The sequence below is a fragment of the Macaca fascicularis genome, chromosome 2, assembly GCF_037993035.2.
Source record: "Macaca fascicularis isolate 582-1 chromosome 2, T2T-MFA8v1.1".
NCBI classification, from domain to species: Eukaryota; Metazoa; Chordata; class Mammalia; order Primates; family Cercopithecidae; genus Macaca; species Macaca fascicularis.
In genome coordinates, this window is record NC_088376.1 from 42,128,342 (window position 1) to 42,269,292 (window position 140,951).

The following is a 140,951-nucleotide window of genomic DNA, read 5'->3' on the forward strand; positions in this document are numbered from 1 at the left end:
CATTCACTCACCTTATGGGGGAAGGAATAGCCCCCGGAGGGAGAGGGGGAGGAAGAGAGGGGTGGGAGGGCCTCTGCGTCCCTAGGCAGGTGTGGGCTGGAGTAGGAGGGAGGGAGGCAAGGACGGTCTGTCAAGGTCCTGGCTTTGCTCCACTCTGTGGTGACAGGGCAGCCCTGGTCTCCCTCCTAGCCCAAGAAAGATCCCCAGGGGAAGACAGAAATGACAGAAAGCAAGAGGACATGGTTAGTACATCCCCTATGTTGGCCTATCCATTTATGCCCAGGGCCTAGCACTGCCTTTGGCATATGGCAGGCACTAAAAACTATTTGATAAATATTGTTGAATGAAGAAGGAAAGAGCTAGACGCTTAGGGGTAGAGGTTGTTGGAGAATAAGGAGATGAAGAAGATGAAGGCAGAGAAATGGCCAGAGGGGAAACTGGGAGCCCAGCATTTGCAGGCCCTGAGATGCTACCCAGGGAAGCTAGTGACGGGGAGGCGGAGAGGGAGAGAAGGGAGAAAAGAGAAAGCAACAGTGGGCAGTGAGCAAGAAAATGGAAGAGGGAGATTTGCCCTCAGGTCTGGAGGCCTGGATTCTTTGGTGGGGGTGAGCTGTGTGCTCAAAGGAGAAAACCAGGTTCCTCCTATGTAGCTTTAGAGAAGTGTATCAAGTCCAGTGGGGTTAGGGTGTGAGATTGGGACAGTGGCAGGCATCTGGACATGAAGGCCAGGCCTGCTCTGAGAAGAGAAGGGCTGTGCAGAGCAGGGTGCCTCATCATTACGTCACCTCATCATGTCACCACGTGTCTGCCATGGGGATCCTGCCTGTCCATTCGTACAGTGAGAGAAACAAGTTGAGGCTTTCAAGGAGGTTAGGGGAATAAGGGGAGGACACAGAGATGGTAAGGGGCCCAGATGTGCCTGATGTCAGAGCCCAGGGGTTAGAAAGGGCAGGAAGCCTTCTTGGAAGAGGTGGAATTTGATCAGCTGAGATTTTAGTGACAGTAAATTGCATTACCTGGAAGCACCAGTTGGAGAGAATGAAGCCGCCTGTCTTTTCTTAGTCAAGAGAGACATCCTGTCTTGGGCTGCTACGGCTGCCAGCCTGCATTAAGCTGCCTTTGGGCCCCCTATGTGGAGCAGGAAAAATTAGAGCCAATCAATGCGATTTCAAGGCAGCAGCTCCTTCCCAGCAGCCCGTGGCCATGCCTGTTAACCAGCCCGCAGCCCCAACAGCCTGATACCACAAGCAAATGGCCCCTAATGGGGACCAGACCTCCTTTCGCCCTCCCACCTGCCTGCCTGTGTGTCTTTGTGCCTGCGTGCTGAGCTGGGATCATTGCTCCTGGGGCCCCTGTCCTGTCTAAGGGCCCAGGACCTACTGGGCTAGGCTAGGGGGTGGGGTGGGGGCAAAGTGGGGATAAGAGCCCTGCAAATGGCCCCCCTCCAGCAGGGAGCTGGACAGCTCCAGCCTGTAGGGTGGGCATGGCAGGGCTCAGCTTGGCCCCAGGCAGCTGCAACCAGGTCATCTGACCGCTTTTACCCTATACCGCACTCTGCCCATTGGAAGATCTGGGTATTCTCTACCCACCCTTTGCCGAAGACAGCCTAGGGAGGCTGGATGCTGGGCCTGCTAGAGAGAATGTGCGGTGTGCGTTGCTCCTGACCAGGCCTTCCTCCTAAACTCCATTTTCCTGGCCTTGACTTGGGCCCTCATTGGCTCTCACCTGGGATTCTACTTTTAAGCCCTCTGCCTCCTGCCCCCCTCCACCCTGCTGCTGCCAGGAGGCTTTCTAAAATACATCTGATGGGGTTACTTCCCTGCTTCACCATCCCTGGTGGCTCCCGGCTGCCTTCAGGGTGAAGGGTAAAGTCCTGAGCTGAAAGGGTCACCCCTGGGCCCTGTCCTGCCCACTTCTTAGGCCTCTTCTCTTGAATGAGCCAGGATGAGAGTGAGGTGAATGAGGTGCCCACGCACCTTGGGTGCAGAATTTAAGGGGTCACCAAGAAACTCAGCAATCAAAATAAATAATGTTTTAGTGCAATCTTTTAAAAACCAAAATTAATGAAAAAAATCCATGATGAACAGAATATCAGAGTGCCGACGAAGATGTGGACTGACAAGACAAGATCAGAGAGAGGGAAGTAAGGTGAATCGTGTAAGTGTGGGGCAGATCCTGTCTTTATTTAGCCCTGCCAGCCTCACCCTTGTGCTGGCTCTGAGTCCAGATATGCCCAGTCATTCTCTGTCTTTCAGAGGGGCCCCAGGAGGTGCTTGGAATCCCCCCAGCACCCAGGCCTTTGTATGTGTCATCCCCTCTGCCTGGAATTCTCTCCTGTCTTCCTTCTTCTGTTCTTCGTTCCTCTAAAACTTGGGTCTGGAAGCCCCTCTCTCACTCCCTAAGTCGGGTTAGGAGCCCTTTTCTGTTTCTCCCCTGACTTCCCCCCTCCAACCCTAGCACAGCCCCACGGCACTGAGTTCCAGGGCTGTGAGCACTAGCCTCTGAAGCCATGTGGTAAAATCCTGCAGAGCAGAATGGTGAGGCATTCATTTCTGCTTCCGTAAAGCCCATCATGGAGCCTGACACAGATTGTCTTCAATTACCTTTGATTGACCGAATGAATAAATGAATGGACAAATGAAAGAATAACATGACTGTGAGTCACATGCCATTTCAATGAATACTTCAAGGATCAAAATTAAATAAAACCCTTGAGGTTCCTCAGATCCAGATGGATCCACAGGCTACCAGCGTCATAGAATAAATGCTACAACATTTTGGTCCAACAAAAAAGATTCTAGCAGTCTCTGAAAATCTTGGCCATAGGATTTGATCTATACTTTTTTAAACCACTCTTTTTTCGTGATAAAGCCCTCAACTTGCTCTAAAAGACAACATAGGAAGGGAGAAACGATGCAGGCCAGTCCTCTCCAAATAAGGCAAAACCCAGCTTTATTTTTAGTAATAACTTTCCCAACTGCAAGAGGGCACAAGTCCATGATCCAGCATTACAGAAACCCACCAACTTCCAGAAAAGTTTCAACAACTCATAAAGATTCACATGTGCATGCAGACACAAAGACCCAGTTTAGGGAAGAGGCCCCAAGACATAGTCTAAAGCCCCAGCTGAGGCCCCTTCTCCATGACAACTCTTCAGCCAGCCTGGACAATGCAACCCTTGAGCAACCCCAGCTTTGCTTAACTGGGACAACCCACCTGTCCTCATCCTCCTGGAGAAATTCAGTTTTGCATTTTCCTGATGTTTGATGGGCCCGACATCAGAGGATCCTCCAAAGTCATATTCCCTGGGAAATCTGACCAAACCATAAGAACAAAGAGACAATTGGCTAACTTTATGGAGACCACTGAGAGCTCAGTCCTCAGCAGACAAGCTGGAGGGAAAGAGACATTGGAATACTTCACTGTGATTGTCCATGCCGTCATTATCTTCATCTCTATAAACTGTGGCTGGTTCACTTTAACCCTGAGCAGGAGCTGCCTATGAAAGAGGATGGCTGGAGTCAGATGCCTGCACACTCTTCTGGTCAAGTCGGGAGCTCTCAGTGCCTGCTGACTCATCTGTAAAATGGGGATAATGTCAGGATGAGCTAATAACGCGGAAGCCAGAAAGGCTGATGCCACCTCTGTTTCCAATATGATTTTTATGGCCTCCAAGATGGTGTCCTTGTCATCTTTCTCTGCAACAGGCTCGTTTTTCTCCTCAAATTCCTCTGTGTTTGGCTAAGAACAATCTGTTTTTCCTACATTTGTCAAGTTGCTTGAAATTTCTAATGCCCATTCATGTTCTTTCCAAGGATTAGCAGAGCACCCCTCGCTTGTCTTTCATCACACTCCCTCTGCACATGGGGTAAAAATTACATTTGAGTGGAACCCTGGCTATCGATGCCTGTAAAATGGAGACTTTGGCGAGACTCACTTGCTGGGTCAGAGTGGGAAAGAGGCTGAAAAGCAGGCCTGAGCATCTTTAATGATGTGCAGAAAGAGAGGGGCCTCTGCCCCCACGGGCAGATGTACACAGCTGCTAACAGAGAAGCCCCTCATCCTGGACGACTAGTGCAGAGAAACGATCCCCTCGAATGCTTCCTAGTGGAGTTAAGAAATTTTTTGTTGATCGTGCCTTTGAACTAAGGTCATTTAAGTATACAACAGATGTTCCTCGGAGGGAAACAGACTTATAAAGTCAGGAACACAGAAGGGACCTAATGGTTTACTAGGGGTGGCGCATTAAGTTCATAGCAATTTAACTCCTTTCAATGTTAAACAAAACAATGACGCAATTTTATGCGCAATAAAAACCTGTCAAAACAATCATCCTGGGCAGTGGGGGTCCTTTCAGTCATTTTTCTTCTAAAGATAAACCAAGGGCACAAGTGACAGACGTTTCTGGCTTCTCTGTGTAGTTGGAGCAGTCAGTGTGGCAGCCTCAGCTGCTCCAGGCCGGGTCATCCAGGATGGTTGAAGCCTGAAGCCTGGGGGTAGAGGGAGTGGGCAGCTGTGAAATAAAAGGGCAGAAAATTCATGATCTGAGTGGCTTTCTGGCTGTGCTAGTTTTCCGTCGGTGGGATTAGTGGTCACCTGGGAAGGAGGATTGGGGGCGGCTGGGCAAGTCCACTGCTTAATAAGTCCCTCCACAGCCTGCTTCACATGTCAGACTCCACAACGAGGGCTTTGTGAGTCAAACCACAGGTATGTATTTAGTGTCTCCTATGTGTTGGGCACATCCATGGGGTTCAGCATTGCCTTCTCCAGGGTCCTTTGTGTAACTATGGCTTTCCATGAGAGGACTCCAGCAGCAAGGCAAAAGAAGACTGGATTTGAATTCAGGGGATCAGAGTCTAAATTTCAGCTCAGACATTTATTAGCTGTGTGACCTTGGACAAGTCACTTAACCTCTCTGAGCTTTGATTTTTCTCCACGTATAAAATGGAGGTGGTAGTACTCACAACATGGGGTTGTTACCAGACTTGAGTACAAGAATGGATGAACATCCCTAGCACAGTCCCTGGCACAGAGTAGATGTTTCCCTTCCCTTCCAAGGGAACGAACAAAGCAGCATCCCTGCCTTCAGGGAGCTTATAGTCTAGATGGGCAGACAAGCTCTGTGTGCATAAAAGGCAAGGGATTCTTCCGGGCCATGGAAAAGCACAAACACTTAGGTGCTGTAGAAGCTGAGTGGAAGGTGGCTGCTGGGACTGGGTGACCAGGGATGGATTCCTGGAGAAGAAGGCCTTGAGTTGGGTCTAATAGTCTTTGGGAAGGGAAAAGAGGGCATTCCAGTCAGGTGGAGCCCAGTGAGTAAAGGTACATTGGAATATTGAAGGCATGTTTGAGGCTGGCCGTGAGGCAGCCAGTCTTCTGAAGCACAGCTTTCGGTGGGTAACAGGTGGGAGTTAAGACTGGCTGGGCAAGTGGGATGCAGATTGTGAGGAGCCTCAGGTTCCAAGCTTAGCATTTTCTGGAGGCAGCAGGGGACCACTGCAGCTTTGAACTAAGAAGCACTAATAACATTTGCATTCCAAGAAGATTTGTCCAGTCCGTGAATGGGAAAAACCTGGCACACTCCGTGCTCCTGTGCTCATGGCAGACACGGTTAGTCAATCTCAGCCTGGAGGCCAGGAAACAGTTTGGAAGGTGTTGTAATATTCTGTTTGTAGGGTGAGGAAGGCGTACCCTGGATGAGTTTGTTCACTGTTAGTTGAGAGTATGTATGTCTCCCCTTTTTTGTTTTTGAGATGGAGTCTTGCTCTGTCGCCAGGCTGGAGTGCAGTCGCGTGATCTTGGCTCACTGCAAGCTCCGCCTCCCGGGTTCACGCCATTCTCCTGCCTCAGCCTCCCGAGTAGCTGGGACTACAGGCACCCAACACCATGCCTGGCTAATTTTTTGTATTTTTAGTAGAGACAGGGTTTCACTGTGTTAGCCAGGATGGTCTTGATCTCCTGACCTCGTGATCCGCCCGCCTCAGCCTCCCAAAGTGCTGGGATTACAGGTGTGAGCCACCGCGCCCAGCCCGTATCTCTCCACTTTTGTGTTTAAGACGGATGAGGAGACAGGGCTTGCTGTGAATGTACAATGGTCTTCCATCTTTGGTGCCCCTAGGACCAGTGTTTTTGGGACTTGAGCCTCCTCAGCAGCTCCCCGGCTTCCCTGTGTTTACTGTCCCAAGCAGTCTCTGATGTCCCCTATAGGATCCTGGATCAGAGTCTGACAGCTGCTGCTGTCCCTGGAGTCCAGCGCTGAGACCTGGCCCAGAGGGAGAGGGGCTGGGGCCTGGCAGGCCTGGCCACGTGGCCCCTAGGTCTGAGGTTCAGCAGCAAGCAGTGCATTGTGGCTTACCATCTGTGCCTGCTTTGGCAGTGATGCACATCTGAAATGTCTGACTGTTTGGGCAGGAGCTTGGCAAGCTGGGCCTCACTCTGGCAGAGGAGTGTAATTTTCCTGAAATGATAAACCATTTAAATTGGTCAGAACTTTCTGAAGTTACTGAGGTGCCAGAAATAGAAGGCAAGTATGCTTGCATTGTTGTAATTTCTTTCTTGATTTGCATTTAGAGCCAATTTTAATCCATGGAGATGGAGGCTTGATGTGACTACTAAAATTGGGCCAAGTCCTACCTCTGCAGGACAGGGAGAAGTGGAGACCACTGCAGAGCACAGGCCACCCTTTCCATGACCAGGGCTCCTGGCCTCTGTGAGAGCCTGTCTCCATCCTCATCTGGCCCTGCCAGAAGGGTAGGACAGTTCCATTCCACCTGCTGGAGCAGCCTCTGGAGCAGCCTCTGCAGCAGCCTGGGGAGAAGGAGTGTTACTCTCACTCCTCCCTGCTAGGTGCTTGCACCGTGCTCCAGCAAGACTGACCACCTTATCCCACCTCATCCATGCCCCGAACCTTGCCAAGTCCTGCAGCCTTGTCTCCAAACAAGCCTTGAGTCCAGCCACTCCGTCCACCTCAGTGGTCACCATCATCTCTCATCTGGAGTCTCCTCCCTGGTCTCCCTCTCCTTCCACCTTTCCAGACAGCAGCCAAGGTGATCTGTTTAAAGAACAATCCTGGCTGAGCACGATAGCTCACGCCTGTGATCCCAGCACTTTGGGAGGCCGAGGTGGGTGGATCACTTGAGGTCACGAGTTCGAGACCAGGCAGGTCAACATGGCGAAACCCAGTCTCTACTAAAAATACAAAAGTTAGCCAGGCATGGTGGTGTGCACCTATAACCCCAGCTACTTGGGTGGCTGAGGCAGGAGAATCGCTTAAACCTGGGAGGCGGAGGTTGCAGTGAGCTGAGATCGTACCACTGCAGTCCAGCCTGGGCAACAAGAGTGAGACTCCATCTCAAAAAAACAAAACAAAACCAAACAAACAAAAAACAAAAAAGAGCAATCCTGTTAAAGCAGAAAGCAGAGACTGACTGATTTGGGGGTTGTTCTAGGTGCTTTGTGCACAACAGCCTTGTGAGGAGCATTATCACTTCCATCGTGCCCTTCAGATAGATAAGGAAACTGAGTTACAGAATGCCTCATAGCTCACTTGAGACTACACAGCTGTCAGCAGCAGCGCCTGGACCAGAACCCAGCTTGTCGAGGTCCCGAGTCTATGCAGCTTCAACGTAACCACTGTGTCGTACTGGCTGCATCAAAGTCATGTCCTTGTGTGCCAACTCTGTTCTCACTAATCTGTGGCTTCTCATTGCACTGATAACATCCAGCCCTGGCCAGGCCCTGCAGGATCTGCCCTGGTCCCACCTCTGATCTCTCTCAGGCCATTTCCCTCTACCCACTCTGCTCTGGTCAGAATGGACTGGGGTTGCAGAATGAAACACAGGATGCACAGTTAAATTTGAACATCAGATAAGCAATGGGACTTTTTTGGTATAAATATATCCTGTGCAATATTTGGGACATAGTTATACTAAGGAAATATTCATTGTTTATCTGAAATCCACATTTAACTTTTGTTTGTGTGTATATGTGTGTGTGCATGCATGCATGTGTGCCACTGAATCTGGCAGCTCTGGCCTGGACTCATTCTGTTCCCCCAACTGCTGCATGCATGCCCACCTCACGGCCCTCACTGCACTTTTGCCTCTTCTGCAGTGCTCTTCTCCCACTATGCCTGGCTGGCTCCTTCTCCTTTGTGTTTTAGCTTAGGTGTCACCTCCTCAGGGAGGCCTTCCCTGAGCACTGATCTAAAGTCAGCTCCCTGCTATTCTGCCCCAGAGTATCCTCTTCTTTCCCCATGGTTTGTGCTTACGTGTTTCACCTCCATCAAACTTGCTTCCCCCAGAAGGTTCAATGAGCTGTGCGTTCCCTCAGGGAAGGAGCCACATGTGCTTTGTTCATCACTGATGTGCAGTGCCAGCAAGGCCCTGGCCTATAGTACTTGTTATGTCAATACACATTTCTGCATTCACCTGTGCTGATCCATCTTTCTGGAAGCCCTCCATCTCCCCTCACCTCTTTTTCCACCTACTCTTTTAGTCCTTTCATTTTGTTTGATTCATTGTGGTTGATGAGCCAAGGTATGTCTAGGGTTAGGCTCAGAGAGTTCTCAGGAGCCCTCAAGAAGCTTGTGGTGAGGAAGACATGTTGGAGCAGTGAGCTCTGGTGCAGTGTGCCTAGAAAGTCTAGGAAGATGGCACAAGTGCCATGTCGTGGGGACACTGCCCTCCTAAAAGACTACTGAATGGACTGCCCTCAACTTCACCTCAGGAAAAATCTATTCCCCTGCCCCTGTCCTAGGAGAGCTTTGCACAGACCTTAGCCATAAGGAGTTCCTGTGGCTCCTCTGCCTCGTGACTCCCGAAGACAGAGGCTCTGCTGCTCCTTTGCACATCCCCAGCTCCTCCTCACGCAGCTTCAATCACAGTAGATTTGTTTATCCGTTAGAATGCTGTGGGATGCAAGTAACAGAATCCATAACTCAAACTACCATGTCAATAAGGAAATGTCTTATCTCATACTACAGGAAGCCTAGAGGCAGGGTGGGCAGATCCAGCAGTTCAGCAATGGCGTCAGGGACCCGGGTCTCCTGTGTTGTCTTCAGCATGGATGCCACACTAAGGGCGGCTCCCCTGTGATCACCAGTGATCACACACGGTGATCACACACACTTGGGTCTGTGTTCCTGTCTGTTCTTGCCCAGCATAAATGAGAGAATAAATTTCCCCAATCCTGGCACAGGTATCCTTATCTTCAGTCTGATAGGGACAAGGATCCACTCTGGACCCTGGACATGTGCCAGGGAAACACCATGTTCCAATTAGCTTAGGGCAGAGTTTCTAAACTTTCTTAGTGACGGCACCCTTAGTGCCTTAGTATTTTTTCACAGCATCCTAGGCCAAAAGAAATACCCAATAGTTCCGTTTGTTAAGTCATTAGGTACAAACAATTTAATAAGTATATCTTAACAATTTAGCAGCCATTTGAAAAATTAATGCACATGAAATGGAAAGAAAAGTAATATTTTTATATCACTCTTAATTGCCCACAATTATTTGTTAATGGGATGTGTGTGCCTGTCGGGCCTGCAAAACTTCTCAAACCTGGGAATTAGACTGGCCCCACTATTCCTTTTTCTTATTTACGTAGATATTTGTGCAGTACTTATTTTTTATGACAGCAACCACTGAAAACCTGGTTTCACAAAGCTATGGCATCATGAATGTTAATATTGTGAAGTACCTTGAACTAGTCTCATGATTCCAATGGATGTCACTGTGTTTCTTGAAAATTGAAAATATCACTTGGTGCTACTGTGAGCTCACTGCAGCACCTGGGGCGCCTTGGTGCACCATCTGGGAAGCATGGGTTTAGGATAATGATTGTGCCTCTAAGGAGCTAGGCGTGAGGGAGACCAATAGCTACATGAAATCAGGGTTCTGTTTGGAAAGAGAAAAAAAAGCAGTGGAGGCCAGGTAGGTCACAGGATCCACCAAAGTGGGTAAATGATTATTGACTGGATGCTGAATTTCAAGGTCATCAAGAAAGGAAAAATACCTTTGAGCACTTGCTTTTTCGTGCTTCCCATTAAGAAACAGTGAGAGAGTTCACTGCAGAAATGTAATTCCTATTACATACAATCATTTCACCTCATTTCTACAGGATGGCCTTGTTCAACACATCAATAACTAGTTCAGATGTTCTTAACCTCTTTTGTCCCAGACCTCTGAGCCCCTCAGAGAGATGAGCTGTAGGAGACTTATGTTCACATGCTGACTTGACCCCTAGTTCACTTTATTATTTTAGACACATTTTCTGACTGCTCTCAACCTCAGTTTCTGGTTGAGATCCATAAAATGCCAGTCATCACTCCTACCCAGTCTCCTCCGGTGAGGATATCCTGTCCTGGAATTAGGGGTTTGCTGGTGAGCAAAACTGACTACAGCTCTAGGGGCAGAGCCACCAGCAGGCCTTGATGACCAGAGCCATGACCCTTTCCTCCTGAGGGCCTGTGCAGCCCCTGACTAACCCTGTACTAATCCTGGGAGATCCTGGCTTGGCTCAGTCACTGGCTGCCAGGCACGGAGCTGGCTCCTGACACGGAGGCACGTTTGTGATCATGGCTCTTTCTTTCCATCCTCATCCCAGAGAGAGGGTTCGGTCCTGATCTTCTCCAAACCCTCTACCACCTAGAGTATGCGTCTGGCTTCTGGCTCACCATCGCCCCCAGGAAATGTCTACAGGATGAGTCATCAAGGGCCTCCCGAGCCCCCAGGTCCAATTCCTCCTTGGCTACTGCTCGGGCTTATCAGAGTCAGTGTCCTTGTTCCCCAGCAAGCTGAGTTCAGACAATCTCTTTCCGGAGATTATGTTCCCAAGCCTCTGTGGCCGCCAGGCCTTTGATAACCACCTGGTGAAGCGGCCTTCAACTCTCCTCCCACGGAAGCATTGAGTTTCAGAGCCGCCCTGCCTGAGGGGTGCTGCACAGCCAGACCTCAGGTTAAATGAAAAGCAAGTGCCAGGAACTGCCTGGGTCACACAGAGATGGGGCAAGGCCACTGCCAGATAGCTTGGGCCACTGTGGGCTGCAAGCATTTTCTCTCTTCCCTGAGTCTGTTTACACCAACCTTAGAGACCCCCTTCAGCTGGGTTGGTGTTTATAATCGAAAGCAAGCACATGCTTTGGCATCAAGCCCTTTATGGAGTATTTACTCTGTGCCAGGCATTGTTTTTAAAAAATTTTAAATTTTTAATTACATTCAGTCCTCACCATCACTTGATAAATAATTTAATTTCCTTCATTCCCATTTTACATATTATAAGATTGAGGCTTAGGCCAGGTGAGTAACATGTTCATGATCATGCTGCTGGCAAGTGGCAAAGCTGGGGCTTGAACCAATGCGGCTTGACACCACAGCCTGGACCCTAACTCCTATACTACCAGACTGGGTCACAAGCTGGGGGGCATTAGTGGCACTCCAGTTCAAGCCTCCTGCTTGACCAATGAAGACTGTCATCAGCTCACTGGTGACGAATGTTCTGAAACCTGGTCTGCCTAGCTCCTGAGCCCAGAAATCTTTCCAAGGATGTTCAAAGTCTTTTATTATGTGGGGAAGGTGGCCTTTGGGGGTAGGCAGAAAGGAGACTGTTTGGTACTTGCAGATCCCTGAATTGATAGCAGTAGCAAGATAATTGGATTCAGAGCAACGAGGTTTGTGGTTGAGAGATCCTCTATCACAGGCACTAAGCACCATGTATTGAAATCTCTGTTTATCAAGTGTAAAATGGTCAGTCCTCCCAAAGGCGATTGGGCAACAGAGACCAAGAGCCCTAAAAAATGTTCCTATACTTTACTCAATAATGCCACTTCTAGGACTGTATCCCAAAGAAATATTTTGAAATGCAAGCAAAGTTTTTCATGTCATTACTTTTGCAATGCCACAAAACAAACAAACAAACAAAGCCTACACTAGAGGAATGCTTAGATTAACCCTGGCTCAGCCCAGTGAAGGAAGACTATGCAGCCTTTAAAAATGGGGTTTACAAACAGAGTTTAATGAAATGAGAAAAAGCTTACTGAAAATGTCAAGCCATAGGTGGGATGGGAGGAGCTGAACATAGAACCACAGAACGATAAATACTTGAGGACCTCAGTTATGTAAAGAAAGTGAACCAGGTTGGGGAGGGGCGGGGGGAGACTGAAAGAAAAAATATCATCATTTTAATTGTCTCTCTCTGCAATTTTTGATGTTCGTAAAATTGTCTACAGATTTAGCTCTACTCGTGTAGTTGGAGAAGACAACCAACCAACCAGCCATAACAATACATAGAAGGGGAATGTTCCTGGTTGGTGTCTCTCCAGCCTGTGAGGGCAGGGGCAGCTCTCACAGGGCACCAGGGCGGGGAGGGCTCGGGGAATGTCAGGGGCACCCATGCACTGAACTGACCTAGAAAACTCCCTGCCTCAGAGTCATGGCATGGGGGCAGCTTTCCAGCTTGCCCTTACACCGGGGAGCTGTTTGCACGTGGAGTTGCTGTGGGCAACTTTTCTGGCTGGGGTGCTTCTCCACACAGCCAGCTGAGCTACTTTGCCTGTTGGTCTGGGAGAGCCTAGCCTCTCAAAGCCTCATTGTTGACCCTTGGAGGAAGAAGCAACTTCGCCGATAGAGGGACCCAGCTGGCCAAAACTTGATCCTTACCCCAGCTTCCCCTCATTCCCTGTGTAAAGCAGAGCAAAGACTTGTTGCCTGGGGAAGGTACTCACGTTTTGAGTACATAGGAAAAAACAGAGCCTCCAGACCAGAAGAGATCTGAGTTCAGGTCCAGGTTTGAGGTCCAGAGGGGTGACTGGAGGGTCAGGAGAAACCTTGACATCCAGGATGCTCTGCAGTGTCCAGACTGCTGGGCTTTAGTGGGCCCACCAAGTCCAGGCCACACCTCTCTTGGACACCCACCCATGTGGAGCTGAGCATCCAAATGGCTTGCATTCCAGGCAGGCCTCGCCTGGCTTCTGGCATGCCTGGGATGCAAGTGGACGGAGCCTGCACTCAGGATGTTGTGGCCCCAGCTGCATCAGCACTAACAGTACCTCCTACTTATTAGTGCTTGTCCTGCGTGGTGGGCCCTGCCACGGAGCTACTCAGATCCACACAGAAGTCAGTAGCATGAACAGTTAGAACAGCTTGGGACCTGCCCCAGCCCTAGGCCTGCTGCCTTGGGGAATCGACAGTGAATGCACTGCGGGTCAGTGTCAGGGAAAGAGAAGTTGGCCTCCATGAATAGCCATAGAATGTTGAGGAAGATTCCTGCTTAAGCAAGCAAAGCAACTACTTCCACATGGCGTGGCTGACAATGAGGCTTCACCATGTGGAAGCCTGAGCTCACCATAGCCTCCCTCTGTTCCTTTGATTGCCTGTGCTCTGGTTCACTCCTGAAGCCCCTCAGACTCAGGGGCCGAGTTGTGTCTCCAGCCCCGGAGCTGTGCACATTGCATGCATACGGCCACCACCCCGGATGCCAATTCTTGACCGTAGTTGGTGACACACAGCACTTCCGCTCATTCTGGCAGTCCTTGTCTCTACTCTGGAGTCTGACTCACCCCACAGGAGCATTCTCGGGCTCACTTTGCTGGATATCATCAGGGCATCACACCCTCTCTCTCTGGTGGCTGGACTGGCTCAGCTAAACTATGCTTGGCATCTGTGTGTGGTCACGGGGAACAGTTATGAGGTTACTGTTGCTGGTTGTTTTGGTTTTGTGTTTTGTTTGTTACTGTTTCTTAATAATGCTTAGATCAGATAGAGATGTGGTTGTGTAAAAGAAGAAGAAGAAGAGGAAGAGGAGAAGAAGAAGGAGGAGGAGGAGGAGAAGGAGGAAGAGGAGGAGGAGGAGGAGAAGAAATAATAATAATAATTTTGGCTGTGAACGGCAAGAAATGTCACAGTGGTCTTTCAGTCTTTCCACTATTTTGAGCTACTGTTTGCTGAGTGCTTGCTGTGTATTCTGCTCCTTTCTCATTACATTTCCATGAATCCTCAAAATAACCCTATGAATTAGGTACCGTTTGATCATTCATGCATTTCAAAGCTCTTTACTGAGTTGTTCCTAAATGCCAGGCATTAGCATCACCCCCGTTCTAAGTTGCAGTGACTGAGGCTCAGGGAGTTAGGTAACTTGCCAGGGATTCAAGGCAAGAGGTGGTGGGAGGTGAGGTTGGCCTGGTGGAGGTAGGTCCAGATCTGGGGAGGGGATCAGTGTATCAGGCCAAGGAGTTTGGGGATTTCGGCTGAGAATGAGACCCTCCAGAACATGACCTAGAACAAGTGGGGTGTGTGCATGTGTGTGTTGCGACTTGTTGGGAAAGGACCTGAGGCAGACAGAGGGCTCAGGTCTTCTGGAGATGAGCCTGGTTCTTTTTAAGGCTCCCCATACTTTCACTCAACAGAACAAACACAAAAGGAAGAGCTGAGAGCACTGGAGCCATTGAGGCTCTGAATTTGGAATCATCAGATTTGTTTTATTGGATTTGACTTTCTGAAGAAAACTACCTACAAAACTCAGGTCTTAGTCATTTGGGCTGCTATAGCACAGTTCCAAGGACTGGGTGGCTTACAAAAAATAGGAGTTTATTTCTCACAGCTCTGGAGGCTGAAAGCCCAAGATCAGGGTGCGAGCATGGTCAGTTTCTGGCGAGGGCCCTCTTCCAGGTTGCAGAATGCTGCGCTCTCATTGTGTCCACACATGGGGGAAAGAGAGTGAGCCAGCTCTCTGGCCTCTTATTATAAAGGCACTAATCCCATTCATGAGGGCTCTACCCTCATGGCTTAATTATCTCCCAAGGCCCTACCTCCAAATACTATCACAGTGGGATTAGACTTCAGTATCGGAATTTGGGGGAGACAAACATTCAGTCTATAATACTCAGATTACTTTTTCTTCCCCCCAGAGCAGTCCAAAATGTCCTAAGTGGACACTTACTGTGTACTTGGGCCTCAGCTAGCTGCTCCAGGGAGGAGAGAAGGGGGCACAGGGGAGAGCAAGAGAAGAGAGAGAGAGAGAGAAAGTGAGTTAGAGAAGGAACAGGAACAGTTGTCTTCTCTGCATACAGGTAGTTGTAGTTCACGTGAGGTGATGAGAGCCACACCCATTTCCATGCTCTGTGGCTGGGGTGCTCACAGGTAACTCCATGGAGGAGGTGGCATCTTAAAAGAAGGGTAAGAACTGGACTGGTGGTGAGACGGAGGAAAGGACGTCACAGATAGAAGGCCCAACATGGCTAATGGAGGGGATAGCAGTAAGTATGATTGTCAGGGGCAAGGCCTAGCTCCAGTGAAGCAGAGGAGGGAATGTGTCCTTGAAAGCTTTAACAAATCTGAGATGTTCCTGCTCAGGGGGAGAAGCAGAGCACCAGGCCTCATCTGGAGAGTGAAAACCACCTGTCTTGGATTTCTTTCCCTCCCCACTCCCACCTGGGGAATAATTCCTGAAATCCTTTTCTAGTAAAATGCCCATGCTCCTCTCTCCCAGTTATCTACGGAGTTTAAGACAAGAGGTGACATAGCGGGTAGGAGATTCGTCTCCAGATCAGAGACATCTGGGCTTTAGTCCTGGACTAGCCACTTGTCAGCACTGTGGTCTTGTGCATATTTTTAGACTCTCTAAATCTTATTTTTCTCAGCTGTTTAAAGGAAATAATGGTAGTTTCTCTTTCATCGCACTGTTGTAAGAATCAGGTGAGATGTAACCCTTATAGCTTCCAGTGTCTCAGTGGCTCAGACTTTGTATAAAGTCTCATTCAAAGAAGCTCAGTCCAAGCACCAAAAATAACTTAAAAAGTACTTCTTCAATCTTTGTTACTTCTCTTGCATAACCACCACAATGATTCTGAAAGATGCCTTCCTCCTCACCTCAGTTCTCCCATACCCTGTACCCACTCCAAAAAACCCTCACTCACTGAAGGGTTTTTCTGTTCTCTCCCCACTGATGAGCTGATTTGCATTTGAATATGGCAAGTGGAGGAAGCCTCTGAATGCTCATACATTAGTAGTTTTTGACCTGTTACAGAAATAGTGTCTCTAAAGCACTTAGCACAGAGTCTGGCTCTTTGTAAAGTCTCAATTCTGTTATTAATTAAAAAAACTGTGAAAGCAAATAATGGTTACTCAAAAACTAGAGCTCGGGGCCGGGCGCGGTGGCTCACGCCTGTGATCCTAGCACTTTGGGACGCCGAGGTGGGCGGATCACGAGGTCAGGAGATCGAGACCATCCTGGCTAACACGGTGAAACCCCGTCTCTACTAAAAATACGCAAAATTAGCCGGGCATGGTGGTGGGCGCCTGTGGTCCCAGCTACTCGGGAGGCTGAGGCAGGAGAATGGCGTGAACCTGGGAGGCAGAGCTTGAAGTGAACCGAGATGGCGCCACTGCACTCCAGCCTGGGCGACAGAGTGAGACTCTGTGTAAAAAAAAAAAAAAAAAAAATATATATATATATATATATATATACACATACACATATGTATATATGATTAGAGCTTGAAAAATATTATCAGATAGTACAAGTAGTTCTTTTTCTCCTAAAAATATTAAATAGCTGAAGACAGTTATTTAAATCTTGAAAACCTTTAAAAGAAGCTTTCCCCTAATGTTTAATTTCTTAGATCTTCCTAGAACTGTGTCTGTGGATCAGCAAGGAAACTGCCTCTGGTTCTGCTCTGGTGGCCTCTCTAATTCTCGACATTATTGCCCTGTTTCTGAAAACCACAGTGAACACCCCGAAACTCTGGGGACAGTTCTGACAACTCTGGAACTAGGAGGGAGTTCATGGCCTCTTGGCTTCCAAAACAGAAAGAGGGGCTGTGACCTGGCGCTTGGGGTTATCAGAGTTAGTTGGATTCTGAACTGAGAAGAACTGGCTGAGGACAGAGGGGAGATGGATAGTGCAGAAAAAGGATCATTCATTCATTCATTCATTCACTCAACAGCCTTTGTTGAGCATCTATTGGTAACGGATTGTGACAGATTATGTTTTCCAAAGATAGCCATGCCCTATATTTATCTCACCCCGTCTGCCTTTCTTGCAGTGTGACAGACACTCCTTCCACCAAGGGAGACCTGCGTTTACTCCCCTTGAATCTGAATGGGTGTGTATGACTGCTTTGGTCAATAGAATATGGTAGAAGTGCTGTTATGTGACTTCTGAGTTTAGGTCATAAAAAGGATACAGATTCCAGTTGTTTCCCTCTCTCTCCCTTTCTCCCCACAACCCCACACTCTCTTTTGGGATGCTTGCTCTTGGAACCCAGATGCCATGTTGGGAGGAAGCTCAGGCCACATGGAGAGGCCCAGGCAGTCTTGCAGTCAATAGGCAGGATCAGCCACCACACACTGTGAATGATCCTTCAGATGGTTCCAGACCCTAGCTCAGGCCCAGACGCTGTGGACAAAGTGTCCCAGCTGTGCTAAATTCCTGAGCTCTGGAAACCTTGGAGGTAAAATATAACTATTGTTGATTTGAGTCACTAGGTTCTGGGATAATTTGCCAGGCAGCAATAAATAGCTGGCGCATAGGCTGTGTTGGGAGGCTGGGCCACAGGAAGAGCTGTCAGGATCTCTGGGGAGATCACTAAGTAAACAGACAGTGACTGTGTTGCTTGATAAGGGCCATAGAGGGGAGCACAGAGAAAGTGTGTCTGATTCTCCTGGGGTAGTGGGGATGGGGGCTTAGAAGGTCTTCTTGGGAGAGGTGACATGACATCTTGGTCTGGAAGGGCCAGAGTTAGCCAGCTGAAAGGAAGGATGAAAAATGGGGAAGAGTGAAGGGAGGGGGCACTCCAGGGTGAAAACCTGGGCCAGGGGCCATGCTCCCGGGAAATGGCTGCTCAGAGAGTTACCTGGCTTCTCTAGGCGAGAAATCTAAGAACTGACCATTGTATAGGGTCTCACAACTGGCCAAGCCCCTGCATCTACCCAGGACAAATGAAATCAAGATTGTGGCCTCAGAAATCCTGTTCCGGGCCAGGGCCTGGGTACTGGCAGGCTGTGAGGCGGTGGCCCACAGACAGCAGTGAGGAGTTAGCCCAGAGCACATCTGTCTCTCGGGCGGTAGCAGCCTCTGAAAGAAATGGAAACCAGCAGGGGAGGGGGCCAGGGGTGAGATGGGGGTCAGTAGCATGGCCAGTGCATTTGGCCAGCATGGGAAAATCCTGAAACAGCTTCCTACTCCAGGGGAAAGGTGTTTTTAATACAAATTATAGGAGTGTTGTTACCTGTAAGTTGGTGCTGACTTGCTAGGGCAGCAAGGCTGGCATTTGACTCCTTTAGATGTTCCCTGTGGCTGAGTCCCACTCTATGAACTGCCCTTCTCTGAACATAGCTTCTCCCTGGTGGCCTTGGGTTTTTGCCTGAGCCCCTTCTCACACCCGGAGTGCCCATCCTGCTATTTTTATCTAGTCCCTCACCTCCTCCAGGAAGCCCTCCAAGAACCCTCAGGCTCCTCAGGACTCCACAGCCTCCTCTGTAACAGCCCTGGCATAGGGTGGTCACATGACCTGTTTACCTGTGTGCCTCCCCAGCTGAATGGGGCCTTCCAGAAGGTGCAGGCAGTATCTTCCAGGGCCCAGCCCAAAGGAGGCCTTCTTTAAAACCTTGCTTTTGGGTGATGACCAGGATGGATGTTCCTTTGTCTCTGTCATGAGATCTGTGAGCACAGGAGGGACTCGTGTGCCCTCCACTCCCTCTTCAGGGCCTTCCGCACTGGAGCATTTGCTAAGCACTGGCTGAATGAATTAATGTGTCTCTGTGATCTTCAGTCCTGGGCCATGAAAATTTCTGGGTCTGCTCACTGAGTACTTGCATGCAGATAGCACTCCAAAAGTGGTTGCTGGATTGAGTTGAATCAGATTCCAGGCTAAGGACAGTGGGATATTGGGGTGGGTGAGCTTGGTGTATCTGGGGGTATGTGTGTGTCTTTCAGTACTTCTGTGTGTGGGTTGTATCTAGATGTGTGTGTTTGTGTGCATCTGTGACTGAGTGTCCATGTGCATCTCATCTTGGATGAGTCCATATGTGTCTTTTGTGATTGTGCATGACTGTGTGTGTTGCGTGTCTGTGTGGGGATGCTCCCTCTGAGCTAAGAGCAGGGGATGGAGACAGCCACCGCCCAGTCAGGAGCCAGCCAGCTGTGTCTCCAGGGAGTCTCTTGCCTGCCAGGTCCCAGGACAGCCAGCCTAGCCCAGCAAGACCCTGAGGCCTTTTTTGCAAGTTCCAAGCAGTGGCACAAACACAGCCCACAGTGCTGCCTGCCCACCAGCCCCCCTGCCTGGGTGGTGTGCATGTAGATGGGGCCAGCATCTCCCTGGCCTCCTTGCTGCTCAGTAAGGAATGGATTATAATTCCCAGGCAAGCTGCATCTGCAACCAACTTGAGGGAAATAATTGTTGAGTGAGTTGAAAGAAAAAAATTGTAGCAAGGAACTTCAATCCCGCCAGTCAACCGTGTCATTAAATTAGGTTAATCTAAATCCTCAGAGTCTAATTTAGCAGCCTCTAAAGCAAACCCTACATGGCTCTTTGGAGTTCCCATTGCAAAGTTCCCAATAGGGGTGCTATTCAAGGGACACAGTAGGCAGTAGCCTTGCCACCTGAGGACACACAGAGCTTGTGACAGATACCAGCTGCTCCTCAGGGACCTGGCTCTGCAGGAAAAGGCATGAGCTGAGAGGCAGGCCCCATCCTTGTGCTGCCCCTTCCTCTGTGTAAGTCCCCCAACCACTCCAGGCCTCATCTGCTCTTGTCCAGCTCACAGGGCCTATTACAAATGCCAGGTGGGCCAAAAGGAAAGGAAGAAAATTCCCTTGGATGGGAGAAGCTGGAATGGAGGTGAAGCCTGAATTCCTTCAAAGTTGCCTTAGTGTTGCTCCTCCAAGCTGGATCTTTTTAACGCCAACCAGTGGCTGAATTGAAGAAAGAATGAGAGATGAGTCTGTGCAAAAAGTCCCACTTTTGTAAGGACTGCTGTAAATCATGAATTTATGATTGTATTCCGACATTTACTGACTCATTAATTCAATCATTTCCCGCCTCCTTTATTCATTCTTTTATAGATCCCTCGGTCCCTCATTCTCTCTTTGGTTTAGTCATCCAATGGCCTCCCTCCCTCCTTCCCTCCTTCCCTCCCTCCCTCCCTCCCTCCCTCCCTCCCTCCTTCCTTCCTTCCTTCCTTCCTTCCTTCCTTCCTTCCTTCCTTCCTTCCTTCCTTCCTTCCTTCCTTCCTTCCTTCCTTCCTTCCTTCCTTCCTTCCCATGCTTCAGGGGAATTGCCTGGTACGTGTTCATCCCAGTGGCTGTGCAGAATGAAAAGCACTTCAAGTACCCTGCCCCTAGGACCAGTGCCCATGCTGTGGTCCCCCAGCTTGCTCCTCTCCGTCTCTCCTTGTGTCTTGCTCCCCACTGTCCCCTTACTGGAACACCATTTCCTCTCTGCTCCTCTCCCATAGGAGCACATGAGCTGATGGTCGGCTGGTGAGGAGGCCTTTGTCAGGGCACTTGGGAGGAAAGGTGCTGAACCGACCTGATAAATGAACCAGCAGAGATGTGTGGCCCGGCTCTCCCTCCCCCTTTGATCAAAAGCCTCTGAACCCCTGATGACATCCCATGGCATATTCCTCTATTAATCAGAAAAGCCTTGACAGATGTAAGCAATTTGTCTTCGGAGAGGACTGGAGCAGGGCTGCGGGGGGCGGAGAGGGGGTGAAGCGAGGAAGCCCAGCTCAGCCCATCAGGGTGGGGAAGATACTGAGGGTAAGTCTTGAAATGGGGCTGAATACATGCATACTAAGAAGGCAGGGAGCACGGTGGAGCCAGTCAGATCAGAAAGGGAAGTGCTTTCATTTCAAAGCATATTTCCTCCTTGATTGAGTAGCCCCTCCCAATACCACCACCAAACCACGATGCAGGAATGAGGCTGGGATCCAGGGGTTAATCCCACTCAGACTCCTTCAGGGCTCAGATGCTTAAAGCAACAGGGGCCTGGTGGATATGGTTCAGGTGTGGCTCTCATAACGCCACATGGCTGCTTCAGCTCTTGCCTGCCGATGACAGGGATGCTCAGCTTAAAAACACCACCAAACACCTAATGAACCTGCCATACAGCAGATCGGGAGCTGGGCATGGAAGATGCAGGAGAGAAGAAACGTCAGTTCTCCAAAACCCCTAGTCTAGACTATCTGGCAGATAAATTAACCAGGAAATGGGTTTTGATGTGAGGATAGTCATGGGAGGGAGCATACAATATACAGTGTGGAGTGGCCAGCCCAACAAGAGGGGTCCTTTCCCAGAGGAGGAGACACAAGCTGCATCTTGAAGAATGAGTAGATGTGCTCACATGAGAAAGGCCCCTCTTTACTTGTCCATTTGGAGAACTGCTACTCATCTGTCAAGATTCAGCTTGGGTCTCCTCCTGTTAGCCTGTCTTCCTCACTAATTCTGGAGGTCTGGGACTGTGACTCATCTCTCTGTCTCAGCCCAGGGCCCAACACAGAGTAGCCACGAATGTTTCCTAAAGCGAGTGAAATGGACTTGCAGGCAGTGGGAGTAGCATGGGCAAAGGCATGGAGGCATAATCGGCATGGGGCTTCGCAGAGAACTGCAGTCTGTGTGTGTCTGTGGGGCTGTGTCTAAATGATGTTTTGTATCAACAGGAAAACTGAAAACTGAATTAAATTTCTTCATTGTCATGGAAATATCTGGCCCCATACGAAGGCAGCCCACAGATCTGACTGCCACTGATTGCCCAGCTCCATGTGCATCTCATGGAGACTCAGGGAGGAGTATTATACAATCTTATTCTCATTATGCTTTTTTTTTTTTTTTTTTTTAAAAAGAGTGCTCCATGAATCTGATTAGATGCTCCAAACATAAATTTTAAAACTTGCTCTTGCAAGTTTCAGAGACTAAAGCCACGGCCAATGTTTTGATCGTATGCCTCCTTCCCTTTCCAATAAACACCTAACACACTTTGCCAAGCTTTCTGTGGTCAGGATTTACAGATCTGTGACTCACCCAAGTGAGCCAGGGAACATGAAAAGATGTCACTGGGGAGAAATATGCAAGGAAGGATGGGAGAGGTCAGCGCCTCCACCACGCAGGACAGACTCCCACAGCTTTTCCTAATAAACAAGTTTCCAGGGCCCTTTGAATTCTTCTGGAGAGAAGAGGAACGTTAGCATTCACATTGAGGGGAGGAACATCACGGACAGTGACCACGTGGGCCCAGATCCTCAGAAAGGGGAGTTAAAAGCTCAGGCAGGAAACAGAACTGGGAGGCGGGCTGGCACTGGTGTTAGGGTTGCTGACAACTATCATCATTGAGTACCTGCTGTTTGCCAGACACTGTGCTAGGCCCATCCCATAAGGCAGGCTCAGAGAGGTGAATTGCTTTGTCTGAGGTCACATGGCCAGTATTGGGAAGCAGGGTTCAAAGCTGGGTTTGTTGGTTCCAAGCTCCTGTTCTAGATTCCACTGTGATTTGGGGCCATACTGGGTCCTTCATCAGGGCTCTGACCTGGGGTCTGGGCCTGAGCTTCCTTCTGGATTGATGCTTATTGTAACATACCTAAGATGCTCATAGATGCTGAGGGCCTCCAGCCAGTTCCAAATGAGTTTGGGGTAGGAGGATTTTTAATAGGATTGCTAGACTTAGCATTTTGCTCCAAATACCTTCCTGGCTGCAGGATAAAACCTCATGCAGCCTTGACCTCCCAGGTTCAAGCGATCCTCCCACCTCAGCCTCCCAAGTAGCTGAGACTACAGATGTGTGCCACCATGCCTGGCTAATTTATGTATTTTTTATAGAGACAGGGTTTTGCCACATTGCCCAGGCTGGTCTTGAACTCCTGAGCTCAAGCCATCAACCCACCTCGGCCTCCCAAAATGCTGAGATTACAAGCATGAGCCACTGTGCCTGACCAAACATCACAGTCTTATACATCTGTAGTCAAATCAGGCTCATGTATCTCTTTTTTGGAAGGGAAATTTCTCCCAGAAGCTTAATGATGGCTGGTTCTTGTGCCCACTTTGCAGACTACCCTCTGGGCCCACCTTCTCTGAAATGAAGACATCTGTAATCATATAAGCAGGTTTCTATTAGCAGGGAGAAAGGTTGGGATGACATTGATCTGGAAACCAACAATGCCAATGGTTCAAGTGAGACCAAGCAAGGAAAGGGAGTCAGGGCAGGAAGCTTCACGTGACAAAAGCCGAGGAGACAACAAGGAATGTTCAGAGTGGGTCACTGCTGCGCTGCAGTGTGGAGGGTGGTGGTGGTGGTAGTGGGGGTGATGAGGGTGATGATGCTCGTGTGGTGATGGTAGTGGGGATGAAGCCACACATTCTGAAGCACTTACTGTGTCTCACCCTTTATCGTCACCAGGGATTCCACACTTAATCCTCCCAACAATTCTATTATTTTACTTACAAGGGAACTAAGGCTTGGTTCCCTACTCTGGCAGGTGCTGGGGCTGCAGTCTTTATTGCAACCCTGGCTGTTGGTGTTGGCTGCCAGGAACATTTCAAAGCAGCTGCTGTGCATAGAGTCTTCCTTTTATTTTTTATCACATATTTAACAAATATTTCATGAGACTCCTCTGTGAAGCTATTCTATATCCTAGCATTCTAGGATACTGGGGAGGACAAGATAGACAAGGTCCCTGCTCCCATGGAGCTACACTCTAATGGGAAGCATGAGGGATAATCAAGCAAGCAATTAATCAATGAATCAATACACAGGAAAAATATCAGCTCATGGTAAAGGTGAAGAAGGACACTGTGACAAGTTGGTGCCATCAGGAGTACTTGAGGAAACAGCTTCATTTTTACTGAATGGTCCAGGAAGGGCTCTCTGAAAAGGTGTCATTTGAGCTGCAACTTCTACAGTGAGATGGAGCAGCCATGTGAAGACTTGGGGGAAGGGAACTCCAGGCCCACAAACAGCAAGGAAGCAACCTCTGGGTGGTGGACAGCATTTGAAGAACAACAAAACAAAAAACCCCACCCTGACTGGAGCCCAGGTGGGCAGGGACTGAAGTACACTGGAGAGGAGTCTGGAATTTCTTCTCAAGTGATATAAGACGCAGTGGAGCATCTTCAGCAGGGAATGCATAATCTGAATTGTGCTTTTTAGAAGTGTATCCTGGTGCAGGGAACTGCCCCTTTCCATGGGGCTCACTGGCACACCTTGTTCCATGGGCATCGGTCCTGTCTCCAAGAACACTGCAAGTTCTTGGAGGTGAGAACTGAACTGAGCTTGCCCTCCCCTCGCATGTGAAGGGTGAAGGCCTGAAGCCATTGGCGGTGAGCCTGTAATGGAGATGATGAGTGTCATAAGTAAATATTGAAAGTTCCTGCTTCACTTGAGGGTCTTGAGAACAACCATCCCAGGTAGAAGGTGGAGCATGAAGGCATCTACTTCTTAGAAGTTCCTGGAGTCCACCATTTCACACAGCAAAGCAGACTCAGAAGAAGACATATTTTTTTTCCCTTGGAGATGTTTCTCCAGGTTTGTGGGGGGTTCCTCTCCATCCAGCCTCTCACACAAGCTTGGGAGCAGCCCTGGGTCTCATTAGGAGGAGGCTGTCAGATGAGCTCAGCCTCTGGCGGGTCATTCCTCCAATGAGATCTGATAGGTAGCAGACGTGTGTGCTGGGGGTGACCTGGTGAGCAGTCACCCTTCTGCCCCCGTCTGCCAGCCACGGGGCTTCCCTGCCCTTGCAAGGTGCTCCGCGGAACTTGGCGCTGAATATATGAAACACGAGGCCATTCCCCATAATCAGAGCTGACTTATGGGAAAATTAAACACAGAAGGACTTGCCGGCTTCAGGGAAGCTTCCTTCTCTGACTTCCTGGAGGCGTAGTCTGGCTGTGAGCACCTTCAGGGAGAACGGCTGACCCTGCTGTCAACCAGAGAGCTGTGACCCCAGGGTGGGAGTTGCATCTTGATGATATGTTTGTATCAATCGGAACAGGGGGACTAATAACAAAAGAAGAAAAAAAAAAGGGTGGAATCTTTTTGTTTGGAATGTTCCATCTACTCTGTAAGTCCTTGTGTCTGGATATCATTTATTTTTCAGAAGTACTGAGTTGAAATCTCATTACGTTTTTCCAGGTGAGTCAGTTATAAATTATCTAACTCCTTCTGAAGCCATTAGAAAGAATGCAAGGTCTGCTTAAGGCAGTTTACAATAAAGAGCCAAGGTGGACCAGTTCAGAGGAGATATCAGAGTCAGAGCACAAGGAAACCTGGGAAAAGTTCTCCTTTCAACCAGGAGGTTGAACCTGGTGAAGGTGAGGCTGAGTCAGGCCGTGACTCAACTCCGCTGTCACCCGTTTGGATTGAAGACCAAGCCAGAGGTCCTCTCTTGCACTGCTTTTGCACACTAGGCTGCAGGATGGTACAGAGCCAGAGTTCTTCATACTCCCTAGTTTGTCCAGAGAGCCCTTTGAAGGCTGCTGTGGGCTCCCTTTACTTAAAAAGACCCTTTCTCATTAGGATTTAAAGCATATGCTTGGCCAAGGCTGTCAAAATGCATCACAGAGATGGTCCCAAACTAACGGCTGAGCACCCCCCTGCCCTGATCAAAGTGGAGAAGGCAGGCATCCCGCCACCCACGGATGCTGGAGCACAATGTGAGGAGAGCCAGCTGGGACTACAGGCCAACAGGCCCACAAGCCACAGGCCAGGGGGCCTGTCCACAAGCTGCTGAGCAGTGAGGCCCCTGGATGAACCCAGTGCCCAAAATGTCCATGATAGGATCAATGACTGCTCTTGTCCAAAGCCAGATCATAGCAGCTTGAGCCCTGCCAGGGAATGGGAGGCTGAGGCCGTAGCTGCAGGGCTAGATGGGGAGGGGCCATGGAGGAGGGGATGCAATTCCCTGCAGGGCTAGTGTGGGAAATTAAAAAGCACAGATGATGTTTATGCCCTAGAGGTGAGTGGAGGACCAAAGGAGACCCTGGAAGCCCCAGATCTGAAGCTGACTCTAATTGAAGCAGCTCTGTTGCTTCAGTACCAGCCATACACCTGGCACCATGCCAGGGCTGTCATGCCTGGACTCATCCAAGCCTCCTTACAAATTGCCGGGGGTGGGCATACTAATGTTAGCCTATAGGTTTGACAAATAATAAAACGAAACACAGAAAGAGTGAGTACTTTGCCCAATGTCCCACAGCTAGCTCACAGCAAAGTTAGGGTTTGAACCTACAGCTGTTTGGATACAAAGACAGTGCCCCTAATCCCTGGGTGTACCATTGCTCAGAGATCAGACCAGGTGCAGCCCCATCATAGGAGAGATAGTCACTAGGGGACCTGAAAGCTTGGGGTACGGGGCTCCCCAGTGGAAGGCTGGCTCAGAGGAGTTCCACGTGTGGATGTGGACCCGGGAATGCCGTTCAGCAGCTGCATATCCAGAGGAAGACTGAAAGGGGAGGAACGAGGCACACAGGTGGGAGTCTCCTGCTGCTGACCACCCAGGCTGGACCTGCCTGGGGAATGCTGGAGGGTTTGGCAGGGGCCAGGGAAAAGCAACTCACACTTCAATGCAACAGCTCCTCCCAACACCTTTTGAGACTGGGGTGTGGTCTTATTCTCTAGGAATCTGCGACTCAAGGAGGGACTCACTTTCCACTCAGTGGACTCACATTCCATTGAGGTGGAATGGTGGCCGGCTCATGGTCACCACAGTAGAGAAGCTAGTTGCAGAAGAAAACTGCAAATAAATCTTGGAATGTTCCATCTGGGACCTCAATGACTTTGTCCTGGGAAGGCTTTGGCCAAAAAAGAGGGTGCTGTGTCTGAGATGAGGAGAGAAGTGTGAATGTCCAGCTCCTTGGGCTCTGCTCTTCTTGTCCCCTGGCTGGAGCTCCTGACTCAGGCAGGCGGGGACATCACAAGACCCATGGATGCAGAGCCCAGAGCCAGAATCTCAGTTCACTCTGGTTGTCTTCCTGCCTTATCTGGGCTGAGATGGGGACCCAGCTCGGCAGCATGTACAGTGTCCCCCACATACCCCAGTGTCATAACTTCTCCAGCTCGGTTTCCTCAGCAGCCCTGGCTCCGTGCTTAGGATCCGTGGTGGGTCCCTGGTATTCACTGTGATGCTGTGTGCCCAGCCCTCTGCCCCTGCTCCAGTGCCCAACATACCAAACTTGTCAGCCTTCCCTCTGGGACTGGCACCTGCCCAGTGTGTCCTTCTGACCCCCAGCTGGGCACTGGCCTGAGAGCCATATGCTCCTGGGTTAAAAACTCTGCCACTTACTAGCTATACTCCCTGGGCAAATGACTTTATCTGTGGTTATTAAGCCATTGTCTCTCAGCTGACTTTATCTGTGGTTATTAAGCCATTGTCTCTCTGTGATGTTCTGGGATCCCAGGAATCACCAGTATGCCTTGCCAGAACTCCTCGTTAGGCTCTACCAAGAGGGGGCAGCAGAGGGAGCCTGCAACACCGGCTGGTGGAGAAGGGGTCTGCCCCTTCGCGTCTGTTTCCTGTTCTGTTGGCAACACCCCAGCAGTGGCCCTGCACCCCAGCAGCAGCCGCTGGTTCCAGCTGTCAGTTTCCTCCCCATTCCCAGAGCCTGTCCCATGGGGTCCTCTCAGAGACACCTCCTCAGAAATCTGGGCCTCAACCTTGCAGCCCCCTCCCAAGTGTCCACGTCTTTATAAGCCCATACTCTCACTCTTGTTCCCTCAGCCCTAGGGGTAATTACTGACCCTGAGGATCTTTTCGTGTGCTTATTTGCCATCCCTAGATTTTCTTCGAGGTGTCTGCTCGAATCACTTGCCTATTTTAAACAATTAGATTGCTTCCTTATTATCTACTTGTAAGAGGGCTTCATATATTCCTGCTGTTACCACCTCTGCGATGTCAGCATTCCCCTTTGCCTTTCTGCTCTGCAAGCCCTGGTTAACAGTGCCTATGTGAAATTCACTTTGTCGAAAAGACATTTTCTGTCTCCTGACAGACATACTAGTCTGTGCCTCATCCATCAAATGGGAACAGTGACTCCACCTCACAGGTGGCAGTAAGGACTCAGCCAGGAGATGCCTGTGAAGGGCATCATGGCTCAAGGCCTGGCACCGAGGTAGGACCTGGTTTGAGTGGCTGAAGACTCAGCAGCTTACGGGGTCCCTATCGTGAGCCCCCAGAGCTGCACCTTCGTGTTTGCTTTAGGCCGAGGGAAGAAGCAGAGCGCCTCTGTGGGCTCCTCTCAGCTGACACAGAGGCGGTTTTTCCAGCCAGCTTTTCTCCTTTGAGAACTCGTGCAATAAAAGGGAACGTGGGCAACCCTGGAGCGTGGCAGGGTGAGGAGAACTGGCCCTTCTTACATGGCCTAGTAGTCACATTTAAGAAGGGCCCTAATGATAATTTTTTTTTAAAGTCTGGTTTTCAAGTTTCACTGTTAAGAAACAAAAGGGCAGGCCATAAACTGGAAGGAATTAACTCAATATTAAGTATACACACAGCTTAAAAAAGGCAGAAGATTTGAACAAACACTTCACAAAAGAAGATATCTGAATGGGCAGCAGGCATATGAAAAGATGCTGAATGTCATTAGTCACAGAGAAACTCAAAGTAAACTACAATGAGATATCACCACCTCCTCTCCCACTAGAATGGCTAACATTAAAAAGACGGAAGATTCTGTGTTGATGAGGATGTGGAGCAATCAGAACATACTTTGCTGGTGGGTTTCAAAAAATAAGAACATGTTAGAAAACAGATTAGCAGTTTCTTATCTAGTTAAACAGACGCTTATCATATGACCCAGCAATCTCCTTGCTGGATATTTACCTGAGAGAAATGAAAACATTTGTCTATATAAAGTCTCCTTTGCAAATATTCATAGAAGCTTTATTCATAACAGCAAAAACCTAAAAGTAGCCCAAATGTCCATCAGTAGGTGAAGGAATAAATAAATGGTGACATATTGGCACAATGGAATACTAACTCGGTGGTGAAATCAATAAACAACCTGTATACACGATAAATCTCAAAATCATGCAGAGTGAAAGAAATAAGACACAAAAGAGTACATGCTGGTTTATTCCATGTATACGAATCTCCAGAAAAGACAAATCCGATCTGTAATGACAGGAAGTGGCTCTGGCTGCTCAGAGGTAAGGCTGGGGTGGAGCACTGATGGGGAAGGGGATCAGGGTATCCAGAGTGCTGGGAGTGTTCTGTACATTGACTGTAGTGGGGGCTATATGGCTGTATATATTCCCCAAGGCTTATCAAAGGGTACATCTAACATGGATGTGTTTTACTGTGTGTCAGTTACACCTCAATAAAGTTGATTTTTAAAATGTCACTCAGACATGAAACAGTCATGTTCATAAGACTGACATACAAGGAAGGCATCCATCATTACAGAGAGCCTCCAGGTGGAGCCTCCTTTGAAGGAAACCCCCTTCAAACATGCCTGTGCTGAGCATTTTCTGTTTACACCCACTCTCCTGCCATCCTGTTGTATGTCCAAGAGTTTGACCAGAATGGACTGCATAAAGAGCCTCTTGTCCACTGTGTTCCTGTTAGATTAGATCAATGCAAGGTACCAGCAGGAGATCTAAGGGCAGGGGAAAAATGAGTGGGAGTATTTATTCCTCTAGCAGATCTTGCAGGGTTGTGGCAGGATGCTCATGTCCCTGGACTGAAGGTCACAGCTCCCTCCAGGCACCCCTGCCTGGACCACACTCCCGTTCCAGGTTCTGGTAACCCTTTTACCCTCCCACCCTTTCAGAATCTGTACTGTCCCTGAGGTGTCCCTAGATCTCACTCATGAGGTCCAAGGTCATGCTATTTGAATAGTTGATTAAATGCCCTTCAAATGATCCTAAATCAAATGTGCCATCTCTTGCCTGCTCGGCACCTGACTGATATGGGCACATAGTCTTTTTTTTTGGTGAAACAAAACAGAGCTGAGACCCTGGCAAGAGTATCAGGGTGACTGTGGAGGTGGTGGAAGCAGAGCCGAGGGGCCCTGCCTTTCCTGTCGATGTGCAGGCTCTCACGCCAGTGCCTGTGTCCCAGGAAGCACGCTCCTCTTTCAGAGCCTTGGCCCAGGCCTGGACCGAAATTCCTTCCCTCGTTTCCCCAAAGGAGCTAATAATTTTTAAATCAGTTGGTACCAAGGGCTATTAGCAGGGATACGGGTAAAGGACACAAGAGGTCTGAACCATCAAAGTGACACTGAGCGAGGTGGAGAGCCCATGGTGGCGGCTGCCAACCACACTCCTCAGCATCCCACAGCGGCTGTGCTGCCTCTGACGGTGGCCAGTCATGGCTGCCACTTAGTAGCCACTACTATGCCCTGGATGCTCGTCTGGCCATTTTACCAACATCATTTTATCTCTTCCTCATGCCAACGCTATGCCATAGACATCAGTTTTTACACGCGACGAAGCTGAGGTTCAGCAAAATCAAGTAACTTGTCCAAGGTCACGCTGCTTCTAAGTGGCAAGCCAAGATTCAAACACAAGTTTGAGTTTGAATTCTAGTATATGTTGCTGCTGTCTTCCTTATTAATCTTGGAGTGAAAAAGCTCAGAGTTTGTTTGGGTGGTTCCCCCGTAAGTGGATGTGAAAGGGTGTAGTTCTTGGTACCACCAAAAATGCCTCACTGAAGCCCTGGACCCCCAGACCCTCCTGAGAGTGGTGGGGGGAGCGGCCAGCCAGGCCTTCTCTCCACCTGGCCCCCTGTGGCCTCTGCAGCACCCCACAGTAGAGCAGAACCCAGCGGACTCACCTCACTGGGCAGGGCACTCGTCCTTAGCCTTGGGAGCCCCTCTGTATGCCAGTTTCTTGGGTGATTGTTGTGGGCCAGTGTCAGGCTGCTCAGGCATCTGAAGTGCTTTGTGAGGGTGTCCCAGCAACAGCCCTGGTCCTGGGCTCCCCTTGCGGCCAGATGCTAAGACCCAGAAATCCCACTCCTAGGTATGTGTCCTAGGGAAACATCCACATGTGCACTGGGAGATCCGTACTTCATCTCATGGGCCTCCCTGCAGATCTTCCCAAACACCCAACTGCATTCTCTGTAATTATTCTAGGGTGCATGAAATCTTTACGTAGAACTTAAAGGATGCATTTTAAATGACACCACCCCCGCCATGTACATTGCCAGGATCTTAGAAACCCCATGTGAGCATCTTCGTTTTTCTCCTAGACCAGGATGTCTCAAGGTCAGCACTATGGCATGGTGGGAAGAATAATTCCTTAGCGTTGGGGGTGTGGGGTGGGGAGGGATGTCCTGTGCATTGTAGGATATTTAGCAGCATCCCTGGCCAATAGCATCCAGTACATGCCAGTAGCATGTTTACCCTGCTTCCCACCCCTCTTCAGGGTCATCACAATCCAATACACCCCTCCAGACACGGACAGATATCCTACAGACATTGACAAATCATCCCCAGTTGAGAACCTCTGTCCTAGAGAAACCACGAGATGGAAGTAAACCACCTTTCTGACTTGGTGCTAGTCCTAGTTTTCATTTCAAGATTTGTCATCTGTATGTGCACATCCCAAAGCAATATAGTTTTGTATGTTCTAAAACTTCATTAAAATGGAACCATGCAATATGTACCTTTTTGCATCTGGCCTCTTTTGCCAAAATTGTGCATGTGAGATTCATCCTTATTATTGCATGCAGCCACCTTGTGTTCATTTTCATTGCTCTATAGCATTCTATTGTGTGAATGTGCCACGGTTTAATCGTTCACATTCTATCCCTGCTGGCCCTCGGGGAGCTGTTTCCAGTTGGGGTTTCTATGAGCGTTGCTGCTGGGAGTGTTCCAGTACAGATCTCCCGGTGCACATGTGGATGTTTCTTTAGGACACATACCTAGGGGTGGGATTTCTGGGTCTTACAGAATGGATGTCTCCAGTGTTTTTTGGAGAAGTTGAACTAAATGGGCTTCCCACTGGCAGAATGTGATGTTCATACTGTACCACATCTGTACCACATTGTTGCCAACATTTGAGATGACTGACTTTTACATTTTTGTCAATGATGCACGTTGCATCATTGTTTCCTTTTGTCTGCTCATGTTGGGAGCCGGTCACCCATCCCATCCTATGTGTCCCAAGCCTGCCTCTGTCCATTCTCTTTCCACTGCACTGTGGCAGCATCATCTCCATCCCTCCCTCCAGCCGGGAGCCCCCACAATGGCAAGGATGTGTCCTTCCCCTGTGTGTGTCCCCTATGTCCTCCTCCAATCCTGGAAGAAGGCTGTGTGTTGGATGAATGAATGAATTATTTTGAGAGGTGGCCTGTGCATGGGTTGGTCTCTCTTTCTGACAAAAGGAAAATGCAGGCCAGCAGGGCTAAGGGATGGGCCCAGGGCTTTGGGGGAGGCAGGGCAGGGTCTCCTGCTTCTTAACCTCTGTCCTTCTCAGTGGGCCACTCAGCCCTGACTGCTCCTTGGGCTCAGAGAACAAAAGCAAAAGACCCCAGAGTCCTCATCCATCTCATGATTCTCCACCAACCTCCATCCCCAGATATACTTTGTCTTGAAAGCCACTTGGGGCCCCCAAATTGGGGCAGCAGAGAGCCAGCCCCATCTTGGACACTAGCTATGCTTCCATGAGGGGGCTGGATTTCTAGAAGGCCTCAGTTGGGTTGGGGAAGGAATGGGCTAATGGTGTGAGCTTGTCTATTTCTCTGCTACATTTTGGGACCAATTACATTGATAAATTGTGGTCATGAGAGAGCATATCCAGCAAGGTTTGAGGAGAGGAAGGCAGACGGGCACTGTATTACTCCATTTTCACGCTGCTGATAAAGACACACCCAAGACTGGGTAATTTATAAGGAGAAAGAGGTTTGATGGAGACTCACAGTTCCACGTGGTTGGGGAGGCCTCACAATTATGGCAGAAGGCAAAAGGCACATCTTACATGGTGGCAGACAAGACAGAAAATGAGAGCCATGCTAAAGGGGAAGCCCCTTATAAAACCATCAGATTTTGGGAGACTTATTCTCTACCATGAGAACAGTGTGGGAGAAACCGCCCCTATGATTCAATTATCTCCTACAATATGTGGGAATTATGGGAGCTACAATTCAAAATGAGATTTGGGTGGGGACAGAGCCAAACCATGTCAGGCACTGAGGAGGCAGCAGCTGGCCAGACCAGCAGCCTGGAATGGTGAGACCAGTGGAAACAGGTGCAAGGAGGCCACGGTGAGGGAGAGGTTTACCCTCCCAGGGAACATGGGTGCCTGCCAGCAGGCTGCCTGGCATGGTGGGGGCGGGTGAGCAGGTCGCCTGGTAGCTAGCAGGTGCACTCGGGGCCACTGTGTGCATGGCCATATTAGGTGCTTTACCAACATCATTTCATTTCCCTCTCAAGAAACCCTTTTGAGACAGGGCCAACATCATTCCATTGCACACAGGAGGCCTCTGAGCTCAAGGATGAGAAGCAGAGCACCCAGTCTGCCATGGAAGCTGGGGACCTCGGGAAGACTGTTAAATGGGCCCCCGGGCGTCCCACTGCACCACACTGCCCCTTGACAGCCACAGTCACAAGTCTAAGCCACATTGACAACAGTGGAAGTGGGGGTGCTCTGGACTGAATTGTGTCCCCCTGAAACTTGTATGTTGAAGCCCTTACACCCAATGTGGTTGTATCTGGAGATAGAGTCTTTAAGAGGTAATTAAGGTTAAGTGAGGTCATAAGGGATGGCTCTAATCTCATAGGACTGTGGCCTTGTAAGAACAGGAGGAGAGGGAGATCTCTGTTCCCTCCATGGGCACACATGGAGGAAAGGCCATATGAGGACATAGCAAGAAGGCAGCCCCTACAGGGAGGAAGAGGGCCTGCGCCGGAACCCGACCATGCTGGCACCCTGATCTCAGAATTCCAGCCTCTGGAACTAGAAGAAAATGAATTACTTTTTTAAGCCATGCAGTCTATGGTATTTTGTTAGGGCAGCCTAAGCTAAGACCAGAGAGGAGGCAGAGCAGAGAATGACTTCAGCATCCTCCAAGAACCCAAGTGGGTCTGTTGAGGACCCTGGGGATGGACAGTGGGACGGGGGAAATGAGAGCCAGAGAGGATCAGAGGTTGGAAGAGCTGGGGAGGCCTTTAGAAATGAAGAGATTCCACTGAAGTGGAGGAGAGATGGAAGGGCAGCAGGTGTCAGAGGGCTCAAAGTGAAAGGCCATTTTGTTTGCTGTGGTTACTGTTCACAATCTTTACGTAATGCCTCCCAACCTGTACCTTGAAAATGTTTACATTCTTGAAGCCCCTTCACCCAGTGGACTCCTTGTAGAGTCTCATGAAGGAATAGGGTTGTCAGATAAAATACAGGATGCCCAGTTCAATTTGAATTTTAGATAAATATTGAATAATATTTTTAATATAAGTATGTTCCAAATATTGCATGGGATATACTGGTACTAAACGATTATTTGTTGATTATATGAAGTTCAAATATATCTGGGTGTCCTGTATTTTTATTTGGTAAATCTAGCAACCCGAAGGAGTTCCTAGATCTATTTGATAGGGGAAGTTGAGCAGCTCCCCCAAGGGTTCTGAGCTCGTGTAGGGCCTGGCTGGCACTGGGACACAGGCACCCTGGTTGCAAGCCCTGGCCCTTTCCACACAGCTGCCGCCTCTGAGAGCTAATTGCTGAACAGAGTTGCAACCTGACATTGGGGGCATGTGTCAAACCACAACAGAGCCTGTCTTCTCTTTCATCAGGCAGGGCCGGGGGAGCTGCTGGAGCCATCAGAGGGAGGGAAAACCCTCCACTCAATCCTCACTGAGAATTCCACCTCCTGCCCTCTAGGTTTGCTTTTGGCTTTGTTTCTCAGACTCACTTGGCTTTGGGGACTGAGGTTGTGCTTGTATGTAGTAAGAATTATACTGTATTTTTTCCACTGGGGGGAAAATACCACCTCCATTAAACGGTGCATTGCCCTTTTTGAAATCTATCTTTATCTAAATCTATCTTTACATCTATCATTAATCTTCATGGCAACCCTGTGAAATGCCTGTGTGTACTGTTATCCCCATATTGCATATGGAAAAACTGAAGCACAAAGCACTCCTGACACACATGGGAGTTGGCTTCTCAGCCTCTTTTCTGGCTCAAGGGTCTTGCCAGGCTACCACGGGGAGGGGGAAAAATCGCATAACATGAAATTGCTTTCAGATCTCAGAACATACATCTTGCCAAGCCAGAATCCAACAAACCGAGCCTCCCATTGCCCCAGATTCTGCCTTCTTCCTCTGCCTTCTCCCTGTAGGAAGAAGGATCGTAATGCACGGAAATAAACTTTCCTCCACAGAGGTAGTCCCCATGAGTACCTTTAGGCCAACTCAACTTCTCCAATTCTTGCCTTTCTCCTCCTTCTGCAGGCTTTCTGTTGCTGGGGTTCAGAGTTGATGTTCAAGGGATGTTTCAACCAAAGCTATCAAAAATGATGGGCACTGTAAAGGCTGGCATTTAGGAAACATTGTCAGCCACAGGCAGAGAATGGAAAGTGATTTCAGGTGCTTCCTTTACTTGCCAACAGAAGAGCCCACTGGCCAAGACCTCTGACCCACAACTAAAGCCTCCTGGCCAACAGTTCCAAGGACTGGTGATGAGGCTGCCGTGGAGGGGAAGCCAACCCTGCCACTCTGTGCAGGAGGAGCCCAGGCTGGCTGCAGCACATCTTCCTTCTTGTGTGTCTAGCGTGAGCACACCACATGGTCCTGTGGTTTTGCTGTGGCTTTCCCTGGCCACCATGCATTTCATTTCGTGTGTGTGTGTGTGTGTGTGCTGGGGGTGGGGAGCCACTGTGGTTCCATAACCCAGCTTCTTTCTGAGACAGCTCAGACAGGCCTGGGGCTGGGCTTCCTGCCTCGTGGGGAGGTGGGAGGCGAAGCCTGGAGACACCCTTCCTGTGTCAGGGCAGGTAGAGCATATGTGTGAACAGCACTGGATCAGCTGTCAAGGCAGTCTGCTGCGGCCAACTGGGCCTGTCCTCCAGAGACAGAAAGAACAAGTGGACCTCAACCCTCAAGCCCATTTCAACCATCAGGAGAAGTTGGAGGAGGAGCAGTGTTTCGAATCAAGTGTTTCACAATTAAGAGCAGGGTGAAGTGCACAGTGATTACAAGAGCCTCCTGGCTGGCTGCCCCTCTCCCATTCCCACCGCTGCTGGAGGGACCTGTCCAGGGGCTGCCCCTTCTTTGATGGAGATTGAGAATCCATAAATATTCCCTGAAGGCTGCAGAACTGGGTTCAGATTCAGTGTCCAGGCACTGAAGGCCCCCTCGGTCTGGCCCTGTCTTCACCTTCCGGCCACTTGGGCCAGATCCCACTCACTGACACTTTCCAATCACTATGCTTGTGCGAGTCCCACTTGCTCTCACACCCTTAACCCTGACTACCTGGCTCAAGGCCGGTGTCTGCCTCCCACCCTGCCGTCATCTTTCTGGCACTTTCTGCCCACGACAGCCACTTTGTACATGTCCCAAGGCTGTCCAAAGGTGTTCTCTTTTTGTGATAACCGCATCTCACAGGTGCCTAGAGATTTCCAACAGACAAAGCACATCCACAAGACACATCATTTATTTCTCACTGCAACCCTACAAAGTAGGGATTACTGTCCCTACTCTGCAGATGAGCCTCAGAGAAGTTGCCGCAGTGACTCTGATTTTAAATTACTAGTTTGTGGAGGCTGAACTTGCCTTGCAGATTTGATGGGCTCGTGACGCAGGCTGTCTCCTCTACCACACCCTGAAAGATTCATGGCAAAGGCCTGTGGGCACAGGTGGGGCTACCAAGTGCCAGACTAGATGGGAGGGAAATGTGGCTCCCGCCCCGTTAGAAAAGTAAGTCTCCCCAAAGACATGGTTGTGGAGATGTATCACTAAATTTACAGCATTAGAAAGAGGGGTTTGCATGCCCAGATGTAGCCTTTGGCATTTAGGAACTAGACAGGGTCCTTGCAGCAAAGTCACCCTCTCTCCTAGAACAGGTGCTGTCGGCTCCCACATCCTCCTGTCCAGAGAGACCCTATGCCTCTGTGGCAGGAAGGAGAGAGGGTGGAGGGTCTGTCTGCAGCGTCAGCGGAGAAGGTAGCATGAGGCTGCATGAGAAGGAGAATGCATTCTGTCTCTGTGTGAGTCCGAGAGATGCCAAACAGGGAGCGGGGCTGCCCCAGCTCCACTGAGGGCCTGGCCGGGAAAGGCACCCTAAGGTTTAACCGCCTGGGTGGACGCCCTGCTCCAGCGTCTGGCTCCCCACGGCGGTCCCACAGCGCCACCTAGCGCCCACCGCCAGGAGAGCACGCGTCCCTCACTGCGCAGAGGAGGGCGCTGTCCAGGAACCCGCAGCACCTCCGAACTGGCCAGGTGCTCGCATGCCACCTCCAGTGCCTGCCGCTTGGCCCACACATGCCTTGTCCACGCTGTCCCTGCTCCTCACCTGCACCCAGGTGACCATCCCTGCCCTTCCTCTCTCAAGTGATTTTGGGGAACAAATGAAAAGGCCATAATGTAAAATGGTAAAGTGCTCTGCAAAGGCAGGACTGGGTACCACTCACTGAGAACCTTCTCTGCACCCCACGCTGCTAGACATTTCGTGAGGATTATCACTAAACCCCACGGCAACACCGAAAGGTGGGGATTATCAAGCCCATTTTACAGAAGAGAAGTTGAGTTTCAGAGAAGTGGAGTAAAACATACAAATTCACCCCGCTAGTACAAGACAGAGCCGGGATTCACATTAATTCCAAAGCCCGTGGGTTCGTGGCTCCCCTGGGAAGAACCATGGCTATTATCGTCATTGCATTCTTAGAGCTGCTGCTGCTGCTGCTGCAGTGGAAGAACACAGGCCCTTCCAACACACCGATGTGGGTTCAAACCACTTGCCGCTCAGCAGCTGCTTGGGCTTGGACAGGCCACGCACCACCCCACAGCCCCACCTCGCACCTCCTTCCCAGAAGCGTCCTCCCCTCTTGCCACACCTCAATGATCTCTTCCTCTAGGGAGGCCTCCCCCACTGAACACCCAGCTGTCGGGGTGAGGGGGCTCGTTGTCCCCTGGTCTCCTGCCGCCCTGCTAGGAGCTCCAAACTATCTGATGCCAGGCTGTCATGTTGTCCCCATCGTCACCCCCTCCTATGTCAGCATCACCTCCCCTCAGCTGTGCTGGGGCCTCCTCACAGTACACGGGCCCAACATGTGGCAGCACTCCACAGGCATTCTGCAGGGCAGTCTAGAAACATGCCCACACGTTCTTTCACACTTGTCCCTTCAAAAAGTGGAGTCTAATTCATCTCTCCTTGAATACTGGTCAGCCTTAGCAACTTGCTTCTACTGGATAAAGTGAGATGGGAGTGATGGTGTGTGATTTCCAAGACCAGGTGAGAACAGGTGATATGGCTTTGGACTGGCTCTCTATCTCCTAAGATGCTGACTCTTGGAATCCAGCCACCAGGATGTGAAGAAGTGCAGACCACACAGAGAAGCCATGTGTAGGTATTCTGCCTGACAGCCCCCACTCAGCTGATGAGATCTCAGCTGACAGCCAGCATCCACTGGCAAACATATGACAAATGAGCCTTTGGATAATCACAGGCACAGCCTTTGAGCTACTCCAGTTGGTACACGAGAGGGCAGAGATGAGCTGTCCCCACCAAGCCCTACCCAAATTTCAGATTCATGAGCAAAATAAATGCTGCCAAGTTTTGGAGAGTTGGTTACAGTGCAGTGGACAACCAGAACATTCTGCTAACTTGCACAATTGTGAGCAGTCACTAAGTACTGAGCACACACAAGGGTGAACTGTGGGCTCTGTCCGCCCCTCAGGTCCTTATCATTGCTGCTCTCCAATTCTTAGGGCTGGTTCTTCTCATCCTTGCCTGGAGGCCTGGGCCCTGCTCTCCTAATCCTACTCATCATTATTAATTTATTTGTTCATTTATTCGATGGGGTTTTTTTTTTGGTTTTTTTTTTTGTTTTTTTTTGTTTTTTGAGACGGAGTCTTGCTGTGTCACCCAGGCTGGAGTGCAGTGGCATGATCTTGGCTCACTGCAACCTCTGCCTCCCAATTTCAAGCAATCCTCATGCCTCAGCCTCTCGAGTAGCTGGGATGACAGGCGCATGCCACCTTGCCCGGCTAATTTTTGTATTTTTAGTAGAAATGGGGTTTCACCATGTTAGCCAGGCTGGTCTCACACTCTTGACCTCAGGTAATCTGTCTGCCTTGGTCTCCCAAAGTGCTGGGATGACAGGCATGAGCCACTGCACCTGGCCCATTTATTCAATGGCTGTTTATTGAGCTTCTACTATGTGTCAAACACACCGATGTCTGCTGAAGGTATAGTGCTAAAGGCTCTGCCCTCATGGAGCCTTTAGTCAGGAAGGTAAAATAGATAATAACCAAGTAAACTAACAATTATTTAACTAAACTGTTCATAAGCACTCTAAATGCAGGGCTAGGATACTATGACAGCATGTAACAGGGGAACCTGCCTTAGTCTTGCTACTCACCTCTCTGCAGCCCGCCTCATCCTTTAGCTCACCCCAGCCATTCATTAGGAAATTCTCTACCATGGAGACCCTCCATCCTAGATATTCAGTGGCAGTTCCAATTTCTTGGAATTTCATGCTTTTTATAATTGCTTTATGATTTGTATTACTTTGTGAGTCCTCATCAACTATAGTTTTTAAACCAGAAGAAAAATATCCTTTGAAAATTGTAGGTCTAGAAAATGCATGGCCTGCAATCTTAAATTACTCCCTAATGGTATCATTGAGGTGTTTTTGTCCTGCCGACTTCATTCAGGAGGACTTCCACTTCCAAGCAAGATGGAGGAACAGGGACCAGACTTACCTGAAATAAGGAAACAAAATTGGCAAAATATATAAAACTGGTTTTTAAGATACTGGACAGTGGCTTGAAATGAAGGTCAGTGATTCCTGAAAGAGAGGATACAAAGAAGAGGATCCCTACCATTTTCACAACTTACTGCCTTGAGGGACTTTCCAGGCGACGGCACAGAGAGGGGAATCCAGGCAGAGCCTAGAAAACTCCCTGCATTCAGGAGATAACACTGAGTGCTCAGGGAGACCAAGGTGGCTAGGGTTTGCTAATCAGAGTACCAAACAGACAGAGAGCTACACACAGAGAGACCTCAGGATCTGTAAAGGGTCCTCATCAATTACTCAGCAGAGTACTGATCAGAGCATGTGCATAAAGAAACTACCTGAGAGCTGTGGGTCAGGGAAGGCATCCAGGAGCATTAGGAACAGTGGACAGTACACACACACAGAGTGCTGAAAATAGTGCCTGGTTCCACCAACAAGAATGGAACGACTCCTAAACTGTGGGGCATTGGGTAGAATCTTTGTAAAGGTCTTGCCTCAGTAATGGGAAATAAATAGCTCTAAACGGAGCACTGCTCCAGACCCACCCAACAAATTGTAAAGGAATATCCAAAAAAACCCAAATGTTTCCAATTTGCTCAACTACACTCTGGACAAGAATATCTATAAGAATACCAAAAAAAACGTAGCACCCAACAAAGTAAAATTCATAATGTGTGACATCCAAACAAAGATTAACAGGCACATAAAAGCAGAAAAAACATAATGCATCATGAGAATTAGTTAATGTAAACTAACCCAGAACTGACACACACATAGAATTAGCAGGGAAGAACATGAAAAGTGATTATAACTGTATTCCATTTCTTTTAAAAGTTAAGCATAAACCTAGAACTTACAAAAAATGCCTAAATCAAAACTTCTAGAGATGGACACTACAATCTCTGAGATAAAAACACACTGGGTGGGATTAACATCAGATGAGACATAGAAGAAAAGATTAATGAATTTGAAACCACAGCAATAGAAACCATTCAGAATGAAACACGCATAGACACGGAAGAAGAAAAGATTAATGAATTTGAAACCACACAAATAGAAATGGTTCAGAATGAAACATGCATAGAGAAAATAATTTTTTTGACAAAGTGGAAAGAGCATCAGTAAGCTGTGGGACAACTTCAGGTAGCCTAACATATATGTAATTGAGTCCCCAAAGGACATCACGAGATGGGAAAGTGAACCCAAATTTTTTGAAGAAATAGCGGACAAAAATTTTACAAATGTGATGAAAACTATACATCTACTGATTCAAGAAGTTCAATAAATCTCAAGCACAAGAAACATGAAGAAAACTGCAGAAAGGCACATCATAATCAAATTATTCAAAGCCAATTATAATAAGAAAAATCTTAAAATCTGACAGAGGGAAAATAATAGACACATCACATATAGAGAAACAAAAGGATGACAACAGATTTCTCGTCCGAAATCATGCAAGAAAGAAGACATTGGAGCCACATAGTCTTATGATTCAGCAATTGCACTCCTAAGTATTTACCTGAATAAGTTGAAAATGTATGTCTGCACAGAAACCTGCACATGAATGTTTATAGCAGGTTTATTCATAATTGCTAAAAATCAAAAGCAACCAAGATTTTTTTAGTAGGTGAATAAACAAACTGTGATACATCTAGATAATGGAATACGATTCAGCAATTTATAAAATGAGCTATCTAGTCACAAAAAATATGGAGAAACCTTAAATGCATATTTACTAAGTGAAAAAGGGCAGTCTGAAAAGGCTACCTACTATATGATTTCAACCATAGGACATTCTGGAAAAAGCAAAACTTTAGAGACAGTGATAAGATCAGTGGTTGCGAGAGGTTGAAGGGGAGGAAAAACAGGATGAAGAGGTGAAGCACGGGGGATTTTTGGCCAGTAGAACTATTCTGAATGATACTTCACTGGTGGATATTTAACATCATGCATTTATCAAAGCTCTAGAACTGTACAACACAAAGAGTGAACACTAATGCAAACTATGGACATTGACTTAGAATACTGTACTAATATTGGTTTATCAATGCTAACAAATGCACCACACTAATGCAAGATGTTAATAATAGGGGAAACTATGTGTGTCTGTTGGGGGAAGAGGCTGTATATGGGAACTCTCTGTACTTTTTCTCAATTTTTCTGTAAATCTAAGTCTTCTCTAAAAGAATATACTAAAATAAAAATATTGGCTTTTTAAACAAGATATAATAAAAAGATAATTGTTTAAACAAGAATAGTAACTGCATTACAGGCTTTATAATATATGTAAAAGTAAAATATATGATAAATAGAATGAAGGCTAGGAGGGAAAACCAGAAGTATACTGTTGTAAGTTCTTACCTGTGAAGTGTTATACTATCACATGAAAGCAGACTGTGTAAGAAATAGTTACTGTAAATCCTAAAACAACGTCTAGAATGAAAATATGATAACACAATAAAGGATATAAAATGGAATTTTAAAAATTCAACTAATTTGGAAGAAAACAGAAAAAGAGGAAAAATAAAGCAATAAGAGTTTGGGCAAATAAAAACCAAATAATAAGATGATAGTGAAAAGCCTTCGCACAAAGTAAACTTTAGACCTAAATGGCTTCACTGGTGAATTCTACCAAATATTTAAGAAAGAAATAATACTAATTCTACACAACTGTTCCCCCAAATTAAAGAGGATGAAAGACTTTCTGATTTAGCCTGTGGCTAATATTACTCCAATACCAAAGCCAGACAAAAATAGTGAAGAAAAGATAACTGCAGACTAGTATCTTTTATGAATGTAGAGTAAAAATTCTAAAAATATTTCATCAAATTAATCCAATAATATATAAAGAAGTATTATATGTCCTTCTCAAGTGGAGTTCATCCCAGGAATATAGTTGGATTAACCTACAGAAACCCCACGAAGGATAAAAGTAACACCCCATGCTTATCTTAAAAGATGCTGAAAAGGCATTTGATAAAACCCAACATCATTTCTGATTAAAAAAAAAAAACTCTCAACAAACTAGAAGTAAAAGGGAATTTCTGCAACCTGACAAAGGACAAAAACCTACAGCTGAAAAACCCACAGACGACATACTTAACCTAAAAACCAAATGCTCTTATTCTAAGATCAGGAACCAGACAAGGATGTCTGCTCTCATCACTGCTATTTAACATTCTCCCGGAGGTTCTAGTCAGTGTAACCAGGTCCTGCACCAGCCCTCCCAAGAAAAGAAAAAGAGGAAAACCTTTCCAGATTGAAAAGAAGAATAAGTTGTCTTTATTCACAGACAACATGTAAAACATCTGATATAATCTACTCACAATGAACCATGGATTTAAATGTAAAATATGAAACTATGAACTATGAAGGTTCTACAAGCCTCTAGAAAAAAAACATAGGAACCACTTTTTGTGACTTTAGGTTAAGCAAACGATGATCCATAAAAGAGCATGTTGATAAATTGGACTTCATCAAAATAAAAAACTTACCTTTAAAAGATATCGTTAAGAAAATACAAAGGTAAGCCACCAATGGGAGACAAATGTTCAAAAACATATTTTACTATTGGACTTGTATCCAGAATATACATATGTATATTCTGATATTTAAGAATTCATGAAATTAAAAAATAGAAAATCAAACAACTAGATTTCTAAAGTAGGCAAAAGATTTGAATAGATGAATCGATAAATGAATGGAAAATTAGCACATGAAAAGATGCTCCACATCAATAATCATTAGACCAATGAAATTAAAAACCACAGTGAGATACCACAACACATATATTAGAAGGCTAACATTAAGAAGAATGACTATTTTAAGTGTTGATGAAGATGCTGAGGAAACAATACTCTCATATAATATGTTGATGGAGATGTAAAATGGTACAACTACTTTAGAAAAATGTGGGAGTTTCTTAAAAAGTTAAACACAGTCAACTATTTATTCCTAGATATTTACCCAAGAGAAATGAAAACATATGTGCAAAGACGTGTACACAAGTGTTTACAGGAGTTTTATTTGTCATAACCAAAGACTGGGAAAAACCCAAAAGCCCCTCGACAGATGAAAGGATCACACGTTGTGGTCCATAAACCACAATAGATATTACTCAGCAGTAGAAAGGAACAAACTGCTGATACACATGACACCATGAGTGAATCTTAAAATAATTACGTTAGCTGGAAAAAGCCAGACAAAAGAGAATACAAACTTGTGGTGCCTTCATATGAAACTCTAGAAAATGCAAACTATCCATAGTGAAAGAGGGCAGTGGCCTCCAGGGGAGAGAGTTATTTGGGAAGAGCAGGAGGAAGGGATTACCTACCAAGTAGTACGAGGAAACTTTTGGGGTGATGGATATTTTCATTATCTTGACTGTGGTTACGGTTATATGGCAGACACATATGTCAAAACTTATCAAATTATGTGCTTTCAGTGTGTGAAGTTTGTTGTATGCCAATTATACCTGGATAAACCTATTTATTTATGTATTTATTTATATAAAAAAACAAAACTCCACTGGGAAATTGTTGAGGTTAGGGATATGTGTATTCTCTTTCCATATTTTCCACAGGGTGTGTCTCAGGTCTGAGTGTGCGGAAGGTGGCCAACAAATGTTTGATTACTTTCATCCCTACAGAATTACCAGCATAGAAGGAAACTCACTGAGCAAGGATGTTTACTGGTACAATTCAGCTGATGGGGAAATTGTGATTTGCTGAAGTAGCAAAAGTCACAAGGGGTGAGGGGACTTTGTTTGATCGTTCATTTCTCTGCACTGCTAGATCAAGTCAGTTCATTTCAACCTGGAACGTTTGCATCCCTGGACAGTTTCTAAAGGAGAGTGAATGCCACCCAGCATTCCTAAAGAATAAGATGAGATGGAACAAGAATGATCATGAGGAGGATGAGGATGAGAATGATGAAGATGATGATGATAGTAATAGTGATAATACTGTTTACCACTTGATGGCCACTGACTGTGTGCCAGAGCACCATCTGCTTCCTGTCTGTTCACCCTCACCCCAGGCCTATGTGGAAGTTGTTATCATCCCATCTTAAAGAGGAGGAACTAGTAGGTGGTGAGTAAAATGGGCTCATATAGCTAATAAGTTGCAGAGCTAGTATTTGAACCTATATCTGTCTGATTCCAAAGCCTGTGCTCCTACCATTAAGTGTATCCCATTCCCAAGCCATTATACACATGTGAACACATGTATTTCCACCTAAACACCCATGTAAGGCCACACACACACAGACACACACATGCTCAACCACACGTATACAAATGTACCTGCACACACATGGGTACACATACACACATGCACCTATTTGAACACACACATTTGCATGCATACAAAAATGGCCACACACATACACAAATGCATACACATGTGTCCCTTGATCACACACACCTATGCACATACACACTTGCATGACACATACCGCTGAGCACCCACAAATGTGGTTGCCCATATACACAGGCACACACTTAGGGCATCCTAAGAACATACATTTTCCCTTTCTGGCTCTGGCTTTCTGCAAACAGCCATCACTGCATCCCTCTGCCAGCCTCTCCCAGCCCAGGCCCCAGGAATCGTCAAAACACTGAAGTCCTAAGTCTCAAGTGAAATTATGCCCGGGCCCCTGATCTGGGGGCTGCATGCAAGTCAGGGCAATCAGATACATCACATTTTCCCATGAAAGGAATTTCTGATGGGTTTATTAACCTTTGAAAATACCAATTCTTAGTCCGAGGGACTTCCCGAGTCCAGATCAAATTGAAAAATAACCTAGTGACAGACCACCCGGTTCTGAGCTGATGGGAATTACTTTCAACCCAGGCCAGCATGTCCTTTAGATGAAATGTTCCACATACCAAGCCTGACAGCAGCCAGCTCTTGGGAGCAGGGGAGCCAAGTGCCATCTATTACAGAACATATCCACGATCACTGTGTCATGGGGCCATTGCTCTGGGCCCAAGTCCCTGTGGGGGCAGCTGGGGTGGCAGGAAGCAGCCAGCGTCAGTGCCTTTGACATTTAGATCCCTGTGCTATAGGACAGAGGGTCTGCCTGTCATCACAGAGTGATGTAACCTTGGCCCCTGGCAATCATTTCGTTTCAAGTGTTCAGTTTGGTGTAGGATTGTAGCACAATGGATGCTATCAGAAGAAAAAGGACAGAGTGTCACGTGGAAAATTGTTGATAAACTGATAACTCCAGGGTTAGAGGAACTGACTCATCCGCCCCCACTGTCTCGTGGTGGAGGACAGTCTCCCTCCTTCTCTCTTTTGGGCCACATTCTGGCTCAGAAGTCAAACTATGTAATTTCTGGAACTGTCGGTGTTTTTCTTCACCCCATAGAACACATGTGGAACAGAGCTTTTCTATCATAAGAGCTGCCAGGTACCTCAGAGTTCAGCCTTGTCACTGTGTGGAATAAATTGGGTGGTCATGCACAAGACCCTTAACTTCAGAGCCTCAGTTTATGCATATAAAAGATGGGAATATCAGTGCCTACCCTGTCTGTCTCACCCATTTGCCATGAAGACCAACAGGGCTGATGAGAAGACAGTGCACTCTGAGTGAGAGGGAAGGGGCTTGGGCCATCACATCTTCAACCATTCCCACCATCGTTCAAGGAGTTTTTGCTCAGACACACCCTCACACAGGCTTCCAGGAATGTCTTCAAATGTTTCCCCTCTTTCTCTGGAATTATCTCCTCTTCTGCACTGCTACTGACTGTCCCACTGCTCAGTGGGCTGCATCCCAGCCATATGCCCAGCCCCGGCAGATACTTCAAACTGCTCATTCCTGTGGTTCCCAACACAACCGTACCTCTTCTCAACCAATGATTTTGCTTTCCAATGCTCAGAAAAAGAGGGACAGAGAGGCAGGAAGGCTCTCTGATTCTCTCCCCCAAACATATCCACTCTAACCATCCTTAACTCCTGGCCTCCTGGTGCAAAGGCTCCTTGCATCTACTACCAATGCCTCCACTTAGAATCTTCCTCCCCTGAAGCTTCCTCAGGGATCCACAACATCACTTGTCCCTTCTCATTACTGGACCTTTGCTTTTTTCCTTGCTACCAGTCCCTTCTCAGCACACACAAAGGGGAATTTCGGCCATGGAATTTGTGTCTCTGTGGGAACATGTAAGAGGTTTGGACTTTAAATAGGGGGCAGAAGAATAAAAACTCTGGGTGAAGACAAAAGTGGGGTGGATGTGGACCTTTCAGGAGGCCTCAAGGATAGAGAATTGAAGACTATATAGAAGTCACATGAGTGTGGTTGCTGGAGACTGCAGGGGTTCTTGCATTGTCCAGACTGTCACCTTTCTTCCTTGGGCTCTGTTCTTCCTCTCTCCATTCCTCTCCCTGACTTTTATGCCCAAATCCCATCTTGAATTCTAAAAGCTCGGGATAAAATCAATGTCTTTTAAAAAACACAAGTCCAGACCCTGTTAAATCACTGAGAGTGGGATAAGGCACTCCCCACTGAGGCATCACTATGCTTTTGTTTTACAAATAATAGAAAACCATCCTTGCTCCACAGAGCTGTTGAAGATATGACCTAATGAATCCTAACAGTAGCTGCAGCCAGATAGCCTTGGGACTGTCAATCAGACGGTCAACCCTCCCCAACCCCCAGTGGTGAACAGGATCCCACCCAGGCCAATCAGCCTCTCTCACCAGGAACTTAGATTGGATGGAAGGCAGAGAGTTGGAACCAAGCCATTAGGACAGCAACCTCCTGGAGAGATCTCTTGAGTTCCTGCCTCTGGGGTTCTTGGAGCTGCCATCTTTCAAGTCCTTCTTGAGGCTTGGCTGTTGAGCTTTTTCTTAAATTCCGTGAGATATTCAGTATCCTTCCGATTACTTCCATTTCAGTTTTACTCAGGAAAGATTTGTTTCTTGCAACCAAAGTACCTCTGAATACCATCCTCAGAAAGTAACTGACTTGGGCACTGTGGCTCATGCCTGTAATTCCAGCACTTTGGCAGGCTGAGGTGGGCAGATCACTTGAGCCCAGGAGTTCAAGACCAGCCTGGACAACACAAATTAGCTGGGCATGGTGGTGTGCACCTGTAGTCTTAGCTACTTGGGAGGCTAAGGTGGGAGGATTGCTTGAGTCCAGGAGGCAGAGGTTGCAGTTAGCTGAGATCATGCTAATGCACTCCAGCCATGGTGACAAAGTAAGAAAGACTCTGTCTCAGAAGAAAAAAAAAAAAGGAAAAGAAAAAAACAAAGTAACTGACTTGCTACCACACAACCTTCTCACACCATCTTTATGAAACACCGGACATCAGATCCTGAAAGTACTTTATTCTCAAAGTCTACAAAATAAGTATTGTCATTATGCCCGTTTTGCAGGTGAGGTACTGAGGCTCTGAAAAATGTGGCCATCTGTCCAAGGTTATAGCTTAAACCAGGAATCTTGGTTCCTCCATGTCAGTAAAACTCACTGTACCCCAAGTAAAAGACATCATTGAAAGGAAAGTGGGAGGCTCTCTGGCCAACACAGCACCTTTCTCCATCTCTCTCCACACATATTCTCCCATCTCTGCTTCTGAGGATCTGCTCCATTTTCCTGCCTTCCTCTGAAGAGTGGCTTTTCCCTGCTCATTCATCAGTAGGCACATTGCTGAAAAAGGCTGCTTCAGCCCAAATCCTAAATACTTAGTTATTCACTTCAAGCTTCCACCATCAACGAGTCTATGTCTCGTAGCTTGAATTACTAAGAAAAAAACTGCTTGGTGCCTGGTCATCTGGGGTAGGCTGAAGAATGTCCTCCTACTTCCTCCCAAGTATACCTGCACTCTAATCCGTGGAACTTGTGGATGTTACCTTATATGGAAACATGGTCTTTGCAGATGTGATTAAGTTAAAGATTTTAAAATGGAGATTATCTTGGATTATCAGGGTGGGCCTTACATGCAATCACATACAGCCTTATAAGAAGAAAACAAAGGACGATTTGGCACAAATAGAAGAAGAGAAGCTGATGTGAAGATGGAGGCAGAGATTGAAATGATGCAGCCACAGGCAAAGGAATGCTTACAGTCATCAGAAATTGGAAGAGACAAGGGGCAGATTCTTCCCCAGAGATAGACTCTAAAGGGAGCAGAGCTCCCTTAATCTCAGCCCAGTAATACTGATTTCAGATTTCTCATGCAGAATTGTGAGAGAATACATTTCTGTTATTTTAAACCATAATATTTATGGTAGTTTGTTACAGCAGTCACAGGAAACTAATGCTAATACAGCAGCCAATGGATTCATTCATACTGCACTAAGTGTCCAATCAGCTGTGTCCAGGAGGATGTTTACAGGAAAAACATAGCCACTGAGGCCTGCTCTCTCAGCTATGGGAAGAAAGTAGAGGGTTGATTTTCAGAGAAAAGGCATGGGCTGGGAGACACCTGCATTCATCCTACCACTAGTCTCTGACACCTGCTATCATGTGTAAGCATTGGGATGTGCAGGGCAGCAGACTTGCCTAAATAGGCACCAAACCTAGTGCTCTCCCTTCCCCTCCCAAATAGGAAATGAGTTCATAAACAGCATGGTTAATGTTAATGCTGACTTGCGGGAAAATAGGTGAGTCTGGAAGGTGAGTCTATTCATTCAGCTAATTCAAACAAGAGTTTACTAACACCCTGTTTTGCCAGGCCTTGGGATAAGTGCTTAGCACAGGCACCAATCTATAGTCTAGAGAAAGATAAGACCTGCACATCCTGGATAGTTGGAAAAAATATAAAGAATCATTTAATCATTCATTTATTCAACAAAAGTTTACTGTGCACATAGATGTACTAGGCTAGGTGATATTGCAATAAAATATGTAGAGTCACTGTCTTCATGGGGTGAGAAAAAGAAATAAGCAGATAAATAGCAAAATAACAGATTGTAAAACGGGCTATAAAGGAAAGGAGTAAGTAATGAGACAGAGAATCAGGTGTATGAATTGGCAGTGGCAAGTGGTGGTGGTGGTAATCGGGGCTTGGAATCAGAAGTTAGATTTAGGGTGCGTGTGAGCAGTGTGGATGGAGAAATTTAAAAAGTAGTTGGATTTAAACCTGAGGATGGGGGAGAAGTTTTGAGCAGGAAGTGGAATACATAAATTATTTATTTATTTGAGACAGAGCCTCACTCTGTCACCCAGGCTAGAGTGTTTCTTTGTTTGTTTATTTGAGATGGAGTCTTTCTTTGTCACCTGGGCTGGAGTGTAATGGCATGATCTTGGCTCACTGCAACCTTTGTCTCCCGGGTTCAAGCGATTCTCCTGCCTCAGCCTCCCGAGTAGCTGGGATTACAGGCACCCACCAGCATGCCTGGCTAATTTTTGTATTTTTAGTAGAGACGCGGTTTCACCACGTTGGCCAGGCTGATCTCGAACTCCTGACCTCAGGTGATCCTCCCGCCTTGGCCTCCCAAACTGCTGGGATTACAGGCATGAGCCACCGCGCCTGGCCGGAAATTTGTTACTTAGAACGGTGGAAACGGGTAGGAAAAAGAGCATATAGGGAAAAAGGTGTAAGTTTTAACTTTATGCATAGGGAAGGACATAAAACACCATCTGCTTGTGAATAAGTGGTTTAGAAGAAACAATCTACAAGGGCCCGGAAGACTTCCGGCCCTCTCCGCCTTTAACTAGACTACATTTCCCAGAATGCTGCAAGAACCGGGCGTGACTCGGAAATCCCTCCCAGCCACCTCCGGCGCAAGTGGCCGCTGATAATCATGGCGCCCCTCAGAACCACTGTGTCGCTGTGGAACCTCCTGAGGGGTTCTCCAGGCATGAAAAGGGTCTGTTTCCGGGCTCGAATCCAGCCCTGGCACGGTGGCCTGCTCCAACCGCTACCTTGCTCTTTCGAGGTGGGGCTGCCACGCTGCCGGTTCAGCTCCGAGGCCGGTAAGTGACCTTCCGGACTTTCGCTGGGGCGTTCTTCTGGGAGACGTAGATCCTGTTTCTGGCAGGCGAAAACCACGCGGTAGCCTCTGCGACACGTGTCGTAGCGCTTCCTCAGATTCGGCTGTCTTCCTTCTGTACCTGTGGAGTTTGTCCTCACCTGCATACCTGTTCATTCGTTCACTCACTCAGCTACAGTGCCTGAGTTCCGCTCCTTGCAGAGTACTCTGCTAAGCCCCGTGGGATATGGCAAACTAAGACTGACACAGACCTTTCCCTATGGGAACTCATGTCCATGGGGAATTGGCAGTGCAGTGTGACCCAGGCTGTGATAGGGGACGCACACAGGAGAGGCACTCAAACTAGGTTGGAAGGTCAGGGAAGGGTTCCTGGCAAATATGACCAAAGCGAGTGCTGGTTAGCCATGCTAAGGAGAAAGCAAGAAGCTTCTCAAGCATAAGAGACAATAGCAGATGTCCAGAAATGAGACTGAGCACAGATATTTGGGAACCCATTTTGGAGGTAGGATTGATAAGGCTTGATTAAGGCTTTGGATATGAGTTTAAAGGGACAAATTAGGATTGTTTCTTAAGTTTTTGACTGGAATAGAGGTTTGTCCCATTTACACCAAGATGGAGAAGATTAATTGTTGGAACCGTTATTTTGGGGCGGGGGGTACTGCAGGAGTAGATGAGATCAGGAGATGGGAAAGGAGGCAGAATTAAACCTATTTGGGACACATTAAATTTGAGGTGACTTTGAGAGTCATCTGTTCAGTATGGAGTTAGATACAAAGTGAGGAACATCGGAGTAAAAATGGTAACTAAAGCTGAGCGAATGGGTGAGACTGAGGAGAGAGTAGTGTTGAGCACCTGCTGTGTGCTGGATACCCTAAGGAACTCTGGGTGCCAGAGATGAGTATTACACAAGGTTCTGGTCTTCATAGAGCACATCACTTAGTGAGAGACATAGTGTAAGTAAGCAGACCATCTTAACATGTTTTCTAAATGATGTTGGAAGCCATTCGTGAATTTTAAGCTTGGGAGTAATCTTGATTACATTTTAAAGAGATTACTCTGGTTGCTCTGTGGAGAATGATCTGTAGTGGGGCCAGAATGGAGAAAGGGAGGCTGATGCAAGAGATGAGGATGGCCTTGACTAGAGTAGTAGCAGTGGGAAATGGAGGATTAAAATGAGATTTATGAAGGCAAACAATCAGTATATTCTCTGCCAGTGTTTTTTTTTTTTGTTTTGTTTTGTTTTTTTGTAAAATGAGGATAATCGTAGTGTTACCTCGTGGGTTGTTGTGAGTATTAAATGGGCTGAATGTGTAAAGTACTTAGTTCAGTCAGTATTGGCATGTAGTAAATAGCTAATAAATGGTAGCTCTTATAATTACTGTTATTATTACTACAGCTATTTGATTACTATCGTTATTACTATTGCTATTGGCTAGATCTGGAGGATCAGGGAGAATTTAGGAATGACTAAGATTTCTGGCCTGTATGACCTACTGGATGATGCTGAAATAGGGAACAGTAGAAAATGCAGGTTTGAGACAAGGGAAAGTTGATGGGTTCTGACTTGGCAGTATTCAAGTACATGAGAGAGCTTGGGTAATTGGATGGAAGGTGATCTTTGCTGGAGATTCAGATTTTAGAGTTTCTGGCATATAAAGGTAATTGAAGTCATGGGAGGATAGGAGAAATCATCTCGAGTAGGAATCTGAGAAGGGAGAAAAGGACATCGTTCAGAATCTGTAGGGATACCAACATTTGTAGGACTGGGAGAGGAAGAGGTGACTAGGAACAAATGACTTTTTCTTTCTTTTTTGCTAATGGAAATGGAAGTAGAAGTTAGGCAAAGCAGCAGGCAAACTGCATGAGGCAGAGCTAAGATTTGATTCTCTGCTTATGTCAAAGGCTCTTCCATAATACCACACGGCCTCTTCAGTATCATGTCCAGTGAACCAAGTCTCTCTTTCCTAGCTGCAGTCTCTTAGCCTAGACTTTACCTCCCTTTTTTCTCTACCATGATTAGGCTCTTTGGACGCTTTCTTTGACCCTGTCACGCCCATCCCTAGTTCAGGCTATGCTGAGTTTCTTCCTCTGCAATCACCCAAGCCCCATACTTCTCCTGTATACCATACCTCTCACATTATGTCTCCCCACACCTCCCACTTACACCGAGGAGCACTATGATAAATTGGAAACCATCTAGGATCCAGAACCAGACAAACCTTGGTTTAAATTTTGACTCTATCACTTAATAGCTAGTTGTCTTTTGGTAGGCTTCAGCATCCTCATTTATGAAATTGGGTTTATCAGTACGTATTTTGTGAGTGGTTATAAGCATTCCTGAAAATGTATGTTATATCTGCCATATAGGAGACAACTTTGTAAGTGGCAGCAACCATTACAGTTATTACATTAATTACTTTATTCCTGTTACTTCCTCTAATAGCCTATCCTTTTCGCAGAGACTGAGTCTATCTCCTTATCGTAATGAAAGATCAGTAAATCTTAAATGAAGAAATGAATGAATGCATCTCATAGGTATTAGCATTTTGCAGTGCCAAGGTAGACATTGTGCTAATGCTTTTTATTGTTAACTTACTTTTCTATTTAGAAGTCTTGTTAGCTTGTTGTTTTTGTCAGCTTCTTATTTACTAAAGTCCATTTTAGCAGAATCTGGTAGCCCAGAGACCAAGAAACCTACATTTATGGATGAGGAAGTTCAAAGCATACTCACAAAAATGACAGGCTTGAACTTGCAGAAGACTTTTAAACCAGCTGTACAAGAACTGAAGCCACCAACCTATAAGCTAATGACTCAGGCACAGTTGGAAGAGGTACGTGAATGCAGGAATATTGTTAGAATACCTTTCTTTAAGGGGTTAAACAACATTTCTAGAGGCCCCTCCAGATGCTTATAGCTATTCTTCCATAGGCACTAGTGAAAGGTAGTACCAGGCATAGGACTGAGAAAAGAAATGTGAGTAGTCAGCCAGAGAGGGGCAGGGAGCATGGCTGGAATTGAGCAGACTAGGGCGTATGGATCAGGTCTGGGTATTCAGAGAGTATCCTCTGTCCTCTCAAGCCAGCCTGAGCACCCTTCCTTTGTCCTGCTTGCTCCAGCTTCCTTCCTGGAGAAACATCTACTGTGATCTGCCTTGGAGCTGAAGCTTTGGGGATACTGTGAGATCCTGCATGGAAACAGGATGTTTTCCAGGCACCAGTGTCCTCCTCAGTACCATGGGTACTGCTTTGTGGAAAACACTTTGATGTATGAATATGTAAAGCATTAATACTCATCTTTCTGATTCAAAAGTAATTTATAGTCAGCAAAATATATATCTCTCTCTCCAGTAGTAGATTACATGAAGAGTAAAAGTCCCCCTTTTCACCTCCTAGAGGTAACCGCTGTTAACAGTATGGCATGAAGCAGTGTAGTCAGTGGTTAAGAGAATGGGCTTTGAAGTTGGGTTGTCTAGGTTCAAATACCAGTGCTGCAATTTCCTAGCAATTTACTTAACATCTGTGTGCCTCTGGTTTTTCTTATGTAAAATGTAGATGATAACAATTGCACGTAACTCATAAGGTAATTGAGGCCATTAAATGAGCCAAATACATTGAGACTATTTGAACAATATCTGGCCATAGTAAGCACCCAAAAACTGCATTCTTTTATTCTGTTTCGAGCAGCTTTTGTAGCCTGGCTTTGCTCAAAGCATTCCTTTGTGGTTTTGATAATGGTTGAGCCTATAGCTGGTGGTCTCAGCCACATCGCAGAGGCAAAGGCCAGGGCTCACAAGTCCAGGTTTGGTGTTTTACTCACTGATTTGTGGCTACAGCTTCTTTTCTTTGAAGTTTTTTGCATTTTTTATTAGTATCTGCTTTTGTCAGATGATCCTTCTGTTATGTAACCTTGTGGCTTTCCTTAATAAATATTTTCTTTCATTAGGCTACAAGACAGGCAGTTGAGGCAGCTAAAGTACGATTAAAAATGCCACCGGTTCTGGAAGAGCGAGTACCAATAAATGATGTGTTAGCTGAAGATACGATTTTGGAAGGAACAGAAACAACCAAATATGTGTTTACTGATATATCATATAGCATACCACACCGGGTGAGTATATGTCTACTTGCAAAATGATCTGTGTTTGAAATACCATGTGGAGAAGGGCTTGAGAGATGATGTGACCTGGCTGTCTCTGATGCGTCCAAACCAGATTTCCTCTGACTGGGTGAGACCCTTCTGGAAGACACACTATAAGAGGCATGAGAAATGCAGACCAGCCCCATGTTATGATGCTACCATTTCTCAGCAGATAATAGGCACAATATTTTCCAGATTCCAGATGTGCTGAGGCAGAACAAGGGGTACACAGATACAGACAGAAACCCATCCCAAACCACAAATGGATAAAAATCTATAAGGCAGTGGAATCTGGAGACTCTTTTTGCCTAAGTTAGATGGATTTCTTTAGCTGAAGCTTTTTGAGAAGATAGAATGTTTCTGTCCTATAAATTCCTTGATGATGCCAAGAAACTCAATCATCCTAAAGGATTTTCACTTTCCAGAATTTTCAGTAAGAATGACAGATGTTTCTCAGATAATTTTCAGGCATCACCACTTCTTCTGTTGTGATTGTTATTCTCTGGCTCCTCTTTCCTTGATTGCAAATTTAAAAGAACACTCTGGCATTTTAGAAATATATCAGTTTTGTATTTGAGCCTTTGCAAGTAAAGAATAAAAAGAGAGTAGTTTACAGTTCAGCCCACAGAATGCATTAGAACACTATAGAAGGCTGAGTTTGGGAGAAGGTCCACTCCATATTAATCTTTTATTATACATGATTATGGTTAGAAAATGATTTGAGCTGTGTTCAACACCAGCCATCTGTATACTTGACATAATGAACATGAGTCACAGAGTTTCAATTTTAATTACAGTTTTTGCTTTGTGATGCTTTAATATATGTTTGCAGTGCTATGAAGGCTGGTTGGGAAGCATTTTGTAACTTGAAAGGGAGAAAAGGAACTTGAAATTCAGGTTTCTCAAATTACCAAAATCCTTCTGAGGAAAAATTGTATTACGTTGGCATGTGCTTTTTTTTCCTGATTGACTGTTGATGAAAGTTTTAATTATGTTATCTTGAGAACATATTTAGAGACTCCTACATCTCTGAAAAGTTGAGAGTCAGTATGGTTTGGTTAATTTATACATTAATCAGGTGTGTATCAATTAGCAGTGTGCGAAGCTCCATATATGCCACTCTGGGTATTGCAAAAAATTATAATACACATTTCCTGCCCTTTTCCAGTTATATTATAATATCTGAGGGGTGCCAAAAATCTTGCCCAGCATAAATTTCCAGTTGAATGGTATAAAAAGTAGGTAGAATTTAGAGGAGGAAGTGATCCCATGGCCTGGGACTTGGCAGTTGGAAGAGCGAAGTGACCAGACAGGTGGACCAGACAGCCTCTCAGACATGTTTACGTCTCATGCCAATATGAGAAATCATAGAAGTGTAGAAATAAGACTCCCCATTCTTGGGTTTTTTCCTTTTATCCCAAGGACTTTAAACATAGATCATAAAGTAGTAAAATCTGTTTAGTTGAGATTTTGGGATAGAGAAATGAAAGTTTGGAAAGGTCATAGCACTTCTTTCCTCTAAAATGCATATAGATGAATCTCAGCTTAGCTTTTTTTGTATCGAACTCACGTTAGCACTATAGTTGGTACTTACTGAATACTTTCATTTTAGATTTCTGATTGTCAGATGCACAGCAGTGATTAGTGAAGGAAGTATCAAACCTTGCCAAGTCTTTGAGGTTTAAAATTATCATTGAACTCATATGCATGATTGCATTTTATATTGTTGATTGCAAATTATTCTTATAATGGCCTTAGTGGGACACAGGAACTAAAAATAAGTCCTCACAAACGCATCCTTGATTATGTTTTTCTATTTTAGGAGCGTTTTATTGTCGTTAGAGAACCAAGTGGCACACTACGCAAAGCCTCTTGGGAAGAACGGGACCGGATGATACAAATTTATTTCCCAAAAGAAGGTCGTAAAGTTTTGACACCAATAATTTTCAAGGAAGAAAATCTTAGGGTAAGGTGACTTAGGTTTTATATTTTAGAGCCAGTGGCGGCGATTTATTTGTAGAACCAGTTGGCTTTGTGCCTTGATCCAGATAAACATTTCTAATGGTAACTTGACTTCTTTGTTTTTTTTTTTTTGAGACGGAGTTTCGCTCCTTTCGCCCAGGCTGCAGTGCAGTGGCGGGATCTCAGCTCACTGCAACCTCTGCCTTCCAGTCTCAAGCGATTCTCCTGCCTCAGCCTCCCGAGTAGCTGGGATTGCAGGTGCCCGCCACCACATCCGGCTAATTTTTCTATTTTTAGTAGAGACGGGGTTTCACCATGTTGGCCAGGCTGGTCTCGAACTCCTGACCTCATGGTTCGCCCCCCCCCCCCCCCCCCCCCCCCCCCCCGCTCCGCCTCCCAAAGTGCTGGGATTACAGGTGTGGGCCACCACACCCGGCTGACTTCTTTCTTAATAGAATCCTCCTTCCCACCTAAGATGGGTTGTACTAGGGTTCTCTCCTAATTGGCTTAGCTGGAATTTGAATCTAGGTGTGACAATTACAAAGCCTGTGTTATTTCTTTATGCTTCTTCATGAGCACGGAGTGGCCAGTATGTGGGTGGGCAGGCCTGTCATGGCATCAGAACAGGTGCTGAACTTCAGTGTTCTCATGTGATGCTAACTCTGCTGTGTGGTTTTTAGACTATGTATAGTCGGGACAGGCATGTTGATGTCCTCAATCTCTGCTTTGCCCAGTTTGAGCCAGATTCCACTGAGTATATCAAGGTGAGTATATTTTAGTTTCTAAAATGTAGGCTTAAGTATGGTTATGAGTCTGATTTTTAATCTAGCTCAACGAATTTGGTTATAAGTTTTGATACAGGGGAAAGGGAAGAGAAATACCTGAAAATCTGTTGAGTACAGATGTGTGCCAGATATATATTTTATCATCACAACCACCCTTGATTAAAGATGAAGGAATTTAAGCTTGTAGAGTTAAGTAGCTTGCTGAAAGTTGCATAGCTACTAAGTGGTAGGGTAGTTCGATAACCCAAGTTTGATGACAAAGTCTATTCTCTTAAAAAGTTTACCATATAGGAATCAAATTATTTACTAAACTTTTGCCAAAGTACAGTGTGTTTGTCTTACAGCTCAGTAAGTATTCATTAGTACCTTCTATATGTAAGGTATTGTTTTGGGCGTATAGGTGATGCCACGAACTAGGATAGGGTATGCTGTGCCAAAGCCAGCAGTCCAGATATGGCTGCGGGGAAAGGTGCTAGTACGTATACAGATAATTATCTCCTCAGGCCTAAAATGGTAGACATTAAAAGATTACAAATTCTTTGAAGAAAGACTTCATAGGGGTGTTAAGGAGGGTTCTAGAAGTGTAGGAAATGTTGTGGCATGTATATGTAGGGGAGTGATTCAAGATTAAGCTAGGAAGGTGGATGCAGCCACATCATAGGTGACCTCAGATGCTAGGCTGAGGAATCTGGAATTCAGTCAGCAGACCTTTGAAAGCCTTTTGAACAGAGGAATGCCCCCATTAGAACCTTCATTTAAGAAGATCAATCTGGAAGGAGGACTGAAGGACTTTTAGTAAGATGGAATGGGCTAGCTGGTAGAAAAGGGTAGTTGATGGGAGGGATAGGGGAAAGGGAGAGTAGTGAAAAGATATTCTTGATTAATTTTCTCCAATAGTGACCAAGAAGTGGGCGCTACATTATTTCCAGTGGTCTCTATATGCATAATTGGTGCTTAATAAATTACAGTTGGCCTGCCAAAAAGTAATTAATATGGCTATGTTTGGTATCTTGCTCCAGGCTGCCACATACTTCTACAGTAGAGAAGGCACAGACTTGCTGTCATTTAGACAAATTCTTCTCTTTTTTATTTTTTTAAAGACAGGGTCTTATTCCATGGCCTACCATGCCCAACTAATTTTTTAAAACATTTTCCTAGAGATGAGGACTGCTCAAGCAGTCCTCCCACCTCAGCCTCCCAAAGTGTTGGGATTACAGGCATGAGACACCGTGCCTGGCCAAAATTCTTTCTTAGTAGAATCCTCCTTCTCCCCTAAGGTGGGTTGTACTAGGAATGGTTTAAATTATACCTATTGGTTAATGATATGGAGGCAACTGTAAGTAGACGTGGTTTTACTTGCTTGGGCAGCACTCATGCTAATCAGTGTACGTTGAATAATGCTGCATACATCTTTTTATGTTCATGTTTCTGAAAAGTTGCATTTTATGTGGATAGGTTCATCACAAGACCTATGAAGATATAGATAAACACGGAAAATATGACCTTTTACGTTCAACAAGATACTTTGGTGGAATGGTGTGGTATTTTGTAAATAATAAAAAGATTGATGGTTTGCTGATTGACCAGATTCAGAGAGATTTGTAAGTATGATCTTAGTAAGTGAAAGAATCATTCTTATTGCCCTAAGAGTTCATCTGTATTTAAGCTATGGTATTTTCCAATGATAACAGTGTACTGTCTAGTGCTTGCTAACCTCAGCTTATGGAGTTTTTCTTTTAGTATAATAACCTAGCTCTCCTAGTTTTTGCTTTTATATAAACAGTGCTAGACTCTTGAAAGAGTAAGTGGCTTTGGATCTGTACTGTAAACCCTCAATAATAACTTATCCTGAGGTCACCAATGCTTCTAGGTTGGTGAACTTGCCAGATTCTGAAAGGAGGATTAAATAGGAAATGTAAAGAAGTAGAAATAAGCTCTGTGGTTATTTTCTGGTAGAACTATTTCTAGGGCTTTTCAGTAAACACCATCCTTTAACTTATGAAAATACTTTTGATACCCTTGCTTTTACAAGATTTTTAAGGCATCAAAAAAGCTGCTTTTCAGAGTAGCGTGAAACAAAAAAATATCTGTTGTATTTTAGCATGAAGCTGGTGTGCTCCCAGGCTTCTAGCTGGAAATAATAATACAACTTGTAATAAAACTGAAGAGAAAATAGTTTTTGAGCATCTTTCTATCAGTTGATTTAGGAAGGCCAAAATGACAAGGAAGTAGCATGGCTGTAGTAAGAAAATCAACTTTCTACAAAAAGCCCTTGCTGGACTCAAAAGTCTGAACTACAAGACAGTTTTGAGATTACTGCCACCTTCAGACTGTTAGTTTTTGACTCCCGGAGTATCCTAACATGTAATACAAACCATATACACAAAGGTAAGGCATGTAGAACTGAAAGTTCCACAGAACTTATCTTCAGAATAAAATACAGCCCATACTTGGAAAAAGGGCAGCATGTCTCATAGAAACAACATTCCTAATGATGATGATTTCCAGGCCAGCCCATTTCACCAGCATATGTAGTGCAATATAATCAGAGGGCAGAAATACACCTTCATACCCCATAACTGGGGCTGTGGTGATGGGGACGCTCAAGTGACTTGCCTTCATGTGCATTATCTCCTGTGAATGAATTTTGCACTTATAAAGTTTCTTGAGTTTAATCATTCTGAAGTTGTTTTATTATTAAAACAGTATGTTCTTATAAAAAATTAGAGCGATACAGAAATGTTTGAAAATTAAAGTTCTTTATTGGGGTGTATTAATAAATATTATAGTGTTACTCATCACATGTAAGCTTTACATCTGAAGCAATTCATGCTTACTGGGAGGGAAGTTTGGGTACTTAGCTTTTCCTGCTATTCCTAGGTAAAGGCCCTCCTGTGGTCATTCTGAACAGATCAGTGAGCTTACTGCAAATCCCAGGCTGGACAGTAGAGGGTGCATATCCTCACTGAATGAAGCTCAGGCAAGAATTAGGATTCTGCACACATTTATTCCAGACTCAAGTCCCACTGTTAGTTTTTATATTGAGATTCTTTTAAAATCTTTTTGAAATATAATTTATTTGCTCTTGAAGTATGGGTGGGGTGTTAAGCTAAATTTAAATTGTTCTGTGAGGCACAGGCATTATACTTCAGCATGAACCTAATGAAGCCCTGAACATACCAACAGGTAGCAATCCAGTTAAGCTGTTTATAAGGCCACACGCCTAAGCTCCAAAGGGAATTTTAATTTTTTACTGGGGAGACATTTCATTGCTACATTTAGTAGACTTTGTTAGATTATACAAGCACAATAGATTTGTAATGAATATTTTTTATTCCCCCCCCCCCCCCCAAAAAAGCTTTACTATACCAACAGCTGTTTTCCCAAGAGATGGCCTTTAGAGTACATGAGCCTCAGGATAAGCCCAGAGCATTTCTGTAAGGCTTCCAAGGCTTGAGGAATTCTATACTTACTCCCACTGTCACCCTGCCCTTCATCCCCCAGCTCAGGTAAAGGGAACACAGGGAAGGCTGAAGAGTGCTAGCTGCGGAAGCACTGAATTAGGGTGTCCTCAGCCCTCCATTCCCAACTGGAAGCCAGTAGTTCACTTAGTGTATATAGCAGAGCCTCAAGAGCACAAGCATTTTGCATGTTATTTTTATATGCCCTCCAGTGATGAAATGGCAAATGGTGGGAAAGTGTCAGCAGTGTGAGAAGATAGTGATTGTTTGGTTTTGCTAGGAAAGTTTTAATGTTGATAAAAATTGTTTATACATTTCTGAGAAGTACAAACCAGAAGAACTGAATTCTTGTTCTGGCTTTTTCCTAGGTAGTTGTGTGATGCTGAAGTTAGATTACTGATGTAGAACCCGATTTTCCTTTTTGTCTGATGTGTGTGTATGATTTCAAATTTGCTTCACTAGGATGCTAGTTATTTTACTAATCCGTTCCTGTGAATAGTCTGGTGGCCTGAAAGTCTTTCCTTGGAACCTTAGGGGGGCTCTTGTAGAGGCATTTGTCTCTGTTAGCAGATGTCACTTAGAGGCAAGTGACTTTGAGCTCCCTGTGACCACCACCCTCCTGCTTATGTGGGATGAAGCTGTATTTCTGTCCTCTGAGTTGGGTTAGACTATTACATGCTGGTGAAGTGAGCTGGCGTGGAAATTATCTACCATTAGGAATGTTGTTTCTGTGAGAAATGATGCTCTTTTCCCAAAAAGGATATAGCCACATTTGGAATATATTCACTTTCATAAATTGGACACTTCCTGCAATGACTCCTGCCCTACCTGCCTCACGGAGTTGGTGTGAGGCCTAAATTAGTCAATTTTCCTGAAAATGCTTTTGAAACTGTAAAAGTGAAGGTCCTTCCCCAATACCCCCAGCCTGAGGAAAGTCTGAAATGTAGTTTGAAGTTGGCAGACACTTTTACAGGACTGTGAATCAAATGAAGAAAACCCTTAGATAACATTAAACCCTTTCGTTCTCAGAATCGATGATGCAACCAGCTTGGTCCAGCTGTATCACATACTCCATCCAGACGGCCAGTCGGCTCAAGAGGCCAAGGATCAGGCTGCTGAGGGAATAAATTTAATCAAGGTAAAGTTTTTTTTTCCATATTGGTTGTTTTGTGGTAGTAATTGAGTTGGGAAAAATTCAGAATTGGGTCATAATTAATGGTAACTAAACAGATTTGTGAATATGGGACATCTGTGGTCTTGAAAACATCAGTATGATTTGTCCCCCTATTTCTTCAGCCTGGACAACAGAAACAGGGGAGGAGGGGGTTAGAGTGCAGTAAAGTAGGTTGAGTGATGTGGCTAGCAGCTGGAGTCCAGAGAAGTTCCGACAGTGCAGGGAGCAGCCCCCTTGTTCTTTGGAGCATTGGAAGGGCTGAGCTGCATCTGAGGTGTTCAAGTCACCAGCACGACAGGGTAGAGGACTAAGTAGCACATGTCCCCCAGAGCAGCTTCCTGTCTTTGTGTGGTCACATCACATCGGGGGAAATGGGCATGTGTCAAGAAGTGGAGAGTGTGATGCTTGTATATCACCAAGCCTTAGCTGTTCTTCATTTTGGAGCTGCACACCTCTCAAAACCATGGGCTTATATACATTTATCTGTAAATGCTGAGAGTTGAGATGATTTTTTCAGGAAGGGAAGGGGAGGAGATTGTATAATTTCATCTCTTCTAATACCCAGAATATACGTGGTTTTGTGGAACTGGCTTCTATCCTGGTAATACTGTTTGCATGCTGCAAAACAGTTGTAAGTTTTACTAAGGAAACAATGACCTGTGATGACATCCTAGGAAGAGTAGAGAGAAACCACAGTACTGATTTTCTTTATGAACCTGATAAAGCACAATGTTTTTGGAGAAAATATTCTTTAAAGTGAAAAATCAGTTTGGTAACTTTTAGCCTCCAGATTTCTCTCTAATCTAATGGTTTTTGATCTAGCAGGAAGTATTAATATTAATACAATGTCAGGGTCTTACTTGGATACTTCTGGTGTTTAGAATTAGTATTGCTTGAAATGTGTTGGGTATTGTTTTTCTGTCCATGTGTGTTTATTAGTGTATAATCGGGAAAAATTGTGAAATTTGAAAGACCTTTTTAAGTAGGACTCTTTGCTACTACAGAAATGCTAATGATGTCTCAAAATTGAAAAAGTTTATAAATAGCATATGTCCTATTGTTTTAAAACTTTACTTTTTAATTTAAACAGGTCTTTGCAAAAACAGAAGCACAGAAGGGAGCCTATATAGAACTAACACTGCAAACTTATCAAGAAGCACTCAGTCGCCATTCTGCAGCTTCCTAAAAATATTTTAAAAATACATTTATTTTACTAAATACTGACTACATTTCTCTGTTAATATTGAGCTAAACGTTAAAAAATGGCCAGATTAAAAGGTATCAATTTGTAGTTCTCCCTACAAAGCAAAAATTACTACCCTACTCACTTTCCTAGGCTACAAGGATATTTGAGTGCCCGGTTATGAATTTTTTGAATCATGTTAGATGAGTGTACAGTTAAAAAGTTGTTTTTTTGTGTGTGTTACCAAATAGGGTAGATGGTAATTTGGACAGACCCCAGCTTAATGAGGTCAGAGGAACAGAGGTTTCACAGCCTGACTCCAGAAATGGGTAGCTGCTAGATAAAATTGGGGCAAGACTTGTGGAATGATGCAATGAGGTCAAGAAAAAGGGTTTAGAGAATTACAGCATGGATATTCAGCTCTAAGAAAAATGTGATTGACAGCATTTGAAAATGCAGATTTAGTTATGCAAATAAAAGAGAGTGGGGCTGATCCCTAGGCAAGGTGTAGTTGCGGCTCAGCCTTCTAAAACTAGAAGCCTATTTTCATTACTGAGAAAGGAAACAAAAGTATCTTCCATTAATTCAAAAGGTTTTATGAGATACGGTCTAATAGTATGAAAAAAATCAAAGCCCATGTCTGTTTTAGTTAACAAGGAAAACACAGTGATTTAAATGCTGCACATAAACTCTTCTTAAGATGATGTGGGCATTATGCTCCCAGTGGTCCACAGTATTTACATATAAAAATGTAAGAAATGTCTCATAGTCCAAAGCACTGTGGTCAGGGTAGCAATCAATACCTATATATAATAATGATCTGTTTAGTCAGGTAAATGGAAAGCATTACAGTCAGTCATCCAAAATATCTTCATCCAGATTGATATCTGTTGTGTCAATATCTTCTAATTCCAAATTATCCAAATCTACTTCTAGTTCGAGTAAACTCTGCAAACAAAAGAGGGTAATTAAGTTTTACAGTACTGTTAAAGGAAAGTTATCCGTGGGTTCATGATCCAAAGTGGGAACTAAAATTTTCTTAATAGTCAAGAAAAGCATCTTCCCATTTCAAAGCCCCTGCTCTGAAACTTGATTCTGTCACTTAAACCACAGAGGCCTATGTATTCTCCAAATATTGATGGGAGGAGGATGGGGTAGAGGGAGGTTTGAGTATGATGTCTGACCTACCTTTTCTTCTTTGTTGGCTGTGTGGGAGGCCACAATAACTGGAGTAGGAGAAGCAGGTTTCCCATCAAGTTCCTGAAACCCCAAGTGAAGATATATGTGAAGACAAGGGAATTTACTCAGGAATTTAAAGTTTTCCCCCAAGAGAAGGATGATCAGAATTAGGAAGTGGGAGATGATGTTTAAAAGTGAACCATCTCAGCCAAATTTATCACATGAAGTCCTCTGCTGACCTGTTGAGCTGTAGATCTTGAGGGCTGAAAGCCTTTTGCCTCTTCCATGACATTTCTCTCTTCATTTGGCTATCGGAGAATAAAGCAATGATGAAATGAGATATTTTGAAATCATAATTTATCTATGAACTTGGCCTAAATCCCAGATATCAGCTTTTAATTTTAAAAAAAGTATTTACTGCAGTTCAAAATCTGAAGTCATGAATGTACTTCCACCCTGTAGTTACAATAAATGAAGCTTGACATCCTGGCCACTCACCGTGACAAGTGGGTACTGTTTGGCTGGCCACAGATCAGCATGTGTTTCCTTCACCCATTCTTCCACAACAAAGGCTTCTTTTAATCCAGGGAATAGGTTTTCATACTCTGTTGGATCAGCAAGGGATTCTGCTGCTTTCTGATTGACTTTTGAGAGATTCTCTCTCCAGAGTTTCACTACCCTATTATAGACATCATGGAACCGAACAGAGACTAAGTCAGTCTGCTCTCTTTTTATTGGAAACATTTCTTCCTAAAATTAAAAGTCTGTACCTTGAAACCTGACTGGGTAAGTAAGTTCGGGCCAGGAAGGCAGCTTCTGGCAGCCGTCCAGTTCTAATCAAGAGCTCTAGGCAGGCATCAACCCTAAACATTAAAAAGGAAAGTTACTGTTACCAAGAATAAACACTATAATAATGGCACTTAACATAAAGAAAGGAAATTTAGTGTTGCAAAGCCAAAAATCTCCCCAATTTTCACGCATACATCTATGTCACGTGTCTTTTAATGGTTGTTACATAACACACTCCAAGGGTATGAGGGATAAGACAGCTTTCCTGACTACTTTGAATCTACTTAATTTTAATAATTCCTAAGAACCTAAAGGGGCTTTTCAAGAGGAGTTAAGGCAGGTTAGATTAGCAAATATTAAAGGCATAAGGATATATGCCAGCAGAAATTCAGTTCCACAAGACAAATATGTAGGGTAGTGTCTCCAACACGGGAAGGGCCAGACAAGCCAGTGGTGCCCAGCAGAATACCAAAGTCTTATTTTTTCTATTTTAATTTCATTTTTTTTCTGTGCAAGTTTTTTTTTTTTTTTTTTTTTTTGAGAGGGAGTCTCGCGCTGTCGCCCAGGCTGGAGTGCAGTGGCCGGATCTCAGCTCACTGCAAGCTCCGCCTCCCGGGTTTGCGCCATTCTCCTGCCTCCGCCTCCCAAGTCGCTGGGACTACAGGCGCCCGCCACCTCGCCCGGCTATTTTTTTGTATTTTTTAGTAGAGACGGGGTTTCACTGTGTTAGCCAAGATGGTCTCGATCTCCTGACCTCGTGATCCGCCCGTCTCGGCCTCCCAAAGTGCTGGGATTACAGGCTTGAGCCACCGCGCCCGGCCCTGTGCAAGTTTTATGAAGTAGACAATGTGTTTCAGAATTCAGAACTTTTTGGATTTTCGAAAGGTGATACTGTATGTATACTATGTATTACCTCACATCCTCAGCATGAAAAAGCCACAAACAGTACTTATGCAGGAATGTTAAATGCAATAAAAATGTACCAAGTTGGTATAAAAGCAACTAAAAATAGGAAAACAGAGTTCAGCTCAGGTCTTGCCATCAAAACAGTTATAAAAAACTGTTTTCAGAATATTTTTGGATTTTTGAATTATGGATAAGGAATAGTGGGGTCTATTCTTACAGGCATATAAATTCATAAATACATTCACATACATACAATGGGGTGCACATTCAAAGTTCCATGGCGAAGTATGGGATTGTAAACAAATAATCAGTATGTAGGGGAAGGTTAAAGAATATTTTCAGGCCAGGTGCGGTGGCTCACACCTATAATCCCAGCACTTTGGGAGGACAAGGCAGGCAGATCACCTGAGGTCAGGAGTTTGAGACCAGCCTGCTTAACATGGTGAGACCCCGTCTCTATTAAAAATCCAAGCCGGGTGTGGTGGCACATGCTTGTAATCCCAGCTACTTGGGAGGCTGAGGCAGGAGAAGGGCTTGAACCAGGGAGACAAAGGCTGCAATTAGCCGAGATCATGCCACTGCACTCCAGCCTGGGCAACAGAGTGAGACTCCATCTCAAAAAAAAAAAAAAAAAAGAAAAGAATACTTTTGTGTTTTATTTCATAATACTGCCAACTAATGTCCAAATAATTTGGTTTATGCTAACTCAGACTTAAAAATACGAGACATCTTCATGCTTTATAGTGTGCTCAAATCTAAAAGTAGCTGGCATACTTATCCCCTTTTGTTCTTGCCATAAATGGATCAAAATTATCCAATTTGGGTAAAATCACCTGCCCTTCAGGTACCTACTACAGCAGCTCAATAGCCTGCTGCAATCATAAAATAAAATGCTTCCACCATTAACTGGCAGGACTGTTGAGAAAGGTGTTTAACGTTTCTCCCACTTGAGCCTCCCTGAACAGCTCATTTAGCTCAAACATTTAGATCAGATGTGCTAAACGCATCTCTTGCTGAAGGTGAGTGCCACCAAGGCAGCACTGTCCTGCTCTGACTGCCCGGTCTATTCAACACCATTTAGCCATTCATCAGTTCTCTCTAGGGCTCATTCTTCACATGCCTCTCCAAAAACCATCCTTGGTGTAGAATTAATTAATCTTTTAAATTAATACTCACTTGCCCTGTAAAAAGTAGCTCATGAATGCCACATTATTTTTGCCATCTCTCTCCGCACCCTCTGCTAGCTTGTTCACCATATTAGCATTTCCAGAGGCAGTGGCCAAAAGCAGCAGGCCCCCATAATCCTGTGCATGGTGCAGGCACTCCTGGGCTAGGCCAAACTGACATTTACTAATGGCAAGTTCAGCAAGTTGTTTCCACTTCTGTTCTGACTGTAAGAAAAGAGTTTCCAAGTTAAAATATCTTTAGAAATAAGCATTTACATTTCCAACATTATTCTGTTAACTGTGTGGACAATGGAAGATACTTATATAGAGAGAGAGCTGTGCTTAAGTTGGCTCTATCAAAATAAGAATGGCTAAAATGTACAATTCAGGAAACGGAAATTATTCACATATACAAAATGAATTTAAATCAGTTTTAATGATGTGTGAATAATTATAATCAACCCATTATATTTTATCTTATAATTACACAGGAAAAGTAAAACCATCTCACTGGAGTTTTAAGGTAATTAGACTGCAATTATTTTAACAGGTGATTTAATACTGCTTTTTTGAAAGCATACAGAACTGTTTATGTCTTTAAATATTTCACAATAATATTATGTCTCACTTGTAGCTTTTCAAAACTCAAAATGCTGCATGTTTAGATGATCTTAACATAGCTAAAATTTATTTTGCACATCCGAAATTAATTTACCAATAAATGCTAGTCTTAAACCACAATTGGGAGCCTCAATATACAAAGATCTATAAAAATATCATTACAAAAATGGTATTAACATTTCTCCCACTTGAGCCTCCCTGAACAGCTCATTTAGCTCAAACATTTAGACCAGATGTGCTAAGAGCATCTGCTGCTCAAGGTGAGTGCCACCAAGGCAGCACTGTCCTTCTCTGACTGCCTGCTCTATTCAATACCAAAAGACAAACGGGTTGGGCTGTCTTTCAAAACCCTTTTCAAAACCAACGTATTTTTAGCTAGTTTCAGACTCTGGCAAATGACTGCTATGTCTGTACTCTTAGGCTTTCCAGACTAGTTTACATACTGTTTTACATCTTACCTTGCAAAATATATCTCACTTAAGATATGAAAACAATTTTTCTTAAACAGAGTGCTAAGAATATCTCCAATGTAATCAATTTATGCAAAGTTTAACATAATACATCTTTTAAAAATATCAGAGACAATAACTTCACCAAAATGAGCCACTAATTTGCATTTGGGAAAACTTTAATAACAAAACATTATACCAAACACATAGAAGTACCTACTGACTTTTCCATCAGTTATGAAAAATCATGAATTAGTACATACCTCTGCTTCCACTGCTAACTGGTATGCAATTTTTAACTCTCCAAGTTGAAGAGCAAGCTCAAAACGATGCTCAGGATCTGTGGATACTGTAAGAGCTTGCTGCTTGAAGCCCTAAACAGATTTTTAAAAATTACATACATATGTCATTTATGCATACAAAAATGTATATATGTTTTATATATATACACACACACATACACAGTGTACACACATTCACAGAGAAAATCATTTCTCTCTCAAACTAGAAACCCCACTATTTAATGAGAAGATGGAATAATTAAGGAGCCATTAAAGTAACTGGTAAGAACAAACCTGGCAGATAAAATAGTCAGTGACAGAATTCTTACTGTTTATTAGGATAATGGAAGCTTGCTAATGCTAAACTCAAGTAACTAGTAAAACTGGAAATGTAAATATAAACAGATATGTCAAAAAGAAAGGAATTTTGCAAAGTTGGGACTGAACAAGAATCATTTCAAAAGAAGAAAACTAGCCGCAGCAGTGTAAACTTAGCTGTTGGTAATCTACTCAACTAGGATGGGAAGTAGAGATCATCTAGTCCAATCCCTCATTTTGCACATAAGACTATTAGCAGTAAATGGGCAAAGAAAAGGGAGTCAAATATAAAACCTTCCAACTTTCTATCATCTGTAGGTCATAGCAAACATCGTGTATTCAGGTGCAGTCACCAATCAGGTGTCATTACCTATTCCTTTATTGTTGGTCTCAAGTCCAGTTTATCAGCAAGTATCCAAAAGACAGGAAGTCTAAAATTTCCTTCCCATGCTCCATTAAGGCATTAAGAACAAGCTTTTAAACCAGGGGTCTCCCAACCAACCGGTCTGTGGCCTGTTAGGAATCGGGCCACATAGCAGGGGGTAAGCAGTGGGTGGGTGAGTGAACGAGCATTACCACCTAAACTCTGCCTCCTGTCAGATCTGTGATGGCATTAGATTCTCATAGGAGCGTAAACCCTGTTGTGAAGTGTGCATGTGGTAGGTCTATTCCGTGCTCCTTATGAGACTCTAATGCCTGGTGATCTGAGATGGAACAGTTTGATCCTGAAATGCACCCCCTCCTGTCTGTGGAAAAATTGTCTGTCTGCCACGAAACCGGTCCCTGGTGCCAAAAAGGTTGGGGACCACTGTTGTAAATCAACTATTGTAATTATTAAATTAGCCTCTCCTTCAAGACAAACAGTACTGATGGGGTCATTTTTCGCTCTAGGGACGTAATGTGTTAGACTGAAAACTCGGATAGTTTACCTCTTCACCAGACTAAGAGGGAATGCTCAGTTACGGGAGAGTCAAGATTGAGAAGCTGGACAGCTTTAGGGTTCTGTCTGGCTATATCTTCAGGGTGGCTTTATCATCAAGTTTGAAATGTTTTAACTTAGCTTATGCAGGCTGCCACCCCGCCCCCATCCATCCATGAATACGATGTAAATAAGGCATTCTAAATAACCGGAGTTACTTTTCTTCACTAGCATTGATATAGATAACATAAAACCCAAAAGTGGAGGATGGAAGATCTCTGGAACTAGTCAGATACAGCCAAGGGCAAAACAGATGAAATAAGGCAGACTAAATATATATACTTTTGTTTTCTGCTAATTCCCTACTACTAATAAAATCACACTAAATGGATTTTTTTTTTTAAGGCACGAACTCCCAACACACAGAAAGGGAGAGGAAACTAACAAAAGTTTGGAAGCTGGAAAGCTGGTGGAGGAATATAAACATTCTGTTAAAACAGCAGAGAAAACAAATCCTAAATCAGGAGTGAGAACAGCATAGAAACAATGTGATTTACACCCAATATGTCTCATGAATGGTAGTGCTAAAAACAAACAAATTGCCCTAAAAGCATTTAGAAACTCTAGATCTGCTCCCCTCTCCCACCTCTTGACAAAGAAGACAGGTTTATTCTTTGGAGAGGGCAAACTAAAGAGTCTCCAGACTAGGAGATTCCAAGCGTACTTGGAGGAAGAAGTACGGAGTATCAAAGGAAAACAGGAGATTATGAAAATGGATACAGAGACTCAATGAAATATTAAATACTGAGACTCTAAGGTATCTTCTCTTGAGACCCCAGAATGATGGTGATTGGGGAGCTTTTCACTAAAATCTACTGAGCCCACGGGAAAAGACTTCAAAATACTAAAATGTCAACTCCATGAAGGCTACATGTCAGCAGAAACAGTGCCTAGTACATTGTTAAATTCGTTACATAAATGGAAAGTCATCAAAAATTCATTAGCTAAAGATACTGACATTGAGACTCCCTAATCAAATGGGCCAACCACACCAGATACTGTGAAGTCCAAACCCAATATGCCCCACCCACAAATTCAGACCTTCTGATCATCTGTTTCTTGTACCTTCACTCTTAAGTGAGGGCCCAAGGACATCAGATACTTGAGGAAAATCGCTAACAGGAAAGATGGAGATCAAAATGAAGCAATAAAAGGAACTTGAAGGAAGCATACCATATAGGGGGAAGAGAAAACTTCAAAATCTAAAAACAAAAATATTCATATCTGTAGAAGGATAAGAGAAACTTTTATCTATAAACAATAAGATTTTAAAAGAGAATAGGAAAATCAGTGCAGGACATACAACATTAACCATTCCAGAAAGACAGAATACAGAAAACAAAGGAAGGAAATCACCATAGAATGATTCATGAAAATCTTTCAGAAATGTAGGACATAAGTTTCCCATTAAAAAAGCTCATCTAATAACTGGCAGGATTAATGAAAATTGATTCCTACCAAGGCCTACCATGATTATAACATTTCAGTACAACAGAGACGACATTCAGAAAGTTTCCACAGAGAAAAACCAGGTCATGTACTAAGAATGAGGAATAAAAACAGCTTTAGACTTAAACAATAACTACAAGGCAATGGAACAATGCCTTCAAAATTCTGAGAGAAAATTACCTCCAACAATTCTATACCAGTTAAATGGTCGAATATGTTTTAGGGTAGAACAATGGCACTTTCAGATATTCAAAGTCACAAAACAATTTATCTCCCATTAACAACCCTTTTCTCAGGAAACTGCTGAAGGGCGTGCTCTCCCAAAATGAGGGAGCAAAGCAGGAAAGGAGATAGGGGTATAAGAAACAATGGATCCAACAGGACAGAAGCAAAGGAAGCCCCAACATGATAGTGAAGGGAAATGCATGATGAGAGCAGGAAAACCAGTGCAGTCTGAAGGAGACTAAGCAAACTGAAAGGAGATCTTCGGGAACTCTGGAGAACCAGCAAAGTCCAGGTAGAACTAATCACAGGTACACAGAAAATTAAGCAAAGGGGGAAAAGAGACAATTATAGACTCCAGGGAAAACAAACAATTGCAGGAAAGGAAAGCTAGATAATATGCTACATGGTTAACCTGTGCGCAGTGATTGCACAGCCATAATAATGTAAACGTTTGAGTAGTGATCAATCAAAATTAGAACTGTTCTGAGAGATGAAGGATAGGAAAGTGGCGTGTATGTGGTAGATGCAGGGGAATGAAAGAAGGCGAAATCCTCATCTTCTACAGAGGGGGAAGTCACAAGAAATGCCTAAAGCTAAGAAATGAAGAAACTGCTATACTGCATGAAGATACAGAAATAAATACCACAAGAATTAGATAAAATAAAGTACCTCTAGGGAGCAGGAAGCAAAAAGGAGGGCTGCTTTTTTCTTAAACTTTGCAAAACTTATTTTATGCTTTGCACATATGTGATTTTGCTTAAAAAACACTACATAAGAAAAAGTCAGGTCATGGTACATTTTATATTATATGTATTTTAATCACAATTTTTTTAAAAAGCAGATGGGGTAAAGAGAAAAATGTAGTGTAGAATTGAAAATATCAGGAGACTGGAAAAGAGGCACAGAAGAGGAAGACTGGTATGTTCTTCCATTTGTTTGTGTCCTCTTTTGAAGAGGTCTCCTCTTGTTCTCCTTGAAGAGGTCCTTTACATCCCTTGTAAGTTGGATTCCTAGGTATTTTATTCTCTTTGAAGCAATTGTGAATGGAAGTTCATTCATGATTCAGCTCTCTGTTTGTCTGTTACTGGTGTATAAGAATGCTTGTGATTTTTGCACATTAATTTTGTATCCTGAGACTTTGCTGAAGTTGCTTATCAGCTTAAGGAGATTTTGGGCTGAGACAATGGGGTTTTCTAAATATACAATCATGTCATCTGCAAAGAGGGACAATTTGACTTCTTCTTTTCCTAACTGAATACCCTAATCAATATCGTGAAAATGGCCATACTGCCCAAGGTAATTTATAGATTCAATGCCATTCCCATCAAGCTACCAATGAGTTTCTTCACAGAATTGGAAAAAACTGCTTTAAAGTTCATATGGAACCAAAAAAGAGCCCGCATCTCCAAGACAATCCTAAGTCAAAAGAACAAAGCTGGAGGCATCACGCTACCTGACTTCAAACTATACTACAAGGCTACAGTAACCAAAACAGCATGGTACTGGTACCAAAACAGAGATATAGACCAATGGAACAGAACAGAGTCCTCAGAAATAATACCACACATCTACAGCCATCTGATCTTTGACAAACCTGACAAAAACAAGAAATGGGGAAAGGATTCCCTATTTAATAAATGGTGCTGGGAAAATTGGCTAGCCATAAGTAGAAAGCTGAAACTGGATCTTTTCCTTACTCCTTATACGAAGATTAATTCAAGATGGATTAGAGACTTAAATGTTAGACCTAAAACCATAAAAATCCTAGAGGAAAACCTAGGTAGTACCATTCAGGACATAGGCATGGGCAAAGACTTCATGTCTAAAACACCAAAAGCAACAGCAGCAAAAGCCAAAATTGACAAATGGGATCTAATTAAACTAAAGAGCTTCTGCACAGCAAAAGAAACTACCATCAGAGTGAACAGGCAACCTACAGAATGGGAGAAAATTTTTGCAATCTACTCATCTGACAAAGGGCTAATATCAAGAACCTACAAAGAACTCAAACAAATTTACAAGAAAAAAACAAACAACCCCATCAAAAATTGGGCAAAGGATATGAACAGACATTTCTCAAAAGAAGACATTCATACAGCCAACAGACACATGAAAAAATGCTCATCATCACTGGCCATCAGAGAAATGCAAATCAAAACCACAATGAGATACCATCTCACACCAGTTAGAATGGCGATCATCAAAAAGTCAGGAAACAACAGGTGCTGGAGAGGATGTGGAGAAATAGGAACGCTTTTACACTGTTGGTGGGATTGTAAACTAGTTCAACCATTATGGAAAACAGTATGGCGATTCCTCAAGGATCTAGAACTAGATGTACCATATGACCCAGCCATCCCATTACTGGGTATATACCCAAAGGATTATAAATTATGCTGCTATAAAGACACATGCACACATCTGTTTATTGCAGCACTATTCACAATAGCAAAGACTTGGAATCAACCCAAATGTCCATCAGTGACAGATTGGATTAAGAAAATGTGGCACATATACACCATGGAATACTATGCAGCCATCAAAAAGGATGAGTTTGTGTCCTTTGTAGGGACATGGATGCAGCTGGAATCCATCATTCTTAGCAAACTATCACAAGAACAGAAAACCAAACACCGCATGTTCTCACTCATAGGTGGGAACTGAACAATGAGATCACCTGGACTCGGGAAGGGGAACATCACACACCGGGGCCTATCATGGGGAGGGGGGAAGGGGGAGGGGGGAGGGATTGCATTGGGAGTTATACCTGATGTAAATGACGAGTTGATGGGTGCTGATGAGTTGATGGGTGCAGCACACCAACATGGCACAAGTATACATAGGTAACAAACCTGCACGTTATGCACATGTACCCTAGAACTTAAAGTATAATAATAATAATAATAATAATAATAATAATAATAAAAAGAGAAAGACTGATAAATCACCTCTAACATTTAAAGGGGGCACTGAGAAAGCAGAAGGAAGCGTGTAAGAAGGGTGCATCATATGCTGTAACAAGTGCCTTAAACTCACAGGAGAAATTCTATTGCCACAGAAATCAGTTGGCAATTAAGAAATAAAGTTTTTCAACTCCATACTAATTTGCTTTCAAATTGCTAGTTTTAAAAAACAAAAAGAAAACACAAAACAAAACCTCTTACCTGTTTTTCCAAAAAGTGTGCAACTCTGGTCCTCTGTTCTTTTGGAATGGTAGGAAGGACCTTATCAGCCATGCTAAAGTCCCTCCGCATGACGGCTGTCTGGTATTCCAGGACTGAAACCAGCAGGGAATAGCTAACGATGTTCAATTCTTTATCCCCTAGATAAAGCCTGTTGTCTTTAGGAATGTAGCCTAGGAGATACATCGTCCTATAAAAGACACAGAAACCAAGTTAGAAATTCAAATCTGCAATTACACAAACACACGCCCCGCCAACCTGCCTCTTGCTCAAAACCTTCCCGTCTGATTGATACATTTTTGGTTAACAATAGGCAACCTACTAAAACTATTCCACTGAAAAATCAGCCTATCAAGCCAACAACAGATTTTGCTAAAATTTAGGACAAATGCGAAATGATACGCAGGTACCTGTCCAAGTGGGCAATGGTGACTATTTCTCCTCCAACATAATAATTTAATCTGTTCACAGAACTTGTGTAAATGAAGCAATCGCCTACCCAAAGCCCCGTTTTCACAATTTCCTGAATCTCACCAAGAACCTGCAGAAAGAAAATAAAGACTATTACTTTATCCAACATCAGAAATCTCTCAATAAAAAGCTGAATATATTTGAGGGTGATATGGTAGAATAAGGAGTGCAAAGTAAAATCCTTCCTATTTCCAGAAAGAAAAATTTTCCTTGGAATTTTTTTTGAGATGGAGTCTCTGTTAACCAGGCTAGAGTACAGTGGTGTAACCTCTGCTCACTGCCAACCTCCGCCTCCCGGATTCAAGTGATTCTCCTGCCTCAGCCTCCCAAGTAGCTGGGATTACAGGTGCCTGCCACCATGCCTGGCTAATTTTTATGTTTTTCGCAGAGACGGGGTTTCACCATGCCAAGTTAAGGTCAGGTCTTAAGCTCCTGACCTCAAGTGATCTGCCCACCTTGGCCTCCCAAAGTGCTGGGATTATAGGTGTGAGCCACTGCAACTGGCTGGAATTTCTTTCCTCATTTAAGAACAGATTCCTACTCAATATAACCCTTAGGCTCAAAACAGAAAAAAAAAAAAAAAAAGAACAGATTCCTAGATTAGTATTTGTAATGTGAAATCTCATTGTTGGGCCAAAACCATGATATAAAAGAACACTGATCTAAACTTAGACCCTTCATAACTTGAAAATGAAATATTAAGTATTTCACAAAATCTAGGATATCTGCATAATGAATGATTTACCATTTGGGAGCTCATTTAAATCACTGACTAAATAGTCTTAGGACCAAAACGACTACAATTTCTTTACTGAAAGATATCAAAGTAAGTCTAAAGAATTCCTAAAATCAAAGCACAAATTTCTTTTAAACGTATTTTCAAAGTTTGATCTATGAGTCAAGATTTTAATTTTCACATTTCACCAGAAATCCTTAAATGCTGTCTCCTCAAACCTAATTTATAACGAAATGTTAAAATCAGTAAAGTCTGTTGTAAGAATATAAATCATTTAAATACAAAGCTAAAAGCGATGTGCTGATCCAATTACCTCAAAGGCATCTTCAATGCCATCTTCAGTAACTCCCTCATGTGTTTCCTGTGCAGCCAAGACTTTTTCTGACAGATACTTAAGGATAAAAAATGATTCCTCAGTAGCAATACAGACTAGCTCTCCAGAGTCAGACCAGAAAATCTGCAACACAACAAAATCATAGACAACTGATTTGGATTTCTGAGTGGATATGACAAACTGCACATACTTGATTTCTTACAACATTTATCTTCTTATATCAAGATAATAAGTATTCACTTAACAATGTTATGTGGCATTATTTGGGAGGGTGGCCAGGGCAGGGCTATGCTATTTAGCCTAGCAATAGAAAGTCCAAAGTGAGACAGGAAAGGACAGCTGTCAGTAAACACTGAACGTGCTACATAGAGGACCAGCAGCCTGTTCCCTATTGCTCTAGAACAGTGTTTATCACTTTTTCTTTTTTTTTCATTTTCACCCACCCTCCCTAGAAGTCTTTCTGGACATTTTTCTAATCACCTCCCCCAATGAAATGTTAATACCACAGATACACATATGTAATGCATACACATATGTATAGCTATGCTTTATTCATAAAGAGTAAGCCCCCCCAAGCCAATTTTTACGCCCATTGAGAATGCACACTCTAGAACCAGACCCCAGAAAAGCTGGTTTGTTTCCACAGATAATCTCCTGATAGTGAAAACTGTCAAAGCAGCGGGCAGTTCTAAAGGTAAACACTTTGTCACTGGAGATGGTCACCTCAAGTTCAAGCAGCTATCATCAAAACATATGAAAAGGTTTTCTGAACTACGTGGAAGAAGGCATTTCCAAGTCAAGAATTCTCTGACTTCTTGTTGTCAAAGCATGCTTTTTTCCTCTGTCAAAATGGCACTGCCACTTACCTCCAATTGCTCAGAAAATCAGGATTGTCGTACCCTAATGAGGCCGTAGACGATGTGTATTTTAAAAAGTTATTTAAATTCTAAGTGCTGTTTTATATTTTAAATGGCTTTTGATAATGGAAGAGGGACAGCAGGGTACAAGACACTTCTTGGCCTTAGGGACCCAGAACTCATCACAAAAATAAATATTCCAAAAACAACAACAGGGGAAACTCACATGTTTGGGCTGAATTTCAATTCTTCGTATGAGTTCTGTATTGTCCCAGTCATAGAAAGCTAAGCCATTTACAGATCTGACTCCCAATAAGAAGCCGCCATAGATACCTAAAGGGAACATAAAAAGAGTTTTGCTTAGGCATTTTGGAGCCATTACAAAGAATTTAAAAATGTAATACGTAGACCACACTCACTTTCTGCTCCAAAATCTGGTTTAAATGATTTTTTTTCCTTAAAGTTCTTAAATATCTTTACAACACTGTTGCTCTCTCTTATTGCATACCTGGGAGAAAAAAGGGAAGGCAAACATAACATGTTATATACTACATCATAATTCCACCAAATGTTGGAAATATCTTCAAATATTTTTCAGTAATTATGCAAAAATATAAAATAAATATTTGAAGATTCTCTGATGTACGTTTTCCTAAGACATCAGAGAACTCCTTACAGTTGGACAAATGATGAAAGGGTTTTTTACTGTATATGACATGAATTACTAGGGCTTACAAACCACTTTAGTAAATAAAAATGACCCAAATGTCTGTAATAGGTGAATGCTTAAACAAATTATAGTATATTCATATAATGGAATAATACTCTGCAAATAAACCAATTACTGATCCAGGCAAGAATATGGATGAATCTCAAAAAACATTATACTGAACAAAAGATGCTAGACACAAGAGTACATACCATATGATTCCATTTATATGAAACTCTAAAGACAACTCTAATCTATATAGAGACAAGAGGCTCTCATCGGTATTTTCTTGGGCCTGGGGAATGGGTGGGTAGGGGGTGTGGACAGACTGTTAATGGAGACAAGGGGATTTTGGGGGATGATAGAAATGTTCTATAATTTGATTGTGTTACTGGTTACAGATTACATACGTTTGCCCAAATCTACTGACAAGAACAATAGTCCTCCCTTATCCACGGGGGATACGTTCTAAGCCCCAGTGGATGCCTGAAACCTCAGATAGTACTGAATCCTATATACACTATGTTTTTTCCTAAATGTAAGGTGGATAGCATATACAATGTGGATAGATATGCTAGGCAAAGGGATGATTCACATCCCAGGTGGCATGGCTCAAGATTCCATCATGCAACTCAGAACACTGGGCAATTTAAAACTTATGAGTTGTTTATTTCTGGACTTTTCCACTTAATATTTTTGGAACACAGTTGACTGTGGGTAACTAAAACTGCAGGAAGGGAAACCACAGATGGGGGGACTGCTGTACAACTAAATGATACATTCTGTCTTCTGTAAATCATACCTCAATAAAGGTGATTTAAATAATAAAAACTGTGACAAATGGCTCATTAGTCAGCAATGATCAGCAACAACAGATTATATTCAGGCCTCTGCCTTGAAAAAAGTGGCTGTGGCTATCACTGGATATTTGAGATTGTGTGAGGAAGTGATGTGATGAGGGCTTTGCTCAGGACAGGAAAGATGCTGAGCAAGGCCTTGGCTGGATAAAGCTGAAAAAAGGGAACTATCAAAATAGAGGAAGAGGTATGCTGAGAGAGGGCAATTCATCAACTATAATTTTGCCTAAGATAACACAGTACCTTTGAATACACAGAACTATATGTATATAAGTGTATTTAGGAAATTTATGAAAAGATCAGAACAATTCCATACCTCTCAATAAATCTTACTGTTGTCAACATTTAAAAAAATGTATCTTATTATGCAGTGCTGAGCTTAAGTTACCCCACTATTGGGGGCAAGATGCAACATAAAATGTGAGGCAAACAAAACTAAAAAAAACTGTGAAGATGTAATTCACTTGTGTGGTCTGAAAACACTAAACCCCTAATGTTTATTACATGCATTAAACAGGAATGAAAAAGGAACCAGAGCCAATGACTAGTAAAAAAGTCAGAGTTAAATGATCTTTCCTGCTTTTAATGAGAACATTTTATGAACATTCTGAATTCAGACAGAAATTTGTTAAGAATGGGCAGCGGGTACTATCACAGAAAATAAGTTTTAAAAAAGATTTCACAAATTTCTCATCAAAATGATCAAATCACAACATCATCCCCAAGTAGCTCACAAAGGCCAGTAGCACCAGGACACTACATTATAGGGAGGGCACGCCAAGGCCTGCCAAAGCAGACATGAGGGTCTACTGTGCCTTAAGCCCATAAAGCACCAGGTCCTGCCATGGGCTCCACCAAAGAAATGGGTGCTGGGTCCCCAGTTAAATGGGATTATTTTATCAGTTTGAGTGAGCCAGCTCAACACAGAACAAAGAAAGGACAAAGACAGCTCACGCTATACAGTTGCCTCTGACTCTAACGGACAGCTCTGGTGAGAACTGTTTTTTAACACGGAGAAGCGCAGCCCACATCAAGCCTTGAGAGTCCTCAAGCAGCACACAACACATCTGCAATCACGGCAAGCTGGCTATCACGCAGCCAAAACTTACTCTGAAGAATCGTGGGCCCATGCAAACTCCTGAGCAGATCCAAAGCTCTTGTTTCTCAATGCCATTGCTGTGTAGATGATATACTCCCCATCACCACACACCACCACAAACCTAGAAATCACAGAAGCCAGGGAGGGAAGTACAAAGGACCAAAGACATGTAGAAGTTAAGAAACAATAATTCTTGTTATGGTAAAAGAATTCTAATAACAAATGTTAAAAAAATTCTAGCCAACAAATTAAAAAGGAAATTATGAATATAGCATTACTGCTGAAATGTTATTGGAATGGCCTTCTCATAAAGGCAACTGGAGACAGGAAGGTGAGAATGGCTGGAGATGCAAAGGAGGAGGATTCCAATTATTCAACCAGTATTTGTTGAGCACCAAGATGCATAGCACTTTGCTCATGACATTTATACCACAGGAAGGCACTGTATTATTACAAAGACTATCTTCATTTTAAAGCTGATCACTCAAATGAATAAAAATATCTCACTCCAGTTTTTAAAGACTATTAATCAAAATACAGAGGATATTTTAACATTTAAATACTGAGAAAAAGAGAATGCTGCATAGTCAACTAAAATTTTCCCAATGGACATAAAACAACTATCTTTAAAGTTATTTATAACACTTTAAAGGCTGGTATCAAAAGACTGGCAAAGGCAAAACTTGTGGCCAAGAATGTTCTATGATATTAAGGGAAATGCGCATAATGCATTCTTAACCTTCATAAGACAATTACGTTACAAATAATTATGGATACAATTTATTGAACTAGGTAGCATACTTGGTTTATATCCTTTGTCTTTTTCAATATTCAGCATAACATTATAAGATGCCCAGACCTGCTGTAAAATATTTTTAAAGCTCCACAGATTTAGACTTCACTGTGCTAGAAACTCCTCTCTCACAAGATGTTTGGTGACTTATAAATCTTAAGGGAGAAATTAAACTGACAGTTCAAATTACAAATAAGAAACAGAATTATTACCAATCCCAAAACTTTTTCAAAAGATATCTCAGAGTCAAGTTTTCTTCTTAAGAGCAGTGAGTCAGCAAGCATTTAGAGAGGGTACCTCCTAAGTCTCAGCATAAGACATACTCCTTGCCCTCAAAGGAGCACATAAGAACACAAACTCAATGCATGTGAAATAACAGTAAACAGTACTATTTAACTATTCAGAATTGTGTGGTATAGAACAAGGCCAGAGGGGAAACATGCTCCATCTTTTGTGCCAACTTTATCAAGTGGCATGGCTGCCTGCAGCCGTATTGAGGACTATGAGGCCAGAGCAAAAGCACACTGAGGAATGATTAGAGATGCCAACCAAGAGTAGACTGTGGATCTGCAAACCTGTTCTAACATACACAGAAGCTGAGAGACAAATTTTGATGATGGCTTACCGCCCATTAGGATTGTGCTGAATAGTCTGAGGGTATATTTCACAACTGCCCATATCCTTTACTGCCAGTGGCAATCTTTCTCCATCTTTAATTTCAGCATCTCCCATTGCTTTTAGGTTGGCCTGCTGGACTTCTGAATGCTTGGCCCAAATTATCTTTCCATTGGCATCCATGGACATGGCAGGTTCCTCCCGACCAAGCTGAAAGAAAGACAAATAACTTTCAACAATGAAAAGGAAAATAAATAAAACCACAACAAAATAGATTATTTTTTCACCTAACAGAGAGCTCCATTTCCTTTCTTCCACTTTAAATCTTCATTGCTTAATGTCTAGTGCTTAATGAAAGAAGTGCCAGTTTTACAAAACTGGTGACTTGGAAGATGACGGTACTAAAATACAAAGAAAATGGTTTTGCCTATGTCCACCTACTGAGAGGGATAGTATAATTACCTTAACAATGATGCTCCCTTCATCATAGCCCAAAGCGACATTGTTTGACCCTCTTAGACTGGCCACGCACCATACTCTCTCCATTCCATAATTCAGTGTGCTCTCAAGCCGGTAGGTGCTTGAATGCCAAATACGTACTGTTCCTAAAACGAACAATGTAAATATTCCCTTTTGATACAAACATCCGATGATAAACTATCAGGTGAAAGAGAGCCATAGAAGTCTTTCTATTAAAATAGATAACACTTCGTGGCAGCTTAATGACCAATTTTTTGATCTACTGTCTTTAAATGATTTTTAAAAGCAACATAAACATAACAGATAACGTATAAGAAACAAAAACTAAGAATTATGATTTTAAACATGAAATAATAACAGGATTTCCTGGGTAGAGTGTTTCCTCTGTGCCAGATGCTGTCTATGCATGATTTCTTCTCACTATAATCCTATGAAGCAGATATATGTGTTTCCATTTCATAATCTGCCCAAACCACACATTCATAACATAACAGAGCCTGATTTTGAATTCAGGTTTGTTTGACTCCAAAGCACATGCTTTTTCAGTTTTTCTTCAGGACATCTGATGGTCCTCTTAAGTGACAGAATCAAAATACATGAGAATGATGATGATGATGATGATGATGAAACTAATGCCCCTTTACTCTTTTATAGCTTAAGTCTGGTACTTTACTAAAAATATCAAAATCCTTGGAAACCTCCAATTATAATGCAGAGACATTACTTGCTTTAAATGCCCACTAAGTAGTAGTTACCAGCACAGGAATAAACATACCCTTCTAACTTACCATCTTCTGAACCTGTGATAATGATTGGCAACTCAGGATGAAAGCTGGCACAAGACACATTTTGGGCATGTCCTTCCAGTGTCTGTACACATGTTTTATTCTGTAATTAAGACATAGAAAACATTTTTTATTAGTGAAAAACATGTAACCAGTCCACCCTTAATTTTCTCAATGTACACATACATTATAAATGATAGTAGTCATGACAATCTAAATAATATCCAATACAGAAGTTTTTGAAATAGGATGATCTTGTTGTATATATGAATATTTTATCTAATTACTTTGTAAAATAAATGTAAATGTAACTATCATATTTAAAGAAGCGGAAAAAACCCAAGAAGGCTTTTGTATGAATATTATTTTCCCAAATTCTCGGGGTAATAGATTTACCCCTTAAAACCCACACTTACTATCACTGGCTAAGTAGACAGTACTGCTTTAGCCTTTAATATTTTTATTCTGGATTTAAGTACAAATGTGAAAATGTTTCAAGGTGAAACAGACTTTCTAGGCCTCATTTTATTAATTGCTTATAGGAACTTTTGATGTAGAAAACAAAAATATCTAAATATAAGAAAATCTTAGAGATAGGAAGCATGTTAACAAGAGTTCATAACTAGGTTTACAAGAGTACTATTTGGCAAAATGGTATTTGTTGATCTGCTAGCTGACAAAAATGAATAGAAGTCTATCAATGAAGATTATGGAGGATAATTCAACATTAAAATGTTAAAATTTCTAAATGCAATTACAAAATGAAATATGAACATGTTGGTATTCTATTTTTAAAATCTTGATATGTATGCATTGTTTTCATTTTTATGGAGACTTCTGGGAACACAGTTTAGGTGCAAATACTGATACCTTAAGTTATTATGCTGGGAACAGATTTCAACAACCCAAGTCTTAACTGTCCTATAAGAAATAGTAAGAAACATATCTAACATATGGAAGTAAGGTTATGAAAAGCTGTACCTGATAATCCCATATTTTAACAAGACGGTCATCTGCACCTGAAATGAGGTATGGTTTGTCCCCACCACTGTAGTAATCAATACAATTCACGCCCTTCTCATGTCCTTCCAAAGTGAAGTTTGGTGACGAAGAGCCCAACTGCCATACCTGCAGAGAGAAACAGCATCTGCCAGTCAATATGGGGCCTTGCTTTTCAAAAGGCAAATCTACCACATTTCTGACACAATATGTAAAATGCCAAAGCCCAGGAGAGAAGAGCTATGAAATTTTATTTTTTATACTGTTTGGTTTTTGTTATTTCTCATTTTACTTGAATTCTCAGGAGCCAAAATCACTATGGCGTTCTTTAAAAGAAGTGCCAATTTTCAGGCTTTATCTCTAGAGATTATAATTCAGTCAATCCACAGTGAAGCCCAGGAATCTAGATGTTTAAGACTTTGAAAAACACCACTTTAAGGGTATGAAATTATTTTATTATAGATTCAATATACACCTCATGAAAGTGGATTTAGTAAGATATATTAAAAGTGGCTAGGTGTGGTGGCTCACACCTGTAATCCCAGCACTTTAGGAGGCTGAGGTGGAAGGATCACTTGAGCCCAGGAGCTCAAGACCAATCTGGGCAACACAGCAAGACCTTGCCTCTACAAAAAAGGAAAAAGTAAAAAGTTAGCCGGGCGTGAAGGCACACGCATGTAGTCCTAACAACTCAGGAGGCTGAGGCAGGAGGATCGCTTTAGCCCAGAAGTTTGAGGTTACAGTAAGCTGTGATCATGACACTGCACTCCAGCCTAGGCAACACAGACCATAACTCAAAAATATATAAATAAATAAAAATGAAGATATATTTAAAGGAGAAAATTACTGCCTAAAAATTTAAAATGTAGAAAATTGTTAAAAATTACCACAGCACAGAATTAAGCTTTATCTTTACAAATATTTACTGAGTGCCTACCATATGGGAGGCCCTGTGGGGAGTATAAATATGTGTAACAAATGTTTATCAATTACTGTATAAAATAAACTTTACTGGAACTGAAGATAAGACAATTCTTGCTCTCAAGATAAACCTAATTTAGTAAAACAAAAGTTTACAACTAATTTCAAAGTTAATCTATGTCAAAAGCAAGGAAAATCCAAAGGCAAAATAACTAAGGTCAAAACCCTAAGATATTCAGACACATAACATTTTACATAAAGGAAAACTAGTAACAGTGTTTTATATAGGTGAAAGCAAGCGTGTAAGCAAAAGTTAATTTATTTTAATTCAATGCATATGGAAATATTTTATTTTATTTATTTATTTATTTATTTTTAGATGGAGTCTCGCTCTGTCGCCCAGGCTGGAGTGCAGGGGCGTGATCTTGGCTCACTGCAAGCTCCGCCTCCCAGGTTCAAGGCATTTTCCTGCCGCAGCCTCCTGAGTAGCTGGGACTACAGGCGCCCACCACCACGACCAACTAATTTTTTGAATTTTAGTAGAGACAGGGTTTCACCATGTTAGCCAGGATGGTCTTGATCTCCTGACCTTGTGATCAGCCCGTCTTGGCCTCCCAAAGTGCTGGGATTACAGGCGTGAGCCACCACGCCCAGCATGGAAATATTTTAAATATTATGATTTAAAAAGGGAGCATGATTGCCCTCATTGCAACATGTATTAAGCACCTAGATCAGGTAAGGCACTTTGCTGTTTGCTACTGAATGTTTGGGGAAAGGGAGTGACACATAGTTTCTACCCCCAAAATTCAGTATTTCAGGGGATAAAGATTTTCAAAAACATGTAATTAAAATTCATTCTGAGAAAGGCTGAAACAGAGGCAAAAAGCAATGGAAGAAATGGGATAAGCATAACTGGCTCTGCCTAGAGATGAAGTGGATGTCTGACAAGAGCTTCTCAAGAGTAAATATTTGTGCTAAGCCTTAAAAGCTGAGTAGTTCTCCGGAGGAAAAAAATATCAAAACAGGAAAATAAAGAGAAGTGCAGGCAGATGGAAAAGTTCAATGAAGTAAGGTTTTGTGAACATTCATGGCCTCTAGAGGATGGTGAGTAGACCAGGGTTTTAGGAGATGTCGCATAATATTAGCCCAGGCTAGTCTTGGAAATCCTTGTATTCCACACTAAGGCATTTGGACTTTATCCTTAGATCAGGAACTGACAAGATGCAATCTATGTTTCAGGAAGATAACAGACAGCAATGTGGTGAAATGGAGTAAGAAAGACAGAATAGAGGCATATGGAATTTAAATGTAAAATAGATGAACGATGAGCAGAAGTCAACAATGAATACTGAAAGGAGAGGAAAGTAGTATCCTAGAAAGGATACTGGCATTTTTCTTATTCTGGGTTTCCAAAGGCTAAAAAATTTTTATAACATGCTGCTTCCACACAGAAAAACACTCCTCATTAAGAGCACTGAGTTGCCACAATATTTTTCAAAACAGAACATGTCCTTTGGATTAAAATGAGAAATCCTATTTTTACTTCAAAATAGACTTTTGAAAAAAACTTTTAAGATGGATCAATTTCTGGCCAGTCAATAGTAAAACACCTAAGGCAAGTATAGTTCACTAATAATGATAACTGACACAAACTGTGGACACCCTACCTTGATAGTCCTGTCCAAAGAGGCACTGGCAAACTGATTGTTATCTTTGGGGTTGATCACAATCTGCATAACATAATGGGTGTGTCCTTCAAACACTTGTGAGCAAGACCATTTTTTATCCCAGTCCCAGAGCTTAATAAGCATGTCATCTAGGCCAAAAGAAAGTCTCAAGTTAGTTGTGATTTCTATTTTTTCACTTCATAAGTAAGACACAGTCTTTAGGGGAAGCAAACCTAACATAAACCACATAATCCATGACTTACAGAAATAGAATCAAAACCAAATAGCGTTTTCAAAATGCTTATTTATCTTAAAAATAAATTTAACTCTCTACAGAAAAGTGGAGATAAAATAAATAAAATAGATTAGAAATAGCAAATATAAAAATTTTGTGAAAAAACTTAAAAATTCAGTGAGCATTAAAGAATGAGCAAAGAGTCATACAAGTTTGATTAGAATCTAAGCGTGACTGAATACTGATAGCAATGACTATGTAGAGAACAAGCATTTGCCCTCACAAGACTGGTTTTTAAAAAGTTTTAAATTACTTCTCAATTTTTAATTTAAACACATTTCAAAGAGCTATTACCAATTCAGTGCTACCTCTTTTGCCAGTCCTCCAAGAGGTCTACTATTTATACACAATACCAAGGAGCAAACTAGTTTGAATATGAAGATTGAACTGACTAGGCTCTATGGCAATCTGCCAAAAACTCACTCATCAACATGTAAATGACCTTTCTGTTCAGCAGATGTTTAAACATCTAGACTTGTAGGTCTTCTCTGACAGGAATTGGAGCAATCATTACACAGATCCTAAGTACAGTTGATACTTCATTAAAGTACAAACACAAGCAGCATCAATAGCACAGTAATGGATCTAAACAGTTTAAAGGCTGCTTGGAATTAGAATTCTATTTGTAACAGCAGTTAAAGAATAGCATGTCTCAGTGAATGAAAATGAATTACCCAAAGAGACGCACATGACCAAAATAGGTCATCTCTTACCACTGCTAGTTAGAATGAAAGGCTGGGTTGGATGAACAGCAATACAGCGAATGTAGTCTGAGTGTGCTTCAAACATATGAACTCTCTCCAGAGTATTGTAATTGAACACTCTAATCTGCATGTCATCCTAGAAACAGAAATTTTAAAACTATCATCCCTATTATCAAGTAAATTATACAAAAAAACTGCATCACAGGCTCAAGGAATGAAGTCTATGCTTCAAAACAGTGCTGTAACTAACAAAACAAACCAGGAATCGAAATCCTGCAACTAACTTACATAATCATTCACCAATTCAGAAAACGGGAATAGAGATTCATATTAATTACTTACTGCTCCTGTCACAACCCAATTCTTCCTTGCAACAAACTTTGCAGCTCGAACAGGAAGATCACATACTTCAAATGTCTTCACCAGTGTCTTTAAAATGTAAAAAGAATACACAAATTGAGCTGTAAGAAAATAACCACAAAATCTACTCTGTTATATTTCAAACATCCAATTTTTAAGATCACTTCTCATTTTAATATATTTTCAGGCTAAAATATAAAAGGTCAACACTAAAATTTTTTAAAAAGACAAATTATCTTTTAATAGATTCAAAATTAAAACACTTTTTAAAAGACAAGAGAAAGCAAATGTCCACAAGATGGTATTCCAGATCCTCTGTGCTCCAGCCCTTCCCTCTCTTTTCTAGCCTCACCTTTGGCTACTCCCAGCCTTACCTCTGCTCTTGTTCTCTCTGCCTTGAAAATCCACCCATGGAAACTTGTACTTCCCTTTCATAATGTAGCACCTCATAATTATGTTTGTGCGAATCTTTCCTGCCAAGCTCTCCAAAGGCAGGAATATTTTTCACACTGTATAGACAGAAGCTAGAACAGTGGCTGGCACACTAAATTAGTGTGTAATAAGTATTTGTTGAATGAATTAGCTCTTAGTTTTTCTTTTTTTCTTTTTTTTTGAGACAGTCTCACTCTGTCACCCAGGCTGAAGTGCAATACAGTGGCACAATCTTGGCTCACTGCAACCATCGCCTCCCAGGTTCAAGTGATTCTTATGCTTCAGTTACCCAAGTAGCTGGGATTACAGGTATGCGCCACCATGCCAAGCAAATTTTTGTATTTTTCGTACAGACAGGGTTTCACCATGTTGGCCAGGGTGGTTTCGACCTCCTGGCCTCAAGTGATCCACCTGTCTCAGCCTCCCAAGTGCTGGGGTTACAGGCGTGAGCCACCACACCTAGTCAGTTTTTTTGAAATTGAAACCCATAAAAGTGACTCATGAATAAGGTACAATTCTTTTGCATGCTTTAGCAATATGATTCCATACAAATGTTATTATTTATTTTTTTTTTTAAATGAAAACACAGTGACCTGTATTTTCCTCTGAGCTACTCAGAATGGAATTATACACACAGGATAAAGGTAGAAAACTAGAAGACCCTCCTAGAAAAAGCAGAGATAATGGTATACCTCTATGTTCTCCTTCTTTGATGCCTGTTCTTAAAAGTCTGAAAGCCAAACTATCATTTTCCAATCCTTTTTTGTATCAGAGAGCAAAAAAGAAATAACTAAGAAACCAATATAATCTTACTGCTTGATTAACCATGTGCACTAAAAAAGTAATAGGGACCGGTTCATAAGAACTGTCCCACTCTGATTTTTCAAGCCAGAGTTCAAAGATTCTTTAGACAAAGGCTGAATGAGTAGGCACTTCAACTCCAACCTGCAGAATCACTACCAGCTGACTAAAATACAGACACTGAGAGTAGACAGAACATGCAATCTGTAATGCAGCAGAAAAATCCACAAAAGCTCATGAGGAGCCAACAAACTCAGGGATCTAAGCAGTAAAAATAAAGCAGCTGCAGAGCAAATAGCCAAGGCTCAGCGCCATGTTAGGGGCTATGACTGATGCAAATGAAGAGTAAGAAAAGCTACACATGCGATACATACAAATGTTCAATGTAGATTAGGAAAGTATAACTAATGACTAATACTTATATGGTACTTAGGTTTCATATACAATTTTATCTAATTTTATCTTTTTGACAATCCTGTGACATAGGGAAGGCAATAATATCATCTTTACTTTAGATAAATAAAGAGGGTCAGCATAGTTAAAAGGCTAACCTATATAATTTAATCAGCAAGTTGGCTTCAAATCCTAAAATACTATGTTTTTTAAACCACTGCATGTACCACCTCAAAGAATATATAGTATCTCCTTATTTGAAATTCAAGTGCATTTAAAACCCTTTTTACTTCCAAAAACCTTTTTGGCTCTCTCAAGAATTTGCTCTCAACACAGGAGTGGTAAATACTGTTGGTGATATAAACACAGGGAAAAAACAGGGAGAACCAAAGACAGATCAATCATTCAACAAAGACTTACTATCTACTAGGAGCCTGACAGTGTATCAGGTAGTGCCTCATGCACTGGACCAACAGTGGGAAATAAGATGAGGGTAATCCTTGTCCTCATAGAACCTCCATTCTTGGAGGAAAGAAGGAAATTAAGCACGAAATTACCAATGAGATGAATTATGAAAGGGGAAGCAGATGGTCCTGTCATAGGGCAGAAAAAGGTACAGAAGAAAAAAAGGAGGCAAAGCGGAAATGCAGATAAAGCAAAGATATATTACAATAAAGCCTAGAGAAAGATAAGAAAAGTACGCCTGGGCTTTAGAATATAAGATGATCAAGTGACAGAGCTGAGAGATAGGTAAATGTAGTTGATAAGAGGGAATCCCTAGGAATAATCAGAGAGAGAGGACACCAACATATCTGTTAAACATAAAATCAGAAATACTTTAAACATCTCAAGAACTAAACAAAAAGGAAAAAAAAAGCAGTTATTTGCATCAAAGCAAAAAGAATTCACAAGATAAAGATCTGAAGTTGTAGAGAACAGAAATACTGAACTAGTGATAAGTGAAATGCATATTATTAATTTATTGAACAAATAATTATTGAGCACTTACTATGTGCCAGGTAATGTTACAGGCACTGAGATACAGCAGAAAACAAAATGTTAATTTGCATAAAATGTCACTGATGGACTATGGTATGGTTTGGATTTGTATCCCCACCCAAATCTCATGTTGAATTGGAGGAAGGCCCTGGTGGGAGGTGATTGGATTATGGGGGTGGATTGGAGGTGATTGAAGGTGGGGATGGATTTCCCCCTTGATGTTCTCGTGATAGTGACTTCTCATGAGATCTGATGGTTTAAAAGTGTGTGGCACTTCCCACTTCGCTCTCTCTCTCCTGCCATCATGTGAAGAAGGTGCTTGCTTCCCCTTCACCTGCTGCCAAGATTTTAAGTTTCCTGAGGCCTCCCAGTCATGCTTCCTGTTAAGCCTGTGGAACTGTGAGTCAATTAAGCCTCTTTCCTTCATAAATTACCCAGTCTCAGGTAGTTCTTTACAGCAGTGTGAGAACAGACTAATACAGGGTAAAAGTTTAGTGTACAGTCATTTCTGTTTCATTACAGTGAGTATAAAAGTGTAAAGTTGTTTTTAGGTTTACTTCTGGCTTTGGTTCCTTGATCCTATTCTGCCATTTTAAATTCCTCAAATGTGAATCTCACCTGGATTTCAAGAACTTAACTTTGGACATTAAGGATAATTACTATATAAGTAGACACAACTGTATGGCATAGTGCTAACTATAAGCTTTGTACTCTTAAATACAGTCTAGGAAGACTAGAAAATATGAGATAAACTAATTTGAAGGATATGTTATTTACTCAGGTGAAAGAGGAGTCAAGCATTTAGGCAGAGAATCTGTAAGATGCATGTATAACCAAAAGCTGACTATAAATATTTCCCTGATATAATCTATATAGCTGAGTGAAAGATTTATCTGCATATCATTACATTGGGCATTTGGGAGAAAAATAAATTTAAAAATATCATTCTTAAGATAGAATATTCACTGAATGGAAAATTAACAATTAAATACTTTAGCGAGTGATCCTATAATACCATCAGTTTTCTCAATTTCAAAAATGAGCTAATACTACCTAAGTCAGAGTTGTCATATTTAAATATTATATATAACATACCCAGGACAGTTTCTCCTACAAACTATCCCCTCATAAATGTTAGTTCCTTCATATTTAAAATACTTCGTACCAACTTGAGAAAGCGGTTTACATATAGCTTCTGGATTCTGTTACAGTATTTCTTCTCTTTCATTATAAACACAGTCTAACATAGTATTTTATTTCTAATAAAGTCCTGAAAAATTCCTACCTGTGTTTCATGATTCCAAACACATACACTGCCATTGTAAAGACTTGCCAACATCCATGGCTCTGTAGGATGCAAATCCACACTCTTAACTCGATCAGATCTAGCAGTTAGCTTTCTTTTGATATCAAGTCGCAAAGGCTAAAAAGAAACATTAAAAAAATTAAATTGCTAAGCCAAATAAAATATGTTTGAGATCTTAACTAAATACAGTGCATGAATAGGGCTACAAAACAATTCAGTTACAACTTTGCTAAGCTTTTAACACAGTTTCAAGTCTAAGCACCTATTTCTTCACTCACACATGCAAAAAGATCAGAATATTTAACATTATAAGATTTACAGCAGTGGTCTTCAAACTTTTTGCTCTAAGGATTCTCCTTACAAATTTTGAGGACCCCAAAGAGCTTTTGTTTATGCGAGTTTTATCTATTGGCATGTTACCATGTTAAAAATTAAACCCGAGACAACTTTAAAATATTTATATATTAATTCATTTTCAAATAACAAAAATAAATCCAGTGCATGTTAACTAAAATAACGTTTTTATGAAAAATATGTTTTCAAAAAAATTTGGTGAGAAGAGTGGCAATATTTTACATTTTTGCAAAACTCTTTACAATCTGACTTAACAGAAGACAGATGGTTTCTCACTATCTGCTTCTGCCTTCAATATGCTGTGATATGTTCTTTTGGTTAATGTATACAAAATAATGCCTGGTCTCACAGACACATAGCTGGAAAGTGAGGGAGTATCTTAATAGTTTTTTCAAGTAATATGATGTTATTCTTCAAAATTCGAGAAGTGGTAATTTCTTAAAGGTTACTTGAAAGGTAAAATCTGAAACTGTATCAATCAGCTGTTTACACTTCGTTACATTAAAATCCACTGGCTTAGTCCATACTTTGAATGGATCTTTCTCTCATGCATGCTTTTCTAACATTAAGCATTGGTCATTTGGGAAATGCTGGTTCACTGAATTATGCACATCTTCTAGATGCTAACAACATCATTATACTATAAAAAAAAAATACATTCACTAATTTCACCACCTACTTCAACTGATAAGCCTTTAAGCACTGGAAATCCATCAAGTTCAGTGAGTTTTTCAAAATTCAAACTTTCACTTGAAAGCTCTAATTTTATCATTGGCAACAAATACTGTCAGGGACCAGCCAACCTCTTTCAGGTTTTTGAAAAATGTCTACCAAATATTCAAATCTGAACAAGCAGAGTTTCTCATTGTTTCAAGTAAAGCTCGGCTCACAATTTAAAAACGGTGCAAATGTTTCCCCTTGAGACAACCACCATACTTCAGTATGCAGTAGAACTGCTTTATGCATCCTCCCCATTTCACCACACAGAATTTAAAAGACGCATACTCAAGTGTGGAGAGGTAATAAAATTTTTACTGTTTCATCAATGACATTCTTAAGTGAAACTGGCTTTTTAAAAAACTGTGTAACAATGAAGAATATACTAACAGTACAATTTGGTGTCACTTCACTAGCAGTTTTACCTTCCATTAGTTTTACACCATCAGTGCAAATATCGACATTGTGAAAGGTGCCAATAGTGTTTCACTGTTAAGAAAATACTTTTAATTTGTGGACCTCCTAAAAGAGTATTAGGGACTCTTAAGGAATCAAAGACCACATTTTGAGAACCTCTAGTTCACAGAATTATCTTTTTTTTTTTTTTTGAGTCTCGCTCCGTTGCCCATGCTGGAGTGCAGTGGCGCCGATCTCAGCTCACCGAAACCTCTGCCTCCTGGGTTCAAGCAACTCTTCTGCCTCAGCCTCCCGAATAGCTGGGACTACAGGTGCATAATTTTTTGTATTTTTAGTAGAGATGGGGTTTCACTGTGTTAGCCAGGATGGTCTCAATCTCCTGACCTCATGGTCCGCCTGCCTTGCCCTCCCAAAGTGCTGGGATTACAGGCATAAGCCACCACACCCGGTCAATGAATTTTAAATATTCACAAATCAAAATTTTGTGCCCAGGTCAATAGTGTCATATCAGGAAATATTCTGAAGAAGTGTTATTCATGAGTTCCCAGTAACCGTAAAGCATAATATTGAGTTCTTCGGAGAAAAGTGGTAGATTTATCTTGGCAAAAATACTTGTAAATGCTAGGTAATGTAATGTGTGATCAATAAGGGTTATATCCCTGTGCATGATGGTCTTTGGTGTCAAATGGGAATGTTTCAAATATTTTAATGGATTTAAATTACAGAAACAATGAAAACTGGAACAATTTAAAACAAAAATTAAAACATTCTCTCAAATCAGAAATATGAATAGTTTATAATAGCATTTTCAAGCCAAATTCTTCCTTTGAATTACAGAACAGACAATTATTTGAACAACTATTTTCTCCATTCTCCAAAAAATGTCATTCTAGGAGAAAAGTTAATTCATTATATACAATGATATTTTAGGGCAGTGGGCTTAATTCTCTCTAGGCGGCATGCTGAGAAAAGATAATTTAAAATATATTTCCCCTTTAGGCCGGGAGCGGTGGCTCAAGCCTGTAATCCCAGCACTTTGGGAGGCCGAGACAGGCGGATCACGAGGTCAGGAGATCGAGACCATCCTGGCTAACACGGTGAAACCCCGTCTCTACTAAAAAAAAAAAATACAAAAAGCTAGCCGGGCGAGGTGGTGGGCGCCTGTAGTCCCGGCTACTCGGGAGGCTGAGGCAGGAGAATGGCGTAAACCCGGGAAGTGGAGCTTGCAGTGAGCTGAGATCCGGCCACTGCACTCCAGCCTGGGCGACAGAGCGAGACTCCGTCTCAAAAAAAAAAAAAAAAAAAAAAAAAATATATATATATATATATATATATATATATTTCCCCTTTAACAGGTCTTAAACACAACCTAAAAGCTCATTTGGCAAGTTGAGTTACTGTCAAATCTTTATTGCTGTGATCTTCTATGATGATCATGAATGGGACAGAAATTTAAGGTTACCTTTGAATATAAAAAGAAGATCTAGCAGAGATAATTTCCTGAGACAACACCTCACAACGCTTTTACTCATCTTTTTGGGGTTATCAAATTTGGGTCATTGACTACTTCAAGTCTTGTTCTATCCACACCTCCTTCACTTTCAGCAACAACCTTTACCACTTACTTTAAAATATCAGAGTTCTCTGGCTCTTCTCTTCAATTTCCTCAAAAATGTTTTCACTGTCATCAGTCCCTTCCTCTCTCCAATTTTCTACTTTTTTTTTTTTTTTTTTTTTGGTGAGACAGAGTCTTGCTCTGTCACCCAGGCTGGAGGGCAGTGGCGCGATCTTGGCTCACTGCAACCTCTGCCTCCTGGGTTCAAGCAATTCTCCTGCCTCAGCCTCCAGAGTAGCTGAGACTACAGGTGTCTGCCACCATGTCCAGCTAATTTTTGTATTTTTAGAGACGGGGTTTCACCATATTGGCCAGGCTGGTCTCCAACTCCTCTCCTGACCTTGTGATCCACCCACCTCGATCTCCCAGCCCCAATTTTCTACTTTCAAATAATCACCATCTTCACATTCCCTGCTAGTTCAGAAAAGCAAGGCTTTTTACTTCATCCATTTCTGAGTTCTGCCCCATAAATTACTATTGTAAATTTTAACTTCCCTTTAAATCTCTATGGAGTCAACAGGTATGAAGTGTCTATTATGTACCAGGCAGGAACCATGGTGAGGGTTTTCATATAAGCCAGCATATCTCACAATTTTTCTCCAGTAATGAGGAAATTGGACACTTATAAATTGTGAACATTTTACTTTAAAATATTTTAAGTTATTGATTATTGAGTAAAAGTGACGCTCCATCAGTTGGGCCAGGGAACTCTGAGCAACCCCAGTAAACCTCTACATACTCCCAAAGCACAAATCTCAGTTTAAAAAAGAAGAGGCAGCCAAGCGTGGTGGCTCATCCCTGTAATCCCAGCACTTTGGGAGGCCGAGGCAGGCAGATCACCTGAGGTCAGGAGTTTGAGACCAGCCTAGCCAACATGGTGAAACCCTGTCTCTACTAAAAATACAAAAAAAAAAAAAAAAAGGAGAAAGAAAAAAAATTAGCCAGACGTGGTGGCCCACCTGCATTCCCAGCTAATCGGGAGGCTGAGGCTGGAGAATCGCTTGAACCTGGGAGGTGGAGGTTGCAGTGAGCCAAGACTGCACCACTGCACTCCAGCCTGGGTGATAGAGTGAGATTCTGTCTCAAAAAAAGAAAAAAAAGAAAAAATATAGAACAGGCAAGGGTTCTTGTGATAATATTTCTCCCAACAGTTAAGTGACTATCTTGAATAAGACAATGTACTAGGTACTTTGGGACAAAGAAGATTAGGATGCTCACACTGTATCCTCAACTCTAAATGTTTCCCTCCATCTTCCAAAAGCTGGATGCATTCAGGACTCAGCTTAAATGCCACTGCCACCAGTAAGACCTTTCTAGTTACCCCAGCCTGAAGCATTCTTTCCTAGGGAATCCTACAGGATTTCATTTTAACTGTTCATGGTACACTTGTGTACACACCTTTTCTTGCTTTCTAGAGTAGATCCTCCTTAAAGCCAGGGTCATTGCTTATACATGTCTATCTCCAGACCACCTTATATATTTGAGTATGGGGGTTTAAAGACAGATACCATAACATAAAACTAGAGTGTCATGATGGATTTAAATTTCAGTTCCACCACTCATTTCAGATGTGCAATAGTGGGCAAATTTACTTAAGCTCTTTCAAGTTTGACTTATGTAAAACAGGAATATTATTATTATCTACCTCTTAGTGCTGTAAGAATTAAATTCAGAGTTAACCAGTTAGAGCAGTGCCTGACCTACAGTAACCACTTCACAAACATATAACCCTATCTCCCAGCTGCTGTGAGAATTAGGCAACTATGTTTAGCGAAGTGCATGGCACATAGTAAATACTCTATGGTAAATGTACAAATGAATAAATTCACATTTTATATTTTCCACAAAGGATTTAAAATATATTAAAGAATGAAGGCAATATTTCATTATATAAATACACTGGTAAATGTAAAGATGGCAAAAGAAAATGAAATTAGGCAGATCCAAGAGCCTTTTTCAAAAACGTCCATTACTGCAACCACAGCAGACCCAAACTAGAGCAGGTAGTTAGTAATATGAAGTGCTGTAATTAAGAGGCTTGAGGTTTGTTCAGTTCAGGGACTGTAACCCGGGTGCCCAAGAAAGTCCACGGATGGTGCTAGCTTCAGCAGCACATACACTAAAATTGGAAGGATACAGAGAGAAGATTAGCGTGGCCCCTGCGCAAGGATGAGACGCAAATCCATGAAGGGTTCCATATTTTTTATAAAACAAAATTAAAAAAAAAAAAAAGTCCATGGAATGAGGGGGGCGGGGTCTGTGAATGAGTGCACTAAATTTTATGCAAAAATATTTGTTTCTCTGTGCATTTTCTCTGGGAGTATTCCTAAATTTTTCCTCTGTTTCTAGTTCCAACTTTGCCACAATTAACCTTGTAGAAACATACTTTAAAAAAATGTTTTAAACTGAAGATGAGGGACTTAATCCCTAGCGTCTTCAAGCTCCAAAATGTTTGATTCTGTGCTTCGTAACAAGTTTTTCTTAAAGGCAGAAAAACATTTAAATGTAAAATATTTTCTTTTTTTTTTTTTTTTTGAGACGGAGTCTCGCTCTGTCCCAGGCTAGAGGGCAGTGGTGCGATCTCGGCTCACTGCAACCTCCGCCTCCCGGGTTCAAGCGAATCTCCTGCCTCAGCCTCCCGAGTAGCTGGGACTACAGGCGTGTGCCACCAAGCCCGGATAATTTTTTTTTTTTTTTTTTTTTTTGTATTTTCAATAGAGACGGAAGGTATTCTTACACTATTGTTTTCTCTCCTTATTATTATAACACTCTTGTGCAAACTATTCTAGGGCATTTTTTTAGGGTTATGGTGATAATAACAGAGTGCTCTAACAATTACTATTCTTACCAGTCACTGTATTTGCAAATGCATGAAAGCACACCAGCCAGCGTTATAAACAGCAACCCCTTCCTCCCAACCCTTCTCCCCTTAGATATCTAAGAGCTGAGATACCAAAGCATTTGAAATTCCATTTTTGACTCCATATACATTTGTTTTTGGCTTCTCTGCTTTACAGCTTGTAGCCAGCACTCACTATCCCAGAATAAGCCCAACAGGAGTGCAGATTAACTACCACCGTTTTAAAAGGAAACTTTAGTTTTACCAAAAGCCTCCTACGGAGTTCAACATATTCGGCCTCTGTGTTTCCCTACACCACCGACCCGGCTGCAGACTGCAGGAGCTCCGGCAAGCGCCACAAGCGCCAGAGGAGACAGAACCCCTCATTAGCAGGCGTTGCCTCCCCAAACCATCCCAGTCCCCTGGGCCCCACCGCCTTCTCCCTTCCTGGAATCAAACTGGACCAAGACCCCGTAAGGCCGGAGGCGGCTGCCGCAGCGGTAGCCCAGACCACTGCTTACCGCGGCCCTCAGTCCAGAAGCTCCAGGAGTCGGCCGTAACCTATGGGACCCCGCTCCCTTCTACGGTGTCTGGACCTACCATGGCTGTGTCGGTTCGATCCCTGGCACCTCGTTTGTTACCGGCTACGCAGGCCCTGAGAGAAAGCCACCGAACCTCTGACCGTCAGACTGACTGACGTGGAACTTCCGGGAGCCGATTCTCGCGATAGTCAGACGCCAGGGCCGAAGCGCCTGCGCAAACGGCGCGCAGACCCATCCTTTCCCAAGCCCCGCCCCAGTTTCCTAGGCAACGTGGCCTTCCAGACCGCTGGTAATGGACCTGAGGCCGCCGGGAAGGAGGGGTGTGGCGTAGACCACTGGGGGCCGTGTCCTGGTGCTGCTGAGCTTGGGCTCCGACCAAAAGATAGAGATTGAAACGATGAGGAAAACGAAGGGCCTAATCCCCGCTGGACGCTAACTGCAGGGCAAGCTCCCCGGTGCTGGACTTGTGTTTCAGAGGCCGAGAACCGCTATCGGGCTTCCTCGGACTCTGGCCCTGAGGGCGGGGAACGGCGATGGAGAAGGCGTAACGAGACTCTTAAGTCCAGTGTGTTCTGGGGGCTTGGTGCGAGGCCCAGAGAGTTCTCTGCAGGCCCTGCCCCGGGCACTGATTAAAGCTGAGAAGAGACGCGCTGGGCTGCGGGCTGAGCTCCACGCTTCTGAAGTCAGAGGGAGGGCTGAGAGCTTCCACTTCTGGAGCTCCCCGGGAGACGGCAACTACCCAACCGTGTGTGTGTGTTTGTGTGTGTATGTCTTTTGTTGAGCATCGGCTGGCTGTGCTATTCATTCAACAAATATTTATCGATCTTCAGCAGTGTGCCAGACATACTTTCCTCTCAAATCTGCACATCAAACCTGAATTATCTCGGTTTAATGATGAGGAAACTCGGGCTCAAAGAAGTTAAGTGTTCTAGCCAAGACTGCATAGTAAGTGGTAGATAAAACCTCAGAGTTGAGCTGGGTGCGGTGGCTTACGCCTGTAAACCCAGCACTTTGGGAGGCCAAAACGGGTGGATCACCTGAGGTCAGGAGTTCGAGACCAGCCTGCCAACATAGTGAAACCCGTCTCTACTAAAAATACAAAATTAGCCAGGCGTGGTGGCAGGCGCCTGTAATCCAAGCTGTTCCAGTGGCTGAGACAGGAGAATCGCTTAGAACCCAGGAGGTGGAGGCTGCAGTGAGCTGAGGTCGAGCCCCTGCACTCCAGCCTGGGCAACAGAGCAAGACTTTGTCTCAAAACAAAAACCCTCAAAGTTTGTGCTCTTTCTACCACATAAAAATATCTGTTCATTAATGTGGCTAAATTCTAAGGGCTTATGCCATAGGGGTTACACTACACAATAAAGTTCGAGGACATTTGCCTATCACGCACACTTCACGTTCACTCTATTTCCTTTTTTTTTTTTTTTAAGAAAACATGTGGACCGTATAAAACGTGCCCTCTGGTTACACGTACAAGCGTGTATCTTTAATTTGAGAGAAATCTTAAAAGTCTTTTCAGACCTCCAGATTTTCAGAAAGGCAAAAAGAAAAATTGTATGTATGTGTGTGTGTGTAGATGATAATCAGAGGGAGATGATTTTGCACGAAATTATTTGGCTTTAATAGGAGCCTTGAGCTAATGTGACTGTCTTCATAGGCCTCAGTTTTCATCATCTTAAAAAAAAATCCAGCTGCCTGGTTTCTAAAGATCTTTCCATTTTTTTCTTTTTTTATGTTTCTGTGGCATTCAGTAGTGGAAAAAAGAGTCTGGAACTGGAGTTTAGTGCCAGCAGTGTGATCTTATGTAAATCGAGACTAATAATTCTAATAATTGCATACTTTGCTTACTCTGTGGAGTGACTGAGGATCTGGAGTTGAAAAAATAACTATACCTAATTTGCTTGGATAATGGAGCTTTCAATATTTCTAATTCCTGGATACTCTTGCACTCGAGAGAGTATTTTTGGATTTGGCACAGTACTAAGTAATACAAAATAAAATGATGTATCTCTATTGTCAAGGGGCTCAGCTGGGAATACTTAAATCTTTGTATATCACTGGGCACCTAAGGGTCTACCTAGCTGGTGTTGTGGGCTTGAACCCCCCAGTGTCATTCTTACTTGGACTATATCTTTTCTCATTTTTTCCACTGCAGTTAGCCAAAATTAAGTCCTGCAATTGTAGACTGTAAATTCACTCTTTTAACCGTTACATACTGAATGTGTACTATATACAAAGCACTATACTAGGTGCTGCCTTAAGATGTTACCCATAGAATTTGGTGCTGGATTTTGGTTGAAATACATTTTAAAGAAATAAAATTCTCGAATAGGAACTAATACATAACATTAAGTATGCGTGTGTATTTCACTATATGTTCGACTGTGGGTTTAAATTAAAATCTTTTGTTTACTCAGTTTGGAGGAGACTGGAAGGTTAGGAAAAATAGCCGTTGGGAAGAAAAGAAATATAGACAAGCTTAGCAGATTGGTAAAGGGTTTCCCAAGAGGTTGACTGCAATTGATTAACAGATCTTAAAGTCTTACCTGGTCAATTTCTATTATGGCTGTTTCAGCCCTGCCTTTTTGTGGCAGCTGGGAGAATTCCAAGTGGGAATTCAGGTTGCAGTGCCTCTGTAAGTACCCTATATACACCCTTCCCTTCCCACCCTACTCCTACCTCTTCATAAGAAGTTGAGGAAATGAAAATAATTCCTTGAGAAAGAGTCAGGGTTTTTTGTTTATTATTTTAGCTTATTTGTATTTATTTATTTACCTTGAGATGGAGTCTCACACTTTCACCCAGGCTGGAGTGCAGTGGCGCCATCTCGGCTAACTGCAACCTCCACCTCCCGGGTTCAAGCGATTCCCCTGCCTCAGTCTCCCCAGTAGCTGGGACTACAGGTGCATGCCACCACGCCTGGCTTATTTTTGTAATTTTAGAAGAGATGGGATTTCGCCATGTTGGCTAGGCTGGTCTCGAACTCCTGACCCCAGGTGATCTGCCTGCCTCGGCCTCCCAAAGTGCTGGGATTACAGGCGTGAGCCGTGACATCCAGCCTTGTTTATAATTTTTAAATATACACATGTCATCACTTAGCTAAGTAAGTACTAGCATGAATAAGAACCTAGTTTCTCCCTTCAAAGGGGCTACAGTGTATAAGCAGGAAAGGTTATTTATGCACAAATTACTGAATACCAGGCAGAATATGAGTACCCTCTGAGAGAAGTGCCAATAAAATACTCTGAAGATGAAATATCCAGTTGGGGAGAGAAGTTTCATAAAGCAGGTAGAATCTGAGGTGGACTTTGAGGTGAAGAGTATACAGGATGTTTGAGAACCAAAAAAGGTCCAATTTGTTTGGAGAATGGTATTCACTTAGAAGAACAGTGAGGCAGAAGGTTGAAGAGGAAGATTGGAGCTAGAACCTGAAGCTTTTTAAATCAGGAGGAATTGAGCTTTGAGTCAAGCAGTTGGGACTTATTGGGCCAGAAAGGAAACCTGTTTATATCTGTACTCTAGATGATTTATCTTTTGTTGATGTGTATGACCCATTAAAAGAAGTTGAAACAGACTGTACAAGTTTGGTGGAAGTGAGTACGGAAATAACAGTAATAATGAAAAACTTTTATTAAATGCCCACTATGTACCTACCTGCCGTTGGAATATGTACTTTGCGTACTGCAATTCATAAAGTAATACTAAAAGATAGGCATTATTTTCTCCAATTTATAGATGAAAAACTGAGGCCTAAATTGGTTAAGTAGTATACCTCATGCCACATTGCTCATGAATGACAGACCTGAGATGTGAACGTAAGTCATATTTAATGATATTAACACCTTTTTTACTGGATTGTAATTTCTCCTTTTTTCCCTGAGAAGCTAGAATCAACTGGATACACAAATGGGTTTGTTGAATTGAGGGAGTAGGAGGCATCCTATTGCTGATGTTTTTAATCTAATGAACCCAGAAGAATATCTTTAATCAGAGGAAGACGTGGAGCCAGTGAATGATAGTGGAGCCGATGAAGGAACAATCAGAAAGAAAGAAAGAAAGAAAGAAAGAAAGGAGGGAGGGGGGGAGGGGAGGGAGGGGGGAGGGAGGAGGGAGGGGGAGGGGGGAAGGAGGGAAGGAAGGAAGGAAGGAAGGAAGGAAGGAAAGGAAGGAAGGAAGGAAGGAAGGAAGGAAGGAAGGAAGGAAAAGCAAAGTGGAGTCAGTGCGGGAACAATCAGAATAAGAGACCCAGAATAACTGTATGTCACAGAAGGAAAAGAAAGGGAAAATGTAACTGAGTGACTAGCATCTTGATAGCTTCAGAGAATTTAAGGAGGCTTAGTATTTGCAAAAACTATTGCCAATGAAATAAATGATTATGAGGACACTAGTAGCCTTCAAAAAAGTTGAGTAATGCTAGGGGAGGCAAGTTTACAAAGGGTTTAGAAATTATTGGATGATAAAAAAAAACTGGAGGCCATGAGTATAAACTATTTTACCAAGAGATTAGTGAAGAAAGCCAAATGTTGATGTGAGACGTGTCTCACTGTATGTGGATTGACTGTTCCTGCATTTAGGGCGTGCTTGATTTCATTATGATGGGGCTCCAAATGGATGCAGACCACTAAATGGACCTTTGCGGTGTGAGTAGGAACTAGCCAGGTAAATGGCAAGAGAGTATATCTAGAGCATTTGACTTTTCCAGAGACCTAAGAATAGTTTAGCATGCCTGGGCCAGACAGTAAGAAGGGGGAGGATTGAGAAATGGTACTAGAAAGAAAAATGAGATTCAGATTCTGAAGATTCATGATAGCCAGTTAAAGGAGTCTGGACTTTATCCTGTAGGCTCTGGGGAACCATTTAAGAATGTAAAGTAGGGTCATCTTCATGCTCCATTACTGATATATCATCACATGTCAGTTACTTTTCCTATTAGAGGAAATGTTAAGATTATCAGCTGGATTTCTGTATAAGGTGAATGAAAGCAAAAGTTTGACCACATAGTCAAATAGCAGCCAGCAGTAGACTAAATTGAGTTGGAGAACCACTGAACTGTCTTCCAAGAAAAATGGAGTTTGTGGTTGCCCAACACTTAGAGGCAAATGTTGGACTGATTGCAAAAGCATTGGCCAATCACAACGTGCTGTACACTTCATGTGACTACCTTCTAAACATTTTAAATTTGTTAAATTTACTCCATGGGAGTTTGATGTAGGATTCCAGATGCAGAGGATGTTAACTTTTGTTTACCTAAAAGTGTAAAAATCCAGATTATTAGTAATGTGTTTGACTTACGTGTAATTTTACCTTAAAAAAATTACATTAACCTTATGTTTTTCTAATGAACATTTTTAGAGGAGTCAAAGTTTAAAGTGAGCTTTGCATGAAACAAAGGAGGTGATTTCATAGATGGGAATTGCTAGACATTGTAAATACAGCAGTAGACTTTGGGGAGTTCGTCAGTTAGTGACCCTCAAAGTGCTCCACCTGTGGATTCATTCTGTACCCCACTCTTCACTCAGGAGTACAGACCCCATGGTAAGTCATGACCGGAGGGCTCTGGGTACTTCTTTGCCCCAGGGTTGTCAAGTGAAGTGAATCTCTGGGTCTTAGTTTTATTACCTACAAAATAATGGACAGCATTAGTTCCAAAATCTCTTCCTGTTGTAAGCTTTTTTATGCTTTTGAGTCTGTGATTCTACGTTCTTGTCAAACGAAGTGGATGAGGGGAGTGGCTGCAGGATGTTTTAATGGGTATTTGTCTTTACTTAATTCATGTGCCAGTGTGGTAGTGTTTCCCACATGTTTCATAGCATGCGTTGTTCTTTTTCTCTGGAAGCCACCTTCCATCAGCAAATTTTTGTTGAAATTTCATTATGCTTGGAACAATGCTCTACAAACCTGAGGCTCCTGGGGCTCAGGACAGGGAGCCTGGTAGGCATGAGGGGACAAGGAATAGAGGCCCGAGTGTGCCTGGTATGTACAGGTCCCAGGTGAACATTCTCTCAACCAATGTTTAACTTTCTTTCTAGGAAAAAGGTTTCACAAAGTTTTATATAAGCAAGTAGATAGGTTTAGAGTAATTACGTTTCCTTAAGAATTATGTCCTTGGAAATGACAGTGCTGAATATAAATAAATGAATAATAATGATGAATAGCCTGAATATCTGGCATATAGCAGTTATCTTTAAATTAATTGAAAAAAATTTAATGTAAAAGTGAAATATCTGGAGTGACAAGGCACTGCACAGTGCAATTTTCATCAAATTGCTTTATTCCTCTTTCTTCTAAAGAATTTGTCAGTTCAAGTTGATCTCAGGGCATTACTGAATTTAAATTCAAATGTACGCCAGTCCCAAGGTTTAAAAATGAATTCACTGGGCTTCGAACTCATGATATGCTTTTGTATCTGAAGATGATAATCCAAAACATATTGAGTGGCACTACGACAGGACTTTTCGTTTGATGTCAAAGCAACTTCACATTGATAGTGTTTGACATATTCACTAAAATCCAAATAAAGCTATTGTCTCTAGGAAAAAGAAATTGTTTCTTTAGCTAAATATGGCCATACTTTGGTACATCTGATACTGACAATGAGTGTAGATATGACTTTATCCTAAAAGGGTTTATATATAAAGTTTAACATTCACTTTATATACATATATATAGATGAACAGATATAAATAAAGTCAATATCTGAAAGAAGTAGATTACAAGTGATTTTATTTGTATTTTCTATTTTTCTATTATAAATATATACTGTGTAATAAAGAAACAAATTTATTTATTTATTTATTTATTTATTTATTGAGATGGAGTCTCGCTCTGTCACCCAGGCTGGAGTGCAGTGGTGCGATCTTGGCTCACTGCAACCTCTGCCTCCCAGGTTCAAGCAATTCTCCTGCCTCAGCTTCCCGAGTAGCTGGGACTACAGGCGTGTGCCACTATGCCCAGCTAATTTTTTTTATATTTTTAGTAGAGATGGGGTTTCACCATATTGGCCAGGCTGCTCTCGAACTCCTGACCTTGTGATCCGCCCACCTCAGCCTCCCAAAGTGCTGAGATTACAGGCGTGAACCACCATGCCCAGCCAGAAACAGAGTTATTTTAAGCAAACATAAAGTGTTCGAAAGGAGCTTGCCATTTTGAAGAAAGTTTATTTTAAATCTGACCACAGCAAAGAAATACCTCTTATTTTCTGCATAAATCTAGATGCTTATTTTATAAAGCCTACTAGGGTGAAACGAAATGATACAGTCATATTCAGGAATGAACAGTCCACCAAAAGAGAATATGCAATTTCTGTCTCAGTGTTTCAAGGGAACTCAGAACTAGGTTCTGAGAAAAAAATGGATTTTATGGTAAGGGATATTCCTGGTAGAAGTAGACAAGAAAGCAGCATTATTGGAAGGTTTAAAGTTGAAAGGGGAATCACAAGGCAGATGATGCGGGAGCAGAAGGTTGAGAGCTGTTAAGGATCCTGGTGGAAGGGCTGTAAACAGGGCTCATTATTCAGTTAGTATGTACTAGTATTACCAATATATGTATTAAAATAAGGAAATACTTGTTGCTAAATAGCCTCTGACTTGAATATCTGCATTATCCTAGCTGATCAGGTTCCTCCCACGGGGCTTTTCCACAATCCAGCCACTAAAGTGTGTAACAATTTATACCACAGGGGGCCCCCAGGAACTTGATCCTGTGCAGCAGTCAGGATCTGGACTTACATTAGGTGTCTTTTCTGATTGATGTGTACTGGTACTTAGCATTATTAAATATTTTGAATGTCAACCCTGCGGTAAGGGATAAGGGATAAGGAACTGGTCCTTGATGTACCAAATGATGAGGAGTGAAGAGGAGAAAGCAGGTATTTTCCACCAACAAGCTATATTCACAGCAGGGAAAATTTTAAGGTAGGGCTGGGTGGTCTCTGTCAGCCACTTCCCACCTCTCAGGTACCCTCTCACCCCTTTTCACCAACTCTGTGTGCCATAGCAGGGCCTTGTTCTACAACTTTCTCAAACATGGTTCTGATTAACTTATGACCTCATCCATTACTGTTAAAATGTAAGCAGCGTTGATTTTTCAAGCCTCTCCCAGAGTGTCTGGAACTTTATAGGGGATCACAGACTAAGAACGGGACCAAATTTGTTCTTGAATGACACTCTTTGTTGTTGTTGTAAATTCTAGGTTAGCACTAATTTTCTTTGACCACATTAAACCTGTATCAGTCTACCCTTTTCTGACACGCTGTTAAGCAGCCTATTGTTAGTTACTCCTTTGAAGAGAATTTTCTCTTTGACTGTTTTAAGATTTTCTCTTTATCTTAGGTTTCTGCACTTTCATAACCAGTTGTCTAAGCATGAGTTTCTTTTCTGCATGGAATTGACTGAGTCTTAAATCTGTGAATTGGTGTCTTATCAGTTACAAAAATTTCTCAAGCTCTACCCTGTTCGCTTACCCACTGCTTCCTGGCATGCCAATGTTGGAACTTTGTATTATGTTCTCCTATCTTCTCCACATCTTCTATATGTGGTTATTTTTTTCCTCTTAGTACTGTATTCTATACATGATCTTCTGACCGCACCTCCTCAACCGACCCTCCAGTTCATTATTTCTCTGTTATACAGGTATTGGCAATATGTTGCAAATATGATTGTTGAATTTTTATTTCAGTTACTATGTTTTTGTTTCTAGTTTCATTTCTTTTCAGACATGATATGTGACTTTTTATAGTCTACTATGGTTAATTTCAAGGTTGCCATTCATTTCTATAAATGTCGTAAGCATAATTGTTTTTTAACCTAGGTCTAATAGCTGAAGCCTGTGTGGATCTATTCCTTCTCTCTGTTGTTTTGCTGGTTCGTATTCCCGTGGTTATTGGTTATCTTTGACTAGGTAACTGGCAATTGTCCTCAATTTATTTGGGGGGATACTCTGAAACCTAGTTTGGGTGTATCCTCCTCTAGAAAGGCTTTATTTTGTTTTTGCCAGGCACGTGGGGACAACAGTTGAGATCTTCTCACAGCACATGCATGGCTTAAAGTCTGGCTCACCCAGGCTAAGTGTACCCATGGTACAAAGTCATAAGAATTTGGTCCATGGCCACAGCTTCTCAAGGACATTTTGTTCCTTTTTTTTCTTCTTCTTCTTTGCTTAGTACCAAGGCAGGTTTTCCTGCAATCCTCTCAGGTTGAGGGGTAAGAGAGGCAAATTTATGTCTGTGTATTAATTTGCATGTGTATTAATTTTGGAAGAGTACCCAATAAGACCCTCAAGTTTCTGGGGGCCCCAGGTCTTGATTAGTATCCGTGTGGCCAGTAGTGACTACAGCAGTATTGACAGATACCTCTAAGGGTTTTGAACATTCAGTAGTCTTCTTATTATTTTGGTATCAGGGTTTTATTCAAATGTTTACCTGGAAGTTCTTAATTGTGTTTTCAAATATTTGATTATTTTAAGGTAGTGGTGTTTGTTTAAATATATGTTATCAGTATTTTGTTGTTGTTTTCAGCAAGAGTATTGATTTGAATAACCTAGCCTGCTATTACCAGAAACCAGAAGCCTCTGAGGGAGTTTATAATTGAGTCCTAATAAAAGCATTTTAAAGATGAAGGACAATAACAGCAATAAGTTATTCTGATTTAGAGCAGATGAAAGAGGTCAAGGCTTAGTCGGCAAGGAGCTGCATGATGGAATAATAGCTACATTTTAAAAGGAAGTGAGACAGAGGCCTTCCCAGTGCCCTGAAAATGGAACTCATCTTTGGGTGATGTGGCTGGATAAAATTCTGACATATTTGGCAAGAACTTTTTTCATGTTTCTTCGTATTCTTATTTTCTCCCAGCATCTCGTGGCCTTGGCTCCCTAACAGCTTCTGTTCAATCACCTGTCCCAAGTTCTGTCTTCATTCTCTCTCTCACTGCTCCCTCTCTCACCTGGATAAGAAAATGAGTCAATGGTTCATAGCAGTCACCGGTATTCCCTGGTTAGAGCAGAATCTTCTTCCAACGGGAGAAGTGTACATATGCATGTTTTTTTCCATACGCTTTCTGGGTATACTTGCCGCCTCGGGAGATTGAGGAAAATTTCATGGAGAAGGAGACACTTAAGAATAGGCCAGAATCAAACGAGATATCTCATTTGAGAGAAATTAGACATATCTCGATAGAAGACATACACATGGCTAACAGGTATACGAAAAAATGCAAAGATACAGAGAATATTTGAAAATGCAAAAAAAAAAAAAAAGACAACAAATGCAAAAATACAGAGAACGGGAAACTCATATATTGTTGGTGGGAATGTACATTATGAAAAACAGTATGGAGGTTGCCAAAAAAAAAATAAAAAACTAAAAACAGAGCTACCACGTGATCCAGCAATCCCACTACTGGGTATATATTCAAAGGAAAGGAGATCAGTATGTCAAGGAGACATCTGCACTCCATGTTTATTGCAGCGTTATTTATAATGGCCAAGATGTGGAATCAACCTAACTGTTCATCAACAGATGAATAGATAAAGAAAACGTGGTAATATACACAATGAAATACTAATCAGCCGTAAGAAAGAAGAAAATTCTATCATTCGTGGCACCATGGGTGAATTTGGAGGACATTATGTAAAGAGAAATAAGCCAGGCAGAGAAAGACAAATACTACGTGTTCTCACTCATATGTAGAAGCTAAAAATGTTTATCTAAAAAATGTAGACAGGAGAATGGAAGTTACTGGAGACTAGGAAAGATGAGGTAGCGGGAGATAGCCAGAGGTTGGTTAATGGATACAAAATTACAGTTAGATAGGAGGAATAAATTATAGTGTTCTATAGCACTGTAAGGTGATCATAATTAACAACATTTACTGTGTATTTTCAAATAGCTAAAAGAGCAGATTTTGAATTCTCCCAATACAAAGAAATGATAGATGTTTGAGGTGATGGATATGCTAATTACTCTGATTTGGTAATTACACATTGTATCCATGTATTGAAATATCACACTATACCTCATAAATATGTACACTTATTAAATGTTAATTAAAAATAATAAAAGTAAAAAAAAGGGCCAGATTTCAGAAGGCAGAGATAATAATAGCAGTTGGCCATATTTCAGAGTTTGGTGCTTTTCATTCAGCAACCCTTAAAGTATTCCCATTTTATTATTTTTTCTTTTCAATTTTTGTGGGTTCTTTGTGGGTGTATATATTTGTGAGATACATCTGATGTTTTGATATAGGCATGCAATATATAATAATCACATCATGAGCCAGGCGTGGTGGTTCACTCCTGTAATCCCAGCACTTTGGGAGGCTGAGGCGGGCAGATCACGAGGTCAGGAGATTGAGACCAGCCTGGCCAACAGGGTGAAACCCCATCTCTACTAAAAATACAAAAAAAAAAAAAAAAAAAAAAAATAGCCAGGCATAGTGCACATGCCTGTAGTCCCAGCTACTCGGGAGGCTGAGGCAGGAGAATCGCTTGAACCCGGGAGACAGAGGTTGCAGTGCGCTGAGATTGCACAACTGCACTCCAGCCTGGGCGACAGAGCGAGGCTCCATCTCAAAAAAAAAAAAAAAAAAAAAAAAAAATCACATAATGAAGAACGAGTGTGCATCCCCTCAAGAATTTATCCTTGTGTTACAAACAATCCGATTATACGCTTTAGTTATTTTCAAACGTACAATTAAAATTTTTAAACTTTTATCTTAGGTTCAGAGGCACATGTGAAGGGTTGTTATATAGGTAAACTCATGTAATGGGGGTTTATTGTATAGATTATTTCATCATTCAGATATTAATCTTAGTTCCCAGTGGTTATTTTTTCTGCTCCTCTCCCTCCTCCCACTCTTCACCCTCAAGTAGACCTCAGTGTCTTTCGTTACCTTCTTTGCATTCATGGGTTCTCATCATTTAGCTCTCACTTATAAGTGAGACCATGTGGTATTTGGTTTTCTGTTCCTGCATGAGTTTGCTAAGGATAATAGCCTCCAGCTACATCCATGTTCCCACAAAAGACACAATTTTGTTCTTTTTTTATGGCTGCATAGTATTCCATGGTGTATATGTACATAGTACATAGTATTCCATAGTGTGTGTGTACCACATTTTTTTAAATGCAATCTGTCATTGATGGGCATTTAGGTTGTTTCCATGTCTTTGCTATTGTTAATAGTGCTGCAATAAACATTCATGTGCATGTGTCTTTATGGTAGAATGATTTATATTCCTCTGGGTATATTATATACCCAGTAATGGGATTGCTGGGTTGAATGATTGTTCTGTTTTTAGCTTTTTGAGGAACCACCATACTGCTTTCCACAATGGTTGAACTAACGTACACTCCCACCAACAGTTTATGAGTATTCCCTTTATTCTACAACCTCTCCATCATCTGTTATTTTTTGACTTTTTAATAATGGCCATTCTGACTGGTGTGAGATGGCATCTCATTGTGGTTTTGATTTGCATTTCTCTAATGATCAGTGATGTTGAGCTTTTTTTCATATGTTTCTTGGTTGCATGGATGTCTTCTTTTGAGAAGTGTCTGTGTCCTTTGCCCACTTTTTCATGGTTTTTTTTTTCTTGTAAATTTGTTTAAGTTCCTAGTAGATTCTGGATATTAGACCTTTGTCAGATGGATAAATAGCAAAAATTTTCTCCCACTCTGTAGGTTGCCTGTTTGCTCTGTACCAGTACCATGCTGTTTTGGTTACTGTAGCACTGTAGTGTACTTTGAAGTCAAGTAACAGGATGCCTCCAGGTTTGTTCTTTTTGCTTAGTATTGCCTCGGCTATTGGGCTCTTATTTTGTTCCATATAAAATTTAAAATAGTTTTTTCTAGTCCTGTGAGGAATGTTGTTGGTAGTTTGATAGGATTAACATTGAATCTGTAAATAGCTTTGGGCGGTATGGCCATTTTAATGATATTGATTCTTTCTATCCATGAGCATGGGATTATTTTCCCCATTTGTTTGTGTCTTCTTTGATTTCTTTGAGCAGTGTTTTGTAATTTTCATGGTAAAGATCTTTTACCTCCCTGGTTAGCTATATTCCTAGGTATGTTTTCTTTCTGTGGCAATTGTGAATGGGATTGCCTTCCTGATTTGATTCTTGGCTTGGCTGTTGTTGGTGTATAGGCATACTACTTATTTTTGTTTTTGTTTGTTGATTTTTTTCTATTTTAAATTATTTAACAGGTGGTTTTTTATTACATGGATAAGTTCTTTAATGGTAATTTCTGAGATTTTTGGTGCACCTGTCACATGAACAGTGTACACTGTACTGAATGTGTAGTCTTTTATCCCTTACCCTGCTCCCCACCTTCCCTCCAAGTCCCCAAAGTCCATTATATTATTATTATTCTTTTGCATCCTCATAGCTTAGCTCCCACTTATAAGTGAGAATATATAATGTTTGGTTTTCCATTCCTGAGTTACTTCACTTAGAATAGTGGTATCCAACTCCAACCAGGTTGCTGCAAATGCCATTATTTTATTCCTTTTATGGCTGAGTAGTATTCCATGGTGCATATACATCTTTATCTACTCGTTGGTCGATGGGCATTTAGGCTGGTTCCATATTTTTGCCATTGTGAATTGTGCTGCTATAAACACATGTGCACAAGTGTCTTTTTCATATAATGACTTCTTTTCCTCTGGGTAGATACCCAGGAGTAGTGGGATTGCTGAATCAAATGGTGGTTCTACTATTAATTCTTTAAGGAATCTCAATACTGATTTTCATAGTGGTTGTACTAGTCTACATTCCCACCAACAGTGTAAAAGTATTCCCTTTTTACCACATCCACACCAACATCTATTTTTTTTATTTTTTAATTATGACCATTCTTGCAGGAGTAAGATGGTATCTCACTGTGGTTTTAATTTGCATTTCTCTGATAATTAGTGATACTGAGCATTTTTTTCATATGTTTGTTGGCCATTTGTATATCTTCTTTTGAGAATTGTCTATTCATGTCCTTTGGCCACTTTTTGATGAAATTATTTGCTTTTTGTCTTGCTGATTTATTAGCGTTCCTTGTAGATTCTGGATATTACTTCTTTGTCGGATACATAGTTTGTAAAGATTTTCTCCCATTCTGTTGGTTGTCTGTTTACTCTGATGATTATTTATTTTGCAGCACAGAAGCTTTTTAGTTTAATTATGTCCCATCTATTTATTTTTGTTTTTGTTGCATTTGCTTTTGGATTCTGGGTCATGAGCTTTTTGCCTAAGCCAACCTCTATAAGAATTTTACCAGTGTTATCTTCTGGAATTTTTATGGTTTCTGGTCTCAGATTTAAGTCTTTGATCCATCTTGAGTTGATTTTTGTATAAGGTAAGAGATGAAGATCCCATTTCATTCTTCTACATGTCGCTTGCCAATTATCCCAGCACCACTTGTTGAATAGGGTGTCCTTTCCCCGCTTTATGTTTTTGTTGACTTTGTCAAAGATCAGTTGGCTGTAAGTATTTGGCTTTTTTTCTGGGTTCTCTTTTCTGTTTCATTAGTCTACATGCCTATTTTTATAGCAGTTCCATGCTGTTTTGGTAATGATAGCCTAGTAGTATAGTTTGAAGTTGGGTAATGTGATGCCTTCAGATTTGTTCCTTTTGCTTATTCTTGCTTTGGCTATGTGGGCTCTTTTTTGGTTCCATATGAATTTTAGGATTGCTTTTGTTAGTTGTGTGAAGCATGATGTTGGTACTTCGATGGGAATTGCACTGAACCTGTAAATTGCTTTTGGCAGCATGGTCATTTTCACAATATTGATTCTAGCCATTCATGAGCATGGGATGTGTTTACATTTGTTTGTGTCATTGATGATTTCTTTCAGCAGTGTTTTGTAATCTTCCTTGTAGAGATCTTTTACCTCCTTGGTTAGGTATATTCCTAAGTATTTTATTTTATTTTTTGTAGCTTTTGTGAAAAGGATAGAGATCCTGATTTGTTTCTCAGCTTGGTCATTGTTGGTGTATAGCAGTGCTACTGATTTGTGTACGTTGATTTTCCATTCTTGAAACTACTGAATTCATTTATCAGACCTAGGAGCTTTTTAGATGAGTCTTTAGGGTTTTCCATCTATACAATCATATCATCAGCAAAAAGTGGCAGTTTGACTTCATCTTTACCAATTTGGATGCCCTGTATTTCTTCTTCTTGTCTGATTGCTCTGGCTAGGACTTCCAGTACTATGTTGAATAGAAGTGGTGAAAGTCGGGGGCGTTCCAAGATGGCCAAATAGGAACAGCTCTGATCTGCAGCTCCCAGTGTGATCAATGCAGAAGAGGGGTGTTTTCTGCATTTCCAACTGAGGTACCTGGTTCATCTCATTGGGACTGGTTGGACAGTGGGTGTAGCCCACGGAGGATGAGCCGAAGCAGGGCAGGGCATCGCCTCACCTGGGAAGTGCAAGGGGTCAGGGGATTCCCCTTTCCTAGCCAAGGGAAGTGTACCTGGAAAAACGGGCCACTCCCACCCAAATATTGTGCTTTTCCCAAGGTCTTGGCAACCAGCAGGCAAGGTGATTCTCTCCCATGCCTGGCTCAGTGACTCCCACACCCACGGAGCTTTGCTCACTGCTAGCGCAGCAGTCTGAAATCGATCTGCAAGATGGCAGCCTGGTTGGGGGAGGGGCATCCACTATTGCTGAGGCTAGAGTAGGTAGACAAAGCAGCTGGGAAGCTCGAGCTGGGTAGAGCCCACCACAGCTCAACAAGGCCTACTGCCTCTAGACTTCACCTCTGTGGGCAGGGCATAGCTGAACAAAAGGCAGCAGACAACTTCTGCAGACTTAAACTTCCCAGTCTGATGGCTCTGAAGAGAGCAGTGGTTCTCCCAGCATGCATTTGAACTCTGAGAATGGATAGACTGCCTCCTCAAGTGGGTCCCTGACCCCCGTGTAGCCTAACTGGGAGACATCCCTCAGTAGGGGCCGACAGACACCTCATATAAGTGGCTACTCCTCTGGGATGAGGCTTCCAGAGGAAGGATCAGGCAGCAATATTTGCTATTCTGCAATATTTGCTGTTCTGCAGCCTCCACTGGTGATACCCAGGCAAACAGGGTCTGGAGTGGAAGTCCAGCAAACTGCAACAGACCTGCAGCTGAGGGACTTGACTGTTAGAAGGAAAACTAACAAACAGAAAGGAATAGCATCAACATCAACAAAAAGGCCATCTACACCAAAACCCCATCTGTAGGTCACCAACATCAAAGACCAAAGGTAGATAAAACCACAAAGATGGGGAGAAACCAGAGCAGAAAAGCTGAAAATTCTAAAAATCAGAGCACCTCTTCTCCTCCAGAGGATAGCAGCTCCTTGCCAGCAACAGGACAAAGCTGGACGCAGAATGACTTTGATGAGTTGACAGAAGTAGGCTTCAGAAGGACGGTAATAACAAACTTCTCAAAGCTAAAGGAGGATGTCTGAAATCGCAAGGGAACCAAAAACCTTGAAAAAAGATTAGACGAATGGCTAGCTAGAATAAACAGTGTAGAGAAGACCTTGAATGACCCGATGGAGCTGAAAACCATGGCACAAGAACTTTGTGATGCATGCACAAGCTTCAATAGCCGATTTGATCAAGTGGAAGAAAGACTATTAGTGATTGAAGATCAAATTAATGAAATAAAGTGAGAAGAGAAGTTTAGAGAAAAAAGTAAAAAGAAATCAACAAAGCCTCCAAGAAATATGGAACTATGTGAAAAGACCAAATCTACATTTGATTGGTGTACCTGAAAGTGATGGGAAGAATGGAACCAAGTTGGAAAACACTCTTCAGGATATCTTGGAGAACTTCCCCAACATAGCAAGGCAGGTCAACATTCAAATTCAGGAAATACAGAGAACACCACAAAGATACTCCTCGAGAAGAGCAACCCTGAGACACATAATTGTCAGATTCACCAAAGTTGAAATGAAGGAAAAAGTGTTAAGGGCAGCCAGAGAGAAAGGTCAAGTTATCCACAAAGGGAAGCCCATCAGACTAACAGCAGATCGCTCAACAGAAACCCTACAAGCCAGAAGAGAGTGGGAGCCAATATTCAATATTCTTAAAGAATTTTCAACCCAGAATTTCATATCCAGCCAAACTAAGCTTCATAAGTGAAGGAGAAATAAAATCCTTTACAGACAAGCAAATGCTAAGAGATTTTGTCACCACAACGCCTGCCTTACAAGAGCTCCTGAAGGAAGCACTAAACATGGAAAGAAACAATTGGTACCAGCCACTGCAAAAACAGGCTGAATTGTAAAGACCATCGATGCTATGAAGAAACTGCATCAATTAATGGGCAAAATAACCAGCGAACATCATAATGACAGGATCAAATTCACACATAACAATATTAACTTTAAATGTAAATAGGCTAAATGCTCCAATTAAAAGACACAGACTGGCAAATTGGATAAAGAGTCAAGACCCATCAGTGTACTGTATTCAGGAGACCCATGTCACGTGCAAAGATGCACATAGGCTCAAAATAAAGGGATGGAGGAAGAGCTACCATGCAAATGGAAAGCGGAAAAAAGAAAAAAAAAAGGCAGGGGTTGCAATGCTAGTCTCTGGTAAAACAGACTTTAAACCAACAAAGATCAAAAGAGACAAAGAAGGCCATTACGTAATGGTAAAGGGATCAATTCAACAAGAAGAGCTAACTATCCTAAATATATATGCACCCAATACAGGAGCACCCAGATTCATAAAGCAAGTCCTTAGAGACCTACAAAGAGACTTATACTTCCACACAATAATAATGGGAGACTTTAACACCCCACTGTCAATATTAGACAGATCAACAAGACAGAAGGTTAACAAGGATATCCAGGACCTGAACTCAACTGTGCAACAAGCAGACCTAATAGACATCTACAGAACTCTCCACCCCAAATCAACAGAATATACATTCTTCTCAGCACCACATTGCACTTATTCTAAAATTGACCACATAATTGGAAGTAAAGCACTCCTTAGCAAATGTAAAAGAACAGAAATCACAACAAACTATCAGACCACAGTGCGATCAAATTAGAACTCAGGATTAAGAAACTCACTTGAAATCGCACAACTACATGGAAACTGAACAACCTGCTCCTGAATGACTACTGGGTAAATAACAAAATGAAGGCAGAAATAAAGATGTTCTTTGAAACCAAGGAGAACAAAGACCCCACGTACCAGAATCTCTGGGACACATTTAAAGCAGTGTGTAGAGGGAAATTTATAGCACTAAATCCCACAAGAGAAAGCAGGAAAGATCTAAAATCGACACCCTAACATCACATTTAAAAGAACTAGAGAAGCAAGAGCAAACAAATTCAAAAGCTAGCAGAAGGCAAGAAATAACTAAGATCAGAGCAGAACTGAAAGAGAAAGAGAAGGAGACACAAAAAACTCCTCAAAAAATCAATGAATCTAGGAGCTGGTTTTTTGAAAAGATCAACAAAATTGATAGATGGCTAGCCAGACTAATAAAGAATAAAAGGAGAATCAAATAGATGCAATAAAAAATGATAAAGGGGATATCACCACCGACCCCACAGAAATACAAACTACCATCAGAGAATACTATAAACACCTCTATACAAATAAACTAGAAAATCCAGAAGAGATGGATAAATTCCTGAACACATACACCCTCCCAAAACTAAACCAGGAAGAAGTTGAATCCCTGAATAGACCAGTAACAGGGTCTAAAATTGAGGCAATAATTAATAGCCTACCAACCAAAAAAAGTCCAGGACCAGATGGATTCACAGCCAAATTCTACCAGAGGTACAAAGAGGAGCTGGTACCATTCCTTCTGAAACTATTCCAATCAATAGAAAAAGAGGAAATCCTCCCTAACTCATTTTATGAGGCCAACATCATCCTGATACCAAAGCCTGGCAGAGACACAACAAAAAAAGAGAATTTTAGACCAATATCCCTGATGAACATCGATGTGAAAATCCTCAATAAAATACTGGCAAACCGAATCCAGCAGCACATCAAAAATCTTATCCACCACGATCAAGTCAGCTTCATCCCTGGGATGCAAGGCTGGTTCAACATACGCAAATCAATAAACATAATCCATCACATAAACAGAACCAATGACAAAAAACTACACGATTATCTCAATAGATGCAGAAACGGCCTTCAACAGCCATTCATGCTAAAAACTCTTAATAAACTAGGTATTGATGGAACGTATCTCAAAATACTAAGAGCTGTTTATGACAAACCCACAGCCAATATCATACTGAATGGGCAAAAACTGGAAGCATTCCCTTTGAAAACTGGCACAAGACAGGGATGCCATCTCTTACCACTCCTATTCAATATAGTGTTGGAAGTTCTGGCTACGGCAATCAGGCAAGAGAAAGAAGTAAAGGGTGTTCAATTAGGAAATGAAGAAGTCAAATTGTTCCTGTTTGCAGATGACCTGATTGCATATGTAGAAAACCCCATTGTCTCAGCCCAAAATCTCCTTAAGCTGATAAGCAACTTCAGCAAAGTCTCAGGGTACAAAATCAATGTGCAGAAACAACAAGAATTCCTATACACCAATAACAGACAAACAGCCAAATAATGAGTGAATTCCCATTCACAATTACTACAAAGAGAATAAAATACCTAGGCATCCACTTTAAAAGGGATGTGAAGGACCTCTTCAAGGAGAACTACAAACCACTCCTCAATGAAATAAAAGAGGACACAAACAAATGGAAGAATATTCCATGCTCATGGATGGAAGAATCAATATTGTGAAAATGGCCATATTGCCCAAAGCAATTTATATATTCAATGCCATCCCCATCAAGCTACCAATGACTTTCTTCACAGAATTGGAAAAAACTACTTTAAAGTTCATATGGAACCAAAAAAGAACCCGCATTGCCAAGACAATCCTAAGCCAAAAGAACAAAGCTGGAGGCATCACGCTACCTGACTTCAAACTATACTTCAAGGCTACAGTAACCAAAACAGCATGGTACTGGTACTAAAACAGAGATACAAACCAATGGAACAGAACAGAGGCCTCAGAAATAACACCACGCATGTACAACCATCTGATTTTTGACAAACATGAAAAAACAAGAAATGGGGAAAGGATTCCCTGTTTAATAAATTGTACTAGGAAAACTGGCTAGCCGTATGTAGAAAGCTGAAACTAGATCCTTTCCTTACACCTTATACAAAAATTAATTCAAGATGGATTAAAGACTTAGATGTTAGACCTAAAACCATAAAACCCTAGAAGAAAACCTAGGCAATACCATTCAGAACATAGGCATGGGCAAGGACTTCATGACTCAAACATCAAAGGCAATGGCAACAAAAGCCAAAATAAGCAAATGGGATCTGATTAAACTAAACAGCTTCTGCAAGGCAAAGGAAGCTACCATCAGAGTGAACAGGCAACCTACAGAATGGGAGAAAAATTTTGCAATCTACCCATCTGACAAAGGGCTAATATCCAGAATCTACAAAGAACTCAAACAGATTTACAAGAAAAAAACAACCCCATCAAAAATGGGCAAAGGATATGAACAGACACTTCTCAAAAGAAGACATCTGTGCATCCAACAGACACATGAAAAAATGCTCATCATCACTGGTCATCAGAGTAATGCAAATCAAAACCACAATGAGATACCATCTCACACCAGTTAGAATGGTGATCATTAAAAAGTCAGGAAACAACGGATGCTGGAGAGGATATAGATAAATAGGAATGCCTTTACACTGTTGGTGGGAATGTAAATTAGTTCAACTATTGTGGAAGACAGTGTGGTGATTTCTCAAGGATCTAGAACTAGAATTACCATTTGACCCAGCCATCCCATTACTGGGTATATACCCAAAGGATTATAAATCGTGCTACTATAAAGACACATGCATACGTGTGTTTTTTGCAGCACTATTCACAATAGCAAAGACTTGGAACCAACCCAAATGTCCATCAATGATAGACTGGATTAAGAAAATGTGGCACATATACACCATGGAATACTATACAGCCATAAAAAAGGATGAGTTCATGTCCTTTGCAGGGACATGGATGAAGCTGGAAACCATCATTCTCTGCAAACTATCACAAGGACAAAAAACCAAACACTGCATGTTCTCACTCATAGGTGGAAATTGAACAATGAGAACACTTGGACATGGGGTGGGGAACATCACACACTGGGGCCTGTCATGGGGTAGGGGACTGGGGCAGGATAGCATTAAGAGAAATACCTAAAGTAAATGATGAGTTGATGGGTGCAGCAAACCAACATGGCACATGTATACATATGTAACAAACCTGCACGTTGTGCACATGTACCCTAGAACTTAAAGTATAACAAAAAAAAAAAAAAAAAAAAAAAAAAAAAGAAGAAGTGGTGAAAGTGGGCATCCTTATCTTGTTCCCGTTCTCAGGGGGAAGATTTCAACTTTTCCCTATTCAGCATAATGTTGGCTATGGGTTTGTCATAGATGGCTTTTGTTACCTTCAGGTGTATCCCTTCTATGCCAATTTTGCTGAGGGTTTTAATCATAAGGATGCTGGATTTTGTCAAATGCTTTTTCTGCATCTATTGAGATGATCATATGATTTTTATTTTAAATTTTGTTTATGTGATGTATCACATTTATTGACTTGTGTATGTTAAGCCATCCCTGATTCCCTGATATGAAACCCACTTGATCATGGTATATTATTTTTTTGATATGCTGTTGGATTTTGTTGACTAGTATCTTCTTGAGGATTTTTGCATCTATGTTTATCCAGGATATTAGTCTGTAGTTTTCCTGTTATGTCATTTCTTGGTTTTAGAATTAGCATAATACTGGCTTCACAGAATGATTTAGGGAGGATTTCCTCTTTCTTTATCTTTTGGAATAGTTTCAGTAAGATTGGTATCAATTCTTTGAATGTCTGATAAAATTCAGCTGTGAATCCATCTGGTCCTGGACTTTTTTTGTTGGCAACTTTTTTTTTCCTTATTACCATTCCAATTTGTTTACTTGTTATTGGTCTGTTCAGAGTTTCTATTTCTTCCTGATTTAATCTAGGATGACTGTGTATTTCCAGGAATTTATTTATCGCTTCTAGATTTTCTAGTTTGTGTGAGTAAAGGTGTTCATAGCAGACTTGAATAATCTCTTGTATTTCTGTGTAATCAGTTGTAATATCTCCCATTTCATTTCTAATTGAGCTTGTTTGGATCTTCTCTCTTCTTTTCTTCATTAGTCTCACTAATGGTCTATCACTTTTGTTTATCTTTTCAAAGAACCAGCTTGTTGTTTCGTTTATCTTTTGTATTTTTTTTTTTTTGTCAATTTCATTTAGTCCTGCTCTGGTCTTGGTTATTTCTTTTCTTCTGCTGGGTTTGGGTTTGGGTTGTTCTTGTTTCTCTAGTTCCTTGAGGTGTGACCCTGGAGTGTCTATATGTGCTCTTTCAGACTTTTTGATGTAGGCATTTGATGCTGTGAACTTTCCTGTTAGCACTGCTTTTACTGTATTCCAGAGGTTTTGATAATTCATGTCACTATTTATCATTCAGCTCAAATAACTTATTAATTTCCATCTTGATTTCATTGTTGAACTAAAGATTATTCAAGAGCAGATTATTTAACTTCCATGTATTTGTATAGTTTTGAGGGTTGCTTTTGAAGTTTTCCAATTTTATTCCACTGTGGTCTAAGAGAATACTTGATATAATTTCGATTTTCTTAAATTTATTGAGATTTGTTTTGTGACCTATCTATCACATGGCTTATCTTGGAGAATGTTCTAATGTTCTATGTGCTGAGGAAAAGAGTGTATATTCTGCACTTATTAGGTAGAATGTTCTGTAAATATGTTTTAAGTCCATTTGTTCTAGGGTATAGATTAAGTCCATTGTTTCTTTGTTGACTTTCTGTCTTGACGACCTGTCTAGTGCTGTCAGTGGATTATTGAAGGCCTCTGCTGTTACTGTGTTGCCATCTATCTCATTTCTTAGGTCTAGTAGTAATTGTTTTATAAATTTGGGAGCTCCAGTGTTAGGTGCTTATATATTTGGGATTGTGGTATTTTTCTGTTGGACTAGTCCTTTTATCATTATATAATGTCCTTCTTTGTCTCTTTTATAACCATTGTTGCTTTAAAGTCTCTTTTGTCTGATACAGGAATAGTTACTCCTGCTTGCTTTTGGTTTCCATTTTGGTTTCCATTTGTGGAATATCTTTTCCCACCCCTTTACCTTAAGTTTATGTGAGTCCTTATGAGTTAGGTGAGTCTCTTGAAGGCAGCGGATACTTAGTGAATTTTTATCCATTCTGGCATTCTGCATCTTTTAAGTGAAGCATTTAGGCCACTTACATTCAATATTGGTACTGAGATGTGAGGTACTGTTCTATTCATCATGTTAGTTGTTGCCTTAATACTCTGGTTTTTTTTTTTTTTTTTTTTTTTTTTTTTTTTTTTTTACCTATTATTGTTTTATAGGCCCTGTGAGAGTTATACTTTAAGGAGGTTCTATTTTGGTGTATTTCAAGGTTTTGTTTCAAGATTTTGAACTCCTTTTAGCACTTCTTATAGTGCTGGCTTAGTAGTGGTGAATTCTCTCAGCCTTTGTTTGTCTGGAAAAGATTTTATCTCTCCTTCATTTATGAAGCTTAGTTTGCTGGATTCAAAACTCTTGGCTGACAATTATTTTGTTTCAGGAGGCTAAAAATGGGACTTCAGTCCCTTCTGGCTTGTAAGGTTTCTGCTGAGAAGTCTGCTGTTAATCTTATTGGTTTTTCTCTATAGGTTATCCGATGCTTTTGTCTCACAACTCTTAAGAGTCTTTCCTTCATCTTGACTTTAGATAACCTGATGACTATGTGCCTAGGTCATGATCTTTTTGTGATGAATTTCCCAGATGTTCTTTCAGCTTATTGTATTTGGATTTCTATATCTCTAGCAAGGTCAGGGAATTTTTCTTCAATTATTCCTTCCAATAAGTTTTCCAAACTTTTAGATTTCTCTTTTTCCTCAGGAATGCTGATCATTCTTAGGTTTGCTTCTTTAATGTAATCCCAAACTTCTTGGAAACTTTGTTCATTTTTAAAAATTCTTCTTTCTGTATCTGTCTGATTGAGTTAATTCAAAATCCTGGTCTTTGAGCTCTAAAGTCCTTTTTTCTACTTGTTCTAGTCTACTGTTGACACTTTCCAGTGCAGTGTTTCATTTCCAGAAGTTGTGAATGTTTTTTCTTTATGATATGTGTTTATCTGGAGAAGTTTTCATCCATACCCTGTATTTGTTAAAAATCTCTTTAAGTTGGCTTTCACTTTTCTGTGCTATCTCCTTGAGTAGCTTAATAATCAGTCTTCTGAATTCTTTATCTGGCAATTCAGAGATTACTTCTTGGTTTGGATCCATTGCTGGGGAGCTAGTGTGACCTTTTGGGAAAGTCATAGAACCCTGTTTTGTCATATTACCAAATTACTTTTCTGGTTCCTTCTCATTTGGGTAGACGATTTCAGTGGAGAGGTCTGAAACTCAAGCCTGCTGTTCAGATTCTCTTGTCCCACAGAGTGATCCCTTGATGTGGTGCTTTTCCTATTCCCCTAGGGATGGGGCTTCCTGAGATCTGGACTACAGTGACTGTTATTGCTCTTCTGGGTCTAGCCACCCAATAGGGTTACCAGGCACTGGGCTGGTGCTGGGGGATGTCTGCAAAGAGTCCTGTGATGTGATTGATCTGTCTTCAGGTCTCCCAGCTGTGGATACAAGTACCTGCTCTGGTAGAGGTGGCAGAAAACTGAAGTTGACTCTGGTTGTAGATATGTTTAGTGTACTGGATTTTTTGAATGTTGGTTATGCTAGCAATGAAGTTGTTATGTGGGCACACTCAGGACCTCTGGTTAGCCAGGACGTTGCAGGCAGTGGAATTAGGTATTGTATTCTCCTGCCTAGAGTCATGGTTATTCTGTCATGAGTTGCTGTAATGGCCTAAGTTGGTTGGCCTCCAACCAGGAGGTGGTGCTTTCAAGAGAGTTCCAGCTGTAGTAGCAGTAGAGTTCCCTAAACTTTCCCTAAGATGGCCAGGGTAAGTATTTTGGTTTCTCAGGTGGTGGGCGGGGCCCTAAAGTTCCCAAGAGTTTCTATGTTTTGTGTTTGGCTACCAGGGTAGGTGGGGAAATACCCTCAGTTGGGGGCAGAATTAGGTGAGTCTGGGCTGAAACTCTTCTTGGGTGGAACTTGTTATATCCCCTGTAGGGGTTGTGGGGTGTTTCTCAGGCCAATGGGGTTATGTTCCAGAGGGACTCTTTGTCACTTCTGCTGTGTCATAATAGTTTGCCTGGGAAGTGGGGGATGGTTGGTAACAAAAGGTCTCTCTCAGCTCCCATGCAGTTGGCAGGGCTGGTGTTGCTCCCATGGTGCCTCGCTCAGACCTTGCCCCAGGCTGTGAACTACCCCACAGAGAAAGAAGGCACGGCCTTTGGACCTTACCTCTCCCCATGTGCCCACCCTGTTGCCAACTCCTGTGCTCCTACACTTGTACCTGCAGCAGCTCCCACTCATCCCCCAGACTCCACTTGAGAAAATTTGTGCCCAGTTGAAACCACTACTAGTTTCAGTTGGGAGCTTCCTTTGCACTGTGACCTCTCCTTAATACCACTGGCTGCCTTCCCAAGGGCCCATATGAGTTGTACTCAGGGACGGCTTCCCTGGGCTCAAGCTAGTGGGAGTGCCTTCAAGGCACTTCCTGCTGCTACTTCTATTTTTATATTTTGTGCAGCTCCCTAAATCAATTTCATTTCTAGGTAAGGTTAAATCCTCCTGGGATCTGTATTTTCAGATTCCCCAGTGGGGATATGTGTTTGGAGGCAGGTTTGCCCCCCTCTACACTTTGAACACTCACAGTTTTTTGCCTGTTTCATGGAATTTGCAGGGGTGTCCCAGTTCTTTCAAAGGATCTATGAATTATTTTGGTTTTCCTGGTATGTTTCTGCAGTGATTCTTGGAGCAAAAGATTACAGTGTGAGTCTCCACATACTGTTCTGTCTGTCTGTGTGGGAATTGCACATTAGCCCTGTTTCCTATCTACCATTTCCCCCACATCTCCCAAAGGCTAGTAATTTTTGCACATTGATTTTGTAACCTGAAACTGCTGAAATTATTATTACTTCTTTTCTTCTACTAATTTTGGGTCTGGTTTTTTCTTGCTTTTCTAATTTTTTAAGATGTGTCATTAGATTGTTTCTTTGATGTTTTTCCTCTTTTTTGGTGTAGACACTTATAAACTTCCATCTTAGGACTCCTTTTTCTGTATTCCATAGGTTTTGATATGTTGTGTTTCCATTATAATTTGTTTCAACCCATTTTTCAATTTCCTTAATTCCTTCATTGACCCACTGGTTATTCAGGAGCATACTATTTAATTACCATATATTTGTGTAGTTTCATAAATTCCTGTAGCTATTGATTTCTAGGTTTATTTATTCTATTGTGGTCAGAGAAGATGCTTGATATTGTTTCATTTGTTTCTTGAATGTTTTAAGACTTGTTTTGTGACCAAACATATGATATATCCTTGAGAATGATCTACGTGCTGAGGAAAAGAGTGTGCATTCTGCATCTCTTAGATATAATTTTCTGTAAATATCTATTAGATCCATGTGGTGTATAGTGCATATTAAGACTGATGTTTCTTTATTGATTTTATGCCTGGAAGTTTGTCCAATGCTGAAAGTGGGATGTTCGAGTCTACACTTTATTATTGTATTGGGTCCTATCTCTCTCTTTAGCTCTAATAATATTTGCTTTATATATCTGGATGCTACAGTGCTGGGTACATGTATATTGTTATATTCTTTTGCTGAATTGGCCTCTTTATCATTATACAGTGACCTTATTTGTCTCTTCTTACACTTTTTGTCTTGAAATCTATTTTGTGTGATATTAATATAGCTACTGCTCTATTTACTTCTGCTCTTCTGTTCTTCTTTGGTTTTCATTAGCATGGCATATCTTTTTCCATCCTTTCATTTTCAGTCTGTGTATATATTTATAGGTGAATTGTGTTTCTTGTAGGCAACAGATAAGTGGTTCTTGTTTTTTCATTCATTCAGCCACTTTATGTCTTCTAATTGGAGAGTATAGTCCATTTACATTTATTATTGATGAGTAAGGACTTACTCCTGTCATTTTGTAATTTGTTTTCCAGTTGTTTTGTGGTCTTCTTGTTTTTTTTCCTTCCTATCTTCCTTTGGTGATTTTCTCTGGCAATATAATTTACTTCCTTGCTTTTTATTTTTTTATGTATTTGGTATATGTTTCTTGGTTTGAGGTTACAATGAGACTTGCAACTACTATCTTATAAACCATTATTTTGAGCTGATACCAACTTAACACTATTTGCCATAAACAAACAAGCAAAAAAGAAACTAATAAAAATCATATGCCTTAACTTTATCCCTCCACTTTTTAACTTTTTGTTGTTGCTGTTTATATCTTATTGTACTGTCATTGTCTTGAAAAGTTGTTGTAGTTGTTATTTTTGATTGGTTCATCATTTAGCCTTTCTACTTAGGATAAGAGTAGTTTATGTACCACAGTTAAACAGTGTTATAATATTCTGTGTTTTTCTATGTACTTAATATTACCAGTGAGTTTTGTACCTTCAGGTAATTACTTATTGCTCATTAACATCCTCTTCTTTCTGAAGTACTCCCTTTAGCATTCTTGTAAGTCAGATCTGGCATTGATGAAATCCTTCAGCTTTTGTTTGTCCAAGAAAGTCTTTATTTCCCCTTCATGTCTGAAAAGTTTTTCATCAGATATATTATTCTAGGGCAAAAGTTAATTTCCTTCAGCCCTTTAAGTATGTCATGCCACTGTCTCCTGGCCTGTAAGGTTTCCACTGAGAAGTCTGCTGCTAAATGTATGGGAGCTCCATTGTGTGATATTTATTTTGTTTCTCTTGCTGCTATTAAGATCCTTTCTTTATCCTTGATCCTTGGGAGTTTGATTATTAAACAACTTGAGGTAGTCTTCTTTGGGTTAAATCTGCTTGATGTTCTATAACCTTCTTGTACTTGTATATTAATATCTTTCTCTAGGTTTGGGAAGTTCTCTGTTGTTATCCCTCTGAATAAACTTTCTATCCCTATCTCTTTCTCTACCTTCTCTTTAAGACAAATAACTCATAGATTTGTCCTTTTGAGGCTATTTATTAGGTCCTGCAGGCATGTTTCATTGTTTTTTATTTTTATTTATTTTTTGTCTCCTCTGATGGTGTATTTTCAAATAGTTTGTCTTTAAGTTCACTAATTTTTTTCTTCTGCCTGATTCATTCTGCTATTAAAGGACTCTGATGCATTGTTCAGTGTGCCAATTGCACTTTTCAGCTCCAGAATTTCTGCTTGATTCTTTTTATTTCAATCTGTTTGTGAAATCCAGCTGATAGAATTCTGAATTCCATCTCTGTATTATCTTGAAGTTGAGTTTCCTCAACACAGCTATTTTGAATTTTCTGTCTAAAAGGTAACATATTTATGTTTCTCCAGGATTGCTCCCTGGTGCCTTATTTAGTTCATTTGGTGAGGTCATGTTTTCCTGGATTATCTTTATACTTGTAGATGTCTAGGCATTGAGGAGTTAGGTATTTATTATAGTTTTAACTGTCTGGGCTTCTTTGTACCTGTACTTGTTGAGAAGATTTTTCAGACATTTGAAAGGACTTGGGTGTTGAGATCTAAGCTGTATCTGTTTTAGGGGCACCCCATGCTCAGTAACTCTATGATTCTTGAAGACTCATAGAGGTACCACCTTGATGGTCTTGGACAAGATCTGGGAGAATTCTCTGTATTACCAGGCAGAGACTCTTGTTCTCTTGACTTACTTTTTCCCAAACACACAGTGTCTCTCTCTTTCAGTTCTGAGCCACCTAAAGCTGGGTGTGGAGTGACACATGCACCCCTGCAGCCACCACCACTATGACTCGCTGGGTCAGACCTGAAGCCAGCACAGTACCCAAGGCCTGCTGAACCACTCCCTGGCTATTGCCTTTGTTCGCTCAAGGACTTGTGGCTTTACAATCAGCAGGTGGCAAAGCCAGCCAGGCTTGTGTCCAGGTTGGTGAATTCCCCCAGGCCCCAGATGGGTCTAGAGGTGCCATCTGGGGTCAGAGACTAGAGTCAAAATCCTTAGAAGTCTACCTGGTGTTTTTTGTATTGTGGCTGAGCTGGCCATCAAGCTACAAGACGGCAGTCCTTCCCACTCTTCCCTCCTCTTTACAAAGGCAGAAAAGCTTCATCCTGTAGCTACCACCATTACAGGCCATGGGGAATTCTACCAGACTGTGTCTGATGTTCCCTTAAGGCCCAAGGGCTCTTCAGTCAGCTTGTGGTGAATGCTGTCTTACCTGGGACCCACCCTTCACAGCAATGGACTCCCTTCTGGCCCAGGGTGGGTCCAGAAATGCCATCCAAGAGTTAAGTCTTTGAATTGGGGACCCTAAGAGCCCACTTGGTGCTCTACTCCCCTGTGGTCAAGCTGGTACCAGAAGCCAGCAAGTTTCAGAGGCTCACCCAAGGCCCTCAACATAGTACCTGGGCATCACTGCTGGTTATTTAAGACCCAAAGGCTCTTCAGTTAGCATGTGATCAATGCTGCCAGGACTGGGTTCTTCCCTTCAAGGCAGCAGATTCTTTTCTGCCCCAGGGTCTTTCTGGAAATGTCATTTAGGAACTAGGGCTTGGAACAGGGGCCTCATGACTCTGACCAGTGCCTTATTCTGCTGTGGTATCAAAGATACGAGACACAATCCCCTCCACTCTTCCTTCTCCTCTCCTCAAGTCAAAGGAAGGGCTGTCTTTTGGAGCCATGAGTTGTGTAGCCCAGAGTTAGGGGAGGGGTGATGCCAGCACTTTCTTGGCTACCCCTGCTGGTGTCTCAGTAGTCACATGCCCCCCAGGCCACTGTCTCTGGGCCCGGTTCAGCACTACCACTCACCTATGAGTTCAGTCCTTACAGCCTAGACAGCCTTTCAAATTTACTTAGAGACCCAGAGCCCTTTAGCCCATGGTGGCAATTGACCTCTGGGGATTAGTGATTCCCCTCTGGCTGGGGCTAGTCCAAATGCTTCCTCTATGGGTGGATGTAAGCTGAGTTTGGTCTGGTTTTTCTTTCTGGTCTAACAGACAGCACTGAGTTCATCAACGCCTCACACTTGCTGTGTTCTCACTCTCCCCAGCACCCAGAAATACTCTCCACACCATGCTGCACTGCTGCGGATGAGGGAAGGGTGGTGTTGGGGCTTCAAGACTGTTTTTTCTACCTCTTCAGTGCCTCTTTCAGTGATATGAAGTTAAAACCAGGTACTATGAGTGCTCACCTGATTTGTGGTTCTTATGGAGGTGCTTTGCTTGTATATATAGTTGTTAACTTGGTTTCCTTGGAGGTGGGACAATAGGTGGAGGCTTGTATTCTGCCTTCTTGCTCCTCATTTTATGATGAGAAATATGGTGGTCACAAAGGTTAAATAATTTGCCCAAGGCCACAATATCTGGTAGAGCTGGGCTTTAAACCCAGATGGGTGTTGTAAAGTTACAGCTCTACCTCCTATAAGGATAATGTTAAGCTAAGTAGGCTCCTAAAATACTCATTAAATAAACATTCTGCAAAAGTTAGTTCTCTTCCCTTCTTTCTATGTTGTGTCTCCTGTAACATCTTGGTCAGAAGTAAATGTCTGAAAAAAAGGGTCAAAAAAAAGTTGACTAGAAGATGGGGTGGAGGTGTAGAGGGCAGGGAACTGGTACAAATCACTGGAGCCCGGAAGTCTGGAAAAGGACCCAGTGCAACTCTCATGCAAAGATTTTTAGCCTGTCTTCTACTGCTAAGGACTTGAAAATAAGGTCTTCACAGGACCCAAACCTACTCATGGTAACCCTGTCTATAAATATTGATTGATTTCCAGAAAACACTAATTTTTTTTTTTAGGATGTATGTATGTATGTATGTGTGTATGTATATATATGTATATGGAATATAATAAATAGTATCATGTATAGTATTATATATTTAGAAATTTTGACATCATATAGGAGTGGCCCTTTATTTTTTTAAACTCATTTACAATGGATTTGTTGTTCTGGCTGCCCAGTATACCCTTCCTGTATGGAGAATTCCCCATACCCTGGCACCTTGTGCTTAAGTGTGGTCGTGTGGTCTCAGTACAACCTGATAGGTTGTTGTAGTAGCACCTTACAGGTGTTCCTGCCAGAACTGAATCTTGAGAGGCTGGTCAGCTGGTGATAATTTGCAGCAGAGTGGTAGCATAGAGAGCATGTCCAGGGCAGTGAAATGCAACAGCAGCAGTGGAGAAGATTTAGAGGCAGGGATACTTATAGTGCTTGTAGTGCCTATGATGCTGTGCTGAGCAAACATGTCCTGTGGTACGATCATGGCTCTGCCTTGTTCCCCAGCTAATATACTTTTGATACATACCTTTTAGGCTTAAGTTTCCCAGAGTCGGTGTCTGTTGTTTTTAATGCCCCAAATATCACATTGATTTTAGCAGTTGTCAAAGCAAGGTTGGGATATCAAATAGCCATTCCAGATTGGACTTGGGTTTGGATATCATTTATGAAAATAATGCTCTTTGCTCTCTAGATATATGGGCAGGAAGAAAACAGTCAGAATCAATCATCAAACCAGTTCTGACTGCTGGCTCTGTATGGCTGTTGGTTTCTTGGTTTATTTCTTATTTTATCTAAAGCCAGGTCACGCTATCCAGGTGGAATGTTCATAAAAACCAAAGACTTTAGTGTGAACATTTTCTTTAAGGTCAACGTAATTTACAGTCTGTCTAGAGAAGCTTTTAGAGATGTAGAATGTGACTGTAATCCACAATGCACTCTCATTACCCTTCCCTCCTATTAGAAATTGATTTTGGCACAGTTCCTTCAGGTGGAAAGTGACTCTGTCAGCAATTGCTGTTTCTCTTTTCACACATTGGGGTTCCCCCCTCAAAAGTATTAAAGTCTCTTTAGTGTTCCTTTAGGAGAGGTTAAATACAGTTATCACCAACATTTGCAGTTTCATATCTGCCTGCTATTTCTACTGTGCTTTGCTTCATAGGCAATTAGCAATCATGTGGAGTGGAAGATCTTTTCCTAAAATTACCTGAGTTGGCTACCTTGTGTGCTGGGTAACCCTGAAGGAAAACGCTGCCAGCAAGGCACTTAGCCCTGGCTGTGGCTGACAGCATGTGTCTTCCTCTCTCCCTACCACTGTGGATCTCCTTGTCCCTTTAAGAACAGCTAACACTAACAGGGCCACCAAACTATTTATGACACCTTGCAGCTTGACACTCAACAGGTCCAGAGAACACGGCCTTCTTCCATAGATAAGTTGTAGCTGACAAAGATGGTGGTCAGCTTATCTTTGTATGTGGCCAATGGAGTTCCTGTAACCTTAGGGTATTGGGTAGTGCTCTTAATAGTGCCCACGGTGCTCACTTTTTTTTTTTGAAACAGAGTTTCTCTCTTCTTGCCCAGGCTGCAGTGCAGTGGTACAATCTCAGCTCACTGCAACCTGCGCCTCCCAGGTTCAAGCGATTCTCTCACCTCAGCCTCCCAAGTAGCTGGGATTACAGGCGCCTGCCACCACACCCAGCTAATTTTTGCATTTTTAGTAGAGACAAGGTCTCACCATGTTGGTCAGGTTGGTCTCGAACTCCTGACCTCAGGTGATCTGCCCACCTCAGCCTCCCCAAAGTGCTGGCATTATAGGTGTAAGCCACCACGCCTGGCCAGTGCTTACTTCTTAATACAATGCTTTTTAACCTGTTTAAATTCATGCCCTTTTGTTTAAATGTAAAAATTCTGCCCCCTATATTAAACACTACATCTTTCACATAATTGCAGACATCAAGTAGATATTAAGTTTAATTTTCTTTATATATATTATTCATTTTTAAAGTTTTCAAATATGAAAGCATATTGACTATGCCCTTGAAAAATGCAGTAGGCTCCCCAGAGATTTGGGGCAACCTGACTGGGAAGGAGGCTCCTTATTAATAGTTACAGATTATGGCAAAACTGAAGAGGGGTGGATCCAACAGCCATTCTGAACCTTCTCCTCATTGCCATCCGCTTGAAACATTCACTAGCTCTTCCATATTTGCTTGCAGTGAGGGATGGCCATGTGACATCATTGTTGTAGTAGTGAGATGCAAGTAGAAGTCTGCTGGTGAGGGGTTCTGGGAAACCTTTGCTTACATAATAAAAAGGACAGACTTAGCTGGTTTCATCTCTTCATGCTTTCTTGACATACAGAAGTTTGCCACCTTCAGCAACCTCCGTCTTTCAGTGTAAAATGTTAATAACACCTAACTCATATATTGCTGCAAAGGATATAAAGATAATGTATTTGAGATAAGGGTATCTTTTAAAAATATTAACCTAATTTTTTGGCACCTGGTATTTCCACATACCGTTTGTGCTCTCATTCCCCTCCCCCTCTCCTTTTATTTAGGGTGCTATTCTATAATTATTATCCCAGGGACAAGATGTATTGGTGAAAACAGATACACAAGGAGTCCCTTCTAGTCTAGTGGGGGTAGGGAAAGAAAGGACACGGCTGGGCGTGGTGGCTCACGGCTGTAATCCCAGCACTTTGGGAGGCTGAGGCAGGTGGATCACGAGGTCAGGGTATCGAGACCATCCTGGCTAACACAGTGAAACCCCCTCCCTACTAAAAATACAAAAAATTAGCCAGGTGTGGTGGTGGGCACCTGTAGTCCCAGCTACTCGGGAGGCTGAGGCAGGAGAATGGCATGAACTGGGAGGCAGAGCTTGCAGTGAGCTGACATCATGCCACTGCACTCCAGCCCACAGAGTGAGACTCCGTCTCAAAAGAAAAAAAAAAAAAAAAAGAAAGGACTCAGGACATAGACTCAAGAACTCCTAATGATTCAAGATGTTTTCAAATTTGTAAAATCAGTTTTTTACTTTCAGTTTTTTACTTTTCCAGGAACATGGAGTAGACATATTTCCCCATATTTCTCTCCCTAAGTGTAAAAGACCATAAGAGACCATCTAGGGACTTCAGAACCCAAATAATGACACAATGGTGAGTTCCCTTGGTTTTCTTTTCTGCACTGTATTTCCCAGACTTGGAGCTGAAGGAGTCAGCAACATAGAAACACCAATGGGCACAAACAAAAGTAGCCCAAATGAAAGCCTCTTCCCATTAACCAGTGGACCAGGAAAAGGCAGCCTAGCAAGGCAGAAAACTTTTAGATGATAACTGTAATAACTTTTGTACTCCAGCCAAGCACCATAGGAAAAAAATGCTGCTCCACCCCTCTTATGCCAACAAAGACCAAGTTATGAGCTTAAATGTCCACCCTCACCCAGCTGTGATGAACTGTCCCAACCCTCCTACTGGGATGGTGCCAGAGAAGGCCAAGTAGAGAGTTGGGACCTTAATCCCCACTGGGTGATAAGGAGACCCACCCCTCCACAGTGTCAGTGGAGACCATGTGGGAAGCCTGGACTTCTTCCCTTAACTATCAGTAATGAGGTGTTCCTCCACCATCCTAGGGGGTAGTATTAGAGAAGGCCTAGCAGTAAGAAAGCCGCTCCCCCAGCCACCCCCATGGCATCAGCAGAGGCCATGTGGGGAATAGTAATGAGGTACTCCTACTCCTCCCAGCTAGGGAAGTCTCAGTAGAGAGGACTTGTGGGAAGCTGGAACTTCTAATCCCACCTAGCAGTGGCAAAGAATCCTCTGTCCTGTCAAGTGTCCATGGAGGATGAGTGGGGAACCTACTCGTGGCAGTAATGAGATGCCCTTCCACCCCTTACCACCTTGCTGGAGCAGTGTGTCAGAAGAAGTCAGCTGAAACAGAAGGTTCAGAGAAGATAAAGATCGTTTCATCGAAATGATCAGGTTTCTATTGAAAATCACCTGTCACATCAAGAACCAGGAAGATTTAAAACTGAATGAAAAAGACAGTCAATAGATGTCAATACCATGATGCCAGAAATTTTAGCATTATATGACAAAGATTTTATAACAGCCATCATAAAAGTGTTTCAACAAGCCATTAATGAACATACTTGAAACAAAAGTTAAAAGTCTTAGAAAAGTAAAAAGCAAGTATCAGCAAAGAAATGAAAGATATAAAGAAGAACCAAATGGAAATTTTAGAAGTGAAAAATACAATAATGACACAAGATATGCTTTCCCCCTATGATCAGGAACGAGGCAAAGATCTCCACTCTCATCACTCTTACTCAGCATAGTGATAGGCATTTTAACCCAAGCAAAAATGCAAGAAAAGGAAATAAAAAGCATACATATTAGAGAGGAGAAATAAAGCTGTCCCTGTTTGCAAATGACATAGTAGTCTATACAGCAAATCCCAAGTAATCTACATAAAAACTGTAATAAGTGAGTTTAGCTGACTTGTAGGATACAAGATGAACATACGAAAATCAATTTATTGCTATGTACTAGCAATGAACATGTGGCTACTGAAAAATTGCAAAATAGTACAAAGTTTTAATATATTCTTCACCTATACAATCCCAATTGTTAACATCTTGTGTAAACACAGAACAAGGATCAGGACTGGGAAATTAACATTGGTACAACACAATTAACCAAGGCTGGAGTGCAGTCGCATGATCTTGGCTCACTGCAACCTCCACCTCCAGGTTCAAGTGATTCTCCTCTCTCAGCCTCCCGAGTAGCTGGGGCTACGGGCATGTGCCATTACGCCTGGCTAATTTTTGTGTATTTAGTATAGACGGGGTTTTGCCATGTTGGCCAGGCTGGTCTCAAACTCCTGATCTCAGGTGATCTGCCTGCCTCGGTCTCCCAAACTGTTGGGATTACAGGCATGAGCCACCACTCCTGGCCTCCACTAATGTATTTTTTTGTTTGTTTGTTTTTGTTGTTCCAGGATCCCACTCAACATACCACATTGTATTTGGTTGTCATTTCTCCCTGTTCTCTGACAGTTTCCAATTGTTCCTCAGTGTTGACACCTCCAAAGATCAGTTATTTTATTGTATGTTCCTTATTATTACCCTGCCCAGGTCATTCTCCTGATTGGACTGAACTCTTGCACGAAGAAACCATCTGAAAGCTTCCAACTTCTGAAATTCTGAAAGAATTCCTAAGGAAAGAAGGGATGGGGAAGGAAAGTACAGCTACTGCTGGTCCTGCAGAGGAGTCTTCTGCTTTTGAATTTTTAGATGTATCCCTGGGGAAAAGACCAGAAAAACACCAAATAGATTTGTGGAGCCCAACAGCTAAAGGTACATGTGCCCTTTTTCTGCACAAAGGCCCAGGAGGGCTGAAATTACCCAGAGAGGGATGGAGTTGGCTGTGAGGGGTGTTTGAGGGAGTAGAGAAGGCACCATAGGTGGCACGGCAGGGCATGGCAGAGTAATTTTTGTGTGCCAGGGAATGGGCGCAGAAGCCACTAAGAAAGCTTGTGAGCTGGGAACAAGGAGCATCTCCACAATGAGCTCCCTGACAGATAGGTCAGGGGATCTCTCAGCCAGTGTGGACAAGAAACATCAAGGACATTACATAAGCTCCCCCTCATTCCACCCCAGAATCTAGATGTGATCAAGAGGACAGAGAGATACTCCAAATTTGCTTCCCACCTACCAGAATATGGACTCTGTTCTGTATTAACCAATAAATAAAGTATGTTGCTCATGATCTTGAGCTATCATCTGGGATTCATACCCCCTAATAAATGCCAGTGAATATTATGAATAAAGGTGTATGTGCACAGGAGTGTGTGCATGAGTATGAGTGTGTATGTTTGTTCCAAGCAGAGATAGCAGCATTTTACAAGGTCTGGAGATAAAGTGAGAATGTGCATGTGGAGAATGAGAAACCATTCATGGGGAAGTACACCAATGGTTGTTTTGTCAGATTGGGTTCCCATTGATACTGTGTTTTTTCTATTACACAGTGATATATGTGGAAGGCACCAAATCATGATGCTAGGAAAAACATCTTGATATGTAATGCCATGCCCACCATCTAGGTAACGGTACTACATGTCTTTGGTCCTTCCGCATGTGCCAGAGGGTGTGCTGCCATTAACCATGAAAGGAACCCTTCAGCATGTTTATGAGTGTGGATGAGAGGTATTGCCCCTTTCTCCTCCAGATGGTGAGCAGGTTGAAATGACAGCTCAGCCACTCCACCACCAATAAAACTTCCTGACACTCTGTAGTCCTTTATGGACTATGACTCAGTTCAAATTTCTAGATGTATGGAATGTAGAATTTTAGGCCAAAGAGGTTCTGAGTGGGGCCAATTGCCTAAATGTACAGATGGTGAGATTGAGGTGTAAAGAGGCAAGGATGCCTTGCCTAAATGTCCTCAGCAGGCCTGTGACTGAGTCTCTGGGGCTCCAGGCCCCCAGCCCAGTGTTTCTGGCTACTTCGCCATGTTTCATGGCTCTCTGGAGTAGCCTCCTTTCAGGAAAGCACTACCTGCCCCTTCGGCTCACTCAACCTTCAAAACCCAGTTCAAATACCCGCTGAATTGACCTTCCCCATGATAATTCTTATTAATTTGGCAATTAAATAAGTGTTGTCTAATGCCCTACCTTCTAAGGTTATTCTGTCACTTTAAATATATATATATATTTTTTGCTGTCAAGTCTTTTTTTTCCAAAAAAGACTTAAATTTTAAAGTCTTTATTATCTTATCCAATAAAACTATTAAATTTTTGAGGATAAGCATCATAATTTGTGCATGTGTGTGTGTGTGTGTTCCCTCAAAAGTACCAAGCACAGTGTCTTGTACTAGTAGGTACCTCTAGTAGGTAAATAATAAATATTATTTGATTTGATACTGCTAGCACAAGTTCACAGCCATGTAAAATGAGATGCAAAGGCAGTATAAGGTTAATAACATGGACTCAGGAATCATCAGGCCTGGTTTTGACAAGTTGTGTGACTTTGGAAAAGTTGCTTAAGTTCTGAGCCTCAGTTTTCTCATCAGTAATGTGGGTTAATGACACTAATCTCTTACAGCATTGACAAGAGGATCACGTGGGATTATATATATACATTTGTATGTACATATAGCTATCTGTATATTACTAGATAGTTATTATTATAATAGTAATATAGTAATAATTACTGTATTATATATTATAATAACTATGACTATGTATAGTAATATATAGATATAGCATATGAAACATACACATATATATGGCCACAGCTATAATCCTTCAGTTGACGGCAGCTATTACTAACGTCATGAGTTGGAAATCAGGCCAATTAACTCCATTCATTGAGTTCTATGGGCTCAAACTAAATCTTCAACAAATATAGTCATCTCAACACCTCACAGAAGGGTTAGAGAGTCCAGGCAAAATCATGTGGGTAGGCACCCATGCAAATTCTCACCCGCTGTTATCCCACCATACTCCCACACTCATAAAACAGTAGCATATATATAACCCAGGGGCCATGTACCATGGTGATGTGTATTTGATACACAAAAATTATGTGAATTATGCATGTGTGTACCTATGTGTATGTGCACACATTTGCAGGGTAGTACTCTCCAAAAACAAAAACAAAACAAAACCCTCCCACCCCAGCCAACTCAAACAAGTAGTCCTCTTGCCCAATAGTTGTTAGCCACATTCTCTCCTTGCATAAATAAAACCACTAGGAGGCGCCTTAATCCTTCTCTTTAGCAGCCTTTCTGCTCGTTAACACCAGGGAGTCAGATCTAAAAGTCCTTAAGTGAATCTTTCTTTCTCAACCCACTGCAGAGTGTGCAAATCATTTCCTCAGCTGATTCAGATGTATTATGATGTGCTGGGAAACCTGAGCATTCTCTCACCCTGTGGAGATTAATTACCTTGAAATATTCATTGGATTAAATGTATTTAAACATGTACTGTTTAAAGCTCAGTGCTGCAAAATGTCATCCGCAAGATATATATTACGGGCATTAAATAATTAACTTTAGTGTGTGAGAGGAGACAGGGGGAGGGAGAGGAAGAGTGAAGGTGGCGGGGGGGAGAGAGAGAGAGAGAGAGATGCTTATTTAGCGCTAGGCCAGTGGTGAGACTGAGAGCAACCAAATCTAAAGCTTTCCATAAATCAGCTAAATCCTGGCTTCACCTGTTACTAGAACTATGTGACCTTGGGCAAAATACTTCACCTCTCTAAGCCTCCTCTGTAAAATGAGAATGACGGTATCTCAGAAGCATGAATTTTAGATACTAATACAGGGAAAGCACTGGGTATCTTGTCTAAGACATAGCAGCATTCACACAAAGCAAGACTCAGCCCCCTTCCCCTCCCCTCCCCCCTCCCCTCCCCTACTCCTTCCTCTTCCTCTTCTTCTTCTTCTTCTTTCTTTTTTGCTCCTTTAGACCTAGATATGAGGGCTTGATCTTGGCTCTGCCATTTTCCTTCCTTCTCTGTGCCAAAGTAGTGTCGCTCAGCTCTGGGAACAGCAGCAGAGCATGTGTGTGAGGCGCACTGTCTCTAGAGACAAATTGCCCAGGCCCATGGCGAGACTCCAGCATGTACCAGCTGTGTGACCCTCAGTGCCTCAGCTCCTTTATCTGCAAAAAGGGATAATAACAGTACCTTGCCTCACAGGGCTGCTGCAAGGGTCTAAGGAGTCACTACACACATAAATTCGTGAGAACAGTACCTGCCACATAACCAATGCTTTCCAGGGGTTAGCTATTGTTATTATTTTGGGTTCAATTCAGATTTCATGTGTATTCAACTCCTCAAGCTGTATTTCTCCCAGTGCCCCATCCTACTTGTCTCAATGTCACACTTACTTCTTGAATCTTTCAGCAGCCCCTGTGCAGGCCTGCCTTCTCCAAACAGCATCTGCTGTATGCTCTAAGCCTTAGCCTCCCCTCTTTCATTTACCCAAATTTACCTCTTCTTAGGATCCTGGTTTATGGCCTCTGTAGGAATTGAAGCAAAGCAACTCATCTTAACGTCATACTAAGAGACTACAGCTGAATATAAGCTCTAGGTGGGCAGAGGTGCTGTCTGTCTTATCCACTACCTATTCCTAGTACCTAGCAGGTCCCTGAACATAGAAAGTGCTCAATAAATACGTTACGTGGCTCTTTGGACTTTCAGAAACACAAAATATTTGTTGAAACTAATGAATTACCTGAGGTCAGGAGTTTGAGACCAGCCTAGCCAACATAATGAAACCCTGTCTCTCCTAAAAATACAAAAATTAGCTGGGTGTGGTGGCAGATGCTTGTAATCCTAGCTACTCAGGAGGCTGAGGCAGGAGAATTGCTTGAACCTGGGAGGCAGAGGTTGCAGTTAGCCGAGATTGCGCCATTGCACTCCAGTCTGGGAGGCAGTGCGAGACTCTGTCTCCAAAAAAAAAAAAAGAAAAGAAAGAAAGTAATGTGACTTGAATGGTGGGATTTCAGGCATCTTGACAGGCTGCTGAGGAAAATGTTGAAGGTAGGGGACTGTCATCTGTGTCCTTCAGACCACAGTGGCTAGGAGACTTTCAACTTTACTTACACATGCAGCTATCTTTTTTTTTTAACTTTTTCTTTTGAAACAAATTTTGACTTACAGAAAAGTTGCAAAAAATGTACAGTGAGTACTCATATGTGCATTGCCTGGCTTCCCTAAATGTTAAAGGAACATCTTAAATAACCGTAGTATGGTGATCAAAATCATGAAATTAACATGGGTGCTATTAGTGATGTTATTATGAATGTTGTTAATTACTATTAAGCAACAGGCCTAATGTGATTTTCACCAGTTCTTTCACTGATTGGATCTCACACCGCATTCAGTTGCCATGTCTCCTTGGTCTCCTCCAATCTGTGACATTTCCTCAGTCTTTCCAGTCTTTGCTTGTCTTTTGTGACCTTGCCACTTTTAAAGAGGGCAAGTCAGTTATATTGCAGAATAACTGTCAGTGGGAGTTTGCTTGATGTTTTCTCACTATTGAGTTGAGGTTATGCATTTTTGGCAGGCATACAACAGTGATATGACCTTCTCAGCCTATGGATCAGGGAGTACATGATGTCAATAAGTCTTATTATTGGTGATAATTAACCTTGATCATTTGATGAAGGCAGTATCTGCTGGCTTTCTTCACTGTAAAATTACCATTTTTCTTTTCATAATTAGTGAGTATCTTGAAGGACATATTTGGGACTATGCCACTATTTTGTTTCTCCTCAAAGTTTCTCATACTAATTTGAGCATCTATTGGTAGATTTTGCCTGTAATAATTATTACTGTGGTGTTTACCTAATGGTGACTTTTAAAAATATTTTCCCATTTCATCTACATTTATTAATTGGAATTCTTCTGTAAGTAAGAACTATCCCTTCTTCCCAATTTATTTTTGGAATTTTTATTTTTATATCAGTAAGGAATCATGGATATTTATTTTATGAATTATAATGCAATACTTTGCTTGTTTACTTATTTCTCAGTTCGTTCCGGTTTTGACCAATTGGGTTGCCTTCAAGTTGACTGTTGTGTTCTTTCATGTGCTCCTATCCTTTTTTGAGCCCTTCCCTAAGGCTGTATTTGCTAACCATGTACATCACCTGGACATGTCCCCCATTACGCATGGTGGGTTGGTGGGGAAGTCCAAGGAGGCAGACAACTGGTAGGCAGCAGTTGGGTCTCCTGAATGCTTGTCCTGCTCTCTGCCAAGGCATCATTCTGCCTCTCCACACATCACAACTTTTATTTACCATGAAATTCACATAATTCCTCCCCACTCTGCTTCCCTGGGCTCAGCCGGTCACTGAAAGGCTAGGAGGCTAGGAAACAACGAGACACATCCAGAATGTGGACTATTTACAAGAAAATTGCCCTGTACTGTTTAAAAAGTCAATGTCATAAAAACATAAAACAAAAGTGGTGAGGATGTTGTCAATTAAAAGAGGCTAAAGAGACATAACAATATCAATCTCTTGCGGTTGCTATGGGCTGAATGGTGTCCCTCCACAAAATTCATGTTTAAGTCCTAATCCCCAATAGCTCAGAGTGTGAGCTTCTTTGGAAACAGAGTCGTTGCAAATGTTATTAGTTAAGATGAGGTCGCAATGAGGTAGGGTGGACCCCTAATCTACTATGACTGGTGTCCTTATACAGACTGACAAAGTGTCGATCTCTGATGGGATCCTGCTTTTTTCCAAAAAGTCATTTTAGAGACAATCGAGGATATTTGAATTTAAACTGGATATTATACACTGGAAATTATTAATTTTCTTAAGTATTACTTTACTATTATTATTAGTGGTATTTAATAACAAGTAGTATTATTAAAGTATTTAGTATTACTAAAGCATTTAAGTATTACCCTTTCTTAGGTACTACCATTCTGTAGGAGAATATCCTTGTTTTTAGGAGGTACATGTTTAAGTGTTTAGTGGTGAAGTGTACTGATGTCTGCAACTTATTCTCAAATAATTCTGAAAAATGTGTAGTCTACTGAGTACAGTAAATGTGGCAAAATGTTAACAGTTATTAAATCTAGATGTATGATATAAGTGTTCCTCTTTCAGCATTCTGTATCTTTGAAATTTTTTAAAATGAAAAGCCTGAGGAAAAATTACTTCTATAATCTTATTTTATATCCTCCATTTATTGAGGAAAACCTCCCTTCTTTTATTTCCGTAAAAATGACAAAGGCCAGTTCCATCCAACTGAAATGGTCACAAAACCAGGAGTTCAGGAACTCACAGGAACAGTATAATGGGTATTAAGCCTGGGTCTGTGGAAGATGGTCAGGTACGGACAGCA

At 42.3% G+C, this 140,951-nt stretch overlaps 2 protein-coding genes and 1 non-coding gene across 4 annotated transcripts; 2 read left to right on the forward strand and 1 right to left on the reverse strand.

Annotated features, from left to right (window-relative positions):
- The first annotated feature begins 50,616 nt into the window (after positions 1-50,616).
- Positions 50,617-65,034, forward strand: MRPS22 (mitochondrial ribosomal protein S22). 2 transcript variants are annotated; one of them, XM_005545915.5, is made up of 8 exons: positions 50,617-50,795; positions 53,477-53,643; positions 54,756-54,920; positions 56,773-56,916; positions 57,593-57,676; positions 59,153-59,298; positions 62,188-62,296; positions 63,423-65,034. In XM_005545915.5, exons 1-8 carry the CDS (start codon positions 50,624-50,626, stop codon positions 63,516-63,518), a joined length of 1,083 nt encoding a protein of 360 aa, XP_005545972.2. In that variant the 5' UTR covers positions 50,617-50,623; the 3' UTR covers positions 63,519-65,034. The 2 variants fall into 2 exon arrangements, with proteins under 2 accessions (XP_005545972.2, XP_005545973.2); XM_005545916.5 differs by having other exon boundaries at positions 53,480-53,643.
- Positions 64,091-98,323, reverse strand: COPB2 (COPI coat complex subunit beta 2). Its single transcript, XM_045386878.2, has 22 exons — positions 98,215-98,323; positions 91,652-91,789; positions 87,724-87,810; positions 87,391-87,517; positions 86,383-86,531; positions 83,777-83,923; positions 82,799-82,898; positions 81,993-82,135; positions 81,541-81,740; positions 80,133-80,243; positions 77,877-77,965; positions 77,684-77,790; positions 76,580-76,723; positions 75,470-75,600; positions 75,042-75,249; positions 68,889-68,999; positions 67,566-67,780; positions 65,465-65,557; positions 65,193-65,373; positions 64,934-65,002; positions 64,704-64,775; positions 64,091-64,463 (listed from the first exon to the last, which is right to left on the reverse strand). The coding sequence occupies exons 1-22, from the start codon at positions 98,215-98,217 to the stop codon at positions 64,368-64,370; spliced, it is 2,721 nt and encodes a 906-aa protein (XP_045242813.1). The 5' UTR covers positions 98,218-98,323; the 3' UTR covers positions 64,091-64,367.
- Positions 96,871-96,979, forward strand: LOC123571963 (U6 spliceosomal RNA). The gene has a single exon (XR_006696321.1). It is a non-coding gene; the product is annotated as a U6 spliceosomal RNA (small nuclear RNA).
- Positions 98,324-140,951: the final 42,628 nt, after the last annotated feature.

Coding starts and splice junctions, on each gene's coding strand:
- MRPS22 (XM_005545915.5), top strand. CDS start 50,624: ATGGCGCCCCTCAGAACCACTGTGTCGCTGTGGAACCTCCTGAGGGGT. Junction 59,299..62,187: donor GACCAGATTCAGAGAGATTT/GTAAGTATGATC, acceptor TTTCGTTCTCAG/AATCGATGATGCAACCAGCT. Junction 62,297..63,422: donor AGGGAATAAATTTAATCAAG/GTAAAGTTTTTT, acceptor TAATTTAAACAG/GTCTTTGCAAAAACAGAAGC.
- COPB2 (XM_045386878.2), bottom strand. Junction 87,518..87,723: donor ATTGGGTTGTGACAGGAGCA/GTAAGTAATTAA, acceptor TTCTGTTTCTAG/GATGACATGCAGATTAGAGT. Junction 65,003..65,192: donor AACAGTACCCACTTGTCACG/GTGAGTGGCCAG, acceptor ATTCTCCGATAG/CCAAATGAAGAGAGAAATGT.